The sequence below is a fragment of the Eleutherodactylus coqui genome, chromosome 3, assembly GCF_035609145.1.
Source record: "Eleutherodactylus coqui strain aEleCoq1 chromosome 3, aEleCoq1.hap1, whole genome shotgun sequence".
In the NCBI taxonomy this organism is placed as follows: Eukaryota; Metazoa; Chordata; class Amphibia; order Anura; family Eleutherodactylidae; genus Eleutherodactylus; species Eleutherodactylus coqui.
This window is the reverse complement of record NC_089839.1, coordinates 268,460,176-268,604,354: the sequence shown is the minus strand read 5'-3', so window position 1 is coordinate 268,604,354 and position 144,179 is coordinate 268,460,176. Positions and strand designations below refer to the sequence as shown.

The following is a 144,179-nucleotide window of genomic DNA, read 5'->3' as shown; positions in this document are numbered from 1 at the left end:
GGAAAAATCGCCCCAAACTGAATTGCTGCCTTAGTTGAGCCAAGCTTCCTTCCTGGTAGCTTCTATAGATACGTTCAGTTTCTTGGTTTACAGTTATGTAACAGTAATTAAAGTGCATAAGAACATTAATAAATGATTTGTTTGTCAGAACTTTCCTTTGTTCACTGTCAGAAATAAAAACAAACACCAGAATCATGAATTAAGAAGGGATGACACAAACAATGTGCCTGGAAGCAAATCACTGCTGTGCTACAATGAAGACATCTATTGTACAGCTTCTATAGTACAAGGAGGGTCAACCCAGGCAGCTGGCACATGCCGTAGATGTTTCTCTTGACAAGGTGGTCTGACGAGTTATTAGTAATATGAGGACAAGGTGAAGCCGGTCGATTACATTTTTCTGAAGCTGACATCATAGTGGAACAGTTTTCACGAGGGTCTATAACAGTGTTTTCCAATCCTCAAAGCTCCTCAACAGGTCATGTTTTCAGAATATCCTATAATAAGAACACCTGTGGCAATATCTGAGGCACTGACGATAATTACATCACCTTTGCAATACTGAGGAAATCTAGAAAACCTGTTGGGGTGCCTTAAGAAGCACTGGTCTAAAATATGCAAAATGAAACTGTATAAGGGGAGTCTCACATGAACAGATTTTAATTGTGGAATCCACAATCGCTGTTAGCGTGGAAGATCTGCGGTAAAACGAGGGCATTGAAAGACATGTATTTTCAATATTTTGTTCACACTCGCGGGTATGAATTGCGTACTGCTAGAGCAGAAGAAAAGTCACAGCATGCTCTATTTTAGCACATATGTCCCCAATTAAAGTCAATGGATGTGTGTGTTCCATCACCCATATGCAATTAACATTGCATATGAGCGGTGGAATCGCTCGCAACTGTAGTGACTCAGAGGGCGCTCCAGAATAACCACGCATTCCTAGTCCTATCACACCTGTCTATGGGCTGCCAGGAAGCATAGAATGTGCCGTACATTGGAGAAATCTTGTGTTTCCCTCATTCTGAAGCTTAAAGCTTGGCAACAAATGGCTGCTTATTGCCTATATGTTATGCCCTCACTGATTGGTCAATGGGGATGGTGAGAGTTCAGAGCGGGAAACTACACAGCAAGCCAGTATGCTGAGGGGTTGGAGTGGAAAAAGTGTGGGAATAAAACAGAAAGTGAAGTAGGAGTTAGGCCTCGGTCACACGGGTGTTTTTTCCCGCGATTTGCGGATCGCATAATGGATGCACATCCGCAAATCGCGTGACCGGGGCCGACAAGTCGCTGAAAACGCTGCACCTAGCAGCGTTTTCAGCGAAAGGGCCCCGATCAAAGGAGCGCTGCCCGCTCTCCTCTACCACAGCTGTGGCAGAGGAGAGCGATGTTCGCCCATTGAATTCAATGGAGCCAGCAATACAACCGGCTCCATTGAAAACAATGGGCTGCCGGCAAGCGCTGGATGAATTTTCGGGGAAGGGCTTCAAATATAAGCCCTTCCCTGAAAAGCATCCTGCAAATGTGTAAAAATAAAAATGTATACTCTATGAATTCATGAATGGGTGAGTGAGAGCTGCCTCTGATTGGTGAGGGTTGTGACCAATCAGAGGCAGCCCATTCAGCAGGCGGGGATTTTAAATCCCCGCCTGCTGAATACTACACAGAGCAGTTCAGGAGAACTGCCGGCCGGACGCGGCTGAACTCCGGCTGCTGGAAAAAGGTGAGTATACATTTTATTTTTATTTTTACACATTTGCAGGATGCTTTTCAGGGAAGGGCTTATAGTTTAAGCCCTTCCCCGAAAATTCATCCAGCGCTTGCTGGCAGCCCATTGCTTTCAATGGAGCCGGCTGTATTGCCGGCTCCATTGAATTCAATGGGCGAACATTGTTCTTCTCTGCCACAGCTGTTCCAGCTGTGGCAGAGAACGATCTTTAGTATATGTTCTCAATGGGGTCGGCGCTGCTGCCGCCGGCCCCATTGAGCGCATATATATAACACAACGATGCGCAGAACGCAGAATGAATCGTTGTGTCCTATAATTTATCACACATCCACATAAAAAGCGGACATGTGCCTGCTCCCATTGGGATGCATTTGGTCTATAGATCTGCAGATCGCAAGCGCATCTGCAGATCGGACCAAAAAATGCCCGTGTGACCGAGCCCTCAGTGAAAAGTCTGTGGAGTGTTGTCAGAGCAGGTGATGTAGCAGGAGGTCAGCAGAGCGAGTAGCTACAACATGCTATGTTCTGCAGGAAAGCTAGGATTTATCAGCTCCCTAGTCTCCCAGCAGTGAGGAGGAGAGAAGCTGGGACCCGTTCCACTAAACAGTCAGTTACACAACACCCAGTTACACAACACCCGGTGAAGTCAAAGCCAGGTCCATCTTAATCTCAACTCAAATAACTGCATCACTAGGTTCCAGTGAGCCCAACAGATAACTAGGAATGTAGGAATTTTTACTGTGTAATCTCTAGAACCAATTATAGAGAGAGCGTTGAAGAGAAAACGGTGTGGATTCAAAATTCAAATGTATAACACCACGCTGTTTTACTGCATAACCAATTGCTCTGCGAAGTTTCTACGAAGACTGCCATTGTTGTATTGCATTACCATGTTCAAGCTTCAGTAAAACTGTACACTTCCAGTGTACTAATCAAAAGCTACCAGGACTTGTGTCAAGTTATTTTCCACCCTTGACCCTTATAGTCCCGGATGAAGTGCTGGCGTCATGTGACGAACGACTGTTCATTATAAAAAGAAATATATATGACTTTTGTTCCACTATGCTGCGACTGAGTAGATCACCTTTGTCGCCATTGTTGAGAGAGATTGCAGAGCCACCCGTGACATCATTCTTGCAATCCCTGTGGTCTCCCCCACTTTGCTTGCGTCATGCTCGGACACTGCACAACTTAAAAAAAAAAAGCCAGAATGCCAGTTGTAGAGGAAAGAGAGATGTTTCATCTGCATGGACATAGCGTACATCTGCCAGAAAAACGCTCGCATCTGCGATCTTACATGATCATTCACAATAACTTTCCTCTGCAGAAATCCACATGTGGAATCCGACTCTTTGGTGTCAGCCCGGCCTAAGGAAAGTCTCACAAGAACAGATTTTAATTGCCTAGCCTGTGATCACCATCCACGTGGAAGATGCGCGGTAAAACGTGGGCATTGAAAGACATGTGTTTTCAATCTTTTGTTCACACTCGTGGGTATGAATTGCGTACTGCTAGAGCAGAAGAAAAATTGCAGCATGCTCTATTTTAGCACACATGTCCCCCATTATAGTCAATGGATGTGTGTGTTCCATAGCTGGTTATTGGCTATATGTTATGCCCTCACTGATTGGTCAAGGGGGATCGTGAGAGTTCAGAGTGGGAAACTACACAGTGAGCCAGTATGCTGAGGGGTTGGAGTGAAAAAAGTTAGTGAGTTAGTGAGTAGTCTGCGGAGAGTCATCAGAGCAGGTTGTGTAGGAGAAGATCAGCAGAGCGAGCAGCTACAACATGCTATTTTCAGCAGGGAAGCTAGGATTCATCAGCTCCCTAGTCTGCCAGCAGTGAGGAGAAAAGAACCTGGGACCCATTCCACTAAACTGTGAGTTACAGAACACCCAGTGAAGTCAAAGCCAGGGACAGTGCAGAGGTTCATCTTAATCTCAACTCAAATAACTGCATCACTAGCTTCCAGTAAGCTCAACAGATAACTAGGCCTGTGGGAATTTCTACTGTGTAACTTCTAGAACCAATTATAGAGAGAGAGTTAAAGAGGAAATGGTGCGCATTGAAAATTCAACTGTATTACAACATGTTGTTTTACTGCATAACCAATTTGTTCCAATCACAGCACAAACAGAGACAGAATGAGCACAGAACAGAATTGCTCACACCAGACTACAAAAGGTAGTGCATACCTCACAGACTGCACCCAGAGCTCACATGCACACATGCCATTGTTGTATTGCATTACCAAGTTCAAGCTTCAGTAAAACTGTGCACTTCTAGTTTATTAATCAAAAGCTACCAAGACTCATGTCATGTTATTTTCCACCATTAACCCTTATAGTCCCGGGGTGAAGTGCTGGTGTCACATGACACTGTGCTGCGACTAGAACACTTTTGCCACCATTGTTGGGAGAGATTGCAGAACCACCTGTGACATACATTTTGGAATCCCTGTGGTCTCCCCCAATTTGGCGCGTCTTTCTTGGACACTGCACAACTTCAAAAGAAAAACCAGAATGCCGGCTGGAGAGGAGAGAGAGATGTTTTATCTGCGTAGACATAGCATACATCTGCACAGAAAAATGCTTGCATCTGCGATTTACATGATCATTCGCAATTACTTTCCTATGTGAAAATCCACATGTGGAATCTGACTCTTTGGTGTGAGCCCGGCCTAAGGAGAGTTTAACATGAACAGATTTAAATTGTTATTTGCATGGAAGATCTGCAGTAAAACGCGGGCATTGGAAGGCATGTATTTTCGATTTTCTGTTCACACTCACAGGCGGAATAAAAATTGCAGTATTCTCTATTTTAGCAAGTACGGGCTCTATTGATTTTTCTGTATGCGTTAAAATCACAGTCCATATGCAATTACATTGCGGGTGGGCGCAGGTTCGTGCGCGGATTCGTATGCAAGTTGCTAGGAGATCAAACAACAAACAGAATAAAAGAAAACAGGAATGTGGAAACAGGTAGGGCAGGACAGAGTTGTGGAGAGCTACACACTAGTATTATCTATCCTCAAACAAATAGGAAAGGGGATCCACTCTTTGTTGTACAGACAATAATTCGGTTTTGTGAGCTAAGAAGTGATTGTTTTATGCATTTATATTGTGCTTTTTTCGGTAATCTGCTAGATAGCTTGCTTCTTTCTCTCTATGTTGTCATAGGTTTAGTGATGGAACTTTTCATATTGTCTGCACTGAGGTCCACGTATAGTAGTTCTCAGCATGTGTCACCCCACATTCCTTTGCCTGTGTATGACCTGTCTTTATGCTGGTAGTAATAATTGTACTCTAGTGATAAGGGGACTATATGAACGATAAGTTAACTAAATTGATCAAGGCTATATCTCTGTCAGTGAAGAAGCAAGGAGGGAGTAGTGGGCATTTTGCCTTGATCATCAGAGTTCCAGCCTGACGGGGCCAACAAAGGCCCAAATACCAGCCAGGGGCCTCCGTCGCAGCAAGCTGCAACATCTCCAACACTTCTTTGACCCCATAAACGGGGCAGGTCAAACGCTTCAGTCAACGTTCAAACGATGGAAATGCAGCAGTATGTCCAGAACTTGCTGCAGAACGTGGTGGAAAGCTTTGAAAAGCATGTAGCGCAAGTTCTCCATCGTCTCCCAGAGAATCTGTAACTTGTCACCCAGAACTACATGCTGTATTTCCTGAAAGTGCCCTACCACCAAACTACCCTTTCAAACTTTACTACAAGATTGACAAGTATAGATGCCGACAGTCTCAGTGCCAATTCGCCACACCACCGCCACCCCCAAGGTAGTCATGGCTATTTGACTTTTGGCCATAGCTACATATAAAACCCAATTGCTGGGTATGTTCCTGTAATAGCCCCACAGTTCCCCTGATATAGGTCCCTACAGATCACAGCATTGACATGCCAGTAGGTGTGCAATCACACACTGGCATACCATTTAAGCCCTTTGGTTCACCCAACTGTGATCCTGGGACCCGGTATCAGGATTAGTAAGGAGCCATATCGTATTAATCTGTTAAGTTTTAACATAACACAGTTATCTTTTTATACACTTGTTGTAATTACTAAAAAAATTATTTATGTTCACGGACTGAGTGTTTGGTAAAATGTTTATGTTTTTATCTCAGCAGTTGTCCTATGTTTTATTATTTTTAAATATTTGGAGTGCCCAAGCAAAAGGTAAACTTATATTTTATATTATGGCCAAATTATGCAGATACAAAATAACTGTTAATAATACTTGAGCTAATTGGGGCATATTATATAAGCTTGCAATCTATGTCAAGGGTCCTCATTGTCTTGCGAGTCTCCAACTAAAAAATGGCTTTGTGGAAAAGGTTCATTTGCCACGGAAATTCTCTGTGAAAAGTCAGGAAGTCATCTGCAAAGGGGTCTCTACCTTGAAGTTCAGAACATGCTGGTGTATGCTGTCATTGATCTGGCAAAAATTATGCAGAACCACAGCAGCTTTAATTACCGTGTAAATGTTTTCGGCTTTCATCTGAATGGTGCCCAGGAAAACTCGCCAATAACTGGAAAAAATCATGAAGGTACATTCAACAAAATTCTGAGGCTATGTAAAATGGTAAAGACCCATCTTTTGCTGTCCAACCCTCTGCGTGGAAATGGTCGCAGAATGTGGGTTAACAGGCCAAAGCCCAAATCTGCAAAAATTATGAAAAGAGGCTGGTGTACCTGAAGAATCAGTAAGCAACCGTGTCTCTGGCAGGGCCAGCTGGTTGGAAAGAAGCTGCTGCCCCATTCGGGATAACCTGAAAATGCGAGCATCTGCAGTGCTTCCATAGGTACAAAACAGTAGTTACTGTCGCTTATCACTAGTAGAACTGTGGAACAGTATTACTTACAGTTGTAATATCAGGACTGTAAGTGCGGCAGCTTCTTCACGTGAATGTGCTTACCATCCAGGGCCCCACAGTAGTTTGTACACTGTGCAGCAGCCTGAAATCCCTCAGCGATGTTCAGCCTGTCTTACGGAGAGGAAAGCAACATCATCGATGGTTTCAGCAACTTCCAAATAACATTGAGGTCCTTTCAATGATCCCACAGATGGTGGAGGGCCCCAACAGGAACTAAAAATGCAGTGATACAAATGACAAATCTGAAATTACAAGACAAAAATAAATATTTAAGACATTACAAAAGCGAAAAGAAAAACACTTTCTAGGGAAAAAGGATATCTAAATCACAAAATACACATGGAAACCAGCTTGCACTTACCTTAAGGTGACCAGCAGATGCTCCTCAGGGGAGATACACCAGCGCATGTTAGTGTCTGCATAGCTCAATCCAGAACATACCTCCTCCAGCAGCTTGTCGAATTATCACACAGACATGCCGCAGAAGGTGAGAACCTTTCTAGATGTGTGTGCAAATCACAGTAAAGACTGTTAAAGTTGCCCTTACTGGGTCGCTACAACACGAGAGGGTGAACCCAGAACCTCTACTTTTTTCTTCTGGTCTCTTCCTCCAGCATCAGATGTGATGCTTCAAAAAAAAAAAAAATAGTATATACCAGCCAAGCCAAGAGAGCAGTATCCTGTTCTGCAGGCATGGTTCTAAGAGCAAATTCAACAGCCCTCACCATGACAAAAGCACGTGAGAATGTCGCCTGGGCGTTCACCTGAACAATATAAAATGGTGGCTCCAGTGGCAACTTTCTGATGTAATTACCTTCTTGCGATCTTTCTTTCATGTAGTTGATATGCAGTCCATAACCTGTACTTCTGCTGAAAAAAAAAAAAACATCTGCGATCTTCCGCGACCATTGCTTTCCGCAATCACTCACAGGTCTTCCACTGTGGATATCCACACCTAGAATCTGACCCGTTCGTGTGAGCCCGGCCTAAAGGGAACAGGGAATGTGACATTTATGTTTAGATGTTCAGTGATTGGCAGAGTGGTCATGTAAGTGATGAACGGCACATGGCCGCGGCAGTTACTTCCAGGATTGGATCAGCAGGGACTAAAATGGCAGCACTGGACCAAGGAGGAGAATATGGCTGTAATGTATGGAGAGTGACATAGAAGCCTAGTCTGAAAAATTTGGAAAAAAGTGAACCTTCTGCTCCTATGCACTTATATTACTACACAATGCTCTTCTACAGCCTAGCAGTGGACAAATGTGCAATTCTACAATCTATCCTCTCTTTGCCATTTTCCTTAAAATATTATCAACTCTGCTTTCACACGGACAAATCGCACGATTTTCTCGCGATGCAACAAATTACATGTATGTGAAGCCCAATGGGTTCCTTCACATTCGCGAGGTTTTCTCTGATGCCATGTTGTGAGGAAAAAAAAAAAAATCACGGCATGCTCAATATTTGAGCGATTTGCAAATTTTTGTAGCCCTTATTTCCCTATGGAGCCTCCTTGTTTATCGCATCTCACAAGCTAACGATTTTCATGAAATCTGATACATTTCTTTACCCCTAAAATAAGCCCTAGCTGCATTCCCTAAAAATAAAAGAATACTTATCTAGCAGGCTTGGTCCGGGTCCTCCTGCTGCGCTCTGGAGCTCCCTTTGAGTGTCCTGCAGTCCTTGTTCATCCACAGAAGATCACTTCCTGGTTGCCAGCTTCAAAAATCCGCCTCCAGGAAGCGATCGGTCTGATTGGCTCATCAAGCTCTGCATTGATTGGCTGTGTAGCACTGGGTGAACCAATGTGAGGGCTGTGATCGGTGGATCCAGCTCTGCAGGGTAGGACTATCCATGGTAGGACTTCTCTAAATCCAGGTCCTTAAAAATCCAGGGACTGTTATTGAACTCTATTTGTTTCTTTATTCAAGAAAACCAGGGACATAAAGACAAAGAAACTAGACAAACATACTATATGTTAAGGCAACGCATGTCAGAGGCACGCAAGTTACCTTATTTATCAAGCACAAGGAACAGATTCAGTGGTGTAGGTTATATATCTTTTGCTTAACCCCTTAACGACCAGCCCATAGTGTTTTTACGTCCTCCCGAAGTGAGCTTTATTCTCTGAGGACGTAAAAACATGCTTCCTGCAGAGAATAATGCCCCTCGGGCTGTGGACGTGACAGCTCCATGCTGTCGGTGTCCGCAGGTAGCTGACAGCATGGAGCTGTCATCCCGGGCTGTTCGGACACCCCCCCAGCATTGCGATCGGCGCTATGCAATGGATAGCGCCAATCGCAAAAAAAGTAAATAATAGTACACAAAAGTTAAAGATTCAGCTGCTCTGATGGATCGGATCCATCGGAGCAGCTAAAATTACTCACCCAGGTCTGGCACGCTGCTCCCCGCTCTCCTGCCGCTCCGGGGCCCGAAGCCAGTCTTCTGCGCATGCGCGCCAGGCGGCATTACGTCAGCCGCATGCGCAGAAGGCCCAGCGGCGCGGGAGATTTAAAATCTCCTGGCTCCTGTAGGTAGCCGGGAGGCAGGAGATGTCAGCAGGGACTGCGGTGAGCGGTCCCCGGTACCGCGATCGTCGTTATCCAATGGATAGCGGCGATCGCGAAAAAGTTAAAAAAAAGTTTAAAAAAAGTCAGTTTCACCTCCCCTCATGGATCGGATCCATGAGGGGAGGTGAAAATACTCACCCCGAGTCCTCAGCGGTGTCCTGATATCCCGGGACCCGAATCCCCGTCTGCGCATGCACGCCCGATGATTGACATCGGGCGCGTGCACAGCCGGGCTCGAGCCCCGGGAAATTTAAAGTCCCTCTGCTCCTGGCTGCCATGTGTAGCTAGGAGCAGAGAGATTATACCGGGGACAGTGATCATGTAAAGTGAAAAAAAAAGTGTAAAAAAGTAAAAAAAAAGTTTTTAAAAGTTTAAAAAGCGTACGTTTCATCTTCCCTCATGGATCATATCCATGAGGGAGGATGAAAGTACGTACCTAAGGCCCCCAGATTTATCCGCGGACCTTACAACAGCTTCTGCACACGCGCCCGTCGCCAAAATGGCGGGTGCATGCGCAAAAGCTGTGGATTGCCAGGATAATTTAAATTCTCCCTGCTCCTGGCTACAAAACGTAGCCAAGAGCATGGAGATTTAATGGGGGTCCGCAGTGAGCGGTTCCTGGTCACGTGTCATTATTATCCAATAATGGCGATCACGTAAAAGTAAAAAAAAAAATTTGAAGTTTCATCTCCCCTCACTGATGCGATCGGTGAGAGGAGATGAAACTTTTTACCGGAGGCCTGCGTATTTGAACCCCGACGCGATCTTCCTCCGTGGACCTTCCCGAATTCTGCACATGCGATTGCCGGCAAAAAGCCGGACACATGCGCAGCAGTCGGGGAGCCCAGGAAATTTAAAATCTCCTTGCTCCCAGCGACCAACAGTCACAGAGAGCCTGGAGCAGTGACGGGTGGCCTCGTTGAACGGTCCTCGGTCACGTGATAAAAAGGTAGCGATCTACCTTTAGGCCGGTCTCACATGACCGTATAGGAATTACGGATTCTGCATGCGTCTGATCCACGGTATTACGCAGATCAATCGCATTGGATTACACAATTCCGCTCACATTAGCGGGTCGGAATTGCGTAATGCACTCGCAGAAAAGAGAACGCAGCAGGTTCTATTTTACTGCGGATATTTGCAACGTAGAGCCCATTGTGCTCCATGGTCGTGGATATACCCGCAGCCCATACGCAACTACGTTGTATACGGGCTGCGGGTACCCCCGTCATCGCTAAGCGACGGTGCGGGAAATACAAAAAAAGGTGTACTGTGCATGACCGCCTGTGTGAGTAGGCAGTTATGCGCAGTACATTATGCAGCCGTACGCAGGGTCACAGCCGGGCTCACAGATGGGATCCACTGTGGGCCTCCGCAAGCGGATTCCGCCTGCACCCGCGTGAGCCCGGCGTTATTCAGACCGCTACCTGTGATACGTATTTTACAAGAAGCCCCGGGAACGCTCGCCTTCCTGCAGTTCCAGGAGCACCTTGTTGAGCGCCTTCTGTGTGAGACCGCCGCACCTCATCAAGCTTACGGAGACTCACGGAACGCCACTTTTTACACCCCATACCCACCACTGAGGTCACGAAATACCCCCAAAAAGCATGAGAGGAGGGGGGGGGGGATACCCGGTTTTATTGCCCCATGGGCCCATTCCAACCAGCCTCCGTAATTACCCCTGTCTTCGAAAGTACTACACAGTTCACATTTTTACTTTTATCTAAGATTTGCGAACGCCAAAAAGGGCGCGGAGGGGGGGGGGGGGAATTTTTAGGGAGTCAATCTTTATTCTGTACAAATAAGCAATGGGGCCTGGAATTTATTCAGTTGTGCCCTAAAATCCAACAGGTGTTCCGTCCTTTATAGACCTTGCCATGCGTCCTGTAAGTAGATTAGGGCCACAATGGGTATGTTTCTGAACTCGGGACAAACGGGGGTATCCATTTTGGGGTGAACGTCTTCATTCTTATGTGCACTGTACAAAAAAAAATGTTTTTAAATTGAAAAAATTGCCAAAAAAATTGAAAATCGTAACTTTTTCCTTCTGCTTTGCTTAGATTCATTCAAATACTGTGGGGTCAAAATACGCAGTACACCCCTAGATAAATTCCTTAAGGGGTCTAGTTTTCAAAATGGGGTCATTTGTGGGGGTTTTCTATGGTTTTGGGCGCTCAAGAACTCTACATGTGTGCTATGGGGCCTAAAAGGACTTCAAGCAAAATTTCTGTTTTGAAAGACACTGACTACTCCTTTCATTTTGGGCCCCATTGTGGACTCAGATATAACAATAGGGCCACAATGGGTATATTTCTGAACACGGGAGAAATAGGGGTATCCATTTTGGGGTGTAAATCCTGATTTTCATGTAAACTATAGGAAAAAAATATGTCTTTAAAATGACAGATTTGCAAAAATATGAAATTTTACTTTTTCTCCTCTAAATTGAATTAATTCCTGAAAAAAAAACTGTAGGGTCAAAATACTCATGACAACCCTCAGTGAATACACTAAGGGGTGTAGTTTTTAAAATGAGGTCATTTGGGGGGGGGGGATCTATTATTCTGACACTCATGAGCCTTTCCAATCTTGGCTTGGTATAGGAAAACAAAGTGTTCCTCAAAATGCTAAAAAGTAATGTTAAATTTGTACGTCTCCTAAATGGTTAAAAAAAAAAACGAAAGTTTTTCCAATGTGCGCCAAAAATAAAGTAAACGGGTGGAAATATAAATCTTATGTTTGCACATATTTAAGATATTGCAGTTGGAAATGTGAAAAAATTATGATTTTTAAATTTTTTTCCCAATTTTGGCGCTTTTAATAAACACAATTTCTATCGGTCTATTTTTTCCGCCTAAATGAAGCACAACATGTGGCGAAAAAACAATGTCAGAATCGCTTGGATATGCAAAACATTTCTGGTGTTTTTCCATGTTAAAGTGACACATGTCAGATTTGCAAAATTTGGCCTGGTCATTAAGGCGCAAACAGGCTTGGTCACTAAGGGGTTAATGGGAAGGGAGAGGAAGGAGTTAGAAGAAGGGAATAGGTAGGGGTAAGGGGAGGTAGAGTACACATACTGGTTCTATTGATCTGAACAATGGCTATTTCATTGATTTGAGACTAGGAGCACCCGCGGGAAATCCTGTGACATTATGAGCCTCACTAAACAGGTAACAGGATGTAATAAGCGGTCACCCAGTAATACAATACTCACAATCCAAAATGTGTCAATATAAAGTGCAATAAATGACTATTAAAAAATAAAGTGTTTAATCAAACCTTAGACTTGGTAAAGAGCCCTCTGGTATAGGCAAAGGAAGGGATTTCTGTAAACCAAAGTGTCATAATTGTATACGGGTTAAAATACAAGTAGGCAGAATGGAAGAGGCAACAGCACTCCACATGTATTGCCATCAAGAAGAGAGGCTTCCTCAGGGGTAGCCAGCTTATATGGTTAGTAAATCTAAACATGCTCTGAATTTACGCAGAGGTGACACATTGACATGCATTGGCCTGATATATTTCTTGTCTGTGAAAAACAAATGTACTCCAAGGGAAAAATACCCCCGCCCTCCGGAGCCCAGAAAGATCAATGACGTATTCTATTATCCCTATTTTTATTGCGACGCGTTTCGGCAGCGAACACCCGCCTTTTTCAGGCAATCATAAAATTTACAATGAAATACAACTATAAATAGATACAATTAAAATGTTTAACTCACGTAACCCGCTCTCGGAGGTATAGATCAATACACGAAATTGAAAGGGGACCCAATTCAGGGAATTCAAAAAACCCTAATAGAGCACAGAGAGGGGTATAAAAAACAATAGTCTAACAATAGCCACAAGGATCAAGTGTATGCAGGAAAGAGGGTGAGCGTTGGTTTATTCTTGTTATAGGATCTGAACAATGGCTATTTTAATAATTTCAGACTAGGAGCACCCGCGGGAAATCCTGTGATATTATGAGCCTCACTAAACAATACGCACAATCCAAAAGGTGTCAATATAAAGTGCAATAAATGACTAGAGCTATAGCAATTTCACCTGCGCTCTGGTATCTGAACGGGCCTAAAGGTCCCTCTACATATAAAAATACCAGTATTACAAATTACACGTGGCTTTAGCCAGGGCGCTGTCTTTGACGCCAAGTAGCTTTGGCGGGAATTTGTTGGCAGGAGTGAGCTTTAGGGAGAGCCATTTTCATGGGTGCCAACTTGATAGCCCAGGTACAAGTCTTAAACAGTCCATAAAACACATAAATACATATGTTCAGGAGGTAGGATCCTGTTCATGGGATGCCAAAACGTGCAATCCCTGGATGGAGTATACAAAGGCAAGGGTTCTTATCAAAGAGCCCTCAAGATGAGGTGGTTGTATTTAAGTTGGTGACGCCACTGTTCCACTCACCAGCATTCATACATGGCGGAAAAATAGACACTTAGGCAAGTGTATTATGCCTCGGTACCCTAGGAACAGTTAGGGCCCAGAATAAACTTTACTAGTGACTTTCAAAGACAGTTCAAACAACTTCAGCAGGCAAGTTTCACAGTGCAGGCAGATTAACATTATTCAGACATTTGACGTGAAAGTCAATGGCCACAGAATGGCAGTATTATCACCGCGCTCTCATAGACTTCAGGACGCGTGGGTGTGACAGTTATCTAGACTTCAGACGGCCGCATGGGGCTTGCAGATAAACTTAAGATTACTTGAAAAGGTTTAGAAGACTTCTGCACTGGCCCTGCTTGAGACACACAGTCACTAGAGGAAGTAGTTACTTACAGTGGCTCACTAACAACAGACTTATGGGGGAAAAACATTCAAGCTCACTCACTCCCATTTCAAGCCTCTTCTTAGAAATAAAGTCTTTCTTGCTCCTCCATCTTCAGCAAAACAAGGGCTGAAGGTGCCCTCACGTGCCTCTGTGGTAGCAAATCCTGAGGTAGATGATGGACCTCTGAAGATGAACTCTGAACTCCTCACTGGAGCCCTTAACACACATATTTATAGATTCATCCACACCACGTCACATGTCAAGCTGGTACATTTACATACAGACCGGAACTTTATTATTGTTAACTCTTCACTCACTGCAGTTGTGCAACACACATACTGTAAATAACTAGACAAGCTTTGCACAGTGCATCTACAGAGGACAGACATGTATGACATATATGGAGGGGCCCTAGAATAGCTATTCTGGGACACTACACTTGCAATGTGTCAATTCATGTCTGTCATGTGGTATGCTAGAGGTTATAAGTAGCAGTGAGTGGTGACAAGTAGAAGAGAAGAGTCCAGTTTGGCTAGAGAGTTCAAACTTAGTGAGAGTGCGCTAGAGGCTCTTTCTTCAAAGTCTATCCTTTCTTTAGAGTTAGTGAGTGCTGGCCACATGAGGGTACATTCAACCCTCATGTAAAAAGAATGGAGGAAGAAGAGCTGTTTCCTGAGGTTGGATATGCCAGGGACCATTGAGACGTGAAGAGAGAAAGAGAGAGCATGCAGAGAGAGAGAGTCTGGTCACCGTGCAGAGGTGCTGTACCTTATTTTTCATCTGTGGAGAAATCTGTCCCTTGCCCAGTTTCCAGGAGTAGTCCTGGACAGATAACTAGGACTCTCAAGCTGGTGTCATCCTGAGTGTACCCTTCCAGGAGCGGCTCCATACAAGTCTCAAGATTGTAGGGCCAGTGGCCTGAGTTCCTCCCAGATCTACTTGTGTTTCTGTGTGACCTGCATCGGTGTATCGTTATACTGTATATCCTGTTTGCCAAGTTTTCAATAGTAAAGTTTGCCAGACCCTGACCGTTCCCAGGGACTGAGGTACTTAAGTTCTACTTCGTGTGTGGACTCTATTCTTTACCACCAACAGTGCAAATTGGTGGAAAAGGAACGGTGGTGTCATCCATGACAAATCTTTATTCCTGTCCTATGTATATTGGCCATCCCTATCCTAGGGGTGTCTGGAAGAGGCCTTGTGGTGCTTGGGCCGAGGTCACGTGAAGCCCTCCAGGAAGAAGCCTGGTAACTGCCACCATGAGAAGTGATTGCTTTACCCTCCCAGCTCCCCTGCGTAGGCCTCATATCCTGAGTGGACCCTCTTGATCGCCACAAAAGCAAAGTAGCATATTTAACCATTAATGACAGCCCATTTTGAACCTAAAAACACAGGTTTTTTTTTATTTTCAAAAGATATAATTTTTCCATCAACATAGTCACATGAGGGCTTGTTTTTGCATAGTGAGTTGTAATTTTTATTGGTACCAATTTGGGGTAGATGTAATATATTGTATACTTTTGTTTGTATGTTTTTTGGAGAGCAGGGTGAAAAACACATGGATTCTGCCTTTTTTATTTTTTACAGCATTCACTATGCAGTATAACTGATATAGCAACTTTTTTCTACGGATTACTATGATTACAACAATACCAAAATATTTTTTTTTTAACTTTTCCATCAATAGAGCTCTATAAAGGTTTGTTTTTTTCTGAGGGAAGCTGTAGTTTTTATTGGTGCCATTTTGAGGTATATATAACTTTTATTGTGCTTTTTGGGGAGAAATATTCCTGCCTATGACAAGCTTTTGCAGATCCGAATGCTATTTCATGGTGGAAGACAGATGACATCTTAGAGAGTGCCCTCCATTAACCTCGTACAGCAGGAGCCAAGCTGTCAGTCACAGCCAATTCTCGCTGTTGATGACGTGGACTGAGCTGAGCCACTGAGCCCGTGCCATCCATATGATGTAAATATACGTCATTCCACAGAAGCACCTTTACACCCAGGTTGTAGGCATATGGCGTGGAGCAGGAAGGGGTTAAATAGTACGAAATTAAAAAAGTATACTACAAAGTTGTAGGACTTTTCATTTATATGGTGATTAAACTTTCTTGTCCTACAGCTGGAGAATCTCTGGCTCACAATCCTGACAAAGCCAGTTTAGAATCTCCCTTCCTTGAGCGTAATCCTGTGCAACACCTTGCTGGTCGGACCTTATGAATAAGATATGGCTATGTGAGATTTGCAAATCGTTCCATTCTTTTTCTCCTAACATTTTACACTGCGCCTCAACTTATTTGGGACTGGCAGTGTAAATTGATTTTGTCGCTGATCTTTTCTGATATGCGTGCAGTATAGTTATATAGTATTGTGACACTTTGAGTTCAGAATCTCTAAATTCTATTGTTATTCACAGTCAGGGTTATATTAGTAACTTCATGAAGAAGAGTGCCCAAATGTTACTTAATGGATACTGATAAGTTGTGAGATAGTCTGTGCCAGCTTCCCCTTGGCTTTGTGTTATGTACATAGCTACAGATTACATTCCAACAGCAGCAAAGACAATTCTCTGTACTTGGCAAGATGGTAATTGTTTTTCATTGTAGGTTAAATGTAATTATATGGCGTCTTCTCGACCATGTTCTAATTCACAGATATGCATGGCCTGCCAGTTACTTGCAGATTGTCTGTAGAATCTATAGTCTCAGGATAAAACATATAACTCACGTCTCACCCCTGCTGTCAACATTTGTGTATAAGCTGTATACAGCTGAATGGCATTTGTATATTATATATATATATATATATATATATGTATTATATATATAAATAACACTGTGAATAAGTATAGACTAGTATTGTGTGTGCACCCAAAACCATTAATCCCCATATACTTACAATGTCTAGACGATTTTTATTTAAGATGCGCAGACACCGCAGGAGTTCCTTGCCGGCAATACTGCGAGACTTGTGTCTTTGACGCATGCGCATTGAAGAGATGGGGATGCCATGATACATCTCGGAAGCGGAGGAGCCTTCAGGTCCTGCCCCGATGCACTATATGTCCGCTTATGTTGATGTATGATTATGTATGACATATATGCACCTGACTATTGTTAGGAGTAGATTACTGAGGGTGGGTACCTGTTGGTGATTTTTGGGTATTTTCTAATGGGATGCTATTTAAACAGTGTCCGTGTATGTAGAGGGTAGCTTGAAAAAGGCTCTCTGAGCCAAAAGGTCGCCTGCGCTCTCTTTTTATGGAATGACCATGGAACAATAAAGATCGTCTAGATGTTATTTAAATCTCTCTTTGCTGCCACTTTTTCTATTACTCTGGATTATCTATAGAGTCTGGAGGCTTTGACTCTCCTGTGGCTGGCATCCTGCTTCCGCTTCCCCCTGAAGGGGTCTCTCTGAGTGCTGCTGGACTCCTCTCTTCTTCTGGCACAGGGCAGAGGCATCCGAGTAGCGGCTGGACAGGAATATGAGCCTCGTCGCCGCATTCAGGATGGATTAGAGAGCGGAGAGGTCTGTTCACACGGGGCAGAACTGCAGTGGCATTTCCGTGCGGACTTCCAGCATGGAAATTCTGCGGCCATTTTTAAACCTGAGACTAAGCAGCAAAGTGGATGAGATTTGCAAAAATCTTGTTCAGCTGCTGCTGACAGTCCGCTGCAGATAAGCTGCGCGGAAACTGGCATGCTGCTTGGAATTTAATTCTGCGCCATGCCAATTGTATCGCTGTTTCCGCTGCGGCCTCTCTTCTCTCTATGGGGAGAGATTTCCACAGCGGAGTACAGGCAGAATAGCCAATATAAACCCACGCAGCCTTTTCAGCAACGGAAATCGCGTGGAATTTCTGTGCGGTCCTACTGTGGACATTCTCCAAGATTTCCATCCCGTGGTAACTGAGCGTTATTCTGTTAGACCTGTGCGTATAAGGCCAGATTTACAAGAGCGTATGTGTATTTGTGGAACGACTGATGCTTTTTTTGCACACGCAGCGGCGTATTATACCGCACTTTTTCCGCCTGCAAGGCATGTTTAATTGCGCGCTGCAAAATATTATGCACCAATTGAAATGGCTAATTAGTCTAATGAGTTCCAGATCTGTTCTTTTTCATGCATCCAGCGTAGTTAGCACACATTTGCGCATCCCTATTTACTCCTATGGGGACATTTGGTGTGCAAATGTGCAGGAAAATAGGTCATGCTGTGCGTTTTTTTCTTTGCATGTGAATGAAGTCAGTGGGATCCATTCACTGCGTGTTGTGCATGCCAATTATGTGTGCAAAAGCACTCATGTGATTTTGAAGACTAATGGGAGCCGTACCTGCAATTACCAGCACCGGCCAACACACACGGGTTGGAGCCATCTGCTTCCGCTCTGTACCCTGTGTGGTGGCACTGCCAGCAGGCACCCAAACAGCTGATCAGCCGGAGCCCCCGAGCGGCGGACCAACTATTGATGGCTTATTTTGACCAGGAATCAACTGCATGTCTACAGCTGTTTAATAGCTACATCGCTCCCCCTCACCTGGGAATACATAGCGCTGTCAGCGCCCCCTGGTGGCTGCAGAGCTTGGTTGCAGCTTTCACCCAATAACCACTATGTGCGCTGCAGTGAAGGGCGCTGATTGGGAGGTGAGAGGAGCAGCAGTAGTTGACTCTGTTTTTGCTGTGGAATTTTCTGATACAGAAATCCACCATATTTGCGCCATTTCTAAACATATCCGTATAGCGAGCCGTTAGAATGACTGTTTGGGCGCTCTTCTACAAAGTGATCGTTGTTTAGTGGTTGTTCCATTGGTTGACTGGAGAGACCGGGCAGCGTCCGTCGCAAGTTGTTCATAAATGACCGACTGTGACTTCACATCAGACGACTTCTGATCAACCAGCGACTATCTTTAAGGTGAGCTGAAAGAGACTGACTATCGCCGTCACCCTGCTGGCGGCTGTAATTATACAGAACAGTCGGTGGCATTTGCTCTTACACCCCCCCCCCCCCGCCCCGCCCCCCCCCCGCAGTCTAGAGACGATGGAGCGTCTTCTTACTACAATCACACGTCCGTAAGTGGCAGATCCACTCCATAGTTTACTGACGTGGATCTGACACTATAATCTGTGGCTCAAACTCAGGCAGTTGCCGCGCTGTAATCAGTCTGTGACCCCTGACCTCTCCTCCCGGCGTCTGCGTTCCTGCACGCATATTTGGTATTTCAGCCGCACTTAAGCAGCGCTGCTGATTAGAACCACCCGATTGGCTCTTCGGCACCACATGACTACACTGCGTGCACACGGATTGCCTTAAGCAGCCGTGCACTACACACTACACTTAAGCAGCCGTGCACGAAGAGCCATGCTAACCCTAACCCTAAACCTAACCCTAAACCCCAGCGAGTCTCGTGAAGTAGCACTCGTGGACATCTCGAAAGGGGGTCTGCGTACGGCTGCTTAAGTGCAGTGTGTAGTGCACGGCTGCTTAAGGCAATCCGCGTGCACGCAGTGTAGTCACGTGGTGCCGAAGAGCCAATCAGGTGGCTCTAATCAGCAGCGCCGCTTAAGTGCGGCTGAAATACCAAATATGCTTCCTGCACGCATACACTGACCTGTACGCACCGGCGAGAGGAGAGGTCAGGGGTCACAGACTGATTACAGCGCAGCGCCCCACCGACTGGAGCTGCGGAGAATTAAAGCACTGCTGGGTGCCCAGTACAGGGGTCACTATTACTACTGGGGCCACTATTTGGGTCACTAATAATACTGGGGCCACTATGTGGGTCACTATTATTACTAGGCTACATTGGGATACGCTATTACTACTAGGGTCACTATTAATACTGAGGACACTAATAGAGTCACTAAGACTACTGGGACCACTAATGGAGTCACAATTACTATGGGGCCATTAAAGGGGGTCACTATTACTTTTTGGGCCACTAAAGGGACCACTACTAGGGGCACAATTAATATTGAGGCTACTATGTGGGACACTAATAATACTGGAGCCACTTAGGGGGTCGCTGTTACTACTAGGATGTCTATGGGGGTCACTATTAATACTTGGGCCACTATGAAGGTCACTAATAATTCTACGGCGACAATGAGTGCCACTATTATTACTAGGACCCTTTGGGCTACATTATTACTAATGGGGCCACTTTGGGAGTCACTATGACTACTAGGGTCACTATTCCAGTCACTATGACTACTGGGGCCACTATTCCAGTCACTATGACTACTGGGGCCACTATTCCAGTCACTATGACTACTGGGGCCACTATTCCAGTCACTATGACTACTGGGGCCACTATCCCAGTCAGTATGACTACTGGGGCCACTATCCCAGTCACTATGACTACTGGGGCCACTATCCCAGTCACTATGACTACTGGGCTCATTAAGGCAGGTCACTATTACTTTTTGGGCCACTAAAGGGGACACTCCTGGAGTCACTATCAGTCCAGCCTCACGCTGGCATATTTGCCCATACAATAGGCAGAGAATAGGACCCGTTGTTTTCTTTGGGTTCATTCTCATTTTCGGTTTTTGCACAAGCTCTATTTTAGTGCACATTTGCGCACCAAAGGCCCCCATAGGAGTCTATGTGCACACATGTACACACGGGAAAGCACATACCTGCGAACACGGCACCTCGTTTGGCTTAATAGCCATATAAATGAGTGCGAGGCGATTCCCCCACCCGTGTGAACTAGCGGCGCTGGCGCATACACGCACGGTATTTGTACAGACACGCAAGATACATTTCTTCAGGGCGCAAAAACGCCTGTGTTTTTGCGCTTTCCCCCTTGTGAGGCCGCCCTTACTCTGATCACTTCACACCAGTCTCAGTGCCTCATAAATGTGTCGCCATCTTCTGTATTGGTGCTTTCAACGCCGCAAAATGTGTGTTTTGGGGATTATTTTTTGGCGGGGAGGACATTTCACACTCTTCCTCAGGCAGCATGAAGACTTGGGGGCTGCTGGTTAGATGTGACATCATTAGGATGAGATGACAGTGACAAGCAGGTGACATCACTGCAGCTAGGCGGCGCTGTACTCTACCTGCCCGCAGACTCCCGCTTCTGCCCCCACCTCCTGCAGACAGTGGGGGGCGCTCTGGCCCTGACATGATGGCTCTCAGATCACATCATCATTCCAGCACACAACTCACTGACGCTTCCTCTCTCCTCCCGGGGACGCCGGGGAGTCTCCATGACGACGCTCCGCCCGGCACCACAAGCAGCTCAGCAGCAGGATGACGTCAGAGCGCACATCAGCGGGAACCTCCCTGGTCTCTGCTACTGATACAACCATGAGGTAAAATCTGCGGCGTGGAGCAGGGAAAGAGCTCTGCAGGAGCCTTATACAACAGCGCCACCTGGTGCCAGAAACAGGACAATCACTGGCTTTCCTACAGCTCATACAGCGCACCCTGCTGGTTGCTGCAGTGCAGTGTTTGGATAGGGCTCCCACACACTTGCGTTTGCGTTTTTCGTTAACGCGATTGTCAATGGGACTTTGTAATGTTAAAAACGCAACGCAATGTACTTTTTAGTACCACAAGCAGCAAGTGTGTGGGAGCCCTTATAGAAATGATTGCTGGCAATATTAAGATTGCAACATAAAAATCATAAAGATACATTATTAGTCGGATTTCTGAAATCTGTCTAAAATAAAAAAAATTGCCCATAGCAACCAATCACAGAGCAGCTTTCATATTGTAAGAGCATGACGAGAAATGAAAGCTGAGCTGTGATTGGTTGCTTTGGGCAAAAAAGACAGTTTTTGTTTTAGTCGGTTTTATAAATCCTCCCTCTGCTGGTCGTAATAACTGGATACTGATAGCGGGCTCACGGCGTACCTTTATATATAAAACGCAGAATCTGTTTGTGTCATATATAATCCACAGTTCTGGTCCGATTTGAGTGATATGTTGCATAAACGTTCTGCAGCACCAGCAACAAATACTGGTGGAATTAAAAATCTAAAACACGTCCCCTGTAATTTTTTTGCCAATAACAACCAATCACAGCGCAGCTTTCATTTCTTATACTGCTGAGGTAAAATGAAAGCTGCGCTGTGATTGGTTGCTATTTCTTATACTGACGAGGTAAAATGAAAGCTGCGCTGTGATTGGTTGCTATTTCTTATACCGCTGAGGTAAAATGAAAGCTGGGCTGTGATTGGTTGCTATTTTTTATATTGCTGGGGTAAAATGAAAGCTGCGCTGTGATTGGCTGCTATGGGCAACACAGATTTTCTTTCGGTTAGCTCCCATAACAGTGCGGGGCTTATTTTTGTGGCCACTTTGTATATTCCAGGACTGATATTCATAAAATCGCTGTGTATCGCAGGGTGTATCTCCTAGTCCGTTATAGCAGGATCCGTATTACTCTTTTCGGGTTCGCACATCATGGATATTCCCTGACAACGTAGAGTACCATATAAGTGAATGGGGTTTAACAAACGCCGTTCGCTTACAGCAGAAGCACTCTGCAGCGGGAGTGAGGGCTCCTGCAGACGAGCGCAGGCGTATATACGTCTGATAGAGCGTGACGTGATTGTGCTGTGAAGGGAGCGCTATCATGGGCTTTCATGCGTGTGGCAGCGCTGCTTACTGTAGTTTTTGCGCTGTAGGGATGTTTATATCGGCACGAGACACGTCCGCAGCGGCTGAGCAGCCTAATTAGTCCCCGACATTATAAATTAATACAGAGAAATCGCGCAGATCAGTGTGTGTTTTTTTGCAAATCCCCCCATAGACTACTATGGTGCCCTGAGTGCGCAAATGCGAACAATAATAGAGCACGTTGTGTATATTTTCACGTTGGTGAAAATCTAGTGCAAAAATGCTGAATGTAAAGGAACCCATCGAAATGAACGGGTTCTGTTGTCTGCGGTTTGCCCGTCTGCAGGAGCCCTACGGCCGGCGTCACACGGACATCTTGGCGTGCACAATACGCAGTGAATAGAACCTACTGATTACAAGGGATTTTGGGGGCGCATTTTCGGCCATGCAAAAAAAGGTAGAACGTGTTTTATCATTCTGTGCATTGACTCGCCAGAGGCCCCCATAGAATTCAATGGGGGCGCGCAAATGCGTGCGCAATACTCAAGGTGAAGCATGAAACAATATGTAAATATGCTGGAAAAAGAACACACGTGGAACTAATTAGTTATTTCAATCCGTGCGTTTGTTTGCCGCACGCAAATTAATATGCCTTGCGGGCAGAAAAAGTACAATAAAATTTACTGATTCGCAAAGCAAAAAAGCCGCGTTCATAGTGCAAAACAAGTTGGGCTAAGGCCCACGTGTGAAGCCAGCGAGAGAATTCTGCGGGCAAAATCCGCATCAAAATCCTGAGGCAGATTATAATTCAGATTTTGTCACGGATTTTCTCAGCGAGGCGTGAATTCTTCAAGACACAAAAAAAATCCCTGGATGTCTAGGGGGTCATTCACACAAGCATATTTGCGCAGTGTATTATGCGTGCAATTTTAGCATAATACGCAGTGAATAGAACCTATTGATTTTGATGGGTTTGTTTACTTGAGCGTGTTTTTTCACACAATGTGCGATCGCAGAATGTTTTAGGTTGGTGCGTACTACGCGCCATAGAAGCACATTAAATCAATGGGTGTGCGTAAATAGGTGCCAAATACGTAGGACGTCTGCGTATCTGCTGCTTATTTATGCACAATCAGTGTGATTTTGTGCATTCATTTTCATACGTGTAAATACGCTGCGTATTCACGCAAGTAACAAGACTGACGACAGGCAGAAAAATGTAAGGCAACAGCGTATTTTGGCCTGTGAATACGCTGCGTATTTACAGACAGAAATAAGCCTACGCTCGTGTGAATGTACCCCAAGGGCGGACTCACACGGATGTATTTTCCTGAGTCATTCTGACTGTTCATTTTTGCGTGCATGTAATTACGTCCACGTGAAAAAACAAACAGCGTGCTCTATTTTAGTGTGCATTTGCGCACCAAAGTCCCATAGAGGTCTTTGGGGGCTGCACAAATACGCACCCAATAACAGTGCGCTGGAGCATTAAACTGCGCTTTTAGCTGGAAAAATAACACATCTGGAACTAATTAGGCTAAATAGCCCTTTAAATTGAGATGCGGCTGTGTACCGCGCCAAAGAGCAATCACCCCACCAGTGCAAAAAACGTGCGGAGAAAAGATAATACGTTGCTCTACCGTGTGTGTTTTTGCGTATATGGCGCTCATGTGAGGCCACCCTTACGCTGTATTTAGATGGGCAAGTGTGATATAGGCCGGTGGAAATCTGACCTATATTGCACCCATTTACTAGTGATTTTTCAGTGATTTTCATGGATGTACAATGCGTTTAGGGAGTAAAAACGTATGATTCACATCAATGTATATGCGGTTTTCGCACACAGTTTTCACATGCGTAAAAAAAACTAAAAAAAAAAATATCACATCTGGTTCCTACTAGAGATGAGCAAACGTGCTCGTTCGAGTATTAGGGTGTTCGAAATGCTCGTTACTCGAGACGAGTACCACGCGATGTTCCAGTTACTTTCACTTTCATCTCTGAGACATTTACGCGCTTTTCTGGCCAATAGAAAGACAGGGAAGGCATTACAACTTCCTCCTGCGACGTTCCAGCCCTATACCACCCCCCTGCTGTGAGTGGCTGGGGAGATCAGGTGTCACCGGAGTATTTAAATCGGCCCCTCCCGCGGCTCGCCACAGATGCATTCTGACATAGATCAGGGAAAGTGCTGCTGCTGCTGCTGCTGCTGCTATAGGGAGAGTGTTAGGTGTAATATTAGGCTTCAAGAACCACAACGGTCCTTCTTAGGGCCCCATCTGACCATGTGCAGTACTGTTGAGGCTGCTTTTAGCAGTGCTGCACTTTTTTTTTTTTTGTATATCGGGCGTGCAGAGCATTGCGTCCTCAGTCTGCAGTCATTGTACATAGTATAGGGCCAGTACTGGTGAGGCAGGGACAGTGGGAAAGGTGAAAGAGATATACTGTATATAAAGGCAGTAGGCTTTTTCAAACAAATTTGGGAAAAATACTATATTTGAGCTGCCTGTGACCGTCTTCAGTGTACTGCGTGTCTGCTGGGGGTTGTAGTCCTAATTAATACGCAGCTAAGTGTTACAGCAGGCTTGCGCAAAATTGTTTCCTGGCTCTGCGTTGCCCGTTACATCACCGCCGTCATCCCGTCCAGCGGGAAACAGTATACATATATACGCTGCCTACAGTATCTGTCTGCTGTCTTAGCTCAGCCTTTAAAAAAATAGAAGCAAAATACTTAAGGCCTACTAGTGGCCTTTGGACACGTGACTGCTTCTGCGCTGTGAATTCCACTAGCTCAGTCATACGCACCTACGTCTCACTACAAACATGCGCAAAATTCTTTCCTGGCTCTGCTGTGCGTTCCGTAAGCGAAGTCAGCCTCCAACCACAGGCCAATAAGCGGCACATTTAATTACAGCATTCTGTTTCTGCACTACTGGTAATACACCATGCTGAGGGGTAGGGCTAGGCCTAGAGGACGTGGACGCAGGCGAGGACGCGGAGGCCCAAGTCAGGGTGTGGGCACAGGCCGAGCTCCTGATCCAGGTGTATCGCAGCCGACTGCTGCGGGATTAGGAGAGAGGCACGTTTCTGGGGTCCCTAGATTAATCTCACAATTAATGGGTCCACGCAGTAGACCTTTATTAGAAAATGAGCATGGCAGCAGGAAACAATTGTTAGATCGAAACGTCGTATGGTGTCTGGAAGAATAAAGATTTTGTGATTGCATCGTTTCCTGCTGCCACGGCTATTTTTCTTCAGACTGGTTCCTTGGAGCTGAGCGATCCAGCTCCTTGCTGCGGCTGGCACATTGGACGGTCCCACCCAGAGGGTTGTATGGCGTTGTGCTGCCCTGGACTTTGCTATTGTATTAGAAAATGAGCAGTGTGAGCAGGTCCTGTCGTGGATGGCAGAAAGTGCATCCAGCAATCTATCGACCAGCCACAGTTCTACGCCGTCCACTGCTACAACTCTGAATCCTCTGGCTGCTGCTCCTCCTTCCTCCCAGCCTCCTCTCTCCATTAAAATGACACATTATGAGGAGCAGGCAGACTCCCAGGAACTGTTCTCGGGCCCCTGCCCAGAATGGGCAGCAATGGTTCCTCTCCCACCGGAGGAGTTTGTCGTGACTGATGCCCAACCTTTGGAAAGTTCCCGGGGTTCGGGGGATGAGGCTGGGGACTTCCGGCAACTGTCTCAAGAGCTTTCAGTGGGTGAGGAGGACGATGACGATGAGACACAGTTGTCTATCACTCAGGTAGTAGTAATTGCAGTAAGTCCGAGGGAGGAGCGCACAGAGGATTCGGAGGAAGAGCAGCTGGACGATGAGGTGACTGACCCCACCTGGTTTGCTAAGCCTACTGAGGACAGGTCTTCAGAGGGGGAGGCAAGTGCAGCAGCAGGGCAGGTTGGAAGAGGCAGTGCGGTGGCCAGGGGTAGAGGCCGGGCCAGACCGAATAATCCACCAACTGTTTCCCAAAGTGCCCCCTCGCGCCATGCCACCCTGCAGAGGCCAAGGTGCTCAAAGGTGTGGCAGTTTTTCACTGAGAGAGCAGACAACCGACGAACAGTGGTGTGCAAGGTTTGTCGCGCCAAGATCAGCCGTGAAGCCACCATCACCAGCCTCACCACCACCAGCATGCGCAGACATATGATGGCCAAGCACCCCACAAGGTGGGACGAAGGCCGTTCACCGCCTCCGGTTTGCACCGCTGCCTCTCCCCCTGTGCCCCAACCTGCCACTGAGATCCAACCCCCCTCTCAGGACACAGGCACGACCGTCTCCTGGCCTGCACCCACACCCTCACCTCCACTGTCCTCGGCCCCATCCAGCAATGTCTCTCAGCGCACCGTCCAGCCGTCGCTAGCGCAACTGTTTGAGCTCAAGCGCAAGTATGCTGCCACGCACCTGCACGCTCAAGCGTTACACGTGCACATTGCCAAATTGATCAGCCTGGAGATGCTGCCGTATAGGCTTGTGGAAACGGAGGCTTTCAAAAACATGATGACGGCGGCGGCCCCTACTCGGTTCCCAGTCGCCACTACTTTTCCCGATGTGCCGTCCCAGCCCTGCACGAACACGTCTCCCGCAACATTGTACGCGCCCTCACCAACGCGGTTACTGCCAAGGTCCACTTAACAACGGACATGTGGACAAGCACAGGCGGGCAGGGCCACTATATCTCCCTGACGGCACATTGGGTGAATTTAGTGGAGGCTGGGACAGAGTCAGAGCCTGGGACCGCTCACGTCCTACCCACCCCCAGAACTGCGGGCCCCAGCTCGGTGCTGGAATCTGCGGCGGTGTATGCTTCCTCCACTAAACCACCCTCCTCCTCCTCCTCCTATGCAACCTCTGTCTCGCAATCAAGATGTGTCAGCAGCAGCACGTCGCCAGCAGTCGGTGTCGCGCGGCGTTGCAGCACAGCGGTGGACAAGCGTCAGCAGGCCATGCTGAAACTACTCAGCTTAGGAGAGAAGAGGCACACGGCCCACGAACTGCTGCAGGGTCTTACAGAGCAGACCGACCGCTGGCTTTTACCGCTGAGCCTCCAACCGGGCATGGTCGTGTGTGACAATGGCTGTAACCTGGTGGCGGCTCTGCAGCTCGGCAGCCTCACGCACGTGCCATGCCTGGCCCACGTCCTTAATTTGGTGGTTCAGCGCTTTCTGAAAAGTTACCCACGCTTGTCAGACCTGCTCGGAAAGGTGCGCCGGCTCAGCGCACATTTCCCCAAGTCCAAGACGGACGCTGCCACCCTGCGGACCCTGCAACATTGGTTTAATCTGCCAGTGCACCGACTGCTGTGCGACGTGCCCACATGGTGGAACTCTACGCGCCACATGTTGGCCAGGCTCTATGAGCAGCGTAGAGCTATAGTGGAATACCAACTCCAACATGGGCGGCGTAGTGGAGGTCAGCCTCCTCAATTCTTTACAGAAGAGTGGGCCTGGTTGGCAGACATCTGCCAGGTCCTTGGAAACTTTGAGGAGTCTACCCAGATGGTGAGCGGTGATGCTGCAATCATTAGCGTCACCATTCCTCTGCTATGCCTCTTGAGAAGTTCCCTGCAAAGCATAAAGGCAGACGCTTTGCGCTCGGAAACGGAGGCGGGGAAGACAGTATGTCGCTGGATAGTCAGAGCACCCTCATGTCTATATCTCAGCGCGTTGAGGAGGAGGAGGAGGGGGAGGAGCATGAGGAGGAGGGGGAAGAGACAGCTTGGCCCACTGCTGACGGTACCCATGCTGCTTGCCTGTCATCCTTTTAGCGTGTATGACCTGAGGAGGAGGAGGAGGATCCTGAAAGTGATCTTCCCGGTGAGGACAGCCATGTGTTGCGTACAGGTACCCTGGCACACATGACTGACTTCATGTTAGGATGCCTTTCTCGTGACCCTCCTGTTACACGCATTCTGGCCACTACGGATTACTGGGTGTACACACTGCTCGACCCACGGTATAAGGAGAACCTTTCCACTCTCATACCCGAAGAGGAAAGGGGTTCGAGAGTGATGCTATACCACAGGACCCTGGCGGACAAACTGATGGTAAAATTCCCATCCTACAGCGCTAGTGGCAGAAGGCGCAGTTCTGAGGGCCAGGTAGCAGGGGAGGCGCGGAGATCAGACAGCATGTACAGCACAGGCAGGCCAACACTCTCCAAGGCCTTTGACAGCTTTATGGCTCCCCAGCAAGACTGTGTCACCGCTCCCCAGTCAAGGCTGAGTCGGCGGGAGCACTGTAAAAGGATGGTGAGGGAGTACGTAGCCGATCGCACGACCGTCCTCCGTGACGCCTCTGCCACCTACAACTACTGGGTGTCAAAGCTGGACACGTGGCCTGAACTCGCGCTGTATGCCCTGGAGGTGCTTGCTTGTCCTGCAGTTAGCGTCTTGTCAGAGAAGGTGTTTAGTGCGGCTGGGGGAATCATCACAGATAAGCGTACCCGCCTGTCAACCGACAGTGCCGACAGGCTTACAATCATAAAGATGAACAAAGCCTGTATTTCTTCAGACGTCTCTTCTCCACCAGCAGACAGCAGCCATACCTAAACAATACGTAGGCTGCACCCGCGGATAGAAACATCGTTCTCTATCACCGTCAAAAACGGGGACCTTTTAGCTTCATCAATCTGTGTATTATATCCATCCTCCTCCTCCTGCTCCTCCTCCTGAAACCTCACCTAATCACGCCGAACGGGCAATTTTTCTTAGGCCCACAAGGCTCAGTCATATAACTTTTGTAAACAGTGTTTATACGTTTCAATCCTCATGAAAGCGTTGAAACTTGCACCTGAACCAATTTTTATTTTAAATGGGCTGCCTACAGGCCTAGTTACCAATTAAGCCACATTAACCAAAGCGATTAATGGGTTTCACCTGCCCTCTTGGTTGGGCATGGGCAATTTTTCTGAGGTACATTACTACTGTTGGTACACCAATTTGTTTGGGCCCTCGCCTACAGTGTAATCCTAGTAATTTTTAGCCCACCTGCATTAAACCTGACATTACCTCAGCTGTACCTCGCACTGCAATGGGATATATTTATGTACCACCGGTGGGTTCCAGGGAGCCACCCATGCTGTCGGTCCACACGGAGTTGTAACTGCATGTGTCCACTTCTAAAGAACCCCAGTCTGACTGGGGCATGCAGTGTGGGCCGAAGCCCACCTGCATTAAACCTGACATTACCTCACCTGTGCTGGGCACTGCAATGGGATATATTTATGTACCGCTGGTGGCTTCCTGGGACCCACCCATGCTGTCGGTCCACACGGAGTTGTAACTGCATGTGTCCACTTCTAAAGAACCCCAGTCTGACTGGGGCATGCAGTGTGGGCCGAAGCCCATCTGCATTAAACCTGACGTTAGCTCTGCTGTCCAGGGCACTGCAATGGGATATATTTATGTACTGCCGGTGGCTTCCTGGGACCCACCCATGCTATGGGTGCACACGGAATTCCCATTGCGGAGTTGTACCTGCCTGTGACTTTTTATAAAAAACCCCGGTCTGACTTGGGCATGCAGACACCTTGACAGAATGAATAGTGTGTGGCACATAGGTTCCCCATTGCTAAGTCCACGTGTGCAGCTCCTGATGGAGGTGGCACAGGATTGGATTTCTCATTGCTTCTGTACAGCATTGTTGGCTATCGCCCCGCCCCTTTTAAAGAGGGTCGCTGCCTGGCCGTGCCAACCCTCTGCAGTGTGTGCCTGCAGTTCCTCCTCATGTCAGACGCACTTATAAATAGACATGAGGGTGGTGTGGCATGAGGGCAGCTGAAGGCTGCGCAGGGACACTTTGGTGTGCACTGTGGACACTGAGTCGTGCGGGGGAGGGGCAGCATGTAACCCAGGAGAAGTGGCAGCAGAGTGTCATGCAGGCAGTGATTGTGCTTTGTTGGAGGTAGTGTGGTGCTTAGCTAAGGTATGCATTGCTAATGATCGTTTTTCGGAAGTAAAAATTGTTGGGAGGGGGGGGGCACTCTAGTGGGACCTTGAGATGCAGCCCAACATGTAGCCCCTCGCCTGCCTGATCCATTGCTGTGTCGTTCCCATCACTTTCTTGAATTGTCCAGATTTTCACAAATGAAAACCTTAGCGAGCATCGGCAATATACAAAAATGCTCGAGTCGCCCATTGACTTCAATGGGGTTCGTTACTGGAAATGAACCCTCGAGCATCGCGAAAAGTTCGTCTCGAGTAACGAGCACTCGAGCATTTTGGTGCTCGCTCATCTCTAGTTCCTACAGTTAAAATGGTAAAAAAGGGATTTGCATGCGATGCAATTTATTCACTGCCGTAGCAAATGATGCATATTCTTGAACAGGAATCATCTAATCATAGGACATGCGGCGATTCTTCTATCTCGGACCAGCAGTGCAAAAGAGAAAACACTTGTGTGCATGAAACCATTCAAACGAATGGGTTATTTTCCCAAGTGAGGTCGGTCCATATCGCAATCAGGGCAGATTCAGATGAGCATAGTACTCTTCCCGTGTGCGGCTGTGATAATCATGGCCATAAAACGGGACAAAATGGAATCACTGATCTCAATGGATTTCAGTGGTTTCATTAATTGTACGGGCGAGAAAAGATAGCACCAGTCTTATCATTCCCCATGTAGTAAATACTACGTGCGGGACAGATCGGGCAGCAGCGGTCCTATCTCTCCCCATGTAGTGAATACTATGTGTAGGACAGATCGGGTAGCACAGGTCCTATCATTCCCCATGTAGTGAATACTATGTGTGGGACAGATCGGGTAGCACAGGTCCTATCATTCCCCATGTAGTGAATACTATGTGTGGGACAGATCGGGTAGCACCGATCCTATCATTCCCCATGTAGTGAATACTATGTGTGGGACAGATCGGGTAGCACAGGTCCTATCATTCCCCATGTAGTGAATACTATGTGTGGGACAGATCGGGTAGCACCGGTCCTATCATTCCCCATGTAGTGAATACTACTTGTGGGACAGATCGGGTAGCACCGGTCCTATCATTCCCCATGTAGTGAATACTACATGCGGTACAGATCGGGTAGCATCGGTCCTATCTTTCCCCATGTAGTGAATACTATGTGTGGGACAGATCGGGTAGCATCGGACCTATCTTTCCCCATGTAGTGAATGTGAACCCGACCATAGGAGAAGACATTTACTGAAAAAGAGGGCCTTTTGGATATTCAGTTTGAAAACTAGATGTCCAGTGAGTCTAAGGCCTCCTTCACATGGGCGACAAAGTCGCGTGATTTTCTCGCGTTGCGGTAATGCGACAAGTCACGTGTATGTGAAGCCAATGCTTTCCTATGGGTTTCTTCACATTTGCAATGTTTTGTAGCATGTGACATTGCTAGTCGAAAACCCTGCTGGTTTGGCAATATGCCTGCGACTTGCAATGTTGTGAAGCACATGCTTCCCTATGGAGCCTTCCTCTCTGTTGCATTGCATAGAACAAAAATGCGGTGCAACTTTGACAGTATGAAATCGTACTGTAAAAGCCCTAAACTAAGCCCTAGCTGCGGAAAAAACACATACATCACCTTAGAAGCGCTGTCCAGCCCTGCAGCGTCGTCTTCTCCCCGATCCCCTGCACTGGTCTTCAGGCATGCATTGTGGCCGGGAATTGGAAATTCCCCCGCCTCCAGGAAGCGCTGCTTCTAATTGGCTGAGTGCCATACGGTTCAGCCAATCAGAGCCAGAGCTCGTTGAACAAACCACAGCCATTCATAATGATGGGGTGCATTAAAAACCATGTCCGAACGCAGTAACCCGTGTCCAAAAATGGTGGTAAAATCGCAACAAAATGTTCTAATTCAAATCACAGAATTTTGCCCACGGTATGTGTGAGAGTAGCCTTACTTACGTGGCGTGTTCAGTACGAGGTTCAGCAACGACCTAGTAGTGGACAGTGGGGAACTCCACAACAGCCCCGATCAGGTAAGTGGTACTTTTGGGGTGGGATAGACCTCTATATCTCTGACCAAACCTGAATGTCCAATTTTTGTCTGGAAATGGAATGTAACCCATTATGTGGAAATATACAGTATACAGCTGTATCATAAGTGCTCGTTCTAAACTTGAACAGCGAGATAGGTTGGGTCAAGAAAGCCCCAAATATACCTACTTTACACAGGGTGTAGTCAAAAAGACTGAACCAACGCTCTGTATCTTAATAAGCCTAATTACAAAGTTGAAGAGTAGCATGTGAGAAACAGACATCCGCTTTCTGCGTCTGTCTAAGAACTACACCAAAATGTTAAAAAAGCAGAACAACGTCCCTAAATCCAAGAATACAAAACAAACTCCACTCCCTGGGTGTTGGTGAACCCCCTACAGCACAGGCCTGGGATGTTTTACTAGATAGAGTCCTTTACCAACTATTCCCCGTCCATATCAGGACATCCACCACAGGGGGGCGCTCTTTACCCATATGCAGCCAAATCTCCCAATCATACAATATTTAATAAAGAAAAAAAAAAGAAAGATTGTGCTCAGGGGATGATACAACTCTAAGAAAAGGTATAAAGGAGTAGCGAAAAAGGACAGCTGACTTACTATCTGGTGGAGGTCTGATGTACCCCCTCTATATCACCAAGCACTAATCCACTGTAATCAGTAGTGACAAATAGGCAGTCACAGGTCAAACCTACAAGAAATATATTAGCTTCAAAACAAAATCATACAGGATACCACGGGAACCAGACTGGCAAATGTGTAACGTGTTTCAGGGCATCTCTTCTATCCCTTTAAACCCTTCATGACACGGCCCCTTCCCCCCCCCCCCCCCCCATTTTCGTTTTTTCCTCCCCCTTTAAAAAAATCCTAACTCCTTTATTTATCCAGCGACGTCGCTGTATGAGGGCTTGTTTTTTTGCGGGATGAGTTGTAGTTTTCAATGGTGCTATTTAAAGGAAATGTTTAGATATACTGATAAATTTTGTAATAAAAATATTATTATTATTATTATTATTATCAAAAAAACAAAAAAAGTGAAAAAACAATAAACAAAATAAACACAAAACAAAACACCTACAGCAATAATATTTTTATTACAAAATTTAGTACAGACCACAATTACATAAAAAACATCATACAAAAAAACTGGTCCCTTTTAAAAAATGATCCCTACCTTGGTAAAACACTAGAAAAAAACCCTAGAATTATTTTTATAAAAAATAGAACGATAGGTAATAGTTTAGCTCCATCAAATCCTCTAAAGAAAAAAGAAAAAACAATCCATTTAAAGAGAAAATAAAACAATAACAGGTGGTTTCAAATGTAACAGCAAGAAATGTAAATGTTGTACACATATATGTCATAAACAAAACTATGTACAAAAAGGTGAGGAAAAAATAGAAATAAAAGAAAAAATGACATGTAAAAGTAAAACTATCATCTATCTATTAGAATGCCCTTGCGGCTTGCGTTATGTTGGAAGAACAACTAATAGCCTGAATATAAGGATCAATCAACATCGATATAACATAAAAAGGGGGTACGAAAAACACAGTATATCTAAACATTTCCAAGAAAAACACAATAAAAACAGTGAAAAATTAAAACTAATTCCTTTAGAAACCATAAAACAAAACTCAATAATGAAACTGAGAAGAAAAGAAATGTACTGGATCTACCGTCTGAACACCTTAATGCCAGAAGAATTAAATGAAATTTTAACAAAATAAATGTACTTACATGGGAATTAGATAAAAAATTATAAAAAATACACAATAAAAAATAAAAAATTTTTATGTAGAATATAGTAAAATGAATAGATAGTAATCCCAGATAATAATTTTATATGAAAATTTTTTAAAAACAGACCTGGATTACGGTGTGAATAGGAGAAACAATTGAAACGAAAACAATAAAGGTTAATGAAAAAACAAACAAACTATGGAATGCAGTGCATTCCAGAAGAGCTCCGTGGGCAGGCAAGGGAACAATAAAGTACCCTAATTGAAAAGAAGGGAAAAAAAAACCAAAACACGCCCCTAGATGATTGGGGAGTGAGCCACACATACATGTTATCCCACACTATATAAGGTAGCATATATGAAGATGTCTGTATGAACTTGAAAAAGACACATATCGTGTTGAAACGCGTTGTTTTAAAGAATAAAAAAAAGATTGGTTTTCTGCCAAGGCGCGGGATAGTTTTTATTTTTATTTTTACTTTTATACTAAGAGATCATAGGCAGTGGTAATACAGGAAGTCTGTACGTGGCATCTTGTTACCATGGCGAGCAGCCAGGCTCTCTGCGATTACATCGCGAGAGCTCAATGACGTCACAAAGGGAGTGCGCTCCCTCTGTGAAGCCTTTACGTGCCACGATCTACATAGATTGCGTCAGGGAAGGGGTTAACAACGTGGGTCACATCTCCGATGCACCCATGCTGTTGCAGCGGGAGGCCAGCTATCAGTGACAGCCAGCTCCCACTACCGGATAGCGCGAGATCTCTTCTGATCTAGCGCTATCCACAGGACATCAGGGTACATCCAGTTGTGGGAAGTACTCCGCTGCCATGATGTGCCCTTACGTCTTGTGGAGGGAAGGGCTTAAAGAGGTTCTACCAGAATTGAAAGTTATCCCTTATCCACAAAATAGGGGGTAACTTGATGATTGATGGGGTCTCACTGCTAAACCCCCCACTGATCTCAAGAACGGTACTACTGTGGGGGAAGTTGCTTCCACAGTGATGACACTGCCAATGGAGCGCTGGCAAAGCATATGTGGTCAGCGCACCATGCATTTCAATGGGGCTGGCGGAAATAAGTGGCACCCGCTCAGGTATCTCTGCAGTTCCATTATAAGTGAATGGAATGCTACTTGCGCAACCAACAATTCAGTCTCTGCCCCATTACAGGAGGTGCAGTAACCTCGCAGTGAGGAGGAGGGGAACACAGGGGTCCCATTCTCAAGATCGCTAAGGGTCTCAGCAGTGAGATTCCTACTGATCAGCAACTTATCCCCTATCCTATGGATAGGGGATAACTTGTAATCTTGGTACAACCCCTTTAGAGACACACAGCACATTTCTTGAAGTTTTTCACATGCTGCTCTTCAATTTTCCAATTAGGTTTAACGCTGCTTTTACACCAGGTGGCAGGTTATATAGAAAAGGATGAACTTTACAAATTGAATGCAGTTCATTACCTTTTTTCTATTAGGAGTGACATTTCATGCTTAGTAATCAGAAGCATGGTAATGTTCCTCCATTTGAGCTAGATAGCAAGCAATCAGTCACTAATAGAGCAACCAGCTCAGTGATGTGTATTAAGTATCCATCCTGAATTGGACATTGTGTCAATAGGAGATCAGCATTGGCTTGAGAAGAATGTTAAACTGACAAATACATTCTCCCTTCTGTAAGAGTAGATAACATTCAAGTTGCCAGCCAGGGAATACACGAAGTATAATTAAATCAATTATGTACCCGAGAGCCAAAGACATCTTACCTACTGCTGGCCGCAACTGAATGTTTCAAACCCATAATGCATAAAAATAAATAGTGTTGTGGGTGGCTTGATCATGATTTGTCACCATTGACGTTCAGTGGAAATTGATTATCATCAATATATACTTAACATCAAAGGTATATTATTGACTCCAGTGAGAATTGGTGACAATCCTTTATGATATACTTGGGCTGTTAAAGCAATATACTATACAAGCCCAATTATACACAATCCTATAGCTGATCGCTAATATATGTGACACAACTTCTTTTCTCTGAGCGCATAGAAAATCAATATCAATATCTGGATACGCTTTTAAAAAAAAAATATTTTATTATTAAAAGTTACGTTTTATCAGTTAGTGGTTCCCGTCAGTGATTTAGACTTTGGTTCCAGTGGGAACTTTTCTGCCTCGGTGATAAATGTCATTCAGTTGTTGGCTCGCATTTAGACTGAACGATTAACTTTCACTTTAAGTCGTTTGAACGATTTTTTGAATGTTGTTGCATCTAAATGCAGCGTGAGGGCTCAGTCACACGGGCGCCGATCTGCCTGTGTTTCTGGATGATAAGGCGGCCGCACTGCAGCTGCGGATGACTCTCCGCGGTGGCTAGAAAAAAGAACACATGGCTGGTAATGGAGCTGGTCATGCGGAGAATCGTCTGCACGCGGTGCGTCCGTCTTATCGTCCAGAAACACAGTCGGATCAGCGCCCATGTGACTGAGCCCTTACTTTCTATCTCTTACAGGGGTCACAACACGCAATTACTGTGGTCCGGGTCCCTCAGAGGCCTGTGTGCCACACCATCGTGTAAGGCGTCCATGACTTCCTACTCAAGTACACTTCTGTTCTTTCAATATAGCACACAAGTATTGAGATGTAACTCTGGATCGGTCTTTCTGACTACACCCAGTATAAATGTATTTTCTTTACCGTAGAGACTGATCTTAAGAGTTTACATGTAATGCATCAGACATGTCAACTTTCATACTGAAAACCTTGGTGGGAAACAATATGAGTATCGTGGTTTTGTTCTAATCTACTGCATAGAACATCTGTAGTGGCCCAGTACATCATCCTGGTCCCCTCCATAAATGTCATGTTTTATGTTGATGCACTGTGCAAATCTGTCCTGTCATTCTAGTATGTGTATTGCACAGCTGCAGCAAATGAGAAGTTAAATGTCTGCAAAATATGAGGTGACTGTGAATGTAACAAATTCTATCCTGTCACGTGGTATGAGTGAGGCTAAAAATGAGTGCCTGAGAGCGGGAAAAGGTCCATGTCTTCTGGGTTCCTGTTGAGGAGTGACAGCTACATGGGGGTACCTTTAACCGATACTGGTGTATCTTGACACCACCGGAAGCTAGGGGTGTAACAGCTGTCACCAGGAGTGAATGCCCCTATCACACCCCTAGCTTCGGATAGGGAGAAAAGATACAATAGGAAGGAGTAATGGCCGTGGCAGATACCCCCTCACCTTTTCGTGGCACTGTTCCTTGTCCCCGGTGGTGTCCCTTTTTCAATGCAGCGGCAGGCCGACATTTTCCCTGCATGCTCCGAGGCTAGGAGTGCTCCCCTGATCAGTTCCTGTGGTGCGCCGCTCTCCCTTCTGCACTGGAGCAGCGGGGTCCCCCGGTCTCAGTCCCAGCAGCCCGCCATGCTCCCTTTAGCACTGCAGCTGCGGGCAGGCCGGCCTCTTGCCTGCCTGCTCCGCGCCTGGTACTGGTTCCCCGGTGTCACTGGCAGCGGCCAGCGTGCTCTCTTCTGCACTGCAGCGGTGGACCAGCATCTTGCATGCGTGCTGCGCTGCTGTAAGTGTCCTGCGCCGCTCCTGCTCCCTGGCGGCCTGGCGCGTGGGAGAAACATGTACAGCCGCCACATGCTGCCTTACAGTGAGGAGGAGAGTGTCGGCGGGGGCACATAGGCAGCACAGAGTCACCGGGCCCACATGGCCAGGCAGACACAGGGGGAAAGGGGGCCTGGGAGCGCAGTGTCAGGAGCGAAGGCATTGGCTTAACCCTGGAGGGTGGCCAAAACACTTGCCACACGCTGCTGCAGGTAGCCAATCGGGAGCTAGGGGTGTGACAGGCGTGTTCCTGCATTGAAGCCCTGTCAAACCCCTAGCTTCCCGTGGCATCAAGATACACTAATACCCCTTTAACCCTTGTGTAGTGAAGTATGGAAGAAGAGGAGAGGTTTCCCGGAGTGCTTGTTTATAGAATGATGATGGAGTGAGCCTGCGAGAGAGAGAGTGAGCAGCCAACAAGTGCATTCTTCCAAGGCCCAGTGCAAAGGTACTCAATTATAATTGTTTCACGCCCGCGCCTCCTGAAGTCTGGGACTGCCAGGTGGAGGTACTCTGTCATTGTTCACACTCAAGAGTCCTGAAGTTTGCGTCCTGCTGAGTGGAGGTACGCGTCTTTATTTGGTCACGCACAGATGACCTGAAGTCTGGGTCTGCTGAGTGGAGGTACTTTGTTTTATCTTATTCCTGCACTTTCCAATCCTGTCATCTGTGCCTTGTGTACTGCTGAAGTTTGCCAAGTAAAGTTTTATTCCAGGCCCTGACCGTTCCCGGGGACGTGAGGTACTCTACAATTGTCTGTGGCTCAATTATTTCCCTCAATTATTTCCCTGCTGATGTTCATACCGGTGGGAACCAGAACAGCGGCGTCACCCATGACAACCACAATTCCTGTTCCCCAGTTAATTGGGCATCCCAATGCCGCGGGTGTCCGGAAGAGGCCCAGCGCTGCCCTGGCCGAGGCTACGTGAGTCCCTCCAGGAAGGAGCGTGGTAAATGCCACCATGAGAAGCCAGAATCTTACCCTCCCCACTCCTCAACGTATGCCCTATGTCCGGGGTCACCCTATGGCATGCTGCACATCCTTTCTCTTTAGTTTTATCAATCCACCCAAACCTTCACACCTTCATCCGAAATAAGACACACCATAGGTTAGTATGCTGAAAATTTATTTAGTAATCATTCGAGGGGTATAAGGAGTGGGGACAATTTAGGTAAAATCATCATTCTTATAGATGAAAGCTAATCTAAAGGTGATTGTTGATTGTGTTGTTGATTGGAGATTTTCTTTGCATCCTACATTCAGTCTGATGCCTGGAAAAAAAAAAAGAAATTAATTACTCCATATTTTTCATATGTCTGTAGGGCTGTTTGTTGGCTGTATCTTTGTTATGTATGTAAGGTACGCGGATCAACAACATGTTGGAGTAAGGCTGCCTGCACACGGGTAGGTCGGACCCCACAGTGGAGTTCGACCTTGTGCCTGGCTAGTGACGGCAGCTTATCTCTCTGCTGTCTTCTCCTTTGCTGCTGATGTGCTGGCCGATGCGCCGGCACATCAGCAATACATAGGACGCCGTGCCGTGGCTATGGTGATGACACGGCTCCTGTGACCATTTTGCAAGGATGATTTCAGAATGGCAGCAGGACGGATGGCTTCCTTTGACTTCAATGGAAGCCGGCCGTGGGTAGCCCACACAAAATCACAGCATGCTGCAATTTCTCCCCTGTGAACGGAAAATCACAAACAATTTCCGCTCATGAGCAGGAAATCGTGTTTTCTCATAGCATGCTATGGAATGGATTTGCTGCAGAATCCAGAGGTGGAATCCTGCTCTGGATTTCGCAATGCAAATCTGCCCGTGTTCAGGAGGCTTAAAGTGGATGGCCATGACTAAATAAGTCATATGTGAGTTTATTTTCAACATTTAAATCAAACGGGCTTAAAGGGGTTGTCCCGCGGCAGCAAGTGGGTCTATACACTTCTGTATGGCCATATTAATGCACTTTGTAATGTACATTGTGCATTAATTATGAGCCATACAGAAGTTATAAGAAGTTTTTCACTTACCTGCTCCGTTGCTAGCGTCCTCGTTCCCATGGAGCCGACTAATTTTCGCCGTCTAATGGCCAAATTAGCCGCGCTTGCGCAGTCCGGGTCTTCTTCTTTTCTCAATGGGGCTCCGTGTAGCTCCGCCCCGTCACGTGCCTATTCCAGTCAATCAGGAGGCTGGAATCGGCAATGGACCGCACAGAAGCCCTGCGGTCCACCGAGTGAGCGGATCCCCGCGGCCATCTTCATCAGGTAAGTAAGAAGTCACCGGAGCGCGGGGATTCAGGTAAGCGCTCTCCGGTGTTCTTGTTTAACCCTTGCATCGGGGTTGTCTCGCGCCGAACGGGGGGGGGGGGGTTTGAAAAAAAAAAAAAAACGTTTCGGCGCGGGACAACCCCTTTAATTGTCATACTTATAGGGTGCTTTCACATGGGCAAAATTATTCCACAACAATGTTGTATAACATTCTGTCCCGAAGTCCGCACATCTAAATGCAAATTTTGATACAGAATTGCCAGCAGAATTCTACAATTTCATTTCACATCAAAATCCACAATTTAGCAGTGCGAATTTTGGTGCTGCTTACTCCGCAAGAACGCAAATTCCACTAAACTTGCTGTCCATCTTATCTCTGTTTACTATGCAGTTATATATAACTCTTTTCCTTTTATTAACCCTTTAGGGCGGCTTCGCATGTACTGTAAATGCTGTGGAATTTGCAGAGTGGATTTTGCTGCAGAAAGCCATTTACAGTACAAACCGCATGGAGAAGATGTCTAAAGTCTCCCTTACACGGTGCAGAAAATGTTCACAACAAAGCAGCAGCATTTTTGAAAACCGCTATGGATTTTAAATCCGCAGCATGTCTATTTATATTGGGGATCTATGCCGCAGATTTCACCCCTTGAAATACAAGGCTTAAAATCCTTAAAATCTGGACCATTCAGCTGCAGATTTGGCCACTTTAGCTTTCCAGCATATTTGCTGCAGTTTTTGTCACTGGTGGAAGCCCCCCTTAAAGTTGTATTCTCATCACAAATTGTTATGGTATATCCACGAGATCTAACAAGAGGGAAGGGGGGGGGGGGCTCTACACCTAATTGTAACCAATAGATCTGACTGGATATCATTAGTACAGCAGGTTGGCGGTCAGCTAGGTAATAGTGAGCACAATATAGGTAATTTTTATTCCTCCTTTAATATTATTTTTAAGTAGAAGAGATAGAAAAGCTATAAACTTAATGAAGGCCAATTTCCATATTTTTATCAAATATCCAAAAAGGGGTCAAAAAGTGAGTTAGGAAATGACATGTCAGCGTGAGCACGTTATGACGTTTTCTTGGATCATATGTCTATTACCCCTTAGGGTTCCTCATCATTGCTGAAGGGTCATTGGGAGTCGTATGTTCAGATTCCCTTAGATGTTTTTCCTGGCTGACCAATCTATTAGAGTGGGAGTTTATATATTCCAGCCCCTGCTCTTACTAATTGCTGGTTATTGATCTCTTGTGGCATAGTTGGTCTAGTCCATATTTCCCTTCGTATGGCCATCCTGATTCAGTTAAGTAGCTGGTTTATTAACTTGTATATTGGAGTTGTTTCTGTCTTCGCCCTGCTACCTATAGTTGTTCCACTTCTTTATAGACATTCCCTGTTTTCACTTAGGGTCAGTGCAGGTGGTCCAGGTTCTGTACGAGGGGTCATCCTTGTCGGGACAATCGCCCCACTTTAGGCTGGGATTTTACCTCTTAACCCTTTGCAATCTAATTTTGGGATTCAGGGTTTTCTAGGGGGTTTTCTCTTTCTGCCATTATACAATGGTGCCACCTACTAGCTAGAGCCAGTACTGCCGAATTAGACATGCTGGAGAGGCCCCCAACTACAGAGCCGCCAGTAATATACAGTAAGAATACCCTGCCGGACGTCTTCCGATATCTGAAGCTGTGCAGCCTTCAATCAGAATGTCTTTAGACGTCAGACAGTGGATTGGAAAGGGTTAAGGTTGTTAGGGTTATATTTCCCTTTTTCCCTCTTGGTTGTGTCTGGTGGTGGTTTTGGTGTTTTACGTGGGACCTAGCAGTATTTATTTGTCCTGTGTGAACATTTTCGTGCCGGGCGTTGTACATAAACGTTCAGCACAAAAGTAGCAGGTGGGCACTAATTTTAACTTTGGCAGTGCAAAGCAACTGCTGCCAAGGTAAATGAAATAATGGGATACAACCAGTGGCATGGATACACATGACAAGAACGTGGTTTTGCCATTGTACAAATCATTAGTGGGCCACACATGGCATATGGTGCACAGTTTTGGACATCTGTGTATAAGGACATAGCTGAACTGGAGTGGGTGCAGGAGAGGGTAGATAGTATAATAGATTTCTGAAGGAGAGACATTGATCCAGGATTTCTTCTGATCTGTGGAGTCGGGAGGGAATTTTTCCCTCCATTATGAGGCTGTTGGCAACTACCTCATGGGGGGTTTTGTCACCATCTCATCCACAATAAGATTATAGGTTGTACTTGATTGATTTGTGCTTTTGACCAGCTACGTAACAATTTAAGCCTGTCTGTGCTCCAACCTGAGCAAGACATGAAACTGAGCGAGTAACAGTAGCCGGTATTTAGGTATGTAGAGGGTATCCAGAATGGTAAGAAACGTAACATGTCCGAAGTTGAGATTAGTGAGATTCTGGATGTTAAGACACCAACCCCACTTACCCCTCACGATTACTGATGGATGCATGCTCCTGTTGACTTTGTCTCTCCTCAAAAAACTGTATAGGGGCGACTGTCATCCCAGCGATGATCACTCAGGCAGAGTGTGTCGGAGATCGTTCCGCCCGCCCACCTCCATTTACAGAAAACAGGCAGTTGTTCATAGATGAATGACTGCATATTTACAGCGGCCGATGCAGCGGCAGACCAACAATAATTTCATGGTCTGCATGAAGGATCCGATCAGTGATTTCTCTGATTGTTCTCTCACTGCCTGCATTTAGACGGCACAATTATCGTCCAAACTGGTCAATCTAACAAATGATTCACACGATAATCATGCTGTGTAAAAGTAGTATAATGTTTGTACTCTACTCTGTAAGGAGAGTAGAGAAGTGTTTATAGGAGCTAAACAGTCATGGAGGTCAGCAGAGTGCACTTTGTTCTAGCAGTTATATTATTGAGGGGTGTTAGAACTCGGACCCCTTCCCAACACAACTGGTGACATGTTACAGATTTTCTTTTATTTAATACATACATTTATCATTCTCTGAAATGCGTGGTAGGCCTTAGAGCCCGCCTCAGACTGCGAGTAGGCCTCCGCCTCCACCTACAGCACTAGCTGGTCTGTTAATTATTCGTATTACATTCAACTGGTTAAAAAAGAAATAAAAATATAATTATGTTAAGATGTAAAAGTGAAGAAAATAGACATAAACTAGCAGAACTACATTCAGTACTAATTCCACAACATTCTGCAGTATTTTACAGTAAAACTGGAATGGCAGTTATTTTATACATCTGATTTTACATGTCTATGTACGCATTAATATGTCTGTAGTGCCCAATAAGCAGTGCCCCTGGCATAGGGTGCCCCCATACTTAGTGCCCCAGTCAATAATTTCAAGAAATGTAAAACCAAACAGTCGCTTCCTCTTCTCTCCAGCGCAGCAAGAATGCAAATGATCAGTGAGCGGCCAAGTAGCGGCTGCTCCCGCATCAGTAATCTAGATTGGATGTTTAATTAATTGCCAAACCATCAAGCAAATTACTTTTGCAAGCAGTGATTTGGGGATCTTGCATTTTTTTTCTTACTTGAAGATCTGCCATTGCAATTTTAACTATTTAGAGTAGATATAGATATTTGAGCATATCTATCTATCCATCCATCCATCCCTCCCCTGGCGTAACTATAGGGGTCGAAATTGCACACCAGCCCCTAAGCCAGGGAGCCGATAGGTTCCCCTCAGCATGCTGAGGCTGCCTGACTGCACTGTTTAATGCTACGCCTAGGACCCCCACACGACGTGTCTGGTGCGAGCGCTGCACAGCTTCCCCTGCACTGTGACTGATAGTCAGAACTTCCTCCCCAGCATCGGCATTAAGGGGCATTATGTGTGACAGGGGGCAGATGGAGAAATAAAGAGGCATTATCTGCGACAGGGCAGAGGAAAAAATAAAGGGGCATTATGTGGTATGGGGCAGAGGGAGAAATAAAGGGGCATCATGTGTGACAGGGGGGCAGAGGGAGAAATAAAGGGGCATCATGTGTGACAGGGGGCAGAAGGAGAAATAAAGGGGCATCATGTGTGACAGGGGGGTAGTGGAAGAAATAAAGGGGCATTATGTGGTATGGGGCAGAGGGAGAAATAAAGGGGCATCATGTGTGACAGGGGGGCAGAGGGGGAAATAAAGGGGCATCATGCATGACAAGGGGCAGAGGGAGAAATCAAGGGGCACTATGTGTTATGGGGCAGAGGGAGAAATCAAAGGGCAATATATGTGACAGGGGGCAGAGGGAAAAATAAAGGGGCAGGGGAGAACTATGACGGCTCGTTCACATTATACACTGCATATATAACTCATTGATATCAATTGATTCAGTCACATTAGTGTATTTTCGCTATGTATTTTGGTCATATAAAACGCAGCTTGTCCGATATTCGGGTATTTTCTGGACTGGCATACTGTATGTAAGTATGGAGTGTATAAATACGCAGGTAAAAATGTACCCACTTGTGTATAAATGCTGTGTTTACACGCAGCATATTTAGGTGACCGAAACCCACATTACAGGGCAGGATATGTGACGGGGCAGAGAGTGAAGTATAGGGGGCATCATGTGTGATTAAGGGAGATAAATATGAGAAGTATCTTGTTTGGGGGTGAAAAGCAGCATTCTGTGTGAGAAGGCAGATGGAGAAATGGCTTCCTGTGTGATGACAGAGCAGGGAGAGAATGATGAGCTATCTATGAGCTGGGGAACTATGAGGGGCATTCTATGGGATGGGGAGGGGACAGAACCATCAGTCTGTGTAAGGAGTAGGGAATGATGGGGAGCAGTTTGTGTGAAAGGTGAGAATTCTGTGAAAGAGGGCAACATGGAGAGCATTCTGTGAGAGTGTGGCATGGGGAGCAGTTTGTGTTAGATTACTTATTAGAAGTCTAAGCTGGTTGGCATTATTAAAGGGAGCAGCAGGATGGAGGTTTGTGACTAGTGTGGGGATATGGTGAGTGGTGGAAAAGCATGGAGCCAAAGATGTCTGTGTTACAAATTCTGCATAGACGAGTGGTGGTTAGAAAAAGTTGTCATGGTAGTCTGGGCCAGATACAGGTGAAAACCGAAAGTAAATGATACGAATCCGGTATGACATCACCTGTTATCACTGAAGGTAACTGCACTGTAATCACTATCACTGTAGAACTAGTATCTGACCATTATATGCTAAGTTCACTATTAGAAGTACACTAGAGCCAAGCTGCTGTATCTGAGCCTAAAGGCCCTTTTACACGGGACACAAGTCGGCAAACGATGCCTGACAGCAGATCCCTGTGTATACTTGCTCCCGTGCTGTTACACAGGAGCGAGTATCGCTGGATCGCTCACAGCATGGCTGGCAGGAAGGCGAGGCGGCTGAAGGAGTTCTCTCCCTGCTCCTCTCCATTCACAGCAGCGGCTGCTCACTACTGAAGGACTGCTGTTTACACTGAAGAATCGTTGTTTAGAATTTTAAGCTTAAAACTGGACGATTCTCGTCCAAAACCCTGCGGGGGCCTGAGCAACCGGAACGATAATCATCCCGTGTAAAAGGGCCTTAACATGGTATGAAAGTTATCTTATCTTGTCTTCAGTGTGTGCTGCATAGATGAATCACTTAAAAGGCCAGTGATGCTGCTAAAAGAGATGGGCGAGACATGAAGTGCAGTTGCAGGGGGACCCCAATCTATCAATCTATCTAATATCCGTCTATTTAATGTCTGTCTAATATCTCTCTCTCTCTCTCTCTCTTTCTCTCTCTTTCTCTCTCTCTCTCTCTCTCTCTCTCTCTCTCTCTCTCTCTCTCTCTCTCTCTCGCTCATATGTTATTTATTTGACTTGATATTGATCTATCTCAAGTTAAGTAAATAACATAGGACATAATTTTAAATGAAAATGTCACACAAATTCTATACAGGAATTCTTCATCTCACCGGGATACCTCCAAGAGTGCCTACAAGTCTACTAAGAGCCAGACTAAGTGAATCCTGTAAGAAAGAAAATACAAATTTTTAATTAAAATGGGTAAACTATCTGTGAAATCTCCTTTTCAGATTGTGATATTTCTAATATTAAATTTTTAATTCCTCATAGAAGTGCAAGTACAAAAGCCAATAAATTGCCTGTATCAGTATTTGAACAGATTGCACTGACTTAACCCCTTAAGGCAACTCTAAGGACTCGGCACTTTAGTGATTTTATAAATGTGATGGTTTTATAACCCCATTTTTTTCTTTGGCTACCAAAACCATTTGTATTATATTTACTTTTCATGACATACAGACCTGTTTTAAATACCTTTTATCAATAATTTTTTCATCGTTTTATTAGGGGTACTGTGTTTAACCCCTTAAGGACATGGCCTATTTGGGGCTTAAGGATGCAACAATTTTTGGCGGATTTTCATCTCCATTTTTTATAAGCATAACTTTGCATGGCGAACTGTAGTCTTTATTGGTGCCATTTTTGGGTGCATAGACTGTATTTTAAAACTTTATTATTTTTTTATGATAGCAGGAAGAGAAAACGCATCAATTCTGCCATAGATTTTTCTTTACAGCATTAGGGCTTATTTACACGAACGTATATCAGCCATTGTTTTCACAGGTGGCCAATATACGCTTCCATCTGAGCAGTTTCCCACCTCCCTCCCCTCACCGGCTCTCTGCATCTCTCCTCCACTCTGGCGTTTGCAATGGGAGGGGGCGGGAGGGGGTGGAGCTAAGATCCGCACTGTTCCGCCCACTGCCATTGCTGCCTGCAGACAAGGGGCGGGAAGGGAGCGTAGCTCTGCCCCCGTCCCACTCACTCCTATTGAAAACATCCAGAGGGGAGGAGAGAGGCAGAGAGCCGTTGAGGGGGAGGGAAGGGGGGTGGGGGGACTGGTCAGTTGAAAGCGTATATTGGCTGGCCGTGAAAACACCGGCCGATGTACGCTCGTGTAAATAAGCCCATAATCATGCAGCATAAATGACACAATGCATTGTTTCTGCGAGTCAGTATGATTACAATGATATCACAATTCGTATATTTTTTTTAGGATTTTCCACTTTTCCGCAATAAAAATCTTTCTTTATGGAAATGATTTTTTTTTCTAAATTGCTGCATTGAAGGTTCTATAAGTTTTTTATTTTTCCATGGATTGAGCTCAGTGAAGGCTTGTTTTTTGCGAGACGAGCTTTACTTTTTATTGGTACCATTTTTAGATACATATTGCTTTTTTTTATTGCTTTTTTTGGAGGCAAAATGTTAAAAATTGGCATTTTGCCTCAGTTTTTTAGTTTTTTTTTAACGCTTTTTGCATTGCAGGACAAAAAGCATGTTGAACTTTTTGTATGTGTCGTTACGGATATAACGATACTAAATATGTGGGAATTAAATGTTTTTTTTTATTTTAATATGAGAAAAAAACACAACAAAAGGTTTTACATTTTTCTTTTTTGCACATTATTAGAGATGAGCGAACGTACTCATCCGAGCTTGATACTCGTTCGAGTATTAGCATGTTCGAGATGCTCATTACTCGTAACGAGCACCACGCGATGTTCGAGTTACTTTCACTTTCATCTCTGAGACGTTAGCGTGCTTTTCTGGCCAATTGAAAGACAGGGAAGGCATTACAACTTCCCCCTGCGACGTTCAAGCCCTATACCACCCCCCTGCAGTGAGTGGCTGGCGAGATCAGGTGTCACCCGAGTATAAAAATCGGCCCCTCCCGCGGCTCGCCTCAGATGCGTTGTGACATAGCTGAGGGAAAGTGCTATCGTGTTGGAGCTGCTGTAGGGAGAGTGTTAGGAGTTAGTGTAGGCTTCAAGAACCCCAACGGTCCTTCTTAGGGCCACATCTAACCGTGTGCAGTACTGTGGAGGCTGCTTTTTTGCAGTGTTGCACAATTTTTTTTTTTTGGTATATCGGCCGTGCAGAGCATTGCGCCCTGCAGTAATACTACAGGGACAGAAGTAGTGGTTAGGCAGGGAGAGTGTTAGGAGTGATTGTAGGCTTCAAGAACCCCAATGGTCCTTCTTAGGGCCACATCTAACCGTGTGCAGTACTGTGGAGGCTGCTTTTTGCAGTGTTGCACATTGGTTTTTTTTGGTATATCGGCCGTGCAGAGCATTGCTCCCTGCAGTAATACTCCAGGGACAGAATTGTGGAGGCAGGGACAGAAGACATATATTATTGATTGAATATATACGCAGTGGGCCTTTTCTAAAAAATATTGGGCAAAAAATCTATTTGGCCTGCCTGTCACTGTGCTCAGTGTTCTGGGTCCGTGTGTGCTGGGTGTAGTAGTTCTACAAATAAATACGCAGGCAGCTAAATGTTACAGCAGGCGTGCGCCAAATTATTTCCTGGCTCTGAAATCACCGCTCTGTTGCAGCTAATAACAGTGCAACACTCTGCAGTTCTGTCACACACTCTAGGGACAGAAGACATATATTATTGATTGAATATACGCAGTGGGCCTTTTCTAAAAAATATTGGGCAAAAAATCTATTTGGCCTGCCTGTCACTGTGCTCAGTGTTCTGGGTCTGTGTGTGCTGGGTGTAGTAGTTCTACTAAATCATACGCAGCCAGCTAAGTGTTACAGCAGGCTTGCGCAAAATTATTTCCTGGCGTTCCGTAAACGAAGTCAGCCTCCAACCACAGGCCAATAAGCGGCACATTAAATTACAGCGTTCTGTTTCTGCACTACTGGTAATACAGCATGCTGAGGGGTAGGGGTAGGCCTAGAGGATGTGGACGCGGGCGAGGACACCGAGGCCCAAGTCAGGGTGTGGGCACAGGCCGAGCCAGTGCATTGGCCAGGGGTAGAGGCAGGGCCAGACCGAATAATCCACCAACTGTTTCCCAAACCGCCCCCTCGCGCCATGCCACCCTGCAGAGGTCAAGGTGCTCTACGGTGTGGCAGTTTTTCACAGAGACGCCTGACGACCGACGAACAGTGGTGTGCAACCTTTGTCGCGCCAAGATCAGCTGGGGAGGCACCACCACCAGCATGCGCAGGCATATGATGGCCAAGCACCCCACAAGGTGGGACGATGCCCGTTCACCGCCTCCGGTTTGCACCACTGCCTCTCCCCCTGTGCCCCAACCTGCCACTGAGATCCAACTCCCCTCCGAGGACACAGGCACTACCGTCTCCTGGCCTGCACCCACACCCTCACCTGCGCTGTCCTCGGCCCCATCCAGCAATGTCTCTCAGTGCAGCGTCCAGACATCGCTAGCGCCACTGTTTGAGCGCGAGCGCAAGTACGCTGCCACGCACCCGCACGCTCAAGCGTTAACCGTGCACATTGCCAAATTGATCAGCCTGGAGATGCTGCCTTATAGGCTTGTGGAAACGGAGGCTTTCAAAAGCATGATGGCGGCGGCCCCGCGCTACTCGGTTCCCAGTCGCCACTACTTTTCCCGATGTGCCGTCCCAGGCCTGCACGACCACGTCTCCCGCAACATTGTACGCGCCCTCACCAACGCGCTTACTGCCAAGGTCCACTTAACAACAGACACGTGGACAAGCACAGGTGGGCAGGGCCACTATATCTCCCTGACGGCACATTGGGTGAATTTAGTGGAGGCTGGGACCGAGTCAGAGCCTGGGACCGCTCACGTCCTACCAACCCCCCGAATTGCATGCCCCAGCTCGGTGGTGGTATCTGCGGCGGTGTATGCTTCCTCCACTAAACCACCCTCCTCCTCCTCCTCCAACGCAACCTCTCGCAATCAAGATGTGTCAGCAGCAGCACGTCGCCAGCAGTCGGTGTCATGCGGCGTTGCAGCACAGCGGTGGGCAAGCGTCAGCAGGCCGTGCTGAAACTACTCAGCTTAGGAGATAAGAGGCACACGGCCCACGAACTGCTGCAGGGTCTGACAGAGCAGACCGACCGCTGGCTTACACCGCTGAGCCTCCAACCGGGCATGGTCGTGTGTGACAACGGCCGTAACCTGGTGGCGGCTCTGCAGCTCGGCAGCCTCACGCACGTGCCATGCCTGTCCCAAGTCTTTAATTTGGTGGTTCAACGCTTTCTGAAAAGCTACCCACACTTGTCATACCTGCTCGGAAAGGTGCGCCGGGTCAGCGCACATTTCCGCAACTCCAAGATGGACGCTGCCACCCTGCGGACCCTGCAACATCGGTTTAATCTGCCAGTGCACCGACTGCTGTGCGACATGCCCACACGGTGAAACTCTACGCTCCACATGTTGGCCAGGCTCTATGAGCAGCGTAGAGCTATTGTGGAATACCAACTCCAACATGGGCGGCGTAGTGGGAGTCAGCCTCCTCAATTCTTTACAGAAGAGTGGGCCTGGTTGGCAGATATCTGCCAGGTCCTTGGAAACTTTGAGGAGTCTACCCAGATGGTGAGCGGGGATGCTGCAATCATTAGCATCACCATTCCTCTGCTATGCCTCTTGAGAAGTTCCCTGCAAAGCATAAAGGCAGACGCTTTGCACTCGGAAACGGGGACGGGGGAAGACAGTATGTCTATATCTCAGCGCGTTGAGGAGGAGGGGGAGGAGCATGAGGAGGAGGGGGAAGAGACAGCTTGGCCCACTGCTGAGGGGACAGATGCTGCTTGCCTGTCATCCTTTCAGCGTGTATGGCCAGAGGAGGAGGAGGGGGAGGAGGATCCTGAAAGTGATCTTCCGAGTGAGGACAGCCATGTGTTGCGTACAGGTACCTTGGCACACATGGCTGACTTCATGTTAGGATGCCTTTCTCGTGACCCTCGCGTTACACGCATTCTGGCCACTACGGATTACTGGGTGTACACACTGCTCGACCCACGGTATAAGGAGAGCCTTTCCACTCTCATTCCCGAAGAGGAAAGGGGTTCCAGAATGATGCTATACCACAGGGCGCTGGTGGACAAACTGTTGGTAAACTTCCCATCCGACAGCGCTAGTGGCCGAAGGCGCAGTTCCGAGGGCCAGGTAGCAGGGGAGGCGCAGAGATCAGGCAGCATAAACAGCGCAGCAGGGGAACATTATCCAAGGCCTTTGCCAGCTTTATGGCTCCCCAGCAAGACTGTGTCACAGATCCCCAGTCAAGGCTGAGTTGGTGGGAGCACTGTGAAAGGATGGTGAGGGAGTACGTAGCCGATCGCACGTTCGTCCTCCGTGACGCCTCTGCCCCCTACAACTACTGGGTGTCGAAGCTGGACACGTGGCCTGAACTGGCGCTGTATGCCCTGGAGGTGCTTGCTTGTCCTGCGGCTAGCGTCTTGTCAGAGAGTGTGTTTAGTGTGGCTGGGGGAATCATCACGGATAAGCGTACCCACCTGGCAACCGACAGTGCCGACAGGCTTACACTCATCAAGATGAACAAAGCCTGGATTTCCCCAGACTTCTCTTCTCCACCAGCGGACAGCAGCGATACCTAAACAATAAGTAGGCTGCACCCGCGGATGGAAGCATCATTCTCTATCACCGTACAAAACGGTGACCTTTTTGGTTCATCAATCTGTGTACAATATTCCTCCTCCTCCTCCTGCTCCTCCTCCTGCAACCTCACATAATCACGCCGAACGGGCAATTTTTCTTAGGCCCACAAGGCTCAGTCATATAATTTTTCTAAACAATTTTTATACGTTTCAATGCTCATTAAAGCGTTGAAACTTTCACCTCATCCAATTTTTATTTTAACTGGGCTGCCTCCAGGCCTAGTTAGTTACCAATTAAGCCACATTAACCAAAGCGATTAATGGGTTTCACCTGCCCTCTTGGTTGGGCATGGGCAATTTTTCTGAGGTACATTAGTACTGTTGGTACACCAATTTTTGGGGGCCCTCGCCTACAGTGTAATCAAATGAATTTTTAGCCCACCTGCATTAAGCACGACATTACCTCAGCTGTGATGGGCAATGCAATGGGATATATTTATGTACCGCCGTTGGCTTCCTGGCACCCACCCATGCTGTGGGTCCACAGGAAGTTGTAACTGCATGTGTCCACTTCTAAAGAACCCCAGTCTGACTGGGGTATGCAGTGTGGGCCGAAGCCCACCTGCATTAAACCTGATGTTACCTCAGCTGTGATGGGCAATGCAATGGGATATATTTATGTACCGCCGGTGGCTTCCTGGCACCCACCCATGCTGTGGGTCCACAGGGAGTTGTAACTGCATATGTCCACTTCTAATGAACCCCAGTCTGACTGGGGCATGCAGTGTGGGCCGAAGCCCACCTGCATTAAACCTGATGTTATCTCAGCTGTGATGGGCAATGCAATGGGATTTATTTATGTACAGCCGGTGGGTTCTAGGGAGCCACCCATGCTGTGGGTGCACACGGAATTCCCATTGCGGAGTTGTACCTGCCTGTGACTATTTATAAAAAACCGCAGTCTGACTGGGGCATGCAGACACCTTGACAGAATGAATAGTGTGTGGCACATAGGTTCCCCATTGCTATGCCCACGTGTGCAGCTCCAGATGGAGGTGGCACAGGATTGGATTTCTCATTGCTTCTGTACAGCATTGTGGGCTATCGCCCCGCCCCTTTTAAAGAGGGTCACTGCCTAGCTGTGCCAACCCTCTGCAGATTGTGCCTGCTTTTCCTGTGGCAGACGAACTTATAAATAGACCTGAGGGTGGCGTGGCATGAGGGCAGCTGAAGGCTGGGCAGGGACAGTTTGGTGTGCGCTGTGGACACTGGGTCGTGGGGGGGGGGGGATTTGGCAGCATGTAACCCAGGAGAAGTGGCAGCGGAGTGTCATGCAGGCAGTGATTGTGCTTTGTTGGAGGTAGTGTGGTGCTTAGCTAAGGTATGCATTGCTAATGAGGGCTTTTCAGATGTAAAAGTTGTTGGGGGGGCCCACTCTTGCTGCTATTGTGGCTTAATAGTGGGACCTGTGAACTTCATATGCAGCCCAACATGTAGCCCCTCGCCTGCCCTATCCGTTTCTGTGTCGTTCCCATCACTTTCTTGAATTACCCCGATTTTCACAAATGAAAACCTTAGCGAGCATTGACGATATACAAAAATGCTCGGGTCGCCCATTGACTTCAATGGGGTTCGTTACTCGAAACGAACCCTTCGAGCATCGCGAAAATTTCGTCTCGAGTAACGAGCACCCAAGCATTTTGGTGCTCGCTCATCTCTACACATTATATATTTTTTTGTACTGCATGTGTCCCTGTGGGGAACTTGCACCATAGCACTGGTATCTGGCGTCCTGTTGCAATGGCAACCTGCAGGGCTCTCCGCGATTGTATCGTGAGAGCCCGATGACGTCACAGAGGGCGCAACGGCGATTGCTGCTCCGATGCACCCCGGCTGCTGCAGTGGGCAGCTGGCTATCAGTGACAGCCGGCTCCTGCGGGGTCTTTTCTGATTTTGCTCTATCCTCAGGGCATATCTGTATCCCCTGTTGCACTAACTACCTCCCTGCCAGGATGTACATTACTCCTTAGGGCAGGAAGGGGTTAAAAAGTAAACAATAGAAGATTTTTATAGATTTATAGCTCTTTTTAAAATTAGTACAGTAACACTAAAATAAAGAATAGGAATGGGCTCCCTATTGTGTTTTGGACATTTTGATATATGACTTATATAGTCTTGGATTACAGGGTCGCTATGGTAACGGTTTAGTTTGACGTAGGCTGTTATTGTATTTTGATATATTTGTATTTTATGCTATAATTTTCTTTATTTTGTATATATCTTTAATTTACTGCATGTCCTCTATGCTATCACATAAGACCCCCAGGAGACATTTACAATGCTTTTTTTTTTCTTATTTAACTGTTTTTACTGGACTCCCAGTTATAGGGGTAAGCATCCTCATATAGTGACAACTGTCACCGAGCTGGACTAGGTTCTTCCATGGGTTTAAAGCCCAGGACCAAGCGCCGTATATTTATAGCACTTGTATAATAAGAGGGTTTTGCCTCCTTTTTATTTCTAATGAACCTCCCTGCACAAAGCTTCTGGGAGCTGCTATAAACTGCTATTTCTGTGTTTAATTGATACATCACTTCTTAGTAAGTTGTGTTCCCACTGCAGAGTCTCTGCACAGGAGTGCTGTCTTATCAGATGTTTCATGCTCCGGAGACAGGTCTTGCTAAAGCCCTATTTACATAGGGCGATTATTGTGCAAAATGCATTCAAAAGAGCAAAAATGCGCAATAATCGTCACGTCTAAATGCAAACCCATCATGTGGGATTTATTTACTGTTTGTTTGTCGCTCAATAAAAACCATCGTCGGTTTGCTCACTTATCGCTGCGTCTAATCGCTCCCCGCTCAGTGTGTCACATAGAATGTGAAGCACTGAGCGAGAATTTAGCTAAAAGTGAGTGATAGTCCGTGAGGATCTGCCTGTCTAAATGTTCTGCACACGAGCAAACAACTAGCGGTGACGTCACCGGCTCCTGCAGATCATTTAGATGACCGTTGTCCCGTGTAAATGGGCCTCAAGGCAGCCTTTTTTTTGCTTCAACAGGAAACACCTGATTGGACGGCTACTCTTATCAGTTACTCTTTAAGGGCTTAGTCAGACGGGCGTTTTTTCGTGCGATTTTTTTGCGCATGCGCATGCGTCCGGCGATTTTATAAAACCATTGCTTTGCAATGGTATCGGACACATGAGCGCTTTTTATGCGCTCGTCCGATAAATTATAAAACAGAAATCGCAGATCGCACCTATCTGCGATCTGCGATTCCTGTTCTCTTCTCTATATGCCCTCAATGGGGCCGGTGGCAGCAGCGCCGACCCCATTGAGAACATATAGAAGACAAATCATTCTTCTCTGCCACAGCTGTAACAGCTGTGGCAGAGAAGAACGATGTTTGCCCATTGAATTCAATGGAGCCGGTCATTCAGCTGAGAGCTGCCCCTGATTGGTCCCGCTGAGCCAATGAGAGGCAGCAGTCACTCACCCATTCATGAATTCATGAATGGGTGTGTGAGTGAGAGCTGCCTCTGATTGGTCAGGCTGTGACCAATCAGAGGCAGCTCATTCAGCAGGCGGGAATTTTAAAGCCCCGCCGGCTGAATAGTGCAGAGAAGCAGTTCAAGAGAAGTGCCGGCGGCCGCGGCAGAACTCCGGCTGCAGCGGAAAGGTGAATATACAATTTTTTTTTATTTTAACACACTTCTGGATGAAATGCAGGGAAGGGCTTATATATTTAAGCCCTTCCCGACAATTCATCCCGCGCTCGCCCACAGCGCATTGCTTTCAATGGAGCCGGCTGTATTGCCGGCTCCATTGAATTCAATGCGCTGGACAGCTCCGGCCCGTTTCTAATGAAACGCGGCTAGGAGCAGATTTTTCAGGCGATTTTTTTTTTTTTTTTGGCCCCGGTCACGCGATTTGCGGATGCGCATCCGTCATGCGATCCGCAAATCGCGGGAAAAAACGCTCGTGTGACTAAGGCCAAAGGGTGCGTTCACACGTAGCGGAATTGGTGCAACATAAAATTCACATCAAAGCTCGTGTCAAATTTCACATCAAAAGCTACGCTAAAATCTGTACTATTGCGGATCCAGGGTTACCGGAAAACATTTTGTCCCCAGGACCGGAGGATTGCTTTAACTTTACTTATCAAATTGGGTCAATCATTGTTTTGAAAAAGTCTGTTCTATGTAAGTTATTACACAGAGGTAGCAGCAAGCAGTCAGCGCCATTTTCTTACTGTAATTAGTTACAATCGCCAAGTTTTCAGTTCCTAGACAACTGATTGCCAACCAGTCTGATGGCGGCGGGAACAACTATATCAAGTTTATATTCAATAGGAAATGCTTAAAATGATGCTGAGAGTATGTACAATGACACACAGATGTAGAACACTTATGATAGTTACCAGACGTTCGCCTACTAAAGCACCGACGGACGTCTTTTCAGCCACTTTTTGCAATTCAGCTGGCAATTTCATTATATCCTGAAAAATACCGTTATATACAAGTCACATTTTAGGTAGAATGAGTAAAGATATTCATATCTAAAACATAAAATGATGTAAATGTCAAATGTGCACGAGTATTCCCGCTGTCCAACAACAGAATCTCCCTTTATTATCTAATAGCTTTAGGGCTCATGCCAACAGACGGAGCCCGTGGATTTACGCCGCAGGAGTACTGCGTTTAAAAACGCGATACGCCTGTGATTGATCGCGGAATTTCACTGCGGATTTTCGCGGTCTCCATTACTATTATAATGGAGACGTCCGGCTGCGGAAATCCGCGGTGAAATAGAACATACCGCGATTTTTTTGCTGCAGCGGAAATCGGCGGCAGAATTTCTCATATGAGCATTGGACAGCAGGAAAGCTATTGTGTTCAATAGAACCTAATAGCTGGGGAATTCTGCCGCAGGAAATGCAACAGAAATCCGTCCATGGGCATAAGCCCTTAAGAACTGGACAATCCACAGTAGATTTTGCATTAAAGCAGGTCAGCTACAAGACTACAATGCCCTCTTTAAGGAAGGTAAAGTATGGGGACAGGCTCCATGCAATATTAGCCTTAATGGTATAAAAAATATTTTGACAGCTATCAAAAAATACAGAAGGCCCTCAGCTGTGAGGAGAACGCTCCCACCATCTCTGCCAGTAGTGATTAATGGGCTGCCCTGTATCTGCATGTACACAGGAGCCGTCAATCATTCCTAAGACGGGCGGGGAGTGTTTCCCTCATGAGTCAATTCCATAATGATTATCCAGAGGGCACAATACATTTATGCACAGTTTGGGTTAGTATGCAACAGATGTGTCTCCATGCTATGCTGGCCTTGGAGGGAATTGTGATCAGAAAACTGACCTATTGTTTCTATCAACATTTTATGCTAAACATATTTTTTTATTTTTGGTAATTTTTCTTTATTTTTATTTTCCATATTGCTGTGTATATTTTACAGATCCTGATATACTGCAGTTTTCACATTGACCACTAAGCCTAATAATAGTCTACACGAAAAAGTACCCAGACAGCGCCTCAGGATCGTCATTCAGTTGAACGAAACTGTGCAATTCTAATCCTCCAAAGGGGGAGAGCTGCGGAAATAATTGGGGTCTCTCATGAGAGAGTAGTCCCAAAAGAATCAATAGAAAACAACTATTAGCACAAAAAACTTTCTGCGCTCAAGGAATTGTAAGTTTCGACAACTGATAGTTGTCAAATAACAGACAGGAGTCACACTTACTCGGGAGGAGGGGGGATGATGACAATAAGCCCCCTTCTTGAAGTGATGTCTCCTCACTGTCCAAGCAAACGTCACGTTCCAAGCGTATAAGAAAGGTGCCTGTGAGCACAGAAACGCGTTGCCCATATTTATCGCACATTGGAATAAAGGTGATACCGTTTTACTTATACGCTTGGAACGTGACGTTTGCTTGGACAGTGAGGAGACATCACTTCAAGAAGGGGGCTTATTGTCATCACACCCCCCTCCTCCCGAGTAAGTGTGACTCCTGTCTGTTATTTGACAACTATCAGTTGTCGAAACTTACAATTTCTTGAGCGCAGAAAGTTTTTTGTGCTAATAGTTGTTTTCTATTAATAATAGTCTAGGAGTTTCTGTTCCATGGTGAGAACTTTTCAGTAGTCATCTCATTATCATCACAAGTAGGACTACAATGAAAATCAACACCTACATATAGATAGCACAAGCTCCACCATTCATAAAAAGGTGATTGTTACAGCTCACCTCCTCCCCCTTCCTGCACAATGACCTCTGCACTGGTCACAAAGCATACCCACAACACTCTTCTATAGTACCCAATGAATCTTCTCCAGTCTATTGGTTTTATTGTCCATGTGGCTATACAGAGGAACTCTCAGCGTATTATTAGGCCTAGTGGTCAGATTAACAACTGCAAAATATTAGGATTTTGATAAATATACATAGTGACATGGAAAATTACTAAAAAAAAAATCACCATACATTTTAAAAATCGATTTAACTCCTTAGTGACCAAGTTTTTTAAATGTTTTTTTCTCTCCCATTTAAAAAAAACTAAACTTTTATTTATCCATCGACATAGCTGTATGAGGGCTTGTTTTTTGTGGGACGAGTTGTATTTTTCAAAGGTGCTATTTAATGTACCATATAATGTACCGAAAAACATTTAATACATTCTTAGTGGAGAAAAATGGAAAAAAATGAAATTCCGCCATCTTTCGGTGCGTCTTGTTTTGACGCATGCGGGGTCCGACCCGCCCATGTGCAGGCGGCCTAAAGAAAGTTGGCTGTTGGCAATCACTGGTTAATTATTACCTAGAAAATAAGCAAAATGAAGCAGCTCGCACTACCACAGTTAAAACAATAGAAAAAAATGATGTTAAGGTGTGTTAACTCGCCCAGCTACTTTTCCATCACATATTCTCAAAACCTTGAGAAGACATAAATATGCAAAAACATGAATAAGAATCAGTAACAGATGACAATAGAGGCGGCTATAGTATCAAACTTGTACTGGGTCTCAAGGAGCATCAAGCTACAAGTAGGTATATAGTTGAAATAGCAAGGAAAAAAATTATAATATATATATTATATATATATATATATATATATATATATATATATAAATTACAGACAGTATCTTACCTGTTTCACTGTAATTAGAGTTTGGCCCAAGCCAGGACACAGCTGATCCTTAAAAATAAATAAAACCCAGATTTTAGTAAAGCTTACATTAAGGCCTCGTTCAGGAATTCATTGAATTCAATGGATTGGCCAAGCGCTGCCTGTGATTGGCTGTCATTCAATGCGGGGCTGAGTGCTGCCTGTGACTGGCTGAGTGCTCAGTCAATCAGATACAGCCCTTTCAGCAGGCGGGGATTTTAAATCCTCTCCTACTGAAATAGCTTCAGAGCAGTGCACGGAGAAGACAGGCTGGTCGTGTCTGAGCCCCCTGGCAGCTGAGGAGAGGTGAGTATATATTTTTTTATTTTTATCACATTGTGTGAATGATTTTCAGGGAAGGGCTTATATTTCAAGCCCTTCCCTGAAAATCACTGCAGGGGTTGCGGGCAGCCCATCGCTTTCGATGGTGCTGCCAGCAGCAGCCACCGACCCTTTGAAGGCAATGGGCACAAATCTGCATTCACGCTTGTTTGTGCACATACATGGGTGCGCGGTTTTGTGTGCACCTATGTACGCATATGCACACGCTTGTGTGAATGCATCCTTAATCCCCTGTAGCTCCGCTCTCCCTTCCCCTGCTATGAGGAAATCCCTAAGCCCTGCGGGGTTCTGATCTCTCTTCTCCTGGAGCTGCTGCCCCTTCACACGATTTTTAGCACAGTATAGGTGCGCTTTCTTCACACACCTACATTGCGCAAAAACTACGCTAGTCTGAACAAGCCCTCAGGCTAATTTCACAAGTGTATTTGTAAATGCCTGCAACGGAAGCCTACACAGAACTCATGGGGTTCGGAAACCCCCCTCCAATAAAGAAAGATAAAGGCATGTATATCTGTATTTGTAAGCCAAAGCAGGAGTCGCACATTAGCAGATATCAAGTACAATAGTGAGGTTTTTGTGTCTTCCCCCTTTTGGATGCGCTCGTACTATAGTTTTGGCTTACAAATACTGTATACAAAATACTAGCCCATATAGTGCCATGTGGCCTAATACAGACCCACAATGCAGATGGATGTTGAAAAGGATGCATTGATATTTTCTCAGTATTCCATGAGTATTGCATCAGTGTCTGCTTTCATTATTATTTCTAGCAGTTTTTGCCCAATAGAAAATAATAGCATTGAATGAACCTTGGTCAGCATGAACCCAAGGCAGGGATGCCTATTGCCCCTGGGAGTGTTTCATTCTGAAACACTATGGCATTTCAGAAATTTGACAGAGAGTTGAGCTCCGAGTCACGGGCGCCGGCTGTGACACTTTCTCCCCCCAGCTGAATGAAGACTGACAGCTCTCTCCCTGCATGATTAGGGAGATAACTCAGTCTTAATGCAGCGGGCAGGGAGAGGCTGGCACGGCCCGTCCCCATGACTTAGAGCTCAGCTTCTGAGTGAAACTTCAAAGTGCTTTTAAAACACCCATAGGGTGACGGGCATCCCTGCCTCCGGTTAATACTGCTTGTGGTTTGGGCAGCATGAATCTGATGACAGAATCCCTCTAAGCATTCTCCATAGACTTCAATGGACATTTATTACGTGCAAACAAGATGAACAGAACGCCTTCTGCATTTATAAAATATGTGCAGCTTTTATACATCCGTGTAATTAGACTCAAGGACTAACATCAGCTCCTGGTTACAGATAGAAACATATGGATGGAATGCTGATGAAACATTCATGTGAAGCCGCCTCAAGCAACGTGATGTTCATGTGAGACTAAACTGTATAAATAGGAACTCATTTTGCTAATTTCATGGCACATATAAACAATACTGGAGAAATATATGTATATAAATCTTACCAAAGGTTTCATGATGTCATCCAGAGTCGATTGTGGATTCAGAGACTGTAACAACAAAATGCATTGCATTAAATGAATGTAACGACTTTCCTCTCTAGATGGACAGTAATTTCCCCCTGTGTATGTCTGTGTCAACTGTCGGGCTTCTAGTCTAAATTTAGTGTTTCCCAGGCATTAATGGGGGACCCAAAACTTATTTGTTACGTAGGTCATTTGTGACCCCTTAGGTTATGCTTTATTTTTCCTCTTTAACCTTACTTCGCTTCAAAAACAACAGGGAAGTACAGTGTGAACTAATGTGTATACAGGGTGACTTTAACACACTGTATAGACGTCTGAATGATACTTTGCATACATTCTCTTGTTCTTTTTTTCTCCCCTGATGTCTGACCAGCTAACATACATTAGTCCTGAGTGTCTGTATGTCAGTTATACTGCAGATAACTACCGCTATTATTATCACAAAGTAACAGAACTAGTCGGCCCCCTCTGTCACTTCTCTTGGAGAATAAAACGTACAATAGGTACAGATTAGTGCTAAAATGATACTTTCATTCCCAAATACACTTCAGCCTTTGACTGAATTTGAGGTGGGTGTCACTAAGATCTATTGTATGCAGCGGGAGAAGGAAAAATGTCGCCTTAGTGTAAGGTAGCTGCCTTGTAAATCAATATTCAACATTTTTGCAGGCCTTGCAACATGGCAAGCTTGTTAAAATGTCAGTTTTTGACTTATATTGTAGCTACCTTCTAACAAGTGAAGCTATGGTGGCAATTCTCTATCTCCTACTTGCATACCTTTTAGCTCAGGAAGCATTGCATGGCCTAGAAGTCTCCTTATGCCATCTTGGTGCTCTGCACAAGGCAAAACCGTACCCTCCCATCCCCCAGACCAAAGGTCTATTGAACACAGTTTACAGGAGGACAACTTTCTTGCGCTGAAAATCTACAGGCAGAACTTGCTTTGTAGATATAGACTATAGAGTTCATATTTATAGGAAGGTGATGTATGCTTAAGGGGTTACTTATAATTTTCAACTAACCAATTTAGCAACATAAAGAAAATATTTTGTACTTTACCGCACATTTAAGCTCCGTTAATGGGTTTAGTATGGACTGAAAAAAATAATTCAAAAATTAGTCAATTAGCCTAAAAATCAGCAAAGTATTTTGATATAAATGCAGTGCAGGTTTATTGTTCATCTAATTGGCCTGTTGCTGAGTTTTACTGTTGCCTTCTCTGATCCAGTAACAAGCAGAAACAATCAGATATGTCTTACCAAATACCAGTCATGACCATAACTATAAGTCAACTTTCAATAAATTGACCACTTTATATTTTAATAACAGAATTATTGTTTCTATAACAAGTATATAAGTTCCATGTAGCATTTTCAGGTCCACCCTCCCCTCTCCATCTGGCTGTTCCATCGTCTATCTCCATGATGCTTTTCTATCTAGCTGAAAAGATTAAGAAGGATGGAAAACTATTGAAATGAAGATCAAAGTCATCTCCGACTCACATGGTAAACCCTGTGGTTCCATCCCAGTTTCTGCCTCTATACAATTTGCTACATATAAAATGAAGAGCCAAGATGTAGAGGAGAGGTCTAGGTGAAGACTCTGTGTGAGAGGAGCCTAAGTTATATGAGGAAACCTTATCAAACCCGGATTTGTGTTATTAGAAGATCTCCACTGGTACATAAAGCGGTTGATGAGTTTAAAATCCTCATGAAAGATTGGAAAAAAATGTTTAACATGTTCTTCTAAGTCCCTATCTGAAGATTGGAAAAACCTAGTGATTGTGTTGTGATCTTGAAATTCTAGCCTAACTGGTCAAGTGCAGAACATTAGAAGAATTTCATTCAGCGGCTGACTGTGCTAACATTCAGCACATTAAATGCAAGTGGAAAACTATAAAAGTGAATACTTACCCCTACAAGGTTGGTTACACCCTAAAAGTACATAAAAAGGTAGATGAGATAACAGATGCCCAATGCGAGGATTGTCCTACCTGCGCTCAGTCATAAGAAATCTCAGGATCATCAGATTTATCTTCTAGATTTCTTTGTATAATATTTATCCATTTTACAAACTGAAATGTTCAAATCAATGTTCTATACAAATATGTTCCAGACAGGACATAGGAGAAGAGTCAGGGCCGGGTTATACTGATTTCATTCTGCTTGGTATGTTAGTTTTTGTACTTTTCATCCAACTGATCTAATTCAATAATAGATTATTTCAGATCAAGTTTTCAATCTTATTTGTTTTTGATCAGATTCTCTTTACTTGATCCAAAGCATACATTTTTTGCTTACCATTAACCCCTTAAGGACCAGGCTGCTTTAATGTGGTGGTTTAACTGCTCTATTTTTTTCCTTCAGATACCAAAATTATTTTTGCTGCATTTTTTTCCTGAGATATTTAAGGCTATTTTTAAAAAATATATTTTTCCCTGACTTTTTTCCCCCCTTTTTTTAGTTTTATTGCGGATGAAAAGTTTAAAAAAAATCTTTAACATTTATAGTTATTTTTTTAATTAGTATGTGTATATTTAAGTAAAGTATGGAAATGGGTTTCTTATTTTGTTTTTGACAACAGTCGCATACGGCAACGGTTTTGCTTGGCGTTGGTTTTGGGTTATATTCTTTTATATATTATATATAATTTTATTCTGTAATTTTTTTAACTTATTTATATCATTTTTTTTTACTTTCTATGTCCCTTAAGATGCCATATAAGACCTCAGGGGGACATTCTTGTGTTTCTTGTTTTTTTTTAGTTTGACACTTTTCCACTGTAGCTGGGGTATCCATAAGAGCCCCAGATACAGGGAAAAACATCCTCCTGTAGTGACAATAGTCACTAACAGAGCTGATCAGGGTCTGCTGGGACCCAGCAGCTCTGCTGTGCCAGAGGATTCTGGTGTTCACGTGACCGCCAGCTCACAAAGGGGAAGTTATACTTCTACTTTCACTTCTTAGTACAGAGCACTCATTGAGCGCTGTGTAGTAGCAAAAGGAGAAGGCAGAAGGGGTTAAAAATCACTTCTGCCTTCTCCTTTGGGTTCTCGGCTGTGACTAACAGCTGACAACCCCACCTGCTTCTGATTGATTGCAGAAGCAGGGGCTTTAATCCCCAGCTGTATATTTATTATCGGCTGGGATAAAAGCCCAGAACTATGCACCATAAATTTACTGTGCTTGGTAAATTTATGGCGCATGGCTCTGGGCTTTTATCCCAGCCGATAATAAATATACAGCCTAACCTAACTGGTCAAATGCAGAACATAAGAAGAATTTCATTCAGTGTCTGACTGTGCTAACATTCACCACATAAATGCAAGTGGAAAACTATAAAAGTGATTACTTACCTTTACAGTCTTGTCTACATCCTAAAAGTACATAAAAAGGTAGATGAGTTAACAGATGACCAATGCGAGAATTGCCCTACCTGCGCTCAGTCATAAGAAATCTCAGGATCATCAGATTTATCTTCTAGGTTTCTCTGTATAATATTTATCCATTTTACAAACTGAAATGTTCAAATCAAAGTTCTATAGAAATATGTTCCAGACAGGACATAGTAGAAGAGTCAGGGCCGAGTTATACTAATTTCATTTTACTCGGTATGTTAGTTTTTGTACTTTTTGTCAAACCTGATCTAATTCAATAATTGAAAACTTGAGCTGCAGTTATCTATCTTCTTTCACTCAAGGTCTGCGTGAGAAATGTCCAATTCCTTCCTAACTGTTTCATGGATGAGAAATGGCACGTGCAATGCACATAAATGTGTGCTGTCAGCGTATATTTTAGAGTGAACGAACAAGTATCTCCGTTATGGCTGTGTGCACCTAACCTTAGGCCTCATGTCCACGGGTGGGTCGGATTCCACATGCGGTAGCTCTCAGCAGAATCCGAACCTGTCCACGGCCAGCCACCCTGCGTACCTGTCCGGGTCTGTACTGCGGATGTGTGCGGAAGCACCGACCGTCGCACATGCGCAGTACAGTTTGTCTTTTTTTCCTGCTTTCCTGCAGATCGGACAGCTTTCATTGACTTCAAGGGAAGCCATATGTGCGAACAACCACACTGAAAATGGAGCACGCTGTGATTTCTTTTTTCCGCACCCAAAGATCTGGAAAACAAATCCGCATGCTCTAATTCAGGTGCGGACGCCCATGTTTCCCAATGGGCAGCTTGAATTGTGGATCTTCTGCGCGGGTTCCACAAATCAAATCCGCCCATGGACATGAGCTCTAAAGTCGCTTGCACACAGTCAGTAGGAATCGGGAAGGTTATCTCTAGAAAGAACAAATGGATTAGGCGTTGAAATTCAATGTACCTGATTCTACTTTCTGCCATCGTCCTCATACATATATGACAGCTGCATTGTCCTGTATAAGGCCTTAGTCACACGGGTGTTTTTTCCCGCGATTTGCGGATCGCATGACGCATGCGCATCCGCAAATCGCGTGACCGGGGCCCAAAAATCGCCCGAAAAATCTGCTCCTAGCCGCGTTTCATTAGAATCGGGCCAGAGCTGTCCAGCGCATTGAATTCAATGGAACCGGCAATACAGCCGGCTCCATTGAAAGCAATACGCTGCGGGCGAGCGCGGGATGAATTGTCGGGAAGGGCTTAAATATATAAGCCCTTCCCTGCAATTTATCCAGAAATGTGTTAAAATAAAAAAAAAATGTATACTCACCTTTCCGCTGCAGCCGGAGTTCTGCCGCGGCCGCCGGCACTTCTCCTGAACTGCTTCTTTGTACTTTTCAGCCGGCGGGGCTTTAAAATCCCTGCCTGCTGAATGAGCTGCCTCTGATTGGTCACAGCCTGACCAATCAGAGGCAGCTCTCACTCACACACCCATTCATGAATTCATGAATGGGTGAGTGACTGCTGCCTCTCATTGGCTCAGCGGGACCAATCAGGGGCAGCTCTCAGCTGTCATTCAGTACTCCGGCTGCAGCGGAAAGGTGAGTATAATTTTTTTTTTTATTTTAACACATTTCTGGATGAATTGCAGGGAAGGGCTTATATATTTAAGCCCTTCCCGACAATTCATCCCGCGCACGCCGGCAGCCCATTGCTTTCAATGGAGCCGGCTGTATTGCCGGCTCCATTGAATTCAATGGGCAAACATCGTTCTTCTCTGCCACAGCTGTTACAGCTGTGGCAGAGAAGAATGATTTGTCTTCTATATGTTCTCAATGGGGTCGGCGCTGCTGCCGCCGGCCCCATTGAGCGCATATAGAGAAGAGAACAGGAATCGCAGATAGGTGCGATCTGCGATTTCTGTTCTGTAATTTATCGGATGAGCACATAAAAAGCGCTCATGTGTCCGATACCATTGCAAAGCCATGGTTTTATAAAATCGCCAGACGCATGCGCATGCGCAAATCGCGCGAAAAAATGCCCGTCTTAATAAGCCCTAAATCAGCATGTTCCGATGACTTTTCCTTAATATGTATGGGGGAATTAAAGGCAACCTGTCACACACTATTGGACCATAAACTGAGTCATGGTGCTTATAGTTTAGGTGGCGTGGAGTCCAGGGAGACGCTTTTCATACTCATCCAGTCTCCTGTTGCCACAGAGTCCCTTGGTGAAGCCAGAACATCCACAGCAAGCAGTGACCTCCCATAGAGCTGAACGGGAATATGTGCGCAGCCTTCTTCGTTTATGATGCTTATCATTATGGCGGCTTCACACGGCCGTATGCACATTTACGCATGCCTCAGCGCAATGTATTTACACCAAGAACTAATCTTTTTTTGCGCACATGTCTGTGTACCCCACTGTACTTTTTTCCACGCACAAGGTATGTTTTTTTGCGTGTGGGACAGAACCACGCCTGATTTAAATGGCTAATTCATCTAAAGAGGTCCAGATGTGGTGTTTTCCAGTGGAATTATGCATTGTTTCATGCATTCCCTTGCATATTGCACGCCCATTTGTGTACCCCCATTGACTTCTATAGGGACGCTTGGTGCGCAAATGCTTATAAAAATAGAGCATGCTGCGTTTTTTTTCTTTTGCATGCAAAACACTTGAGAGTGTAAACTAACCTATTGACATCAATGGGTTCTCTTCTCTGCATATTTGCGCACCAAAAGGCCCCATAAAAGTCTAGGGGGGGGGGGGGGGGGGCTCAAATACACAATACGCAGCACAATTCCATGAAAAAAAGAACACATCTGGATCTCCTCAGGCTGGATAGCCTTTTAAATCAGGGTAGGGGGTGTTGTGCACAGAACAGGCTCTGCGGGTGCAAAAAAGTACAGTACATCGTGCAAACACGTGTGCAAATCACCCTTGTTCATAGCACAAATACATTGCGCTGAAGCGTGTGCATTTTCACATACGTTCGTGTGAAGCCGCCCAAAGCATGGATGTAACAAGAAAAATTGATTCAGTATGAGCCAAATGTGAACATACAAGTGTCATGCTTATTTTTACACGCCATCTAGATTTTTACACGCAATACTTTTTAATGATCAAGCTTAGGGTCCCATACGAATAGGAATTTAAAGGTCAATATAACGGTTAATAGATGCCCTTTTTACATGTTGCTAGTGATAGGATGACTAAATGAAGAATTTAGACTGCTTTACTTAGGGCTTAGTCACATGGACACATCGGCACCCGTGTTACTGCATTAAAAGATGGCCGCACTGCTGATGTGGGCGAATCTTCGCACCGCCGGAAGAAAGAACATGTGATCGGCTCCATTGTGTTCTTTCTTCGGGGCTGCGGGGAGTCGTCCATCCTGAAGTGCGGCCGTCTTCTTGTGTAGTAAGGGCTCAGTCACACGGGTGCATCGGCGCCCGTGTGACTAAGCCCTCAGTTTGATCAGAATTTGTTTTTTTATTCTAGGGTTCTGCTTACATAAGAGATGGTGACTGCTGATGTTACAATGCTGGCACATTCTTAAAGGGATTTTCTGAGATTATTAAAAAGTTCACAGGGGTCAAAAAGGAGATAAAACATAGAAACGGTATTCACCTCTCAAAGGTCCCCCTGATCCAGCAGCACCACTTCATCCAGACTGGTCTGGTGCCGGCCGTTCTTGCGGCAGTCATATGTTATTGTACACATGACTATCGCAGTCAATCACTTGTCTCAGTGTCACATATGTGTTGAGTGATACACGACTTCTGAGGACCGTGAGTGACTTGTAACAGTCTGCAATGATGAAAGCCATGTGATTGCTGCAGAAACATCCGACACTGGAACAGCGGTGCTGGAGCGGGCAGATATTTGTGAGGAGGATAGTTTGTTTTTTAATTTTACCCACTTTTCACCCTTCTGTGAATGTTTTAAATAAACTCGGAAAACCCCTTTAAACTCTGTGGTCAACAAAGCTGATAAGCTTCATCTTCTCGGCCGCAGCACCGCGTAGAAGATGGTTGGATGTGCGCCACATTGTTAAATGTAATCATTTACTAGTGGAAATCAGTCATATAGCTACAGTAATAGTACTGAAGGATACGTTCTTACCAAAAGGTTTTCCACACACTGTACAACTGGAACTCTTCTTAGCTGTAAAACCAAAAGAAATACATTAGAAGGGTTTCTGGATAATAAAAGAAGAGTCCACGTTTAAAGTCTACGTTCACTACATTCAGTGCCGGATTTAACCAGGTGGAGTCTCCTGGGCAGTTGGAATCTGCCCCCCCCCCCCCATACCTGTATATTATCCCCTAAAATGTTTTTAATTTTCCCAAGCAACAATTTTAATAAACCAATTTTCTTACACAAAGCAAACATTAACAATTAATCGTATTAAACAATTTAGCATATTATGTTATTATATTGTTTGGCCTTAGTCAGACGGGCGTTTTTTCGCGCATCGCATGTTGCATGCGCATGCGCAAATCGCGTGACCGGCGGTGAAAAATCGTGGGAAAAATCTGCACCTAGCCGCGTTAATCGTCGCAGCAAAACACCCGTCTGACCGGAGAAAAATCGCCGTGCGCATCAAAATGCGCATGAAACTTAGACTGACCGGCGAAAAAAATGATTTTGGTGCGCACATAAAACGCCGAACGCAGATAGGTGCGATCTGCGAATCATCGTGTCCTATAATTTATCGCATATCCGCATAAAAAGCGGACATGTGACCGATACCATAGCAAACCATTGGTTCTATATATGCGCGAATCGCATGCGCAAATCGCGCGAAAAAACGCCCGTCTGACTAAGGCCTTATAGTGTATATTTTGTTATATGGTTATATGTGTGGGAGAACATTGTACTGAGCAGTGTGCGCTACACTTCGGCCGCTACATGGAGATGACTATTACTGCTGTACATTACACGTACGGAGGTCGCACTGAAATGTTTTACAAACTGACATAAGATGAGCTTTTAAGAGACAAACTGTAATGTGAACCTGATGCCCGTGGTTTACGTACTTTATAGAGAAAATACCATATTAATGGAATGTACCCAATAACAACTTCGAGTTTTTAATGTAAATTTTTTGTTTACTTTCTTTCAGTTGATTCATTTTTTCTATCTTTTGGAAATAAATTTTCTTCCAAGATCAAATCAGTATTATTTTGATCCATTATTGCGGGGCCTTTAAAAAGCACGGGGCGCACAGGACGGGGCCTACTCTGCCAGCTGGTAATCTGGCACTGACTGTATTCACTTTATTAACACAGTTGCGATGTGCAGATGCGTCCACCCTTACCTTAGCTCAAATTTGGGAAAGGACTCCATTATTATGCAATTGTGTATTTTTAATTGCATGAGCTAAAAGTGAGCGTACATTTTAATTACTTGTAATATAGAAATTAAATTAGCTTCTCCAAATAAAACTTACTGACTGATGAACAGCGGCCATTTTTTGGGCAACTTGTATTATATAATTACTTACTGTTAATTAAAAAAAACACCCAAAATCTAATGGTGAAGTGGTAAGAGGCAAACCATGGTGGAGCTAGTGCTGCTTACTAGAAGATGCCATATCTATGCCCCCTGTAGGAATTAGTGATGCATGGTATCTACTGTAGTAATAGCAGAGCAAGGGGACCCCTCCTGCTACTAAACCAGCCGGGTTTCACTGGAGAACCTCTTACTTGTTAGAAATTACCTTATACAAGAATGTTGAGATGAAGAGCGGAGAATTGTAACTTGTATGGAATAAGCAATTCACTAGTAGTGGGTTCACTAATCAGCGAGACCCGCAGGACTTGATGGAACTCTTCAGAATACTGTACATGACCCGGGTATAACGGAGTCGTATGCTGCTATGACCTACCCCTTTAAATCCCCCTCCCCACCTACCATTACCCGAACAGACCACCGACACCATCTGTTGGATAAAATTTGGCCACAGCAGCCAATTTATTAAAACAAACAACATTAACATAAAATTTTTAAACGCATTTCCTTTCAAATATATCATACACCATTATAACCTCCTAACCATTATAAACATTCCCTAATGGAAAACCTGCGAAGAGGACCTTGGAGCCCCTCCTACTTCTAAAAATATCCTGTCGCCTCAAACCAACAAAGGAAATAGCTGTCCCGGTCACCAGCCGCAACTTGGCTGACTCAGGCGACGCTATTTCCAAAACCTTCTTCCTCCCGCCGCCGGTGGCAGACTCGGGAGCCCAAGCAAACTCCCCATTAACCTCCGGCCGCCGTTTCTTCCCGACCCCGAGGCCGGCTAGCCACCCCTGGCTAGCCTCTCCCACCGACTATCAGGGCTCCGCCCTGTAACCCAGGAGGCGACAGGCCACGATTGACCAAATACAAAAAAGGGGGGAAGGGGCTATGTAGCCCCTGCCTTCCCCCACTAACCTTCTACACGGGCTCCAAGGGCCCCTCCCCCTCCCCTGCCACAGCAAGTGAGGCTCGACCACCTTGAGCCTGCGCCGCCCCCCACACCAATAGCGCCCGCTCAATGCCCTCCTGTAATCCTTCCGTCCATAGGTCAATGCCGATGTCATTTAAGTGGACGCCGTCTGACCTCCAGTAATTGCCGACCCCTTTCTCCAGGTCTATATGTCGCGCTGCTACCCCCCCTTTGCTGCCCAGGAACCGCGACACTTCCCTGTTGAGCTTCACTCTTGCTCTGTTCAGGCCCTTCTCCGACTGCGCCCCCCTCCAAACTTTCCTAGGCACGATTTCGGACCACACTACGACCGTCCCCGGGTATGACGCTTGCAGTCTAAGACAGTCATACCTTATGTCCCTTGATAGGTCCCTAAACCTCCTTTTTCCCAAATCGTTTCCTCCCGCGTGTATGACCAAAACCTCCGGCGCCCTATCCCACCTAACCCTCCTTTCAACTTCCTCCAATACGCTGCCCCAAGTCATCCCTCTAATCCCCATCCATCTCACTATCGCCTCACTCTTCTGAAACCGTAGCTGCCTCCCATTCGGCCGTACCCCTGCTCTCTCTGCTCCCCAAAAAACATAGGAGTCTCCCAAGATCCAAACTAATGCTGGACGACCATCTGTAAAATAAACAGCAACAATACTATATTAGCAAACCGCCATTATGACCCCCCCCCCACCCTCCAGACGACCCCGCCTTGAATTTTAAAGCAGGTGGGGTCGCACGTATGATTTAAAACGCCCTGACTCCCACCGACCTATCCTCTTCACTGCCTCCTCCCCCATACCTCTTACTGACGCTTCCGTCGCCGCCCCCACCCGAAATGAGTGAGACCCGAACTGTGTATTATTAAAACCCGCCACCTCCAAGGCCTTCTTGAACACCGCTATAAACTGAAAGCGCGATAGAAACTGCCCGTTCTCATGCCGCAAAAATGGGCCCGTGCGAAAATTTAACCCTTTGCTATACTGCTCCCAAGCACTCAGAGGGCACATACTGGCCCCCGGCACCTCACCCAACCGGATCACCTGCCCCCGTCCTTGCTGATCCGTCTTGGACCGACGGATAAGCAAGTCCAACCTCCCGTCTACCAACCGCACATCCTCCGCCTGCAGGCCGCCCCCCACGGTCTTGCTAGGTGACACCAATTCGCTTACCCGTAGGGCCCCGAAAAATGCAAATGAAAAAGCCGCCCTAAACAACCGCCGCTCGAACTCTTTTCCGCAAACAACATCAACCGCCTCCCCTAATTTCTCCAAAACATCAAATGATACCGGTCGCCTAGTGTCCTGTCTCCCCTTCCCTCTCCTCAGACCCTTCAGCGCCTGTTTTACCAAAAAATTTTTTGTCGCGTCCTCCACCCCCCGTATTTTAAACCCAAAAGCCACCCCTGCCATAAACTGGTTCACTTTTGCCACTGACCGACCCAAATCTGCACTCTCTCCCAACCAACTCAACAGTAAGCCCACTCTATCCTCCTCTGAACGCTCCCCTCCATGCTGCCTCAACCATTCTTCCCACTCGCTCCACACTGCGCAATATGCTGCCCTAGTCCGCCGAGCCAGTGACCGTTCTATCAGGCCCCCCACTGCTCGCTTACCACGTTCCAGATTCGAGACGGGCACTTCCTCCCCTCCTTCTCCGCACCCGGCGCCAGTGTCCGGAACCGCTCCCACTGAAAGCGAGAGAGAGCATCCGCAATTGAGTTCTCGACACCTGGAACGTGTACCGCTACTACCCACATGTTTAATGACAAGGCCTCTAGCACCAACTGACGCAGCAGGTTAACCACCGGGGGGGATGACGCAGAGAGGTTGTTAATCACCTGCACCACCCCCATATTGTCACAGTGGAATCTCACTTTTCTATCCCGGAAGTGGTTACCCCACAGTGTGATAGCCACTACTATTGGAAATAATTCCAATAGTACTAAGTTCCGAACTAAGCCTTCTTGCTTCCACTGCTCCGGCCATTCCCCCGCACACCATCTACCTTGAAAATAGGCCCCAAAGCCTGCGCTCCCTGCTGCATCTGTATAGAGCTCCCAGTCCACGTTGCTACTGACCTCCCCCATAATTACCGACCTGCCATTGTACTTCTCTAAAAAGGCGGACCAGACTGCCAGGTCCGCCTTGTGACTAACTCCCAAACGGATAAAGTGATGAGGGGCCCGAATCCCTGCTGTTGCCGCCGCCAACCGTCTACTGAAAACCCGGCCCATGGGCATGATCCTGCAGGCAAAATTCAGCTTGCCCAGCAGTGACTGCAGCCCTTTGAGCGTGATTTTCTTCGCCACCCGCGCCGCACCTAATTCCTCCTGCAAGTTTCTTAATTTTTCTTCTGGTAATCGGCACTCCATTGCCTCAGAGTCAATGGTGATGCCCAAAAAACTTAAACAAGTTGTGGGCCCCTCCGTCTTTTCCGGTGCCAGAGGCACCCCGAACCGTTTGGCCACCCATTGCAAGGTTCCCAGTAAGTTCGCACAAACTGGCGAACCCCCGGGCCCTACGCACAGAAAATCATCCAGGTAATGAATGACCGACTGCACTGCCGCCGTGTCCTTCACCACCCACTCTAAAAACGAACTAAACGCTTCGAAGTATGCACATGAGATTGAGCATCCCATGGGCAAACAACGATCCGCAAAATAACTCCCTGCCCAAAAACACCCCAACAACCTCACACTTTCTTGTGTTACTGGCAGCAAGCGAAAGGCTGACTCTATGTCAGCCTTTGCCATCAATGCCCCCCTTCCATAGTTCCGAACCCAATGAAGCGCCGCATCAAACGATGTATACACCACCGAGCATAGCTCGGGGTCTATTCCGTCGTTTACAGACGCCCCCCTTGGGTACGATAAGTGGTGAATAAGCCGAAATTTATTCGGCTCCTTCTTCGGTACCACTCCCAAAGGTGACACCACAAAGTCTTGCACGGGTGGCTCTTCAAACGGCCCCGCCATGCGCCCTAAGCTAACCTCTTTCATTAGCTTCTCCGTCACCACTTCCGGATATTCTAACGCCGAACGTAAATTTTTTAACGAAAAGGGGACCCCATGAACCGGAGCGGGATGTGAAAACCATCCCTAAAACCCTTAAACAGTAACTCTGCCTTCTCTCTATCCGGGTACCTACTTAGGTACGGTACCATCTCTTCCAGAATCACTGGGGTCATCCCTTTTCGTAAAACCCCCTGGACCTTTTCCCTTTCCTTTCTTGAAACATCTGGCAGCCCCGTGAGACCCCGCGCCGCAGTGAGAGCAGGCATGACGGAACTTGCATGTTGCTCCGAACTTGCACTGACCCTCGTTGTACTGCCAGCAGTACCTGGTCCTACTCCCCCCTGCTGAACCACCCTGCCCCCCGGCTGAACTAGAGGCCGAGCTGAAGGACCCGGCACTGCCCTGAAAGGGCTGACCGAACCGCGCGGGGGCCATTACTCTCAACCATAGACCTATATCTTTGTGATCCCATCTGATCGATGGGCGCACTGCCTTACGCTGCCTGAACTGCTCATCATAGCGCAGCCAGGTCTGTCCCCCATACACTCGATAGGCCTCACCAATGGAGTCCATGTAACAGAAAAGGCCGGAGCAATTGTCCGGCGCTTTTTCTCCGATTACGCTCGCTAGAATGGCAAACGCCTGCAGCCAGTTCGCGAACGTCTGGGGTATAAGGCGCCACCTACGCTTCTCCTCCTCCTCTTTTTTAAACTCAGTCCGCTTTCCCTTGTCTAAATTAAATTTTTCCAAGGGTAGGAGGGAGAATATCTCGACATATTCGTCCCTCCAAATCTTTTCCCTCACCTCTTTTTTTAGGTGGGCCCCCAACGGGCCCTCAAAGCAGACGTAGACCTCGCCTTTTGCCTTATCGTCTAGCCGCACCCCCTCCCCGTCCTTTTCTGTCTGGACCGCTACTGCCACCCCGGCCGACCCCCCTGACTCCAACGTACCTGCTGCACCCCCCACTTGAGAGATTTCCCCAGTGGATTGTGCCCCCGTCTGTAACCCGCTCGTGGACATCTGTCCTACCAGCGGGGCAGATTGTAACACCCCAACCGCCTGTCCTACCCCAGTCCCACCAGCAAACAGTCCTCCCGGTCCGTCCCTAATGCTGGACGACGCACTGCATGGTGAGCTCCATGCTGTGACAGGCGACGGAGCGTAACCTACCCCCTGCCTCCTCAACAATTCTAATACCACCCCCAGCAATGCACCTGCTTCGCCGCCTACCCCTAGCGCGTTAGTTAATGCAGCGCTACCCCCCGCAAATACCCCACTACTAGACCCCGCATGCGCCACGCGGCTAACATTGCTGGACACACCAGACATAGAGCATGACTCACCTGGCTGCGTAGGGGCTGTGGACCCACCAGCCGCCGACCAGTCTTGTCGCTGTTCCTCCTGGACTCTGCTAACGCCGGGCTGTGACCGCTCCGCTGGGACCGCAACCGCCTCCGATCTTCTTGGTGCCGAAGAAACATAGGCCACCTCTGTCGCCGTCGCACGCCTTCCGGATGACTCCGCCGCCGGACCCCGAGAAACCGCGGGCCGCCCGTCACTTGAACTGTTGCAGGGCTGCTCCCCCTCCGATGCACCTCCGGGTGAGCAGCCCCCGACCCCTTCCAGGCTCTTTGCTTTCTGTGCAGCGCTTGGCCCCGCCCCCCTCTCAGCACGGGGCCTCGCGCTGCCCGCCGCACCTCGTCTTTTGGCGGGAGTCCTCCCCGCCCTGCTCCCCCTGCCTGTTGGTGTTGCCGAGGGGAGCCTACTACGGGGGGGGGGGGGGGCCGGAGAGGCACTCCGCAGCCTCTGCCTGCGTGAGGGAGCGTGCTCGGGGCTCAGTCTCTCTGGTGCACGCGCCCTCCGCGGCCGCTCTTTTGCCAGCCCCGCTGGTGCTGCTGCCGCCGGCCCCGCACCTGTCCTCCGACTCCGGACCTCTGCAGCCGCCTCTGCACCTCCCGCCGCCTCCGCTCGAGCTCCCGCTGCTCCTGCTTCTGCCGCCGCTGCCGTGGATACCGCCGCTGCTCCCAGGGCTTCACCGGAGAGCTGGACAAGCCAGTCCAGCCCCCTTTCTTCTGCCTCCGCCCGGATCTTCTCGAGGATCGCCTCCATCTTCTCCCGGTAAGTGGCTGGTCTTCGGGCTCTTCTTTTTCTTTTCTTCTTCTTTGGGACTGCCTCCGCTGCTTCTTTTCCGGCACCTCGGGTCTCCGGTCTTCAGTCTCCCTGCCTCGCTGCCGTCTGCCGCGCTCTTCAGCTCCGCCGGGCACCTCAGGTCTGCTGGGCTCTTTGGGACTGCTGGGCTCTTCGGTCCGCTGGGGTCTTCGGTCCGCTGGGGTCTTCGGTCCGCTGGGGTCTTCGGTCCGCTGGGGTCTTCGGTCCGCTGGGCTCTTCTAACTTCAGCTTCTTTCTTCCTCTTCTTCTGGACGCTGTAATGGCCTTTCCCTGCCCTAACCCCTCTATTTAACCCCCTCTTCCTAAGCTCCGCCCCCTCCCGGCATCCTCTACTCTAATTAACCCCCCTCCTCCCCGTTAACCCTATCATGCTGCCTTCCTCCTACCGCCCTGCGGGCTTCCGGCTCCGGCAGACCTTTAGTTTATAATAAGTTATTTAGCTCATATGTCGGATCACTACTTGGATTCTACACATTTTTCTATCACATTAGATTCCTACAAAATGTAGCGAGGAAAACGATGTGTAACAAAAGAGAAAGATTACAATAACATAACGAATAATGAACTTACTACTCTGCATACTACGATCCTGACACTGCTCACTAATCCAAGGCTATCCTATGGAAAGAGACAGAAGAGAAAATGTACTTATCATCAAATGTAAAATGAACATGCTAAAGGCCCTTCATATTCACACGGGCCAATGATTGGGAACGAATATTCATCTGAACCTTCATTTACCCGATTATCACCGCATGTAAACAGGGCAGTTTGTTTGTCAGCTGATTAGGTCCTTAGGGCGGCTTCACGCAAGCATATGCGCAATTGCGCCCGTCACAGTACAACGTACTTGTGCTATGAAGTAGGTTTTTCTGCACAAATGTTGGCACTTACTGTGCTTCTAGCGCCTGCAGGGCATGTTCATTTGCCCGCAGCAGAAAGATACGCCCGAATTTAAATGGCTATTTAGTCCAATGATCCAGATGTGTCCTTTTTCTAGCGGAATTGTGCAGCGTACGGCACATATCCTTGCGTATTGTGAAGACATTTGTGCAACACAAATAGAATTCTATGGGAACATGGAGCGCAAAAGTAGATCATGCTGTATTTTTTTCTGTGAACCGAAATTCGCAAAAATAATATGTTTATGTGAACAAATCTATCAAATGGCTATTTAGCCTAATGAGTTCCAGATAGAATTGCGCTGTTTTTCACACATCTGCTTGCATATTATATGCGTATTTGTACCCCACCTCCACCATAGACTACTATGGGGACCTTTGGTGCACAAATGCACACAAAAGTAAAGCATGCTGCTTTTTTTCCGTGCGCGCAAAAGAATGAAATCTAAGTGAACCCATTGGAATCAGTGGGTTCTATTCTCGGTGTTGCGCACACAAATTTTGAGCGTGCAAATACGGCCGTGAGAAGGAGCCGTAAGTGACAAACTTTTGCTTACTTAAAACTACAATTGCTGTCATTCATTCATTCATTTCTAGAACCTCTTTTATTATTTGATGTAATCTGGTTACCTCGGACTGGAAGACTTCGTACAAAAAATCTCTGTGTGGACTAAAGATGAGCGAGCACGCTCGGATATAGCAGTTACTCGAGCGAGCATCGCTCTTCACGAGTAGCTGCTTACTGGTCCGAGCAGCATCGGGGGAGGGGGGGATAGCGGGTGGGGGAGTGAGAGATATCTCTCTTTCTCTTCCCCCGCCGCCCCCCACGAGCCTGCTCGGACCAGTAAGCAGTTACTTGAGAAGAGTGATGCTCGCTCGTGTAACTGCTTTATCCGAGCGTGCTCGCTCATCTTTAGTGTGGACAGCTAATTTCAATATTCTGGTTACGTCATTCCCTCAACAGAAGATTATAAAACGTGTTTGATATTTGTAAAAAAAAAAAAAAAAAAGCCTGAAAAATTGCATGCATTTTATTTGGCTGCATTGTCTATCTGCATTGCTTGGAGTCGTGTTTTTTGGCTACATATGCATTTTTTCTGACATTTTTATTCTTTAGAGAATCTAATTGTAAAACACTTGAAAAAACTCCACACCCAAAGCATGCTGCGATTTTGAAATAAAAAAGCCATGGACACAAGAAAAAAGTCAAAGTAGAGAAAAAAGCCAGTTAAAAAAACGCAATGTTTTCTAAGGCTTTTGATATGTTCCTGTGGAGCCACAGCCAACATCCGGATGCAGCGTTTTTTTAACCCCAAGCTGTAAAAAATGCCATCATTACATCAGCCAGAGTCTGGAATCCAAATTAGGGGATCCTCGCTTTCATCTTGTGGGCGCATTCAGAGCGTGAGTACTACATGTGCGGACGATCGGGCAGCGGGTTTCTTTTCAAGCTCTGGCAACTATGCTCCGTGCTGCCAAGTTGTGCCCACACTCATGGGAATAAGCCCTAATAATGCTCTGATGGTGATCCCACGCACAGCGCAATGCGCACTGAAACTCTACAACAATATACTGTAAGTGAATTAGGTTTTAACAAACCCCGTTCACTAGCAGTGGAATCTAGTCATGCTGCAGATTTGCTCTAGCTGTCATGGAAAAGCTCTGGATCTTGAGGGCTCAGTCACACGGGCGCATTGGCACCCGTACACCGGCCGTCTCTCTCCAGCACTGATGAAAGAACACATGACCGGCAATGGAGACGGTCACATGTTCTTCCTCCCGGCCCTGCAGAGAGACGTCCGTCTTCAGGTACGGCCGTCTGCTGGCTGCAGTAACACGGGCGCCGATGCACCTGTGTGACTGAGCCCTCACTGCACATTTAATTCATTTTTATGCAATAACTGAAATGCACAGTGAAATTCAGCACCGACATCCACAATGAGGTCATGTACAGCGTTTTGGCTGTATAAACTGTTAAAATGCTTGTTGGTAGTTAGCAATACTGTTAACCCAGATGCATACATGAGCATTTACATATATTAATAAATCACATGAAATAAATTAGTAAATGGAACTCACTAAGCTCGACACCACGTTGGCAGTTATCCCAACGCCTGATTCTAGATCATCAATCTTAAAAAAGAAGGGAGAAAGACTTTAGTTACATATGAACAAAATAATATATGTGATATTTAAAGTTGAGTTTCACAGATATGCTAAATCATATTCAGTTTATCAGCAAGTTGTTGTGGTGCCCAAGGAATAATGTATTGCCTCCCACCCAGCTCCTCATATAATGCTACGGTATTAACTACAGTATACTGTGTTACTGCTTTGTTGAACTGACACCTTAAATGTTTTTGTGATCCTGTACAACTTCTTTAAACTAATAGAATATTAACATTACTAATATACAATGTTAACCTTACCAATTCTACTTGTGTGCCAGATAGGGGATAGCTAGGAGATGGAGGGTACTGCTGCATCTTGTCTCCACCGGAAGCTAGGCATTGACCAGGCTTAGCTGGAGGGTACGCCCTGGGCACGCCCCTAGCTGCCGATTGGCTGCTGGTGGTATAGTGCTATTCTGTCCCCATCTCCAAAACAGCAGAAACAGTGGTGGCTGACAACCCGGCACACAGCTCAGAAGACAGAGGCACAGACCCTGCAACTGACCCCACTTTCACTCTCCCTGTTGCCCCTGCAGCCACTACAGCCGGCTCCACTGTGACTGTCGTCCCCAATACTGCGAATCGCTCATAACTTTCCTCCACTACGGTTATCCCTGTGGCCACTGCAGGGGGGAGGGTCGCTGTCACTCTCCTCCCCGCTATCACAGCTGGCTGACCAGCAGCGGTAGCGGTTGCAGCTTCTGGGCCGGCCCCGCTTCCTCTGTCCTTCAACTCAGGGCTGCCAAACCATGTCTCCATCGATTATTCTGGTGCATTTAAATCCCTCAAACAATATTCAGGGGAGATAGCGGGGAGGTGTGCGGGTGCGATGGCAGCCAGGGGCCTTCTGAACGGCCCCAGGGCTGTCATAGCAGATTGCCTATCAAGCCATCCCCGTGGGGCTGCTTGATAGACTGCCTGCCTGATCGCAGTATGATGTAATGCTATGGCATTACTCATACTGCAGGAGTGATTAAAGCATTGCTAGTTGTGTTCCCCTAAGAGGACTAAAAAAAATGGTAAAAACAAGGTCAATAAAGTTTTACAAATTGAAAAAAAATAAATAAATAAAAGTTTAAATCACCCCACTGTTGCCATATTTATAAAAAAATGAATCTAACTCATAAAACAAAAATACATATTTGATATTTCTGAGTCCTTAAAGTCCGCTCTATCAAAGTAGTGCATTATTTACCCCGCACGGTAAACGTCATCTGAAAAAGAATAACGCCAGCAATGCACTTTTTTGATCACCCTGCCCCCCCCCAGAAAAAATGCAATAAAAAACGATCAAAAAGTCATATGTATTCCAATATGGCGCCAACACAAACTACACGATGTCTCGCAAAAAATGAGCCTGATGGAAAAATGTTGATGGAAAAATAAAAAAAATTATTGCGCGCAGAAGATGGCGGTGGAAAATGATTGTAAAAAAGTTAATGTCTTTGGTCCTTGAAGAAAAATAAAAGTAGTACAGCAAAAAAACACAATACAAGTTTGGTATCGCAGTAATTGTACTGATCCATAGAATCAGGTTATCATGTCATTTTTGTTGCAATTTGTGCACCGTAGAAACAAGACGCACTGAAAGATGGCGGAATGTTTTTTTATTTTTATTTCACTCCACTTAGAATTTTGTAAAATGTTTTTCAGTACATTATATGGTACATTACATAACACCATTGAAAATTACAACTCATCCCGCAAAAAAAAGCCCTCATACAGCTACATCAATGGATAAATAAAGGAGTTACAATTTTTTAAAAGGGGGGAGGAAAAAACGAAAATGGGGAAAAACAGGGCAGCGTCATTTATTATGGGGCACTGCTGCAAAATTTCTATTCTATTTGCAGCAAGAAAATTATTTTAAAAACAAAACATAAATTGGTTTCCATAAACATATAAGACTAACATAAAATAATGACTTGGGCTAAGAACAAGACAAACAAAGACAGAGAATATTACAGATAGGTGGGTAAATGGAGTTATTAGAATCACCCCACCTAGGCTATGGTAAAGACGAGACTGAAGAGTCGCTAGTGATGCATCAGATAGTCCGTAATTTAATGAGTAGAATTACGGGTATCAGATATAAGTCTAGGAACACTTTGGTACTGGAGCAAAATTGCTCAAAAAACCTATGGAGATCACACTGGTTTAGTCGTCACTTGCGATTAATCAATCCAATGGTCACTAAAGTGGGGCCCCAGTACCTATAAACTATAAGAAAAGTGTCACGCATCAGTGTAGCGACCGTCTGTAACAAAGTGGTCACATTCGGATAGGTTGATGATCACAGGATTTGATAGTTACTTAGCCAATAATATGATTTGAGGAAACCATAAAAGTACCTCAAGTATTTGGCTCAGAGTAGTATCAGTCCATATCATTTGGAAAGAACGGTAAGCTCTCTTTAGTATAAGTATAGCTCAATATACAACTCATATAACTCAAGAGAGAAGAATGGATGACCTCTCTTTATGTGAAAGGGTGATTACTGCTCAAGAATAATTACTGCTCGTAGAAATATGATTACTTGCTCAGGAATAATTACTGCTCAACGCGTTTCCCTACTAGGATTGTTGGTCGTTCATCAGGAGCAATTGTATGAGTTATGCCATACGATATGACAGGTTCATTGAGTTGAAAACTCAAGAGAAAGAGAGAGAAAGTACCACAATCGTGTTTTGAGACACGAAGGGTTAAATACTTTCTGTCAAATTTTGAGAAAGTGCCACAATCTTGTTTTGGGACACAAAGAGTTAAGAGAAAGTGCCACAATCGTGTTTTGGGACACGAAGGGTAAAATACTTTGTCAGATTTTGAGAAAGTACCACAATCGTGTTTTGGGACATAGAGGGTTATATAATCTCTGTCAGATTTTTGTTGGTGTGGTCATGCAGGCTAGTTAGGAGATGTGCAGGAGATATACTGATTTATAGAGAAATATACTGCACATCAACTAACCTCAAAGAATTGAAATGGGATCAGAACTAGAAAGTAGGGGATTAATCAGGACCCATACTTAGTTCATCATCCAATAATCTTTGAACAAGGTCGCTAAATAGCGAAATACTAGCGGTCTGCAACTTGTTCATATAATAAGCTCTATAGATATATAGTAGGCTGGGACTAGTCTATCAAAAAAGAGATAGAGTTCTAGGCTACATAGAGCTTTTTTCAGATCCCTTTCATTCTATCAAGGTCTCTAGGCAGCGCATAGTAGCATAAGCAGAGCGGTGTCTTTGCTGCCTAGATATGAGACCTACATCCAACACACACACATTCAGATAAAATAACAAAAGTGGTAGAGCCTGGAGCTCTGATGGTGAGCTCAGGCATGATGTTTGTGAGCCCAGAGTGCTGCTACTGATATACCAAGAAGCCCTCCCCTAAAGGGGGTTGGTGTGGAAAATCATTGATCATCTAAACCATAATGATCTGAATCTTCGGATTACTTCGGAAATTAATACCACTACGCTGTCCTTTCTGGATCTTCAAATTAAAAAAGATCCATCGGGACAGATAACATCCTCTCTTTTCCGTAAGTCCACGGCGACAACAGCCTACTTACCTGGGACAGTTTCCATCCTGCACCATTAAAACGTGGCATACCAAAAGGTCAGTTTCTGCGACTCCGACGCAATTGTTCGGATAATTCGAGTTTTGAAATGGAAAGTAAAAAATTGTATGATCTCTTTAAAAATCGCAATTATCCCAAAAAGGTCATCGACCAAGCATTTATCTTTGCATCATCTCAAGAAAGGACTACTCTCCTTCAACCTAAGATCCGTTCCTTGGACAATAAAGCCAGAATTATTGGCACTTACGACACTTGCTCGATACAAATAAGGAATATCCTCAACTACTATTGGGATATCCTGAAACGCGACAAAGACCTTAATGATTTTCTTCCCGAAAGACCATCTATAACATTCCGCCGTGGCCATAATTTAAAAGACCATCTAGTGAAAAGTCACCTCCCTCCCGATGAAAGGCAAATTACTTGGCTTGGTTCCAGCAAGCCCCAAGGTAGCTTTCCATGCCAGGGCTGCCTCGCTTACCCTTTTATTCTGCGCGGTAATACTTTTAAGTTATCATCTACTAATACAGTTTACTCATGCAGAGACTTCATTAACTGTCGAACACAAAACATAGTCTATCTTGCCACATGTTCTTGCCCCATGAACTATGTGGGCAAGACAATTCGACAATTTCGTCGCAGAATTCTCGATCACCTAGGGAACATCAGACGCCATGAGTCGACCCCCCTAGCAGACCATATGTGGAAATTCCACAATGGTGATACAAAACAACTGAAATTTCAAGGGATTGAAATTATCAGGACTCATGGGCGTCGCGGTGATACGGACAAAAAACTCCTATGCAAAGAGGCAGCATGGATTTTTCGACTGAATACAGTTAATCCTAGTGGCTTAAATGGGAATCTGTGTTTCAACTGCTTTTTGTAATCCCTCTATAGCCAATCTTTCTTCTCTTTGATTATACAGCCGGCATCTATCAGTCATTGGCTCTATTATGAGAATACCAATATTTTGATTTTATCACGCATTTAGAGTGCCGTTTTACAAAGGAATTCAAAAATCAGCCCATTGTTACGTTATGTGATTCTTCCTTGTCATAGCGCTAAGTGAGCAATATCTAAGACCCTACGTTCATCGGTTGTTCTTTAAACCATCTAATTATCAGATTTATGCAGTATATGCATGACTCTTTCTACATTACGTAGCCTCAAAATAACCATTACCGACACACAGTACTTGTGTGTATATATATATATATATATATATATATATATATATATATATATATATATTTAAATAAACTTCTTTCTGTGTCTTATAACTAACAACCAATAAATCCTCACTAAACGCATTCTGTATATCCTATGCTGTAGCATCTAATTAAACTGCACTATATACATCCCAGTCTCACTCATGTGTCTTCTGGGCAGTGCAGATCACATGACCGCTATTGCCATGGCAATCTACATTGCTTCTAATAAGCTATTCCTTTGAATGAAGCCGATCATGTGACACAACAGAACGTCAGGACGTGCCATATCACATGACCGACGTGATGACGTCACAGCGCTGCGCGCACGTGCGCAATAGCGGATCACCGGTAGCGATCTTTCTAAAGTAAAATTTAAAGATCCATGTGTACATACGGGCGATCAGACTATGAGGGAGGCTGCTGCAACATTTGTCCTCACTAATACACCCAGTTTGAGCCAAACAGCAGATTATAAACGGACTTCTTTTCCCTGTTTTCCCTTAGATCAGTGGAGTCGTCCTAACCCCTCCCACTATAACATCTGATTGGCTGATTTTCCACACCAACCCCCTTTAGGGGAGGGCTTCTTGGTATATCAGTAGCAGCACTCTGGGCTCACAAACATCATGCCTGAGCTCACCATCAGAGCTCCAGGCTCTACCACTTTTGTTATTTTACCTGAATGTGTGTGTGTTGGATGTAGGTCTCATATCTAGGCAGCAAAGACACCGCTCTGCTTATGCTACTATGCGCTGCCTAGAGACCTTGATAGAATGAAAGGGATCTGAAAAAAGCTCTATGTAGCCTAGAACTCTATCTCTTTTTTGATAGACTAGTCCCAGGCTACTATATATCTATAGAGCTTATTATATGAACAAGTTGCAGACCGCTATTATTTCGCTATTTAGCGACCTTGTTCAAAGATTATTGGATGATGAACTAAGTATGGGTCCTGAATAATCCCCTACTTTCTAGTTCTGATCCCATTTCAATTCTTTGAGGTTAGTTGATGTGCAGTATTTCTCTATAAATCAGTATATCTCCTGCACATCTCCTAACTAGCCTGCATGACCACACCAACAAAAATCTGACAGAGATTATATAACCTTCTATGTCCCAATACACGATTGTGGTACTTTCTCAAAATCTGACAAAGTATTTTACCCTTCGTGTCCCAAAACACGATTGTGGCACTTTCTCTTAACTCTTTGTGTCCCAAAACAAGATTGTGTCACTTTCTCAAAATTTGACAGAAAGTATTTAACCCTTCGTGTCTCAAAACACGATTGTGGTACTTTCTCTCTCTTTCTCCTGAGTTTTCAACTCAATGAACCTGTCATATCGTATGGCATAACTCATACAATTGCTCCTGATGAACGACCAACAATCCTAGTAGGGAAACGCGTTGAGCAGTAATTATTCCTGAGCAAGTAATCATATTTCTACGAGCAGTAATTATTCTTGAGCAGTAATCACCCTTTCACATAAAGAGAGGTCATCCATTCTTCTCTCTTGAGTTATATGAGTTGTATATTGAGCTATACTTATACTAAAGAGAGCTTACCGTTCTTTCCAAATGATATGGACTGATACTACTCTGAGCCAAATACTTGAGGTACTTTTATGGTTTCCTCAAATCATATTATTGGCTAAGTAACTATCAAATCCTGTGATCATCAACCTATCCGAATGTGACCACTTTGTTACAGACGGTCGCTACACTGATGCGTGACACTTTTCTTATAGTTTATAGGTACTGGGGCCCCACTTTAGTGACCATTGGATTGATTAATCGCAAGTGACGACTAAACCAGTGCGATCTCCATAGGTTTTTTGAGCAATTTTGCTCCAGTACCAAAGTGTTCCTAGACTTATATCTGATACCCGTAATTCTACTCATTAAATTACGGACTATCTGATGCATCACTAGCGACTCTTCAGTCTCGTCTTTACCATAGCCTAGGTGGGGTGATTCTAATAACTCCATTTACCCACCTATCTGTAATATTCTCTGTCTTTGTTTGTCTTGTTCTTAGCCCAAGTCATTATTTTATGTTAGTCTTGAATAAAAGTTATATTTTAGTCTGTCTGTCACTGTGAAGGGCTCCAATTTGATTTAGTCAGACAAAGCTCTGCCCCTGTGATTCCCCATAAAGATATAATAAACACATTTTAATTCTATGAAGAACTATTTATCCTAGATGAAGAAAACTTACAGCCTTCGTTAGACATCCTGTGGGTTTCTGTAAAATGATGAGAAAGTGAACATTTTTAGGACTTGACTTATACTGTTTGATTATTTCATATAATGATCTGTTTAATATTTAGAGGTTATATATATGTAGAAATGCAACCTGCTTACGGGGAAGTACAGTACTACCATTTCTCCATACACCTACCATATACTGTTAGTGCATTATCTGTGGCTTTGAGCAGGGCTACAGTAAAGCCTACTGCATTATTTCATCTGGGTTTATAATTGTGATTTTGTGTAACTTTGTATTTAGCTACTATTGTTTTTAGCATTCTGGAAAACAGGAATACATCAATCTAAATACAAGTGACACTTACCAGAATTGTTTGTAACTTTTCAGATACTGCCCCGTTCAGTTGTGTATTTGCTTCAGCCCCTGGCTATAAGAATAGGAACTTAGTTAGACTGTTGTTGTTTTATTTATTCTACTACTCTTTAAGAATAGTTTGTCTGCGTACATTTTAATTGTACATTCTCTACATAACTATATTACAGAATAACATTAAAGGGGTTGTCCCGCGAAAGCAAGTGGGTCTATACACTTCTGTATGGCCATATTAATGCACTTTGTAATGTACATTGTGCATTAATTATGAGCCATACAGAAGTTATCAGAAGTTATTCACTTACCTGCTCCGTTGCTAGCTTCCTCGTTTCCATGGAGCCGTCTAATTTTCAGCGTCTAATCGCCAGATTAGACGCGCTTGCGCAGTCCGGGTCTTCTTCTTTTCTGAATGGGGCCGCTCGTGCCGGAGAACGGCTCTTTGTAGCTCCGCCCCGTCACGTGCCGATTCCAGCCAATCAGGAGGCTGGAATCGGCAATGGACCGCACAGAAGACCTGCGGTCCACCGAGGGAGAAGATCCCGGCGGCCATCTTCAGCAGGTAAGAAGTCACCGGAGCGCGGGGATTCAGGTAAGCGCTGTGCGTTTTTTTTTTTAAGTCCCTGCATCAGGTTTGTCTCGCGCCGAACGGGGGGGCTGTTGAAAAAAAAAAAAAACCCGTTTCGGCGCGGGACAACCCCTTTAACTTGTCCTTTAGACTTCTGTATTTATGATGAAACAATTTATTTTAAAAAGTAAAAGCTGTTCTAAATAAGTAACACAATAAATGGCTTTCATTGTAAGCTTTAACCTCTTAAGGACCAAGGGCGGTAAACATACAGCGCTTGGTCCTGGGCTTTAATTCCGGCCAATAGTAAAAATACAGCGCGGGATTTGAGCTCATGCTTCTGCATTCAAGCAGAAGCAGGTCAGGTTGTCAGCTGTTAGTCACAGCTGAGAACCCGAAGGAGAAGGGAGAAACCGTTTTTAACTACTTCTGCCTTCTCCTTTCCCCAGTATATAAGGCTCAATTAGCCCTGCGTACTTAAAAGGGAAAGTGGAAGTGTTTCTTCCACTATGCCAGCCGGTGGGTATTAAAGATATTAAAGCTATTTAAAAAAACTAGCTGAAGGGGGAAAAAATAGGGCAGTAAAACCACCACATGGGTAAACTCCCTACAAAGTGTCTGCTCCTTAAGGGGTTAAGAAGATACAGAACAAGATATGTTCATAAGCCTATTTGTGAATGTAGCTGTAAGTCTACATTTACATTAAGTCTGGAGGCTGTATATTTAATGTCAAGAATAGGATCAGATTTCATAAGACAGAGCCATATCCAGAAATTATAAGGGCTTCCTAGCAGTACTCAGATTGGAATCCCCTCTACACTAAGAGCCAAGCCAAATGCACTCCGCTTAATTACATAAAGTGTGATAGTAGGGAGTGGCTGAAAATGAATCTTCCAATTGTTAAAACAACCTATGCTAGTTTCCTTATGGTGTTACATGCTAAACTATTATTTTTGTATGGCCTAATTTACATCATCATATGCAGCAAAATGTAAAATGGTAAACATAATGAATTACCTTCATTGCATCATAGTCGCAGACAACGTTAATGACTTTGTTCACTAGGTCTGTTTTGCCCTGTTAAACAAAACAAAAATATTAAATATTAGCATATAAATAGAAGATGGATACCTACTGGAAGGTCTATTTGCATAACTTTCCCCCATGCAGCATTATATGGCTTATATAAGACTCTCTATGCAACTTGAAACTCTTCACAAGTAGAAACCTCATTCCCCTAGACCCAAAGATTAGTATAAAGTTTTCAAGCTTTTATATAAGCAATAATGTGAAATCAGTACAAATGTATAGATTTTTATGCAATACCCCGGTGAAATGATGATGCAGTTAAAGACCTAAGTGTTCATTCTATTTAAGGAAAAGGCCATGTCATGTGGGAGTCAGGGTGAAGTCTCAGCTAATGCTCAGCTCACACTGCAGTCTAGACTTTCCTTCGGGGCGTACATCACTGATAGGATCATAGGATCCCATTTTAAAAACTTCTATGCCATGCAGTATATCTAGGTTGTATATATGTTGTAGCAGGTTATATAGATTTTTCCCTCTGTACCTGATATTTATTGCAGCTGTAAGAGTACTGGAAATCCCAAATACTCCATTCGAATACGGAACTTGTGAACATTTCGGATTATGATTCTATCATTACTTACGGTATTTATTACCTGCCACAGCTATATTGTTTCTCCATTTTTTTTGTTAAAACACCAATCAAAACAAATCTAACCTGAAGGTGAAGGCCTTACAAGCATATTAGTATTTAGTTATAAGACTACTAGAGGTGGAAGAGTGGGAATAATATATTATGTGTGAGCATAGAATGAATATCTGCCCAAAATGTATAAAAAAGCAGCATATCAGCCAAGATAACCTGGCGGTATCACATACGCTTTATGTGCTATGGGTCATGGAAAGGCTTTTTATTCCAGTTCATTATGTAGAATTATTTGATTGAAAAGGAGACAATACCTTGAAAGCTGCAGTCATACATTCACAGGATGGATCAGTAGGTTCCTCACCGCAGAGTCCTGAAAAAAAATTATAAACAATATTACATGGGTAAATGAGGTAAGAAAGCAAATAAGTGTACACCGGCTTGTTACATTCATTACTTTCACTTTTTTGCATGTGTGCCATTATATAAAGCCATTAAACACAGTTATGATTTGTAGCCTCAATACAGATACTTACAAATACATTTCTACCTAGATGCTGCTGATTGGCTAATAATATGTGTGTCAATTTCTCATTGGTGGTTTAGATGCTTGGCGTTTACAATCTATTAGTGTGTACTAACCCTCTGTAATGTTAAAGAGTAGAAAGTCTGAACAAGCAATGCTGCAATGTGGAGCAGATGTAATGGACAACCTCTGATGAGGTAGTAAGAGGCATTGTTCATAGCTCTGTCCTAATGGATATGTGAAGTAGTCAGCCCAACAGCTACCAATGAAGTGAATGAATAGCAAAGAGGCAACCAACATATAACTTTCCAGACTACATAACTTAAAGCATTAACCTAATGCATGATATATCATATAACAGTTATCAGCAGACTAATCAGGTGACTTACCATTACTGAAAAGGCTGAGGCCAACCAGCATAAAGATAGCGATGCTCTTCATTGTGCAGATTGGGGAGTTCACCTCAGGTTATTGATGACAACTGCATACGGCTCCTAATTTATATAGTTAAAGTTGGCTGACCTCACTAAAGAAGAAAGGCGGAGATAATGATACTGGGATGTGCCAAAACCACAACATTCTTTAACATTTAAAGTTTAACATAAAATTGGCATTACTTAGGAGAGTCCACACTGGGCAAATATCCACTTTATAACTTGTGTTCAAAGGGTTAAAAATTTGTTATATTACTAATTCCTTTATGAAAGAAGCTTGTTACACCAATATTTCCAATGAAACAAAGCAATGATTAGCACTATGATGAGGATGTTAACTGCCCATCATGAAGACCACCCAGTCCATGGGAAATGAAGAAATAAACATGGTACATTCCCGTTATTTTGTGCTTCATCGTTAAATACATATTAGGCCTCCTGTCCATGTGTGATATTTCACTGTGTTATCCGCGGCGATAATACGCACGCGGGTAACGCAGTGGACGCTTTCCATAGAATAACTATTGAAAGTGCAGCCCGACATCCATGAGCGGAGAATCATAGCGATTCTCCACTCACATGATTAAAATCGTGGCATGCTGCAATTTGCTGCGATTCTCCGTGGTGAGCCTAACTATTAGATAGGCTCCTCGGGGAGACCTTTTACTTCTCCCCCGCAGCGGAATATCGCTAGTGGATAGGCGGCCTCAAAGAAAACCTTCCAAATTCCGTAAAGAGAGTTTCACAGACTGAATCTAGCGAAGAAATTAAGTTGAAAACACAATTAAGAGATTTTATGCTGTGGTCGTAGTAGATCTCCATCAGAAATGACTTAGGTACAGATAAAGGCTCTTTTAGAATTGAAGTAACTGCTCACCAGGGGGAAAGGTGCTGGAATTAGCAAGGTCTATTTTCTGATTTCTGCCCTTAACCCCTTAGTGACCAAGCCTGTTTGCGCCTTAATGACCAGGCCAAATTTTGCAAATCTGACATGTGTCACTTTAACATGGAAAAACACCAGAAAGGTTTTGCATATCCAAGCGATTCTGACATTGTTTTTTCGCCACATGTTGTGCTTCATTTAGGCGGAAAAAATAGACCGAAAGAAATTGTGTTTATTTATTAAAAGCGCCAAAATTGGGAAAATTTTGAAAAAAATCGTCATTTTTCACATTTCCAACTGCAATATCTTAAATATGTGCAAACATAATATAGAAATTTTTGCTAAGATTTATATTTCCACCCGTTTACTTTATTTTGGGCGCACATTGGAAAAACTTTAGTTTTTTTTTAACTATTTAGGAGACGTACAAATTTAACATTACTTTTTAGCATTTTGAGGAACACTTTGTTTTCCTATACCAAGCCGAGATTGGAAAGGCTCATGAGTGTCAGAATAATAGATACCCCCCCAAATGACCTCATTTTAAAAACTACAGCCCTTAATGTATTCACTGAGGGGTGTCATGAGTATTTTGACCCCACAGTTTTTTTTCAGGAATTAATTCAATTTAGAGGAGAAAAAGTAAAATTTCATATTTTTGCAAATCTGTCATTTTAAAGACATATTTTTTTCCTATAGTTTACATGAAAATCAGGATTTACACCCCAAAATGGATACCCCTATTTCTGCCGTGTTCAGAAATATACCCATTGTGGCCCTATTGTTATATCTGAGTCCACAACGGGGCCCAAAATGAAAGGAGTAGTCAGTGTCTTTCAAAACAGAAATTTTGCTTGAAGTCCTTTTAGGCCCCATAGCACACATGTAGAGTTCTTGAGCGCCCAAAACCATAGAAAACCCCCACAAATGACCCCATTTTGAAAACTAGACCCCTTAAGGAATTTATCTAGGGGTGTACTGCATATTTTGACCCCACAGTTTTTGAATGAATTCAAACCAAGCAAAAGGAAAAAATTGTGATTTTCGTTTTTTCGGCAATTCTGTCATTTTAAAAACAGCTTTTTTTGTACAGCACACATATGAAGGAAGACTTGCACCCAAAAATGGATACCCCTGTTTGTCCCGTGTTCAGAGACATACCCATTGTGGCCCTAATCTTATGTCTGGATACACAACGGAGCCCAAAATGAAAGGAGCGACCGGTGGCTTTCGGAACACAAATTTTGCTTGAAGTCCTTTTAGGCCCCATTGCCCACTTGTAGAGTTCTTGAGCGCCCAAAACCATAGAGAACCCCCACAAATGACCCCATTTTAAAAACTAGACTCCTTAACGAATTTATCTAGGGGTGTACTGCGCATTTTGACCCCACAGTTTTTGAATAAATTCAAGCAAAGCAAAAGGAAAAAATTTGGATTTTTGTTTTTTTGGCAATTCTGTCATTTTAAAAACAGCTTTTTTTGTACAGCACACATATGAAGGAAGACTTACACCCCAAAATGGATACCCCTGTTTGTGCTGTTTTCAGAAATATACCCATTGTGGCCCTAATCTTATGTCCGCATGCACAACGGGGCCCAAAATAAAAGGAGTAATCGGTGGCTTTCAGAACATAGATTTTGCTTGAAGTCCTTTTAGGCCCCATTGCCCACTTGTAGAGTTCTTGAGCGCCCAAAACCATATAGAACCCCCACAAATGACCCCATTTTGAAAACTAGACCCCTTAACGAATTTATCTAGGGATGTACTGCATATTTTGACCCCACAGTTTTTGAATAAATTTAAGCAAAGCAAAAGGAAAAAAATAGGATTTTCATTTTTTGGGCTATTGTGTCAATTTAAAAACAGTTTTTTTTGTACAGCACACATATAAATGAAGGCTTTCACCCCAAAATGGATACCCCTGTTTGTCCCGTGTTCAGAAACATACCCATTGTGGCCCTAATAGACTTACAGGACCCATGGCTAGGCCTACAATGAAAGGAATACCCGTTGGATTTCAGGATACCACTGAATAAATTCCAGGCCCCATTGCCCACTTATAGAGCCATTGAGCGGCCAAAACTATAAAGAACCCCCTCAAATGACCCCATTTTGAAAACTAGACCCCTTAACGAATTCATCTAGGGGTGTACTGCGTATTTTGACCCCACAGTATTTGAATGAATCTAAGCAAAGCAGAAGGAAAAAGTTACGATTTTCAATTTTTTTGGCAATTTTTTCAATTTAAAAACAGTTTTTTTGTACAGTGCACATAGGAATGAAGACGTTCACCCCAAAATGGATACCCCCGTTTGTCCCGAGTTCAGAAACATACCCATTGTGGCCCTAATCTACTTACAGGACGCATGGCAAGGCCTATAAAGGACGGAACACCTGTTGGATTTTAGGGCACAACTGAATAAATTCCAGGCCCCATTGCTTATTTGTACAGAATAAAGATTGACTCCCTAAAAATTCCCCCCCTCCCCCTCCGCGCCCTTTTTGGCGTTCGCAAATCTTAGATAAAAGTAAAAATGTGAACTGTGTAGTATTTCCGAAGACAGGGGTAATTACGGAGGCTGGTTGAATGGGCCCATGGGGCAATAAAACCGGGTATCCCCCCCCCCCCTCCTCTCATGCTTTTTGCGGGTATTTCATGACCTCAGTGGCGGGTATGGGGTGTAAAAAGTGGCGTTCCGTGAGTCTCCATAAGCTTGATGAGGTGCGGCGGTCTCACACAGAAGGCGCTCAACAAGGTGCTCCTGGAACTGCAGGAAAGCGAGCGTTCCCGGGGCTTCTTGTAAAATACGTATCACAGGTAGCGGTCTGAATAACACCGGGCTCACGCGGGTGCAGGCGGAATCCGCTTGCGGAGTCCCACAGCGGATCCCATCTGTGAGCCCGGCTGTGACCCTGCGTACGGCTGCGTAATGTACTGCGCATAACTGCGTACTCACACAGGCGGTCATGCACAGTACACCTTTGTTTGTATTTCCCGCACCATCGCTTAGCGATGACGCGGGTACCCGCAGCCCGTATACAATGTAGTTGCGTATGGACTGCGGGTATATCCGCGACCATGGAGCACAATGGGCTCTATGTTGCCGATATCCGCAGTAAAATAGAACCTGCTGCGTTCTCTTTTCTGCGAGTGGATTACACAATTCCAACCCGCTGTGAGCGGAATTGTGTAATCCAATGCGATTGATCTGCGTATTACCGTGGATCAGACGCATGTGGAATCCGTCATTCCTATCCGGTCATGTGAGACCGGCCTAAGGTAGATCGCTACCTTTTTATCACGTGACCGGGGACCGCTCAACGAGGCCCCTGGTCACTGCTCCAGGCTCTCTGTGACCGTTGGTCGCTGGGAGCAAGGAGATTTTAAATTTCCTGGGCTCCCCGACTCCTGTGCATGTGCCCGGCTTTTTGCCGGCAATCGCATGTGCAGAATCCTGGAAGGTCCACGGAGGAAGATCGCGTCGGGATTCAAATACGCAGGCCTCCGGTAAAAAGATTCATCTCCTCTCACCGATCGCATCAGTGAGGGGAGATGAAACTTCAAATTTTTTTTTTAACTTTTACGTGATCGCCATTATTGGATAACGGCGAACACGTGACCAGGAACCGCTCACCGCGGACCCCCATTAAATCTCCATGCTCTTGGCTACGTTTTGTAGCCAGGAGCAGGGAGAATTTAAATTATCCTGGCAATCCACAGCTTTTGCGCATGCGCCCGCCATTTTGGCGACGGGCGCGTGTGCAGAAGCTGTGGTAAGGTCCGCGGATCTGGGGGCCTTAGGTACGTACTTTCATCCTCCCTCACGGATATGATCCATGAGGGGAGATGAAACGTACGCTTTTTAAACTTTTAAAAACTTTTTTTTACTTTTTTTTTTTTAAACTTTTTTACACTTTTTTCTCACTTTACATGATCACTGTCATCCATTGGATGACAGTGATCATGTCCCCGGTATAATCTCTCTGCTCCTAGCTACACATGGCAGCCAGAAGCAGAGGGATTTTAAATTTCCCGGGGCTCGAGCCCGTCTGTTCACGCGCCCGATGTCAATCATCGGGCGCGCATGCGCAGACGGGGATTCGGGTCCCGGGACATCGGGACACCGCTGAGGACTGGGGGTGAGTATTTTCACCTCCCCTCATGGATCCGATCCATGAGGGGAGGTGAAACTGACTTTTTTAAAACTTTTTTTTTACTTTTTCGCGATCGCCGCTAACCATTGGATAACGGCGATCGCGGTACCGGGGACCGCTCACCGCAGTCCCCGCTGACATCTCCTGCCTCCCGGCTACCTACAGGAGCCGGGAGCCAGGAGATTTTAAATCTCCCGCGCCGCCGGGCCTTCTGCGCATGCGGCTGACGTAATGCCGCCTGGCGCGCATGCGCAGAAGACCGGCTTCGGGCCCCGGAGCGGCAGGAGAGCGGGGAGCAGCGTGCCAGACCTGGGTGAGTAATTTCAGCTGCTCCGATGGATCAGATCCATCAGAGCAGCTGAATCTTTAACTTTTATGTACTTTTATTTACTTTTTTTGCGATCGGCGCTATCCATTGCATAGCGCCGATCGCAATGCCGGGGGGGGCTCCGAACAGCCTGGGATGACAGCTCCATGCTGTCAGCTACCTGCGGACACCGACAGCATGGAGCTGTCACGTCCACAGCCCGAGGGGCACTATTCTCTGCAGGAAGCATGTTTTTACGTCCTCAGAGAATAGAGCCCACTTCGGGAGGACGTAAAAACACTATGGGCTGGTCGTTAAGGGGTTAATGTAAACTTATGCTCTGAATTGAATTTTCATCTTAGATTCTTAGGGCGGCTTCAGACGAGCATATGCACAAAGACTGACCGCAATGTATTTGTGCAGTGAACTAGGTTGATTTGTGTGCGTATCGGCGCCTTGTATAAAACTTTTTTGCACAAACAGGTCATGTTCACATGTGCGCACGACACCCCACTCCCCCTGCCTTGATTCAAAAGGCTATTTAGCCTTATGAGGTCCAGATGGGTTCTCTTTTTCGCGTGCCTTTTTATACTTCCCATAAACGTCTATGGGGACTTGTGCTGTACAGATATGCAGACACAAAGAGCAGGTCGTACTTTTTTTTTTTACACGTAGATATAAAAATAATTGTTCCTGTGAAAGGACTTATTGACATCAATGGGTTCTATTCTCTGTGTATTGCGCATAAATACATCCGTCTCAAGCAGCCCTTATTATACGAATTTGTAAGATTCTCTGTTTTGAATTTGTGCAGGTTTCTTTCTAAGGCCTCATTCACATGAGCGTTTGCTCGTGCATACATAGGTGCTCACAAAACCGGCGCACCCACGTACGTGCATAAACACACGTGAATGCAGGTCCATGCACCATTGCTTTCAATGGGGCCGTGGCTACTCCCAGCGGCCCTATTGAAAGTAATGGTCTGCCGGCAGCTCCTGCAGTGATTTTCACGGAAGGGTTTTAAATATAAGCCCTTCCCCGAAAATCATTCTTAGTTGTAGTGAAAAATTTCAAAAAATCTATACTTACCTCTCTGCTGCTGCCGGGGCTCAGACGCGTCTAGCCGCTCAGGTCCCGTCACTGTAATGAAATTCTTTCAGCTGCTAAAAGGGCTGTATCTGATTGGCTGAGTGCTCAGCCAATCACAGGCATCGCTCAGACATTCATTGAATAACAGCTGAGCGCTGCCTGGGATTGGTCACAGCGATCAGCCAGGCCAATAAATAGCCAGGCAGTGCTCGGCTATTTATTGAATTCATTGAATGGCTAAGCGCTGCCTGTGATTGGCTGAGCACTCAGCCAATCAGATACAACTCTTTCAGCAGGATCCCTTTACTGAAAGAACTTCATTGCAGTGACGGAATCCAAATGGATACAGGCGCCTGAGCCCCTGCAGCAGCGGAGAGGTAGGTATAGATTTTTTGAAATATTTTACTACAAGTAGGAATGATTTTCAGGAAAGGGCTTATATTGAAAGCCCTTCCCCGAAAATCACTGCAGGGATTGCCGTCATTCTTTTACTTTCATTAAAAGCAAAGGGAGAGCTTTGCGATCCTCTGCCATTGCCGTGACAGTTCTGTCAGAGTGTTCAGTGACAAGGGCACTCCCTGTGGGGAATATTGACGCGCACCACGGACCTATGGTGCACGCGTGTCTTATGTTTTGCAGGTGCACGCGTTTGCACGCCTGTAAAGCACGGACATGTGAACACACCATAGGGGACCAATGGTTCAAATATATGCGCGGTTTTGTGTGGATGTATGTAATAAGCCCTATGGGCTTGGTCAGAAAAGCCTGTTTTTCTGTGCACCTATGTTTGTGAAAAAAATGCGCTGCACGCATGTGGAAAATACGGTGAATGAGTGCATTTGCACTCGCATGTCCTTTCTTTTGCAGGTTTGCGTATTTTGTGCCTCTAAAAAAATGGACAAGTGAACACTTCATAGGAAGCTAATGGTTCTAATAGATGCGATCTTCTTGTGCGCCTATTCATGCGCAAGAAACACGCTCATCTGACCGAGTCATAAGAAAACTCTCAACTAAAAAGTATTAAATGACTGGTGTGAAATGATCTATTAGGCCAGTCTCACACGACCGGATTTGAATTGCGGATTTCGCGAACACTTGATTCACGATTCAATCAAATGCATTGGATTACACAATTCCGCTCACATAAGCTTGTCCGAATTGCAAAATCCGCTCGCAGAAAATGGAACGCAGCATTTTCTATTTTACCACAGATATGCGCAGCTTAAAACCCATTGTACTTTATAGTTGCAGATAACCCCGCAGCCCATACGCAATTACATTGTGTATGGGCTGCGGATATTCGTGTCACCACTAAGCGACGGTGCAGGAATGATAAACAAAATAAAGATCTAGTGCGCATGACCGTCTGGAGGATTACACAGCCATGCGCATTACATTTCTTTCGCCTTACGTGGCTGTACGCAGGGCCACAGCCGGGTTCACAGCTGGATTCAGCTGTAGGCCTCCACAAGCGGATTGCGCTTACAGCCGTGTGAGCCCAGGCTTAGTCAAGCAGCTCACGAATAAGCTCTGGATAAGTAATCATAATAGATTTAGCTACAAACCTATATTAAATCCTATTTGCCTTTCTATCAGGGATTGCCATAGGCTGAATAAGAATCACAAACCACATACTGGGAGACAGACCCCCCATTCTTTATTAATATCCAATAATTAGTTACTTAGCCAAACACATTCCTAATTGACCGACTTATAAGAGATCAGAGTTTTTTTTAAACTTGTTTTATTGAGGAACCAGATTAAAAAAATTGAAAGAACAATTGCAGCTTTCCTCTTCATTGTCCCTTAAAGGGGTTGTCCCGCCACGCAGGGTGACATTTTTTTAAATAAAAATGATGCTTGCCTTTCACCAAGCATTGGAACACGCAGCATAGAGAGGCTCGAACCGGCAGGCAGATTAGCTGTAATGTCTGTTTCTTACTTTTATATCTGATGTTCAATGCAGCTTTAAAAGATGGCGCCATTGTGCTGCCTTCCCACAATGCCCTGCACTTCTCTCCTTGGATGCGAGAGATTAGATCAAGCCAGGCCAATCAGTGGGCGACGCATCACTTGTGACAAATCCACTACTGACCCGGGCGGCAGGAATTGCCAGTTTCTGCCCTGCGATTGGACGGCTGCCGGAGGGAAAGAAGAAGAGCAGCAGCCTCCCGATGACTGGCCCCGTAAGGCACAGGTGAGTTACATTTTTTTTTTCTGACAGAACCCCTATAAGGCTCTTGGACCCAGTAGCAACTGCTACCTCTGTACCCCCTATAGCTACGCCCCTGCTGTACTGTACAGAACCCTGAACAAGCTCCTGTTCTCTACACAGAAAGTGATTTAGGCCTCACTCACACAGAGGTTTTTTTCAGGGTTTAGCGCAACACTTTTAGCACAGCGCTAAACGCTGTCAGAGGCTCCCATTGTTTTTAATGGAGCCTCTCAGACAGCCACTCGATCGCGATTTTCAAGCGGTGTCTGTTCTACCTTTGTGCGTTTAACACTCCTCATCAATGGTAAGGAGTGCTAAAGGCCGGCGTCAAAAACAAGAGGGAAATACAGCAAAGCGTCTCAATTTAAATTGCAACACTTTCAACAGCACCGCAGCAACGCCTGTGTGAGGGAGGCCTAACATCTTCTGGCAGCTTTTAATGAGTGTTATGAGTAAGGGATTGCTTTACGATATCTGTATTAGTTAAAGAGGTTCTGTCATTAAAAAACAACAACTTTATACTTCCCTATTCCTCCCCCGTCAGTCTGCTTACAGCATCTTCTTCTCAACGATCTCCTGAGGTTCCCCCTGATCACCTCACCTCCAGTGAGCAGATACTTCGTCTTCCGGTGATGAAGCATTCATTCTCTGCAGTCTTCTTCCTGCAGGGCAATGTATGCTACATCACAAGTAATGTAGCATCCATAGCCTGGCAGGGAGTGCTGAACAAGTGCAGAGACTGAGCATGCGTGCTGTCTCTGTAATAGTATGTGAACTCTCGTGGCGAGACAGCGCACATGTGCATTCTCAGCCAGAGATCGGCATTCATTCCTAGGCAGTGAAGGTTACATCACAAGTGACATAACCTTCACTGACCTGCCAGAGGAAAAAAGAATGCTCCACAACAAGAAGAAGAGAATTCGGCCGGCTGGAGGTGAGGTGACCTGGGGGATCTGCAGAAAATCAGCGAGGAGAAGATGCGGTAAGAAGGCTGCCTGGGGAGGAATAAGTGAGTATTGATTTTTTTTCTAATGACAAAACCCCTTTAACTGCTTCATTTTTTAATCTTCATTTTGTATTACTTTTGGTTGACATTTTCGGAACCTTCGGCACATATTTACCATAGAGTTATGGTTTTAACATCTCAACATGCAGTGGTCGTTCAGGACCAATTTATATTGTATGTTGATAGAACACTGTCATTTTAGACCGCAACAACGCTTATTAAAATTAAGGTTTATCATACTCCAAATTTGTAGATAAAAAGTCCTTAGATAAAACAACAGCACACCGTGCATCTGCCAACTTTGTCCTGCCATTTTTTTTCCATTTCTTTAAGTGGTGTTGCGATAAAGGGGTAATAGCCTGTTCAACAAATGTGTGAACACAATCAGTCTTTGTAATGGTTACTGTTGTTGGCCGCCCAGGGAGTGTAGGTCTTCACCCTTTAGGCTCCCTGCACACAGGCGCAAATGATGCAGCGGGATTTCCCGCAGAATTTCCGCCTGTGGCCGCTGTTATAGGATTGCATTAGAAAACGTAATGCTAGGCAGACAGCTGCAATTTGTCCGCGTGAAATCACACACGGAAAGCAAATTGCGGCATGCTCTATTTCTGTGCAGGTCTCGCAGAGGCCCACACAGAAATGTCAGTGAAGAGCCGTCAGCTCCGCTCTGCGCATGCTCTGGCTGGGCAGCAGCTGGCACATCACAGAGCTTCGGAGACGCCGAGAGCGTGTGAGCCGCGGGACTCTGCAGCGGCACGGGTCTGCATCCCGCTGTGAGAATTCTCACAACGGGATTTGACATGGCCGTCCGCAGTCGGCCTTAACCCCTCCAAGCAGTATGTGGTTTTCAGCTGCTACAAACCCCTAGGGTGTATCACCAGAGTAGCCGCTCATTTGCAGTGCAGAGAACAAAGTCAGACAAGCCCGGGGTCAGTACCGAGAGGTCAGAGGAAACATCAGAGGCAAAGAAGAGTATGAGAATCAGAGGATCATATTTGCAAGCGTTTTTGCGTGTATAAGATATGTGCGTTCAATGCTCCAAGAATAGAACCCACTGATGTCAATGAGTTCGTTCTCATGAATGGTGTTTTGCATGCATAGTTCTTGTGCTCGAAAAAGTCCCACCTGCTCTATCTTTCTGCAAATTGCGCAGCAAAGGCGCCCATAGAAGTCTATGGAAGGTGTGCAAATGTGCATGCAAAAGCGCAATACGCTGCGTAATTCTGATAAAAATGGAACGCGTCAGAAACTCATTGGGTGAAATAGCCTTTAAAATCAGGGCGGGGGTGTCTTGTGCGCACATGTGAACACGCCATGAATGTGAAAAATGTACAGCACTATGCACCAATATGCGCACAAATCAACCTTGTTCATGGCGCAATAACGTTGCACTGAAGCCTGCATAATTGTGCATAGTTGTCGGAAAAAACCCTTAGGGCAGCTTCACAGGAATGTATGCACAATTGCTCATGCTTCAGCGCAACGCATTCGTGCCATGAAGTAGGTGCTTTCGTGAATATATTGGTGCATTTTACTGTACATGCGAACGCAGTACACGTTCACATGGGCTCCGGACACAGCGCTGCCCTAATTTAAATGGCCATTTACCTAATGAGTTCCAGATCTGTTCTGTTTTCAATGGAATTGCACAGCGTATTGCGCTTTTGCGAGTGTATTTACACCCCCCACCCCTCAAAGACTTCTATGGGGTCTTTTGCTGCGAAAGATAGAGCAGGTCTTAATTTGCGCAGGAAAACGGCATGCTGTGCTTTTTTTCCGCAAAGAAAATGCGTGTGCAAAATATGCTTAAGTGCACAAAGCCATTGAAATTAATTCGTTTTGCTCACTGCGTATTATGCACGCAATTTTTTTACATAATTCACTGCGCAAATATGTTCAATCCAACCGAACAGTCAAATGTAAATGGGAAGTTTGTGCTTTTTCCTGTGGAATCACTGTTGCCAATTTTGTGGTTTATTTTGCAGTGGATTCATGTTACAGATTTCAGTACAGAATTTCAAATAACTTTGAAATCTATGAAGAAACGCCGCTACCAAATCCGCAATGCATGTACAGCAGAAAGGTGGAAATACGTATTTACCCAACAGAAAACTTGTGTATGGAAAATTACAGCTTTGAACTATTTCTGCAAATCTTTGCAGCTGATTTCACCGATTGTACGGCCCGATAAGTTCGCCCTTATAAAGCAGTTTAAACAGATGAATATTTTAAGAAATTGTAAAAAACAAGATCTCCATTAAAAACATTGACATATTCAGAAGACTTCAGACATATGGTTTGCATACATAATTCCCGTAACTGATTCTACCAAGGACACTCCTGACAGTGAAGTGTTATGGAATAATAGGTGTCAGAACAGTTCCTGTATAGCAGGCTCAGACTGGCCAACAGGGGAATAGGTGGACTCCCTGGTAGGCCCTGAGCCAAGAGTGGCCCTCTATGGCCCTGCACTACAGATAGACTGGGGGATGCTGTATGCTGCCTATACATCCATATAATAAACTGGCAGGTTTATCTGTTTATATAGTCTCATAGACTGGATACGAATACAGGTGGATATAAAAAGTCTACATGCAGCGACCGAGACACACCACTGAGGAGATTGCGGGGATAGTTAGGGATGTCACTGTTGCACTGCCAACTCTTCCCCTGAGGGACGCATGGAATGGTCAGAGACTGGAACTTTACTTTGAGAACGTATAACTTCACACACCAGTACAGGAAGAACAGGTTAAAGAGGTCAGGGAGGAAAACACAGGATGAAACCGGGCCTACAGTCTAAGTTATCTGTATGACTCGGCTCCTGGACACACACACTCCGGGACACAGGATGACACAGGGCCTACAATGCGAATAGGCTCGTCTGCCTCTCTGAGTCAGTAGACCAGCCGGTGGGGGTGCGTAGGATGGACCACATGCTGATCCCCAAAGATGCCAGAGATGAGGGGCTATCGGGGTCCCGGACCCTTGTGTCCCAAGTCCGTTCATGAGATAATAAGTTATGTGAGCAGTGTCGCATGAGTTGCTCCAAAATTTATCAACCCTGGGGGCATTGCTCAACCCTGGGGGCATTGCTGCTCTGGCCACCCGGTTCTCCTGGTGAATGATTATCCAAGGTAAAAATAATCGGTTTCTTCTGGTACGGGTGAATCTTGACTGCTGCCGTAGATGCAGGAATTCCCTCCACGAGTATCGTCTACACTTCTTTCCTGGCCCTGGCAGGCTTCAGGGTCCCTGGCCAAACAAACTTTTTCTTGGAGACTTCCTCTCTGTATTGGTGGTCAGTTGTGCTATGAGCTGAGAGGTCCAATGGCTCCTCTACAGCAGAAGAGGACTCTTCTTTGGGGCGGTCTTGGCTTTCGTGCCACAGTTCCTCTGGGGGGATTGTCCTCCCCTCTACTTTTCCCATAGAGGGAACTTCTTGGTGGGGAACTCAGTGGTGGGGACATTCTGTAAAAAATAAAACAAGATGGCTGGGCGCCATCTTGAATGTCCATCTTCCAATTGACATGGGGCTTTGTAGCAAAGTCCACTAATTGTACATGATCCAACAGTATAACAACATCATCTCTCAGTGTGTAGCGCATCCTCACTACAGCGGTTTTAGAGCAATTTTCTTGTTCTATCTGCAATTCAGACAGGAAACTCAATACCAACTCTCCTGAGTCTTTTGGGGCATTACCAGGCCTTTATAGAGCTTAACCTCTTACATGCTGCACCTGTGAAATACACATAACTAGAGACAAGACAATTTGCACAGAGCATCCACATAAAAGACATGACATGTATAACAGTTATGGAGGGGCCAGATATATGTACTTCGGGCCACAATATACACACCCCTGTTAAAATGCCATGTTTTTGTCATGTTAAAAAAAATTACAAAATTAAATCATTTAAGATTTCCACTTTCAGTGTGACCCATTATCTGTACAATTCCATTGAATGTAATCCACTTCTTGATGACCTTTTCACTGTGCTCTATGGTATATGTAATGCCTTGGAGGTTTTTTTGGTCCCCTCCTTCTGACTGATACCTTAACAACCAGATCCATTTGATGGGATGTAAGCTATTTAAGGCTTTTGCTGAAAATGCAATAAAGAAAATGTCAGGAAAATCCTCCTAGAAGAGCGGAACTTTATATGGGGTCAATCAGAATCGCTGTACATAATGGCAGCGGAGTACTGACTGTTATTTAACATGAGTTTGATTGTGATTGGCTAATTCTGAACACAACCACATCCCCAAATATAGGAGAGTGTTTACACTTATGCAGCCACATTATTTTTCCACCCTACAAGATTTCAGTTATTCATATTTGTCATATTTTTTAACATGACAAAAACCTGGCATTTTAATAGGAGTGTACAGACTTCTTATATCCACTGTGGATGCATTGACAGGCCTGCAAGTATCCTTTGTCACAGAGCACCACCTTCTTGGTGTTGCTGCGGGGGATCTCCATCACCAATCCTCTTACGGCTTCTCCTACTGTGGCATGGCCCTGCACATCCCATCTCACAGAGCTGAGAGAGGCTCTAGGAAAGAAATGGTCCAAAGCAAAGGCCAGATGGCCAGAAAAAAATGTGTCCCCTCATCTATTAGGTAATTAAAAAATATATATTTATTTTCACATGCCTGTCATCTCTTTTCTTCCATAGGGAACTATAATTCTCAGCATGGCACGACAGCTGCAGACCTTCTGGAACTACTGGAAGTTTTCCCCACAGATTGCCGGGACCAACTCAAAACTGAGGTCACACATAAACCTCTTATTAATGGTCACACTATCCGCTGTTCACCTAGAAAACTGTGCAGCCATTAAATATCAGTTTGAAAATTGCCATTTTGTAATAACACTGCAAGTCAGAGCATTTGTAGCCTTCAAGTGCGATCTCACACTGCGCCGTAAAGGCCACCACTGGAATTCTCACCATTTCAACGGACTGTACTGTCCACATACTTCAGTGGAGACAGGGCCACATGCAGATGCAGCCAACTTTCCACGGAATTGTATGAAAAATGTGGCAGTTGGGAATTTGCGAACGCAAATCAAGTTGTATTTGCATCTATCTGTAGAGTGGCCCCCAGAATGAATTTCACTGGTGGGCCCTGGGCACCCCAGTCCGACCCTGCTGTATAGAGGGAGCATCCATGTTACTGTCTGTAATGTCTCAGTCTGTCATATTCTGTAGAGCATTTTTAAACATCACAAAGTATCTGATTGTATTAAGGCAAGGGTCATAAATGCAGGCACAATGGAAAATAAGGTGCCTCACATTCTAGGAAACATATCTGTGAATATATTGTTTGATCCTTCATCCTGCAAAATTTGCCTTTGAAACTATTTCTATGAATGTCCTCAGGTGACATTTTAATCCTTTATCACTAAATGTCATATCAACAAATTGTGGACAATTAAGATAAAATATCGTTGTTGTATTCAGTCAAGAGATGATAAGTTTCCGTCACAGGAAGATTACTGTCATTCTAGCAATACAGGAGAAACAATGGAGCTCTTCTCAGAGCTGTTATTGTTCTCTTATGGTCATTGGACTGCTGGCCCCTCAATAGAGCGAGTTGGACAATTTTCTCTTTGAATGCAGAGCATTTGGCAGCCATAAGTCTCACTTTAGTAACGGGAAAAACTTTCGAGGGGATTCTGAGAGACGCCATCGATGAGCACCTCAAGAAGAACGAGGGAATAACTCCTCACCAGAATAGATTCATGAAGGGTCAATCATGTCAGACAAATCTGATCAGCTTCTACGATGAAGTAAGCTCTAGGCTGGATCTGAAGAGAATCTATTGATCTCGTATATCTGGACTTCTCTAAAGCGTTTGACACCGTGCCACATAATAAGCTAATATACAAAATGAGACAGCTCGGATTGGGTGAAAACGTGTGTAATTGGGTAAAAAATTGGCTCAATGATAGAAAGCAGAGGGTGGTAATAAATGGCTCATACTCTGATTGGGCCACCGTCGCTAGCGGGGTGCCACAGGGTTCAGTATTGGGCTCCATTCTGTTCAATATATTTTTCAACGACCTGATAGAGGGGCTGCACAGCAAAATGTCAATATTTGCAGATGACATACAACTATACAATATAATTAATGCAATGGAGGACAATGTGCGGCTACAAACGGACCTAGATAAGCTGGGGGCTTGGGCAGAAAAATGGCAAAAGTTCAATGTTGATAAATGTAAGGTTATGCACATGGGCAGCAAAAATGGATGTTACTAATATACACTTAATGGGGCACTGCTAGGGAAAAATGATATGGAAAAAGACCTGGGGTACTAGTGGATTGTAGACTAAATTGGAGTAACCAATGCCAATCAGCTGCTGCAAAGGCAAATAAAGTTTTGGGATGCATTAAAAGAGGTATAGGGGCGAGGGACGAGAACATTATCCTTCCATTATATAAGGCACTTGTCAGGCCCCACATGGAATACTGTGTACAGTTCTGGTCACCGGTGCTCAGGAAAGATGTTACGGTATTGGAGGGGGTTCAAAGAAGAGCGACTAAGCTAGTACATGGATGACGGGACTAGAATACCCAGAGACGCTATCAAAATTGGGACTATTTACCCTGGAAAAAAGAAGGTTAAGGGTCGACCAATAACCGTGCATAAGTACATAAGGGGACAATACAGGGATCTCTCCCAGAATCTGTTTATACCCAGGACTGCAACGGTAACAAGAGGGCATCCACTACGATTAGAAGAATGCAGGTTTCATCACCAACAAAGAAAAGGGTTCTTTACTGTTAGAGCAGTTAGACTGTGGAACTCTCTGCCTGAGGACGTAGTGATGGCAAAATCCATAGAGGAGTTTAAAAGGGGACTAGATGTCTATCTAGAGGGGAAGGATATTATAGGCTATAAATCTAAGGTTATTTGTTACCCGTGTATACAGGCAGGTAGGAACTATTAGGGGTTGATCCAGGGAACAGTCTGATTGCCTTTAGGGAGTCGGGAAGGATTTTTTTCCCCAAAAGGGCTAATTGGATTCTGCTTTTGGGGTTTTTGCCTTCCTCTGGATCAACAAAACAGGAGGCTAAACAGGCTGGACTAGATGGACATTGTCTTCATTTAGCCTTACGAACTATGTTACTACGTTCCTATGTTACTATAACTTAATTAGTTCTGTTGACAAATGACATCTTGTTTTGTTGGGAACAAGTTGCAATGTTTGTGGCACTATTTTAGGGGTTCTTATATGCATTAGAAATTAGTTTATATTACAGGGGTTTTCCGGGCAAAAACTATCGATCACCTATTCTGCGTCATAGGGAAGTGTCGCGTTGACTCTCCTTGGATGCCAGAGCTTAGATCCAGCCAGGTCAATCAGTGGGTGATGCATCACTTGTGACAAATCCACCACTGACCTGGGTGGCAGGAATTGCGTCCGGCATGGTCGGAGCAGGGGCGGAAGCTGGAACTTTGCCAGCTTCCGCCTTGCGATTGGACGGCTGCCAGAAGGAAAGAAGAGGAGCAGCAGCCTCCCGGTGACCGGCCCCGTAAGGCACAGGTGAGTTACATTTTTTTTTATGACAGAACCCCTATAAGGCTCTTGGACCCAGTAGCAACTGCTACCTCTGCACCCCCTATAGCTACGCCCCTGCTGTACTGTACAGAACCCGGAACAAGCTCCTGTTCTCTACACAGAAAGTGATTTAGGCCTCACTCACACAGAGGTTTTTTTCAGGGTTTAGCGCTACACTTTCAGCACAGCGCTAAGCGCTGTCAGAGGCTCCCATTGTTTTTAATAGAGCCTCTCAGACAGCCACTCGATCGCAATTTTCGAGCAGTGTCTGTTCTATCTTTGTGCGTTTAACGCTCCTCATCAATGGTAAGGAGTGCTAAAGGCTGGCGTCAAAAATAAGAGTAAAATGCAGCAAAGGGCAGTAAATTTAATTGCAACGCTTTCAGCAGCAACACCTGTGTGAGGGAGGCCTAACATCTTCCGGCAGCTTTTAATGAGTGTTATGAGTAAGGGATTGCTTTACGATATCTGTATTAGTTAAAGGGGTTCTGTCATTAAAAACGACAATTTTATACTTCCCTATGCCTCCCCCGTCAGTCTGCTTACAGCATCTTCTTATCAATGATCTTCTTCTGTCTCCTGCGGTTCCCCCTGGTCACCTCACCTCCAGTGAGCAGATACTTCGTCTTCTGGTGATGAAGCATTCATTCTCTGCAGTCTCCTTCCTGCAGGGCAATGTATGCTACATCACAAGTAATGTAGCGTCCATAGCCTGGCAGGGAGTGCTGAACAAGTGCAGAGACTGAGCATGCGTGCTGTCTCTGTAATAGTATGTGAACTCTCGTGGCGAGACAGCGCACATGTGCATTCTCAGCCAGAGATCGGCATTCATTCCTAGGCAGTGAAGGTTACATCACAAGTGACATAACCTTCACTGACCTGCCAGAGGAAAAAAGAATGCTCCACAACAAGAAGAGAATTCGGCTGGCAGGAGGTGAGGTGACCCGGGGGATCTGAAGAAATTCAGCGAGGAGAAGATGCAGTAAAAAGGCTGCCTGGGGAGGAATAAGTGAGTATTGATTTTTTTTTCTAATGACAAAACCCCTTTAACTGCTTCATTTTTTAATCTTCATTTTGTATTACTTTTGGTTGACATTTTCGGAACCTTCGGCACACGTTTACCATGGAGTTATGGTTTTAACATCTCAACATGCAGTGGTCGTTCAGGACCAATTTATATTGTATGCTGATGGAACACTGGCGTTTTAGATTGCAACAACGCTTATTAAAAATAAGCTTAATCATACTCCAAATTTATAGATAAAAAGTCCTTAGATAAAACAACAGCACACCGTGCATCTGCCAACTTTGTCTCGCCATCTTTTTTTTTCATTGGTGTTGCGGTAAAGGGGCAATAGCCTGTTCAACAAATGTGCAACCAATATCAGTCTTTGTAATGGTTACTACTGCTGGCCGCCCAGGGAGTGTAGGTCTTCACCCTTTAGGCTCCCTGCACACGGGCGGAAATGATGCGGCGGCATTTCCCGCAGAATTTCCGACTGTGGCCACTGTTATAGGATTGCATTAGAAAACGTAATTCTAGGCAGATGGCCGCAATTTGTTCGCGTGAAATCACACACGGAAAACAAATTGCGGCATGTTCTATTTCTGTGCAGGTATCGCAGAGGCCCACACAGAAATGTCAGTGAAGAGCCGTCATCTCCACTCTGCGCATGCTCTGGCTGGGCAGCAGCTGGCACATTACAGAGCTTTGGAGACGCCGAGAGTGTGTGAGCCGCGGGACTCTGCAGCGGCAGTGGGTCTGCATCCCGCTGTGAGAATTCTCGCAATGGGATCTGACTTGTCCATCCGCAGGTGGCCTTGGACCTCATGTCCATGGGGAAAATCAGGCCTGCTACGAATTCTCCGTGGATAAGCCGTAGCGGGTCCCTCCTGCCCCGCAGACATGAGGGCTGAAAATAAGAATTACTCACCTCTCCGGACACTCTGGATCTTCCCTTCTTCGTGGCCTTATCTTCTCTCCGTCGCGGCCAGATCTTCTTTCTTCGGCCCGGCGGATGTCCTCGGCACGCCGGCTGCGCGCCGCGCGGATGCGCCAAGCTCATCCACCGGGCCGAAGAAAGAAGATCCGTCCGGAGCAGGTGAGTTCAATTCTGCTGCAGGTCTCCCTTGGATCCGGATGGCTTTCGTAGGCTTCAATAGAAGCCTGCAGTAGCCGTCCCCGCGGGAGACCCGCACTAAAATGGAGCATATCCATTTTTTTACATGCTGAAATTTTTTATTTCACTTTTATTGACCATCCGCGGGTATTTATCTACCCGCGGGTTGTCAATGCATTCCTATGGGGTGCGGATCCGCGTGCGGGTGATCCGCTGCGGATTTTAATTCTTCTTTTCCCTGTGGACATGAGGCCTTAACCCCTCCAAGCAGTATGTGGTTTTCAGCTGCTACAAACCCCTAGGGTGCATTACCAGAGTAGTCGCTCATTTGCAGTGCAGAGAACAAAGTCAGACAAGCCCGGGGTCAGTACCGAGATGTCAGAGGAAACATCAGAGGCAAAGGATAGTATAAGATTCAGAGGATCATATTTGCAAGCGTTTTTGCGTGTATAAGATATGTGCGTTCAATGCTCCAAGGATAGAACCCACTGATGTCAATGAATTCGTTCTCATGAATGGTGTTTTGCATGCATATTTCTTGTGCGCGCAAAAAGTCCCACATGCTCTATCTTTCTGCAAATTGCGCAGCAAAGGCGCCCATAGAATTCTATGGAAGGCGTGCAAGTGTGCATGCAAAAGCGCGGTACGCTGCGTAATTCTGATAAAAATGGAACACATCAGGAACTCATTAGGTGAAATAGCCTTTAAAATCAGGGCGGGGGTGTCTTGTGCGCACATGTGAACACGCCATGAATGTGAAAAATGTACAGCACTATGCACCAATATGCGCACAAATCAACCTTGTTCATGGCGCAATAACGTTGCACTGAAGCCTGCATAATTGTGCATAGTTGTCTGAAAAAACCCTTAGGGCAGCTCGTGCTTCAGCGCAACGCATTCGTGCCATAAAGTAGGTGCTTTTGTGAATATATTGGTTCATTGTACCGTACATGCGAACGCAGTACACGTTCACATGGGCTCAGGACACAGCGCTGCAACCTGGAGCATGGACTGTATGTCCAGTTTCCCCTTTCCTGCGGCTTGAAAAAGACCTTGAACGGTCGAAACGTTGTCTTGCCATTTTTAAGATGAAACAATAAAAGTCTTTGCTTTTTTATGATGCTGTGAAGCCCCGTCTATATGCTGCTGCCTCGTCTCCCTATATAACCAGCTGCCCTTATTTCAATGGCCATTTACCCTAATGAGTTCCAGATCTGTTCTGTTTTCAATGGAATTGCACAGCGTATTGCGCTTTTGCAAGTGTATTTTCACCCCCCACCCCTCAAAGACTTCTATGGGGTCTTTTGCTGTGAAAGATAGAGCAGGTCTTAATTTGCGCAGGAAAGCAGCATGCTGTGTTTTTTTTCCGCAAACAAAATGCGTGTGCAAAATATGCTTAAGTGCACAAACCCATTGAAATTAATTGGTTTTGCTCACTGCGTATTATGCACGCAATTTGTTTTGTACATAATACACTGCGCAAATATGTTCAATCCAACCGAACAGTCAAATGTAAATGGGAAGTTTGTGCTTTTTCCTGTGGAATCACTGTTGCCAATTTTGTGGTTTATTTTGCTGTGGATTCATGTTACAGATTTCAGTACAGAATTTCAAATACCTTTGAAATCTATGAAGAAACGCCGCTACCAAATCCGCAATGCGTGTACAGCAGAAAGGTGGAAATACGTATTTACCCAACAGAAAACTTGTGTATGGAAAATTACAGCTGTGAACTATTTCTGCAAATCTTTGCAGCTGATTTCACCGATTGTACGACCCGATAAGTTCGCCCTTATAAAGCAATTTAAACAGATAAATATTTTAAGAAATTGTAAAAAACAAGATCTCCATTAAAAACATTGACATATTCACAAGACTTCAGACATATGGTTTGCATACATAATTCCCGTAACTGATTCTACCCACGACACTCCTGACAGTGAAGTGTTATGGAATAATAGGTGTCAGAACAGTTCCTATATAGCAGGCTCAGACTGGCCAACAGGGGAATAGGTGGACTCCCTGGTAGGCCCTGAGCCAAGAGTGGCCCTCTATGGCCCTGCACTACAGATAGACTGGGGGATGCTGTATGCTGCCTATACATCCATATAATAAACTGGCAGGTTTATCTGTTTATATAGTCTCATAGACTGGATAAGACTACATGTGGATATAAAAAGTCTACATGCAGCGACCGAGACACAACACTGAGGAGATGGCGGGGATAGTTAGGGATGTCACGGTTGCACTGCCAACTCTTCCCCTGAGGGACGCATGGAATGGTCAGAGACTGGGACTTTACTTTGAGAACGTATAACTTCACACACCAGTACAGGAAGAACAGGTTAAAGAGGTCAGGGAGGAAAACACAGGATGAAACCGGGCCTACAGTCTAAGTTATCTGTATGACTCGGCTCCTAGACACACACACTCCGGGACACAGGATGACACAGGGCCTACAGTGCGAATAGGCTCGTCTGGCTCTGAGTCAGTAGACCAGCCGGTGGGGGTGGGTAGGCTTGACAACATGCTGATCCCCAAAGATGCCAGAGATGAGGGGCTGTCGGGGTCCCGGACCCTTATCTCCCCAGTCCGTTCATGAGACAATAAGTTATGTGAGCAGTGTCTCATCAGTTGCTCCAAAATTTATCTGTGGGTAACTTGATCTGCTTCCTTTTTTCTGCTTAGGTGGCCCTGCCAGTGGTCAACACAGCTCTCCCCACAGGTGCAACTGTTCATGGGAGTGGAAGTAGACTTTCACCCCAGGGTGCTCAACTCTGGGGGCATTGCTGCTCTGGCCACCCAGTTCTCCTGGTGAATGATTATAATCCAAGGTAAAATCATCGGTTTCTTCTGGTACGGGTGAATCTTGACTGCTGCCGTAGATGCAGGAATTCCCTCCACGAGTATCGTCCACACTTCTTTCCTGGACCTGGCAGGCTTCAGGGTCCCTGGCCAAACAAACTTTTTCTTGGAGACTTCCTCTCTGTATTGGTGGTCAGTTGTGCTATGAGCTGAGAGGTCCAATGGCTCCTCTACTGCAGAAGAGGACTCCTCTTGGGGGCGGTCTTGGCTTTTGCGCCACAGTTCCTCAGGGGGGGTTGTTCTCCCCTCTACTTTTCCCATAGCGGGAACTACTTGGCGGGGAACTCAGTGGTGGGGACATTCTGTAAAAAAACCCAAGATGGCTAGGCGCCATCTTGAATGTCCATCTTCCAATCCATGGGTCTTTGTAGCAAAGTCCACTAATTGTACATGATCCAACAGTATAACAACATCATCTCTCAGCGTGTAGTGCATCCTCACTACAACGGTTTGAGAGCAATTTTCTTGTTCTATCTGTAATTCAGACAGGAAACTCAACACCAACTCTCCTGAGTCTTTTTGGGCATTACCAGACCTTTATGGAGCTTAACCTCTTACATGCTGCACCTGTGAAATACACATAACTAGAGACAAGACAATTTTCACAGAGCATCCACATAAAAGACATGACATGTATAACAGTTATGGAGGGGCCAGATATATGTACTTCGGGCCACAATATACACACCCCTGTTAAAATGCCATGTTTTTGTCATGTTAAAAAAAATTACAAAATGAAATCATTTAAGATTTCCACTTTCAGTGTGACCCATTATCTGTACAATTCCATTGAATGTAATCCCCTTCTTGATGACCTTTTCACTGTGCTCTATGGTATATGTAATGCCTTGGAGGTTTTTTTGGTCCCCTCCTTCTGACTGATACCTTAACAACCAGATCCATTTGATGTGATGTAAGCTATTTAAGGCTTTTGCTGAAAATGCAATAAAGAAAATGTCAGGAAAATCCTCCTAGAAGAGCTGAACTTTATATGGGGTCAATCAGAATCGGTGTAGATAATGGCAGTGGAGTACTGACTGTTATTTAACATGAGTTTGATTGTGATTGGCTATTTCTGAACACAACCACATCCCCAAATATAGGAGAGTGTTCACACTTATGCAGCCACATTATTTTTCCACCCTACAAGATTTCAGTTATTCATATTTGTCATATTTTTTAACATGACAAAAACCTGGCATTTTAATAGGAGTGTACAGAATTTTTATATCCACTGTGGATGCATTGACAGGCCTGCAAGTATCCTTTGTCACAGAGCACCACCTTCTTGATGTTGCTGCGAGGGATCTCCATCACCAATCCTCTTACGGCTTCTCCTACTGTGGCATGGCCCTGCACATCCCATCTCACAGAGCTGAGAGAGGCTCTAGGAAAGAAATGGTCCAAAGCAAAGGCCAGACAGCCAGAAAAAAATGTGTCCCCTCATTTATTAGGTAATTAAAAAATATATATTTATTTTCACATGCCTGTCATCCCTTTTCTTCCATAGGGAACTATAACTCTCAGCATGGCACGACAGCTGCAGTCCTTTTGGAACTGCTGGAAGTTTTCCCCACAGATTGCCGGGACCAACTCAAAACTGAGGTCACACATAAACCTCTCTAACAGCATGCTTTCAAATAGATTATTAATGGTCACACTATCTGCTGTTCACCTAGAAAACTGTGCAGCCATTAAAAATCAGTTTGAAAATTGCCATTTTGTAATAACACTGCAAGTCAGAGCATTTGTAGCCTTCAAGTGCGATCTCACACTGCGCCATAAGTGCCACCACTGGAATTCTCACCATTTCAACGGACTGTACTGTCCACATACTTCAGTGGAGACAGGGCCACATGCGGATGCAGCCAACTTTCCACGGAATTGTATGAAAAATGTGGCAGTTGGGAATTTGCGAACGAAAATCAAGTTGTATTTGCATCTATCTGTAGAGTGGCCCCCAGAATGAATTTCACTGGTGGGCCCTGGGCACCCCAGTCCGACCCTGCTGTATAGATGGAGCATCCATATTACTGTCTGTAATGTCTCAGTCTGTCATGTTCTGTAGAGCATTTTTAAACAACACAAAGTATCTGATTGTATTAAGGCAAGGGTCATAAATGCAGGCACAATGGAAAATAAGGTGCCTGACATTCTAGGAAGCTTATCTGTGAATATATTGTTTGATCCTTCATCCTGCAAAATTTGTCTAAACTATTTCTATGAATGTCCTCAGGTGACATTTTAATCCTTTATCACTAAATGTCATATTAACCAATTGTGGACAATTAAGATAAAATATTGTTGTTGTGTTCAGTCAAGAGATGATAAGTTTCCGTCACAGGAAGATTACTGTCATTCTAGCAATACAGGACAAACAATGGAGCTCTTCTCAGAGCTGTTATTGATCTCTTATGTTCATTGGACAGTTGGCCCCTCAATAGAGCGAGTTGGACAATTTCCCCTTTGAATGCAGAGCATTTGGCAGCCATAAGTCTCACTTTAGTAACGGGAAAAATTTTCGAGGGGATTCTGAGAGACGCCATCGATGAGCACCTCAAGAAGAACGAGGGAATAACTCCTCACCAGCATGGATTCATGAAGGGTCAATCATGTCAGACAAATCTGATCAGCTTCTACGATGAAGTAAGCTCTAGGCTGGATCTGAAGAGAATCTATTGATCTCATATATCTGGACTTCTCTAAAGCATTTGACACCGTGCCACATAATAGGCTAATATACAAAATGAGACAGCTCGGACTGGGCGAAAACGTGTGTAAGTGGGTAAAAAATTGGCTCAATGATAGAAAGCAGAGGGTGGTAATAAATGGCTCATACTCTCATTGGGCCACCGTTGTTAGCGGGGTGCCACAGGGTTCAGTATTGGGCCCCATACTGTTCAATATATTTTTCAGCGACCTAATAGAGGGGCTGCACAGCAAAATTTCAATATTTGCAGATGACACAAAACTATACAATATAATTAATGCAATGGAGGACAATGTGAGGCTACAAACGGACCTAGATAAGCTGGGGGCTTGGGCAGAAAAATGGCAAAAGTTCAATGTTGATAAATGTAAGGTTATGCACATGGGCAGAAAAAATGGATGTTACCATTATAAACTTAATGGGGCACTGCTAGGGAAAAGTGATATGGAAAAAGACCTGGGGGTACTAGTGGATTGTAGACTAAACTGGAGTAACCAATGCCAATCAGCTGCTGCAAAGGCTAATAAAGTTTTGGGATGCATTAAAAGAGGTATAGGGGCGAGGGACGAGAACATTATCCCTCCATTATATAAGGCACTTGTCAGGCCTGACATGGAATCCTACGTACAGTTCTGGTCACCGGTGCTCAGGAAAGATGTTACGGTATTGAAGGGGGTTCAATGAAGGGCAACTAAACTAATACATGGAATGACGGGACTAGAATACCCAGGGAGGCTATCAAAATTGGGACTATTTACTCTAGAAAAAAGAAGGTTAAGGGGCGACCAAATAACCATGTATAAGTAAATGAGGGGACAATACAAGGATCTCTCCCAGGATCTGTTTATACCCAGGACTATACGTACGGTAAAGAGACGTCAGGCAGCAGATTTGGTGAAGTTAATTTTTATGCAAGCTTGACAAAGACTCATTTCTAGAGTCGAAACGTCGCTACTCTGTGTGTTGAGGAGGCACAACTGCTAGTGTATTCCTATGAATGCATAAAAATTAACTGCACCAAATCTGCTGCCTGACGTCTTTTTACCGTACGTATATTCTGGTGGGGATTTGGACCCATTCCCGGTCTGGGCGCGCAGACAAGGCTGAAGAATATAGTCTGTAATATTTTTTTCCCCCCTAGACTGGTGGTGGTGAGTGCTGCTGTTCTTCTTAAAGTATTCTATACCCAGGACTATGTCTGTAACAAGAGGGCATCTGCTACGATTAGAAGAATGCAGGTTTCATCACCAACATAGAAAAGGGTTCTTTACTGTTAGAGCAGTTAGACTGTGGAACTCTCTGCCCGAGGACATAATGATAGCAAAATCCATAGAGGAGTTTAAAAGAGGATTAGATGTCTATCTAGAAGGGAAGGATATTATAGGCTATAAATCTAAGGTTATTTGTTAATCCGGGTATACAGGCAGGTAGGAACTATTAGGGGTTGATCCAGGGAACAGTCTGATTGCCATTAGGGAATCGGGAAGGAATTTTTTCCCCAAAAGGGCTAATTGGCTTGAGCTCTTGGGGTTTTTTGCCTTCCTCTGGATCAACAAAACAGGAGGCTAAACAGGCTGGACTAGATGGACATTGTCTTCATTCAGCCTTACGAACTATGTTACTATGTTCCTATGTTACTATTACTTAATTTTTAGTTCTGTTGCCAAATAACGTCTTCTTTTGTTGGGAACAAGTTGCAATGTTTGTGGCACTATTTTAGAGGTTCTTATATACATTAGAAATTAGTTTATATTAAAGGAGTTTTCTGGGCAAAAACTATTGATGACCTATTCTGCGTCATAGGGAAGTGTCCTAGTTTGCTTCATTAGCATTAAAAATCAATGGGAGCAGAAGTGGCTCTTTACTTCGCCTAATAACATTCTCCCTGCCCTTGCTGATTGCAATCCCTGCTAGCCGTCATGAACCAGCCCCCTGCAGTCATACGGATTGGGCCACCACACAGCTTATGTCTGACCATTGTCTGTGTGTATAGCATCCCTCACTCTCCACCTCGCCATACCGCGCACATTTCCAGCTACTTTCACTTGTTCTGCAATAAATAAGCCCCCAACAGCTCCGTCATCACAAAAATAAAATAATTATGTCATGTAATATTTGGCCCCTAAAATAAGCTGTGTGTCTGGAATATCATATTCTTGCTCTTCATCAACTCTTTTCTATAACCGTGCCCAATACCATCAGTGGTTTCATCAAACATCTCCTGTGCCATATACAGGTGAATCTTTTGTGGCTTTAGAGGAGTCTGGCATTTTCCTGATGTTCCATAGCCAAACCCTACCAGCAGTTTGGTTTTGGTAATGATTTGAATTTTCCGATGTATTGCACAGAAGAATTATTTATAATGTGTTTATGATTTATCTCACAGATGATTTATGGTTCAAAATTGGATTCCTGTTGGGATTATAATTTATTTATGAAATAGATTTTTTTATATTTCAATGAAATTTGATTTGCTGTAGTCTGTTCTTGACAGTGAAAATCTGAGCAGAAATTTGGAATCAGCCCCCAAAACTTTATAAGAAATACAAAAATTGTGTCCAGAAAAAATAAAAAAAACATTATTTTAAAGCAGTTATTACATAATTTTTTAAAATAAATTCTTTATTTATCATTTTCATTTACAATATCACAAAAGAAGGCATTTTCTTTAAACATCTTAAAACTTTTAGCTAAACATAACTTAGTCGTCCTATAGATATTCCTGTCTTAACTGTTATTTGTTGTCTGGTATATCTGTATACTCCTACTCTCGTCTCGTCTTGGAATCTCCTCATCTGTCTCGTACCGGTTTTCATAAAGAACAATTGTAGAAATAGACATTTTCTTACAGTGGTAGCCAGGGCCATTGGTGCTCTTTGCCGCACCGCTGCGTGTCTAACAACGAAAGAAATGGAACAGAGACAGAGAGGAAGGAAAGATAGAAGAAAAACCACTGAAAGGTCTCATGTTTCCATTCATCTCTCTTGATGAGATTATGGCAAGTGATAGTGCTGGTTTTGTGAAAACCCTTGTACGGCCTTAGTCACACGAGCGTTTTTTCCCGCGATCGCTGAGACCTGCCCCTGATTGGTCCCTGCGCTGAGCCAATCAGAGGCAGCACTCACTCACCCATTCATGAATTCATGAATGGGTGTGAGTGAGAGCTGCCTCTGATTGGTCAGGCTGTGACCAATCAGAGGCAGCTCATTCAGTAGGCGGGGATTTTAAATCCCCGGCTGCTAAATACTACTCAGAGCAGTTCGGGAGAACTGCCGCAGGCCGCGGCTGAACTTCTTCTGCCGGGACCAGGTGAGTATATATTTTTTTTGTGTTTTTACACATTTCTGGATGAATTTCAGGGAAGGGCTTATATTTTTAAGCCCTTCCTGAAAATTCATCCCGCGCTCGCCGGCAGCCCATTGCTTTCAATGGAGCCGACTGTATTGCCGGCTCCATTGAATTCAATGGGCAAACATCATTCTTCTCTGCCACAGCTGTTACAGCTGTGGCAGAGGAGAATGATTTGTCTACTATATGTTCTCAATGGGGTCGGCGCTGCTGCCGCCAGCCCTATTGAGCGCATATAGAGAAGAGAACAGGAATCGCAGATCGCAGGTAGGTGCGATCTGCGATTTCTGTTCTATAATTTATCGGACGAGCGCATAAAAAGCGCTCATGGGTCCGATACCATTGCAAAGTAATGGTTTTATAAAATCGCCGGACACATGCGCAAGTCGCGCGAAAAAATGCCCGTCTGACTGAGCCCTACGTGTGTAATGATTCCGGGGGGTAATCCTCAATGCAACACTTGCAGTTCTATATTTCTGCTAACGCATCCTCTCGCATGATGTACTCACAGAAAGACAGAACATATACAGAAAACTTACTAACAACCCACAGAAAGAGTAAAAGGCGGGAACAGGGGGGGAGGGAAGGAAACTGTGAGGGTCAGGGGGGCGAGGTGTTTGATATCTTAAGTGCAGAGTAATTGCCGGTATTTCTCTGAACTCTGGAACGCTATCCAATGGTACCAGGTCTTCCTGAATTTTCCTTGTAGCCCTGTAAGGGATCCAGTCAGGTCCTCCATCTCCATTATCCCGTTTACTGTATTAAGCCACATGTTCAATGTGGGAGGCGCAGCCTGCCTCCAAAGTCTAGGGATACAAGATCTCGCCGTGCCCACCAAATAGCACACAACAGAGATTTTGTATATCACTAGTGGTATGTCGCTATGATGCAGGAGGAAGAAAGCCAGGGATTTCGGAAGCGATTGATCCGTGAACTTTGACGTAATCGGCCAAACCTCAGACCAAAAGTTCGCTAATGCCGGATACTCCCAGAGCATGTGCAATAATGTACCCTGTTCTGTACCACATTTCCAGCACAGATGCAAGACTGAAGGAAACATTGTATGTAGGAAGGAGGGCACCCTGTACCAGCGCGAAAGGATCTTAAATCGTGACTCTTGAATCTTGCTCGATATTGATGAGAAGTGCGTGATGGTGAATATTCTTTCCCTTTCTTTGGGAGAAAACGTGATCCCGATTTCCGTTTCCCATTTCTGCATGTATTCCGGGGGCGGTGCCTCGGGTTGAGAGTTGAGTAAGTTGTATATTCTGGATAGTGTGTGTCTGGAGGGTCCCTTTTCATTGCAAGTGAATTCAAACTGTGTTTTAGGGCGCATGAAGGTGCTGGGTTAGGGAAGAGAGGTGAGAAAATGCCATAGTTGAATTGTCTGCCAATATGTCAGTGGTGCTCTGTCTGTCACTTCTATTAATGAATCCTCCGATAGCCATTGGCCTTCGTGTAGCAAATGCTCTGCTCTGAACACAGCCTCAGAGAACCAATTTCTAAAGGCCTTGTCTTCGTCGCCTGGGGGGAACGCAGGGTTACCCAGAATTGGGAACATTGGTGAAGGCCTTGGGGAGACATCTATTCTAGGGTATGTTTTAGCCGCTACTATCAGTGTAGGACCGATTGTACGGTGTCTGACTATCTCCGGGGGATTCCAACTTGCACCCAAGGTAAAACTATGAGCGGCACGGGCGTGATATGTTGTTCTATAGTAACCCACTGTTTAAGTGCTGAGTGTCTGTGCCAGTCTACAATTCGTGTCAAGTGAGCTGCCTGGTAATATCGCATAAAATTGGGAAGACCCATACCACTTTCATTTTTTGGTCTAGAAAGTATGTTCCGTGCAATACGAGTAGGCTTGTCCGCCCAGACGAATTTGGTCATTAGGGAATTTAAATGTTGGAAGAATTGTTTCGGTATTTGAATGGGGAGAGCCTGAAGTAAGTACAGCACTCTTGGGATGATGTTCATCTAAATTGTCACCCCTCTACCGAACCATAAAAATAAGCCTTTTGTCCAGGAGCAGAGGTCCTGTCTCACCTTGCTCAGTAGAGCTGGGAAATTGGCCGCATATAGTCCCTCGGTCTCTGGTGTCAGCGTAATGACTAGGTACTGTATGTTGTTTCCTGTCCACGAAAAAGGGAAAGAATCCCTAAGCTCAGGTACCAAAGCCTGGGGTAGCAATATGTTGAGCGCCGCTGATTTGTTAAAGTTAGTTTTGAAATTCGATAGGGCGGAGTATTGGTTTATTTCTGCTAGCAGGTTGGGTAAAGATATTCGCAGGCTCAAGATAAAAAACAGAAGATCGTCAACATAGGCCACGATCTTGTGCTTACTGTCTGCAAGCTTGATCCCCTTAACATCAGGGTTAGAGCAAATATGTCCCATTAGCGGCTCCAGGCACAAGATGAAGATCAGGGGTGATAATGGGCAGCCCTGCCTTGTGCCATTTTTGATCGTGAATAGGGGGGAAAGATGACCATTCACCCTGATGGAGGCCGATGGATTAGAATAAGGGCTCGCAAGCCAGGAAAGCATATTCGGCCCCACCCTCATGTGAGAGACCGGGGCAAATATGAAGTCCAAGTCCACTCTTTGTCCGCGTCCGTGGAAAGTAGACAGATGGGGAGTGAGCTTTTTTGCTATGCTAATCAGGTTTATAACTTTCGTCGTGTTGTTCCTGGCCTCTCTAAGTGGGACAAAGCCAACCTGGTCTTTGTGGATCAAGCCCTGCAGAAATGTGGAAATTCTACTGGCTAATATTTTGGCAAACAGTTTTAGATCTGCGTTCAGCAAGGAGATAGGGTGGTAGCTCTGGCATTGCGATGGGTCCTTCCCTTCTTTTGGGATAACTGTAATGTGTGCTTTTAAGGTGTCCCTTGGCAGTTTGTTCCTGGACATAATGGTGTTAAAGGGCCGAATAAGATGGGGTGACAAAACCTCTGCATATTTTTTGTAATACATTTTTGTGAGACCGTCAGGCCCTGGTGCTTTCCCTGTGTCGAAGTCCGATAGGGCACTTGCTAGTTCCACTTGCGTAATTGAGGCCTCCATCGCTCCTATGGCCACCTGTGAAAATTTACCTAAATTTGAGCGCTGGAGGTAATCCCTTATCTTTGCCTTTCTGGCTATCCTTTCCTGTTCTGGCATGGAAGGGGCCAAGTTATATAGAGCCTGATAGTAGTCCCTAAATGTTTCTGCTATCTGTTGGGGTATGTGTCGCATCTGGCCATTGACATTTGTGATGTGTTGCACATATGTCTTGGATCTAGTGGCTTGGAGTGCGTGGGATAGTGTGCGACTGGGTTTGTCCCTGAATTCAAAAAAGTGGCGCTTGCATTTTGCCAGGTTCGCCTTTGCCTGACCTAGACAGAGTGAACATACTTTCTCCCTGAGCTGGGTCAGCTTTGCCTCCCCCTGTCACTACCTCAGGAAGATTTGTGGGTATGTTCTAGTGTCTGGATCTGGGAGAGTAATACCCGAAGATGTGCTTTGCATTCTTTCTTGATGCGAGATCTGAGGCTGACACATTTGTGGGCTTCCCATATCGTTAATGGGTCTACGTCTGTGGTGTTGTTATGTTCAAAGTAATCTTGTAGCGCCTTGCTGATTTTCTTAGAGGTATTCGGGTCACTGACCAGAGATTCATTTAAGCGCCGGTGCCATACTCTGCTATGCATAGTAGGGAGCGCTAGGGGTGTGGTAATCATGGCATGGTCTGAGAAAGTGATCTTGTCTATGTCTGCCGAGACTAGAATGGACAAGGTTGAGTGATGTAGAAGAAAATAGTCTATTCTGGAATATGCGTTATGCGTTGTGGAGAAGAATGTATAGTCTCTGGTGGAGGGATGCAAGATCCTCCACGCGTCCACCAATTGGTATTTGTGGAGTGTTTTTCAGATTCTGCGGTGCGCAGCTAATGGTAGACAGCTGCTTCCCCTGGAAGTGTCTATGTGCGGGTCTAATGGCAGATTGATATCTCCCCCCAGTATCAGCGTGGCCTCCTTGAATCCTCCTACGTCCTCCAGGGTCCTCTCTAAGACAGTCACCTGGTTGGAGTTAGGGAGATAAACCATTGCAAGTGTGACTGGTGTGTCGGCAAGCTTACCTTTAAATAAGAGATATCTACCTGCTGGATCACTACATGTCTCCACATGTTCTCACGGTACTGAGTTGGCAATGAGGATCGAGACACCCTTAGATTTGGATTCGTAGTTTGTGCTGTGGTAGGCGTTCGGGAACCTGGCATCAGAGAGCCTGGGGGATGCATCCGTCCGGGAGTGTGTCTCCTGGACAAAAGCCACCTGCGCTTTTCTTTTCCACAGGAGATGGAGAATGGAGGACCTTGTCTCTGGAATGTTCAAACCCTGTGCACTTAGGGATACAACCGTAAGATTAGCAGAGTCGGGCAGCATATTTGACATAACTAGATCTAGTATGTGGACTGGGTGAGGTTATGATATTCCCTGTAACCAAGAGTGTGCACTGGGAGAGGGGACCGGGAAGGAGGGGGGGGGGAGAATAAGAGGGAAGGGGAGAGTCACGAAAACAAAGACAAACACTAAACGCAATTACTTAGTATTATGCTAGCTTCACGCTAGCCGCTATTATTTAGTCAGAGGGCCTGTTCCCCTAAAACTCGGGGACATATCAGTGCCCCTGAAACCCTACTTGGGGAAATGTGGCAATGCGCCGGGTCTGCAAAGACGCCACCAAACTCAGAAATCGTGTAATGGGAGGAAAGAATAGAAATGTCTTCTCTTATCCTAGTAATATTAAACAGGTAACTGCAGGAATGCTTGGCCTAACCACTTGGCTGCAATTTGTAAAGTTTCTTCTGAAAAGAAAGAAAATGGTTATTAAGGAGAACATCTGTCTTAATTGTCTTCCTGTGTGGGGTAAGGAGGGTAGGAGAGTACGCTCCTGTGGAAGGGTTGGTCAGAGTGCCGCGCCTTGGAGACAAGCCAAGAGTGTTGCAGTTTGTGCAGGCATTGGAGGACTGAGGGCGAGCAGTCTCCTAGCATTTCAGATGCTCGGAGGGACCGTGTCCGTTGGGGCAGTCCAGTCCGGAACCGACACAGCTGGTACCTCCAGGAAAGAGAACGCAGCCCCTCGAGGTCCTCTGGGGATCTGACCGTAAAGAGGCGGCCGCGTTTGCGGAGGCTCAGATGGAATGGATGCCCCCATCTGTTCTTATTCCATAGTTTTTCCATCCAGGATACTGGCCAGGGTTCCCTGCACCAGTGATTCCGGAAAATCACGCCAAAACCGGCTGACCCTGCCGCGTCAGCGAACAAGCTGAGACCTGGTCCCGACCACTCCGCCTTGGGGCACACCACTTGCCCATTAAAGGCTTCCAGAAAAATTTTCCAAATATGCAAATCCCCTCGGATTCCTTGTGTGATTCTTACGAAATGGTGGGGTTCTTTTACTCCCACTGTCGCCAGTGATAGCCTCCTGGAAAAAACGCGGCCCATGGGTATCACTTTGCAAGCAAAGTTCAACAAACCCATAAGGGCCTGAATCTGGCGCAGCGTGGCCTTCTTAGATTTTGCGACGTCATTTACCGTATGACGGAGGCGGGCTATTTTTTCTACTGGTAACCTGAAAACCATTTCCTCGGTGTCGATCTCGATCCCCAGGAAAGTTAGCCTAGTAATCGGGCCCATCGTCTTCTCTTCAGACAATGGGACCCCCGCCTTTTGCATCAGCGTCCGAAAAGTGTGCAAGAAAAAACCGCACAAGCCCGATGACTCTGTCCCAATGAACAGGAAATCATCTAGGTAATGGGTAACCGATGTGATGCCCGTCTCAAACCTGAGCATCCATTCCAGAAAGGAACTGAAAAGCTCGAAGTAATAACAAGAAATCGAGCAGCCCATCGGCAGGCACATGTCGTAAAAGAACTGATTATCTACCTTGCACCCCAGCAAGTGGAAACACTCGGGATGAATCGGCAGTAGCCGGAAAGCGGACTCGATGTCAGCTTTTGCTAACTGAGCCCGCTTGCCCGATGCTCTAACTAGAGCCACTGCCTGGTCAAAGGACGCGTAAACTACTGATGCCTGTTCCTTAAAATACCATCATTTATCGACTCCCCTTTTGGGAAGGATAGATGATGAATCAGGCGACACTTGCCGGCTTCCTTCTTAGGGACTAGCCCCAATGGGGAGACCCGCAAATTAACGAACGGTGGTTCCTCGAAAGGGCCGGCCATGCAGCCAGCTGCTACCTCCTTATTAACTTTTTCTTTTACTAACTCTATGTTGTCCGTCGCCGATTTTAAATTTGGGCACAGAATGGAAGCGGGCTGAAACGAAAATGGAATGAGAAAACCGTCGGTAAAACCCTGTCTAAGGATTCTTGCTTCCTCCTTCCTGTGGTACTTGTCGAGCCACTGGAAGAGGTACTTGCTTTTCACCGGGGTTCGGTGCTCCACTGGCACCGCCCCCGGCGACTGGTTGTCTTTGTCTCCTAAAACAGCGTACCGCGGTGTGTTGGCCACCACAGACAGAACACTCATGTCTGAACTTGCACGTTGCGTAAAACCTGCAATGGCCCTCGTTATAGAGCCAACATGATCCGTTCGGTCGTGGAGAGGCCGCAGGGGGCTGGTGACTGCCCCCCACGGCTCCCCCTTGAAAAGTCGGTTTTTGCGGACGTTGCGCTAAAATAAGTTGTAGCCATACATCCGTAGCTTTAGATGCCCAGTTTATGTGGCCGGTACCCGAAACACGCTGACGGAAGTCCTCGTCATAGCGCCACCATGCGGCGCCTCCGTGCAATTTATACGCGCTGAAAATGGTGTTAAGATACACCAACATCTCGGGACCTTTTCTCGGCTGCTGCTGGCATGTAATATATGCAAGCACGGTAAATGCCTGTAACCAATTACCAAAAGTCTTAGCGACTTTTGGCTTCTTATCCGTGTGCTCCGATACCCGCTCTTTATCAACCATCACATGGTCCGCCGACAGCAAGGACCATATATCCACATAAACACCTTTTCGGATCTTATCCAGTAACTCGTCTGACACACCGACCCCCAACGGGGCCACCCCGCAGAACAATGAGTCTGCGTATCTTAACCCTTCTAACTGGTCAGCATCACCACAGGCTGATAAGCCTCCACACTCTTGTCCCACAGGCGGGCCCGAGCCCCCTGGGGATCCACATGACACTGATAACACCTCTCTTTGATCCATTTTGTTCAACAACGATTTTAACACCAACACCAAATCATTTTTATCTGCTGCCTTAGCGGGATCCATCACATTTTTCCACGCACTTAAACAATTGGACTCACCGGCATGACCGACCTCTGGCATTGCCAAGGGCAAGGTCCCTGCCATTCTTCCTCCCGGGCTCCTGCCCCTGCCGAGCGGTGGCTGCCACGCACTCTCATGCGGAGCCTCTCGCACCTTTGTTCCCCTCACTGTTCCAAGGTGGCCTAGCTCCGGCCGTTCTTGCGGTGTATCCCGCCGCCTGTGGCGTATACTGTCCCTGTTTGCAGGGGGAGTTGGCGGAAGTGCTGCCTGGCAGTAGGTTTCCCGGTGGTACCGTTGTCCTGGACCACTAAACCCGTCACCCTCATTCTCTCTACTTGACCTCCTCCTGCTTTCGCTTGCATCCGCCACTAGCCTAGCGAGGTCGCTGTCGCGCTTTCGCTGGTATCTCTCTCTCCTAGCTCTCTCTCTCTGTCTACGTTTTGCGCCCAAGCCTTGTCTATTGCTGCTTGCGCGACTGGCGTACCCGTGTGAAGATTCGCCCCCCCCCCCCGGACGAGGGGGCCCCCACAAAACGTGGATTGACATAGCAGCGTCTATGAGTGCTTGGGCCCGCGATCACTTGCTGCTGCAGGTAGGGTTGTCTGCGAGCCGCGTGACTGCTATGTTCGCGTCCTTGGGGGAGGAAGATAGGGGGCATACTGGCTATGACCCTGACTGGGTGTGGGGTGACCAGAATAGTCTTTGGTCAAGGGTCCCTCCGGTGTGTGGACCGACAATGGACTCCTACTCCCCCCTGACGTCTCCCCGCTATCTATACTGCCCTGTGCGCTCCCTGCCCTAGAGCCTGCGCTACTCACAGAGCTGGTGGCCAGGTTGTACCCCCTCTCCCTCCCCCCAGCTGCGTTTGCACTACCAGAAAAGGGGTTTAAGTCCCCAGCCACCTGCCTCGCCGGCGCTTTTCCTCCCGCCCTTCTACCCGCTACCTGACGCTGCTGCTGTAGGTTGCCGCCATCTTGAGAGGGCCTCCGTTCCCGCCGCGCGCCTCCGCACGCTTCGCGCCTTCCTGGCAGCTCGGTGCCGCGGCTTGGCTCCATTACCATGCGCCCTGCTGCGCGCTGGCTCCGTGGGGCGGAGCATCCACTCGATGCTGCCGCTTTGCTCCTGCAGTTTTGCGGACTGCCGGCCGGCTGTACCCGCTGCTCCTCCGCGGGCGCACTCGCCGCCGCGCGGTTTGAATTTCCCGCCGAAAACCTCGTGGCGCGTCCTGCTCCTTGCGGCTTCTCGCCGCCGCGGCTGCTCCTGCGGCCGACCCTCTTAGCGGAGGGGCTCGGGCTGAGCCGCGCTGGGGGGTTCTTTCTTCGGCCCGGGCGGCCTCGCCCGGCATCCCCCAGTTGCGCCGCTCCTTTGCTTGCTTCCGGGACTCCTGCAGCCGTCACGAGTGGCCTCCCCGACTCCGATCCCGACCTGCAGCATGCGATGATTTCTTCTAACCACTCCGCGCCGTCCCGCTGGATCGCTTCTTGGATCTGTGCACGTAAGTCGCCCATCTTTCCGTCTTGGGGCTTCTGGCTTCCGCGGACCCGCTGGCACTCTCTCCTTCTTCACTCGCAGTCGCTTCTTGCCGCGAACCTCGCCTTTCTGCTGCTCCTTCTTTTGATGTTCCTTCGCTGCTTCAAAGTCTTCCAATGCTCTTTTTCTGCTGCTCTTCCTCTGCTGTCTTCTCGTCTCCTATCTTCTCTCTTCTCCTCGTGTCTCTCGACTGATCTTCTTCCGCTCCCCTCCTTCTCTTCTTCCTGTCCTAGCTCCACCCCCTTTTGCTCGCTCTGCTTAACCCTCTCTGTGCCTGTCCCCAGTCATGTGCCGCCTCCTTAATCAGCTCACGGCATGCAAGGTATCTTTGCCCACTGTGCTGCATGCTGGTGTGAATGGAGAGCCTGATGCTGTCTCCAGCCTCTGTGCCTTGTCTCCATTACTGACCTTGTTAGTGGAGTGTGGAGACTCGTGCGGGCGAGGGCTCCCCACTTCTCCTCCGCTCTGTTGTGCCTGCCACATGTTTTTCCCTGGCGCCATGTTAGCAGGGAGCTGCTCTGCTGTGGCCACGGCAGCGGCGCCCAGGTCATGAACATATCAACGCAGCGGGGTCCCCGTGACTGGCAGAGGATCTCCCCTCCACTTACCTCTTCTCTTCATCATCTGGGCTGGTGAGTGATGGCTGTAAGCTGGCTGAGTGTGTGATGGCGGCCGCGCAGTTCAGAGCCGTGCGTCCTCACTCTCCCATTGCCTGGCCACGCCCCTCCAGTTATTATATAATTAATGATATAATTATTTATTATTTCATAATTCTGCTGGTGAAACTCCTTCTGCTAGTATATGAATTACTTGTATTTATTAAGGCTCTTGCACACTGGCGATAGATTTTCTTGCGATGCGAGAGTGAGTGAAAACATATGATTTTGTAACCAATGATTTTCAATGGTTTCATTCTCATTCGCATTGTGTTCATTTAAGCCAAGTTGCAATAAAAGAAAAATCTGCGATATCACCAATTGTTTGGGGGATTCCAAGGCTGTTTCACAATCTTCTCCTATTGATTTCAATGGAGCCGACGCTGCGCTTGAAAGAAGTTCAAGAAGGAGCTTTGATCCCTTTCTGGAGCATTACAGTATTACATGTCATTGTGTCTGATTACTTCAGAAGGGTTGTTGTTATAGAGAGTTATTCTAATTGACATATTAGAGTTGGGAAGGAATATTTTTCTCTAAAATGAGGAAAATTGGCTTCAACCTCATTGTTTTTTTTTGCCTTACTCTGGCTAAATACTGGGGGGAATAGGCTAAAAATGGATGGACATATGTTTTTTTAGCCTTATACATTATGTTACTTTGTTATTTTTCCGTAAGGTGTGCTCATAAATTTTGTGTTACTTTTTTCTTGATATACGCGAGCCGTCTGAGGCGAGCCGTGGGCAGCACCAGTTTAAGCACTTGGGGGTCACCTGATCCCACCAGCCACTCACTGCTGTAAACGTGCAGAGGGTTGGCACGTCACAGCAGGAAGTGGTAAAGCCTTCCCTGCATGTTTAGTGGCTAAAAGATGGCGCTAAACATGCAGAGAGGGGAAATAAAAATTTACTCAAGCACTGCGAGGTGCTCAACTCGAGTAGCGAGCATCTCAAATAGCCTAATACTCGATCGAGCATCAGGCTCGGACGAGTGGGCTCGCTCATCCCTAGTTATTGTTAAAGAGAGTTATTCTAATTGACACATTAGGAGTTGGAAGGAATATTTTCCTCTAAAATGAGAAAAATTGGCCTCAACCTCATTGGTTTTTTTTTTTGCCTTACTCTGGCTCAATACTGGGGGGAATAGGCTAAAAATGGATGGACATATGTTTTTTTAGCCTTATACATTATGTTACATTGTTATTTTTCTGTTAGGTGTGCTCATATATTTTGTGATGCTTTTTTATTGACATACATGGTCTATGTTCATACATTAGTGGCACTCCATCCATATTTCTAGTCTTGCCCATTTTTTTTCTAGATAAAGGGCTTTTACCCACTAGCGTTTTTTTTCTCGCTGCAATTTCGCTGCGTTTTTTTCCCCAAATGTTAATGGGACTTTTTAATGTTAAAATCGCATTGCACAAACATCGCAGAAACACAAACATGCGATTTTGGTGCTATGCGATTTTAACATTAGAAAGTCTCATTGACATTCGCGAAATCGCAGCGAAAAAAAAAACGCTACATAGAATTCCCAAGGTAAGTGATTTGTATACTGTGTACTCGGTTGGACTGCATCTTATTACTAAGTCCTGAGCTGAAGTAGCTTTGAAGTCATTTTGCTTAAAATGTTAGATCTTTCAAGCGATGTGGAGTTTAAACTTATGAATCCATCACTATTTCTCCCTTCGATTATATATATCACTATTCACGGGCTTATACTGAGGTCTGAAGTATTCAGAATTGATTGTTTAAGGCTGTCTGCACACGGGCGGGTCGGACTCCACTGCGCGGGATTCCTGTAGCGGAGTTGCACCCGGTGCCCGGACAGTGACCCCTACTTACCTGTCCAGCGGATTCTGCACACGCTGCGGATGTACCGGCCGGCACTCCGTCGCACTTGCGTAGTAGCTGCCAGCGCTGGGGGTGACACGTATCCCACGATACTTCCGCAGTATTTACTGCAGAAGTGCCGCGGGATCGACAGCTTCCATTGACTTTAATGGAAGCCGGACGTGTGTAACCCGCATAAAATTGCAGCAAGTTGCGATTTATTCTCCACGAGCACAAAATCGCAATCAATTTCCCTTCATGGAAGTGAAATGGCACTTTGCCATTGAAAGCTATGGGCAATATGTGCTGTGGAGTCCGGAGCTGGATGCCTGCCGTGGACTCCACAATGCAAATAGGCCCGTGTGCAGGAGGCCTAAGTCATCAAATTTAGTGATACAGGGTTTGAGCAGGTGATGTAACAAATCCAAAAACGTTTGCATGTAGAAAAAACATACAACCAGTTTAGCCACCCGAACCTAGATGTGCTGCCAGGTTAATCCTCTATTTTAGCGTCCTGCACGCCGGCGGGTCGGACCTCGTGTGCGGGATTCCCGCAGTGGAGTTCGTCCCGGTGCCCAATTAGTAACCCCAGCTTATCTGTCTAGTGGCTTCTGCACATGCTGCAGATGTGCCGACCGGCATTTTGTCACACATGCTCAGTAGCCGTCAGCGCTGTGGGGTGACACATATCCCGTGATACTTCCGCAGTGCTCACTGCAGAAGTGCTGCGGGAGGGATTGACCTCAATGGAAGCTGGCCGAGCATAACCAGCACAAAATCGTAGCATGCTGCGATTTATTCTCCGCGAGCGGAAAATTGCAATTGCTTTCCACTCGTGGAAATGAAATGACGTTTCACCATTGAATACTATGGGGCTGTATTTGGTGCGGAGTCCGAAGGCAGACGCCCGCTGCTCACTCCGCAATGCAAATACGTTCGTGTTCAGGTAGCTTAAATGTCATTGTTTCATTGCACTTGGGATTATAAATGGACTCATTTTGCACACTTCCAGATCACATCTTTTCATTGCATACATAATAGCAGCCCAAACATGCGGGGGAGGGGGGGGGGAGCCAACCAGGAGAAAAAGTAATTTTTCTGATACTGACAGCAAAACGCAGCGTATTTTACCCTGTCATGTCCCCACAGCATCCCAACCTAAGTTGAGGTGCTGTGGGGACATAGCAGAGACCCAAACATGTGATTTTGCTACCCTAGGGTGCTGTGCAGGGGCTTAACTATAGGGGGTGCAGGGGATGCGGTTGCACCCGGGCCCAGGAGCCTTAGGGGGCCCATAAGACCTCTCTACTACATATTGGGAGCCCAGTACTATGAAAAAAGCATTATAGTTGGGGGCCCTGTTACAGAATTCGCACCGGGGCCCAGAAGCTTCAAGTTACGCCTCTGGTGCTGTATGCCTGAGTGCATAAAAGGTGTACCTACCCTTTGTGAACTAGGACTCTAGGGGTGGCGGCAACCCTTTCCTGGGTTAGACATCTATGCCAGGTGAGTGCTTGTCCATTTTCCCTTTAGCTTCCCCTTTACATTCTAATATCTGCATAGCGCTATCCTAAAAAATCTTTGTTCTTTTCCGTCCATAGGGAACTCTCACAATGCCATAACAACTACAGACCTTCTGGAACTGCTGGGAGTTTTCCCCACAGATTGTATTCCGCAAGAACCCAACTTAAAGCTGAGGTCACACACAAATTACTTTTTGCAGTCATTAAAAATTGGTTTGAAAAGTGTCATTATGCAATAACATTTCATGTTGGATCAGTTTATTGGACGTGCTGTGGCCTTCATGTGCGATCCCACACTGCGCCATAAGTGCCACCACTGGTATTCTCACCAATTTCAACCGACTGTACTGTCCACATACTTCAGTGGAGACAGGCCACATGCAGAAATACAGATAATTTTCCATGGAATTGTATGAAAAATGTGGCATTTGTGAACGGGAATCAGGTTATATTTGCATCTATCTGTAGAGTGGGCTCCAGAATGAATTTCACTGGTGGGCCCTGGGCACCCCAGTCCAACCCTGCTGTATAGATGGAGCATCCTTATTACTGTCTGTAATATCTCAGTCTGTCATGTTCTGTAGAGCATTTTTAAACAACACAAAGTATCTGATTGTATTAAGGCAAGGGTCATAAATGCAGGCACAATGGAAAATAAGGTGCCTGACATTCTAGGAAGCATATCTGTGAATATATTGTTTGATCCTTCATCATGCAAAATTTGCCTTTGAAACTATTTCTATGAATGTCCTCAGGTGACATTTTACTCCTTTATCCCTAAATGTCATATTAACAAATTGTGGACATTTAAGATAAAATATTGTTGTTGTGTTCAGTCAAGAGATGATAAGTTTCCGTCACAGGAAGATTACTGTCATTCTAGCAATACAGGAGAAACAATGGAGCTCTTCTCAGAGCTGTTATTGTTCTCTTATGTTCATTGGACTGTTGGCCCCTTAATAGAGCGAGTTGGACAATTTTCCCTTTGAATGCAGAGCATTTGGCAGCCATAACTTAATTTTTAGTTCTGTTGCCAAATGACGATTTGTTTAGTTGGGAACAAGTTGCAATGTTTGTGGCACTATTTTAGAGGTTCTCATATACATTAGAAATTAGTTTTTGCCCAGAAAACCCCTTTAATATAAAGTATTGATGACCTATCCTGTGTCATAGGGAAGTGTCCCAGTTTGCTTCATTAGCATTAAAAATCAATTGGAGCAGAAGTGGCTCTTTACTTCGCCTAATAACATTCTCCTTGCCCTCGCTGACTGCAATCCCTGCTAGCCGTCATGAACCAGCCCCCTGCAGTCATACGGATTGGGCCACCACACAGCTTATGTCTGACCATTGTCTGTGTGTATAGCATCCCTCACTCTCCACCTCGCCATACCGCGCACATTTCCAGTCACTTTCACTTCTTCTGCAATAAATAAGCCCCCCAACAGCTCCGTCAACGCAAAAATAAAATAATTATGTCATGTAATATTTGGCCCCCAAAATAAGCTGTGTGTCCGGTATATCATATTCTTGCTATTCATCAACTCTTTTCTAAAACCGTGCCCAATACCATCAGTGGTTTCATCAAACATCTCCTGTGCCATATACAGATGAATCTTTTGTGGCTTTAGAGGAGTCTGGCATTTTCCTGATGTTCCATAGCCAAACCCTACCAGCAGTTCTGTTTTGGTAATGATTTGAATTTTCCGATGTATTGCACAGAAGAATTATTTATAATGTGTTTATGATTTATCTCACAGATGATTTATGGTTCAAAATTGGATTCCAGTTGGGATTATAATTTATTTATAAAATAGATTTTTTTATTTTTAAATGAAATTTGATTTGCTGTAGTCTGTTCTTGACAGTCAAAATCTGAGCAGAAATACAAAATACAAAAATTGTATTTTTTTTAATAAATTCTTTATTTATCATTTTCATTTACAATATCACAAAAGAAGGCATTTTCTTTAAACATCTTAAAACTTTTAGCTAAACATAACTTAGTCGTCCTATAGATATTCCTGTCTTAACTGTTATTTGTTGTCTGGTATATCTGTATATTCCTACTCTCGTCTCGTCTTGGAATCTCCTCATCTGTCTCGTACCGGTTTTCATAAAGAACAATTGTTGAAATAGACATTTTCTTACAGTGGTAGCCAGAGCCATTGGTGCTCTTTGCCACACTGTTGCGTGTATAACAACGAAAGAAATGGAACAGAGACAGAGAGGAAGGAAAGATAGAAGAAAAAACACTGAAAGGTCTCATGTTTCCATTCCTCTCTCTTGATGAGATTATAACAAGTGATAGCGCTGGTTTTGTGAAAACCCTTGTACATGTGTAATGACTCTGGGGGGTAATCCTCAATGCAACACTTGCAGTTCTATATTTCTGCTAACGCATTCTCTCGCATGATGTACTTACAGAAAGACAGGACATATACATAAAACTTACTAAAAACCCACAGAAAGAGTAAAAGGCGGGAACAGGGGAGGGGGGGAGAGAAGGAAGCTGTGGGGGTCAGGGGGGCGGGGTGTTTGATATCTTAAGTGCAGAGTAATTGCCAGTATTCCTCTGAACTCTGGAACGCTATCCAATGGTACCAGGTCTTCCTGAATTTTCCTTGTAGCCCTTTAAGGGATGCAGTAAGGTCCTCCATCTCCATTATCCTGTTTACTGTATTAAGCCACATGTTCAATGTGGGAGGCGCAGCCTGCCTCCAAAGTCTAGGGATACAAGATCTCACCGCGCCCACCAAATAGCACACAACAGAGATTTTGTACATCACTAGTGGTATGTCGCTATGATGCAGGAGGAAGAAAGCCGGGGATTTCGGAAGCAATTGATCCGTGAACTTTGATGTAATCCGCCAAAGCTCAGACCAAAAGTTTGCTCATGTCGGACACTCCCAGAACACGTGCAACAATGTACCCTGTTCGGTACTACATCTCCAGCACAGATGCGAGACTGAAGGAAATATTGTATGTAGGAAGAAGGGCACCCTGTACCAGCGCGAAAGGATCTTAAATCCTGACTCTTGAATCTTGCTCGATATTGATGAGGAGTGCGTGATGGTGAATATTCTTTCCCTTTCTTCAGGAGAAAACGTGATCCCGATTTCCGTTTCTCATTTCTGCATGTATCCCAGGGGCTGTGCCTCCGGTTGAGAGTTGAGTAAGTTGTATATTCTGGATAGTGTGTGCCTGGAGGGTCCCTTTTCATTGCAAGTGAATTCAAACTGTGTTTTAGGGCGCATGAAGGCGCTGGGTTAGGAAAAAGAGGTGAGAAAATGCCGTAGTTGAATTGTCTGCCAATACGTCAGTGGTGCTCTGTCTGTCACTTCTATTAATGCGAAATGCTCTGCTCTGAACACACCCTCAGAGAACCAATTTCTAAAGGCCCTGTCTTCTACGCCCGGGGGGAACGCAGGGTTACGCAGAATTGGGAACATTGGTGAAGGCCTTGGAGAGACATCTATTCTAGGGTATGTTTTAGCCGCTACTATCAGTGTAGGACCGATTGTAGGGTGTCTGACTATCTTCGGGGGATTCCAACTTGCACCCAAGGTAAAACTATGAGTGGCACAGGCGTGATATGTTGTTCTATAGTAACCCACTATTTAAGTGCTGAGTGTCTGTGCCAGTCTACAATTCGTGTCAAGTGAGCTGCCTGCTAATATCGCATAAATTGGGAAGACCCATACCACCTTCATTTTTTGGTCTAGAAAGTATGTTCCGTGCAATACGAGTAGGCCTGTCCGCCCAGACGAATTTGGTCATTAGGGAATTTAGATGGGAGGATGTTCATCTTAATTATCGCCCCTCTACCGGATCATGAAAATAAGTCTTTTGTCCAGGAGCAGAGGTCCTGTGTCACCTTGCTCAGTAGAGCTGGGAAATTGGCTGCGTATAGTCCCTCGGTCTCTGGTGTCAGCTTAATGGTTAGGTACTGTTTGTGGTTTCCTGTCCACAAAAAAGGGAACGAATCCCTAAGCTCAAGTACCAAAGCCTGGGGTAGTGATATGTTGAACGCCGCTGATTTGTTAAAGTTAATTTTGAAATTCGATAGGGCGGAGTATTGGTTTATTTCTGCTAGCAGGTTGGGTAAAGATATTCACGGGCTCGAGATAAAAAGCAGAAGATCGTCAGCATAGGCCGCGATCTTGTGCTCAGTGTCTGCCAGCTTGATCTACTTAACATCAGGGTTAGAGCAAATTTGTCCCATTAGCGGCTTCAGGCACAAGATGAAGATCAGGGGTGATAATGGGCAGCCCTGCCTTGTGCCATTTTTGATCGTGAATAGAGTGGAAAGCTGGCCATTCACCCTGACGGAGGCCGTTGAGTTAGAATAAAGGCTCGCAAGCCAGGAGAGCATATTCAGCCCCACCCCCATGTGGGAGACCGTGGCAAATATGAAGTCCCAGTCCACTCTTTGTGAGCTTTTTTGCTATGCTAATCAGGTTTATAACTTTCGTCATGATGTCCCTGGCCTCTCTTAGTGGGACAAAGCCAACCTGGTCTTTGTGGATCAAGCCCTGCAGAAATGGGGAAATCCTACTGGCTAATATTTTGGCAAACAGTTTCAGATCTGCATTTAGCAAGGAAATAGGACGGTAGCTCTGGCATTCGGATGGGTCCTTCCCTTCTTTAGGGATAACTGTAATGTGTACTTTTAAGGTGTCCCTTGGCAGTTTGTTCCCAGATGTAACGGCGTTACAGGCCCGAATAAGATAGGGTGACAAAATCTCTGCATATTTTTTGCAATGCATGAGGGTGAGATTGTCAGGCCCTGGTGCTTCCCCTGTGTTGGAGTTCGATAGGGCATTTGCTAGTACCGCTTACGTAATCGGCGCCTCCATCGCTCCTATGGCCTCCTGTGAGAATTTACCTAAGTTTGAGCACTGGAGGTAATCCTCCATCTTTGCCTTCCTGGCTATCCTTTCCTGTTCTGGCATGGAAGGGGCCAAGTTATATAGAGCCTGATAGTAGTCCCTAAATGCTTCTGCTATCTGTTGGGGTATGTATCGCATCTGGCCATTGACATTTGTGATGTGCGGCACATATGTCTTGGATCTAGTGGCTTGGAGTGCGCGGGATAGTTTGCGACTGGGTTTGTCCCCGAATTCAAAAAAGTGGTGATTGCATTTTGTCAGGTTCGCTTTTGCCTGATCTAGACAGAGAGAAAATACTTTCTCCCTGAGCTGGGTCAGCTCTGCCCCCCTGTCACTACCTCAGGAAGATTTGTGGGTATGTTCTAGTGTCTGGATCTGGGAGAGTAATCCCCGAAGATGTGCTTTGCGTTCTTTCTTGATGCAAGATCCGAGGCTGACACAAAAGCCCCGAATGACACATTTGCGGGCTTCTCATATCGTTAATGGGTCTACGTCTGTGGTGTTGTTATGTTCAAAGCAATCTTGTAGCGCCTTGCTGATTTCCTTAGAGGTATTCGGGTCGCTGACCAGAGATTCATTTAAGTGCCAGTGCCATACTCTGCTATGTATAGTAGGGAGTGCTAGGGATATGGTAATCATGGCATGGTCTGAGAAAGTGATGTTGTCTATGTCTGCCGAGACTAGGATGGACAAGGTCAAGTGATGTAGAAGAAAATAGTCTATTCTGGAATATGTGTTATGCATTGTGGAGAAGAATGTATAGTCTCTGGTGGAGGGATGCAAGAACCTCCATCCGTCCACCAATTGGTATTTGTGGAGTGTTTTTCAGATTCTGCAGTGCGCAGCTACTGGTAGACAGCTACTTCCCCTGGAAGTGTCTATGTGCGGGTCTAATGGCAGATTGAAATCTCCCCCAGTATCAGGGTGCCCTCCTTGAATTCCTCTAAGTCCTCCCGGGTCCTCTCTAAGAAAGTCACCTGGTTAGAGTTAGGGGTCCCACCCACTAGCGTTTTTTTCTCCACTGCGCTGGGAGAGTAAGGCCGCCTGCAGACGAGCGGAAATCCCGCCGCGGGATTTCCCGCGGGATTTCCGCCGCTGAAAGTCTGCATAGGAGTGCATTACAATACGCACTCCTATGCAGACGGCCGCGTGTTCTAATTTTCTGCGGGGCACGCACTCACCTGGCCGCAGGCTCCGGTCTGCGCATGCGCCGGCTGCGCGGCAGCCGGCACATTAAAGAGCCGGGGCCGCCAGGCGCGGGTGAGTACGCGCTCGTCCCTGCAGGCTCTGGGGTCGGATCGCGCGGCGAGATTTCTCGCTGCCGGATCCGACCCGCTCGTCTGCAGGCGGCCTAAGTGAAAACTCTCGCAGAGCAGTGCGAGTAAATCGCTGAAACATCGCTGCGACAGTCTTTTCAATGGGGCCAGCGGCAGCAGCGCTAGCCCCATTGAAAAGATATGGAGAATGCCGCGGACTTCTGCCACAGCTGTGACAGCTGTCACAGCTGTGGCAGAAGTCCGCGGCATGCTATCCCATTGCTTTCAATCCCATGCTGCCGATCCCATTGAAAGCAGTGGTTTCTGACAAGCCCTGCAGAATGATTATCGGAGAAGGGCTTGAAATATAAGCCCTTCCCCGATAATCATAAAAAAGTGGTTAAAAAAATAATTAAAAAGTTACTCACCTCTCCTGCTGTCAGCCGCGTCCTTTGGCTGGCTCCCCGGCACTGCTACTGAGCTCTTTCAGCAGACGGGGATTTAAAAATCCCCGCCTCCTGAAAGGGCTGTGCGGATTGGCTGAGGGCTCAGCCAATAGCAGCTACTGCTTAGCTATTGGCTGAGTGCTCAGCCCATGGCAGATAGCTCTTAGCTATTCATTCATGAATAGAAGTATCTTAGCTATTCATGAATAAATAGCTAAGAGCTATCTGTCATTGGCTGAGCGCTTATATTTAAGGAAGAGATATCTACCTCCTGGATCACTACGCGTCTCCACATTTTCCCACGGTACTGAGTTGGCAATGAGGATCGAGACACCCTTAGATTTGGATTCGTAGTTTGTGCTGTAGTGGGAGTTTGGGAACCTGGCATCAGAGAGCCTGGGGGATGCATCTGTCCGGGAGTGTGTCTCCTGGACATAGGCCACCTGCGCTTTTCTTTTCCACAGGAGATGGAGAATGGAGGACCTTTTCTCTGGAATGTTCAAACCCTGTGCATTTAGGGATACAACTGTAAGATTAGCAGCATATTTGACATAACAAGATCTAGTATGCGGATAGGGTGAGGTTATGATATTCCCTGTAACAAAGAGTGTGCACTCGGAGAGGGGCCCGGGAAGGAGGGGGGGGGGGAGAATAAGAGGGAAGGGGAGACTCACAAAAACAAAGACAAACACTAAACGCAATTACTTATTCTTATGCTAGCTTCGCGCTAGCCGCTATTATTTAGTCAAAGGGCCTGTTCCCCTAAACTCGCGGATAAATCAGTACCCCTGAAACCCTACTTGGGGAAACGTGTCAATGCCCAGGGTCTGCAAAGACGCCACCAAACTCAGAAATTGTATAATGGGAGGAAAGAAAAGAAACGTCTTCTCTTATCCTAGTAATTAAACAGATAACTGCAGGAATGCTTGGCCTAACTGCTTGGCCGCAATGTGTAAAGTTTCTTCTGAAAAGAAAGAAACTGGTTATAAAGGAGAACATCTGTCTTAATTGTCTTCCTGTGTGGAGTAAGGAGGGCAGGAGAGTCGCTCCTGTGGAAGGGTTGGTCAGCGTGCAGCGACTTGGAGACAAGCCAAGAGTGTCGCAGTTTGAGCTGCCATTGAAGGACTGAGGGCCAGCAGTCTCCTAGCGTTTCAGATGCTCGGAGGGACCGTGTCCATTGGGGCAGTCCAGTCCGGAACTGAGACAGCTGGTACCTCCAGGAAAGATAACACCTCTTCGAGGTCCTCTGGGGATCTGACCGTAAGGGGGCGACCGCGTCTGCGGAGGATCAGATGGAATGAATGCCCCCATCTATATGTCGCATCTGCTCTGCGAGCATCATCCAGTAGCGGGCGGATTAGCCTCCGACAATTGAGAGTTAGCCATGAGACGACCGGTAAGATTGTAATCTCCGCCCCATTAAAGCTGACGGAGCCCCGTTCCCATGCAAGTCACTGAATCTCCTCTTTCTGCCTATAAAAGTGCACGCGGCAGATAACGTCCCTCGGGATATTAGGGTTCCATGTTCTCCCGCCCCAATGACGGTGGACTCTGTCCATTTCTATAGCTCCGTCTTCGGGGTGTTGCATCAGTTTGTTGAAGATGACCGTCACACACTCGTGTAGCGCATCTGGGGGCACGTCCTCGGGAATGCCTTTTAATTTGAGATTGTTGCACCTTCCTCTATTCTCAATGTCTTCTAGATGAAAAGTTAAGTCTCTAAGCTGCTTCTGTTGCATTTCCACCATGAGGGAGAGTTGTTGAAAGTCCATAGACGACCCACCTGGGATCGGCTCTAATGCGGTGACCTGATCTGACAAAATCAGCATAGAGTAATTAACTGCAGAAACAGCCCACTCATGTTTCTTTTCTATACGTTGGAGTTGTAATTCTAAGTCTGCTTTCGTCGGCAGGGTGCAAACCATGATCCATAACTGTAGACCTGCAGGGCCTGGGAATCATCTAATGGTGGTTCTAGTGGCTTATAAATTGGTGCTCTATCATCTGGTTGGAGGGCCCCTAGGCCCGGGGAAGGAAAAGCTGCATAATGAAAAGCAGGAGTCATGGTGCCCTCATTTGGTGTACTTGTGGGACCTGTGGGGGCACAGATTATCTGCTGAACTGTCCATTCCTGTCTGTTATGGCTGCCTTCTTCATTGCTGCTGTTAGGCTGGTCTGGGGTCATGCAGGTATCTTTGCCCACTGTGCTGCATGCTGGTGTGGAGGGAGAGCCTGATGCTGTCTCCAGCCTCTGTGCCTTGTCTCCATTACTGACCTTGTTAGTGGAGCGTGGAGACTCGTGCGGATGCGGGCTCCCCACTTCTCCTCCACTCCGTTGTGCCTGCCCGATGTGTTTCCCTGGCGCCATGTTGGCAGGGAGCTGCTCGGCTGTGCCCGCAGCAGCGGCACCCGCGGCATGAAGATATCGGCACAGCGGGGTCCTGGTTACTGGCAGAGGATCTCCCCTCCGTTTCCCTCCTCTCTTCATCTGGGCCGGTGAGTGATGGCTGTAAGCTGGCTGACTGTGTGATGGCGGCCGCGGAGTTCAGAGCCGTGCGTCCTCACTCTCCCATTGCCTGGCTACGCCCCTCCAGTTATTAAATAATTAATGATATAATTATTTATTATTTCATAATTCTGCTGGTGAAACTCCTTCTGCCAGTATATGAATTACTTGTATTTATTAAGGCTCTTGCACACTGGCGATAGATTTCCTTGTGATGTGAGAGTGAGTGAAAACGTATGATTTGTAACCAATGATTTTCAATGGTTTCATTCTCATTTACAATGTGTTCATTCAAGCCAAGTTGCAATAAAAAAAAATCTGCGATATCACCAATTGTTTGGGGGATTCCAAGGCTGTTTCACAATCTTCTTATTGATTTCAATGGAGCCGACGCTGCGCTTGAAAGAAGTTCAAGAAGGAGCTTTGATGCCTTTCTGGAGCATTACAGTATTACATGTTATTGTGTCTGATTACTTCAGAAGGATTGTTGTTAAAGAGAGTTATTCTAATTGACATATTAGAGTTGGGAAGGAATATTTTTCTCTAAAATGAGGAAAATTGGCTTCAACCTCATTGTTTTTTTTTGCCTTACTCCGGCTCAATACTGGGGGGAATAGGCTAAAAATGGATGAACATATGTTTTTTTAGCCTTATACATTAGGTTACTTTGTTATTTTTCTGTAAGGTGTGCTCATAAATTTTTTGTCGCTTTTTTCTTGATATACGCGAGCCGTCTGAGGCGAGCCGTGGGCAGCACCAGTTTAAGCACTTGGGGGTCACCTGATCCCGCCAGCCACTCACTGCTGTAGACGTGCAGAGGGTTGGCACGTCACAGCAGGAAGTGGTAAAGCCTTCCCTGCATGTTTAGTGGTTAAAAAATAGTGCTAAACATGTGCGGAGAGGGCATCAGGCTCGGATGAGTGGGCTCGCCCATCCCTAGTTATTGTTAAAGAGAGTTATTCTAATTGATACATTAGAGTTGGAAGGAATATTTTCCTCTAAAATGAGAAAAATTGGCTTCAACCTCATTGGTTTTTTTTTTCCTTACTCTTGCTCAATACTGGGGAGAATAGGCTAAAAATGGATGGACATTATGTTACATTGTTATTTTTCCGTGAGGTGTGCTCATATATTTTATGTTGCTTTTTTATTGACATACATGGTCTATGTTCATACATTAGTGGCACTCCATCCATATTTCTAGTCTTGCCCATTTTACCCACTAGCTGGGTTTTTTTTCGCTGCAATTTCGCTGCGTTTTTTCCCCCAAATGTTAATAAGGCTTTTTAATGTTAAAATCGCATTGTACAAAAATCGCAGAAATGCTAAGTTGCGATTTTTGTGCTTTGCGATTTTAACATTAGAAAGTCCCATTGACATTCGCGAAATCGCAGTGAAAAAAAAAAAAAACGCTACATAGAATTCCCAATGTAAGTGATTTATATACTGTGTACTCGGTTGGACTGCATCTTATAACTACGTCACCGAAGGGGAAACAAAAAATTAAAAACAATCACAGAAAAATAGCCGTTTCTTACTGGTGAGGAGTGCATATAGATGCATCCTCTCACCATGCAGGTAGCTGACTACCAAATGGAGGAGCCAATAACACCTGTGCAGGACACCGATAAGACAACCACTCACACTGCCTCCTGATAATGAGGGGGGTGGATGCTTGGTGTACACTCCCACACATAGTGGATACAGGGTGCCAGACCATTCTGATATATGCAGTTCACCATGCAGACCAGCAATCTATTAATGACGCCATGATAATTCGGCGGGTTGTCCTGCATTTCAAACAGTGAACCACATTGGTACTGCCACCCTGGGCTCCCCCTATATGCACTCCTCACCCAGTAAGTAATGGCCATTTTTCTGTATCTTATTACTAACTCCTGAGCTGAAGTAACTTTAAAGTCATTTTGCTTAAAATGTTAGATCTTTCAAGCGATGTGGAGTTTAAACTTATGAATCCATCACTATTTCTCCCTTCGATTATGTATATCACTATTCACAGGCTTGTACTGAGGTCTGAAGTATTCAGAATTCATTGTCTAAGGCCTCCTGCACACGGGCGGGTCAGACTCCACTGCAGGATTCCTTGACCCGGGTATAACGGAGTCGTATGCTGCTATGACCTACCCTTTAAATCCCCCTCCCCACCTACCATTACCCGTACAGACCACCGACACCATCTGTTGGATAAAATTTGGCCACAGCAGCCAATTTATTAAAACAAACAACATTAACATACAAATTTTAAACGCATTTCCTTTAAAATATATCTTACAACATTATACACCTCCTAACCATTATAAACATTCCCCTAATGGAAAACCTGCGAAGAGGACCTTGGAGCCCCTCCTACCTCTAAAAATATCCTGTCGCCTCAAACCAACAAAGAAATAGCTGTCCCGGTCACCCGCCGCAACTTGGCAGACTCGGGAGCCCAAGCAAACTCCCAATTAACCTACGGCCGCCGTTTCTTCCCGACCCCGAGGCCGGCTAGCCACCCCTGGCTAGCCTCTCCCACCGACTATCAGGGCTCCGCCCTGTAACCCAGGAGGCGACAGGCCATGATTGACCAAACACAAAAAAGGGGGGAAGGGGCTATGTAGCCCCTGCCTTCCCCCACTAACCTTCTACACGGGCTCCAAGGGCCCCTCCCCTGCCACAGCAAGCGAGGCTCGACCACCTTGAGCCTGCGCCACCCCCCACACCAATAGCGCACGCTCAATACCCTCCTGTAACCCTTCCGTCCATAGGTCAATGCCAATGTCATTTAAGTGGACGCCGTCTGACCTCCAGTAATTGCCGACCCCTTTCTCCAGGTCTATATGCTGCGCTGCTATTCCCCCTTTGCTGCCCAGGAATCGCGACACTTCCCTGTTGAGCTTCACCCTTGCTCTGTTCAGACCCTTCTCAGACTGCGCCCCCCTCCAGACTTTCCTTGGCACAATTTCGGACCACACCACGACTGTTCCCGGGTATGACGCTTGCAATCTAAGACAGTCACACCTTATGTCCCTTGATAGGTCCCTAAACCTCCTTTTCCCCAAATCGTTTCCTCCCGCGTGTATGACCAAAACCTCCGGCGCCCTATCCCACCTAACCCTCCTTTCAACTTCCTCCAATACGCTGCCCCAAGTCATCCCTCTAATCCCCATCCATCTAACTACCGCCTCACTCTTTTGAAACCGCAGTTGCCTACCGTTCGGCCGTACCCCCGCTCTCTCTGCTCCCCAAAAAACATAGGAGTCTCCCAAGATCCAAACTAATGCTGGACGATCATCTGTAAAATAAACAGCAACAATACTATATTAACAAACCGCCATTATGACCCCCCCCCCCAACCCTCCAGACGACCCCGCCTCGAACTTAAAGCAGGTGGGGTCGCACGTATGATTTAAAACGCCCTGACTCCCAACGACCTATTCTCTTCACTGCCTCCTCCCCCATACCTCTTACTGACGCCTCCGTCGCCGCCCCCACCCGAAATGAGTGAGACCCGAACTGTGTATTATTAAAACCCGCCACCTCCAAGGCCTTCTTGAACACCGCTATAAACTGAAAGCGCGATAGAAACTGCCCGTTCTCATGCCGCAAAAATGGGCCCGTGCGAAAATTTAACCCTTTGCTATACTGCTCCCAAGCACTCAGAGGGCACATACTGGCCCCCGGCACCTCACCCAACCGGATCACCTGCCCGCGTCCTTGCTGATCCGTCTTAGACCGACGGATAAGCAAGTCCAACCTCCCGTCCACCAACCGTACATCCTCCGCCTGCAGGCCGCCCCCCGCGGTCTTGCTAGGTGACACCAATTCGCTTACCCGTAGGGCCCCGAAAAATGCAAATGAAAAAGCCGCCCTAAACAACCGCCGCTCAAACTCTTTTCCGCAAATAACGCCAACCGCCTCCCCTAATTTCTCCAAAACATCAAACGATACCGGTCGCCTAGTGTCCTGTCTCCCCTTCCCTCTCCTCAGACCCTTCAGCGCCTGTTTTACCAGAAAATTTTTCGTCACGTCCCCTACCCCCCGTATTTTAAACCCCAAAGCCACCCCTGCTATAAACTGGTTCACTTTTGCCACCGACCGACCCAAATCTGCACTCTCCCCCAACCAACTCAACAGTAAGTCCACTCTATCCTCCTCTGAACGCTCCCCCTCACGCTGCCTCAACCATTCTTCCCACTTGCTCCACGCTGCGCAATATGCCGCCCTAGTCCGCCAAGCCAGTGACCGCTCTATCAGGCCCCCCACTGCTCGCTTACCACGTTCCAGATTCGAGACGGACACTTCCTCCCCTCCTTCTCCGCACCCGGCGCCAGAGTCCGGAACCGCTCCCACTGAAAACGAGAGAGAGCATCCGCAATTGAATTCTCGACACCTGGAACGTGCACCGCTACCACCCATATGTTTAATGACAACGCTTCCAGCACTAACTGACGCAGCAGGTTGACCACAGGGGGGGATGATGCCGAGAGATTGTTAATTACCTGCACCACCCCCATGTTGTCACAGTGGAATCTCACTTTTCTATCCCGGAAGTGGTTACCCCACAGCGTGATAGCCACTACTATTGGAAATAATTTCAATAGTACTAAGTTCCGTACTAATCCTTCTTGCTTCCACTGCTCCGGCCATTCCCCCGCACACCATCTACCTTGAAAATAGGCCCCAAAGCCTGCGCTCCCTGCTGCATCTGTATAGAGCTCCCAGTCCACGTTGCTACTGACCTCCCCCATAATTACCGACCTGCCATTGTACTTCTACAAAAAGGCGGACCAGACTGCCAG

General features: G+C 45.7%; 1 protein-coding gene across 4 annotated transcripts; it reads right to left on the bottom strand.

Moving 5' to 3' along the window:
* Positions 1–38,974: 38,974 nt before the first annotated feature.
* On the bottom strand, positions 38,975–89,283 carry LOC136621721 (uncharacterized). 4 transcript variants are annotated; one of them, XM_066597396.1, is made up of 17 exons: positions 89,147–89,283; positions 88,546–88,604; positions 87,577–87,636; positions 85,987–86,049; positions 85,632–85,658; positions 78,527–78,580; positions 76,116–76,163; positions 68,020–68,061; positions 63,888–63,908; positions 62,446–62,466; positions 61,592–61,627; positions 60,512–60,556; positions 58,676–58,723; positions 55,935–56,012; positions 46,062–46,115; positions 43,129–43,243; positions 38,975–39,136 (listed from the first exon to the last, which is right to left on the bottom strand). In XM_066597396.1, exons 1-16 carry the CDS (start codon positions 89,196–89,198, stop codon positions 43,172–43,174), a joined length of 780 nt encoding a protein of 259 aa, XP_066453493.1. In that variant the 5' UTR covers positions 89,199–89,283; the 3' UTR covers positions 38,975–39,136; positions 43,129–43,171. The 4 variants fall into 4 exon arrangements, with proteins under 4 accessions (XP_066453493.1, XP_066453495.1, XP_066453491.1 ...); XM_066597398.1 differs by lacking the exons at positions 76,116–76,163; positions 78,527–78,580; positions 85,632–85,658; ... (2 more) ...; positions 88,546–88,604; positions 89,147–89,283 and adding exons at positions 71,976–72,050; positions 74,720–75,104; XM_066597394.1 differs by lacking the exons at positions 76,116–76,163; positions 78,527–78,580; positions 85,632–85,658; ... (2 more) ...; positions 88,546–88,604; positions 89,147–89,283 and adding an exon at positions 71,976–73,353.
* Positions 89,284–144,179: the final 54,896 nt, after the last annotated feature.

Excerpts from the sequence above, each read along its gene's own strand:
- LOC136621721 (XM_066597394.1), bottom strand. The coding sequence starts at position 73,337 with ATGGCGGGGCCGTTTGAAGAGCCACCCGTGCAAGACTTTGTGGTGTCA. Across the intron at positions 62,467-63,887 it reads ATGTAGACAAGACTGTAAAG|GGTGTAACCAACCTTGTAGG; the intron begins GTAAGTAATCAC and ends ATGTACTTTTAG. Across the intron at positions 61,628-62,445 it reads GTGTAACCAACCTTGTAGGG|TCCATACTAAACCCATTAAC; the intron begins GTAAGTATTCAC and ends TATTTTTTTCAG.